The sequence below is a fragment of the Loxodonta africana genome, chromosome 4 (genome assembly GCF_030014295.1).
Source record: "Loxodonta africana isolate mLoxAfr1 chromosome 4, mLoxAfr1.hap2, whole genome shotgun sequence".
Classification (NCBI taxonomy): domain Eukaryota; kingdom Metazoa; phylum Chordata; class Mammalia; order Proboscidea; family Elephantidae; genus Loxodonta; species Loxodonta africana.
Genome location: NC_087345.1, coordinates 11,495,355 through 11,628,412, shown reverse-complemented (window position 1 = coordinate 11,628,412; position 133,058 = coordinate 11,495,355). Strand labels below are relative to the sequence as shown.

The following is a 133,058-nucleotide window of genomic DNA, read 5'->3' as shown; positions in this document are numbered from 1 at the left end:
GGACAAAAACAGAATGACAGATTGTGGTAAATTGTGTTTCTGAGAATGAGACTAATTATATGGGGGGGGAGGTCAGGGAAGACCTCTCTGGGGGTGACACTGAAGCTGAGACTAGAAGGATGTGACTTGCCCCCGAGGTTCACACACAAATGGGGTGCAGAGCCAAGACTCCTGCAGTAGCTTCTGAGCCCCATCTATGCCCCTCCGTTCCCCTGCAGACACAGCCCTTCTGGCTTACTGTCTTAGTCATCTAGTGCTGCCATGACAGAAATACCACAAGTGGATGGCTTTAACAAAGAGAAATTTATTTCCTCACGGTAAAGTAGGCTAAAACTCCAAATTCAGGGTGTCGGCTCCAGGGGAAGGCTTTCTCTGTTGGCTCTGGAGGAAGGGCCTTGTCCTTGATCTTCCCCTGGTCAAGGAGCTTCTCGGGCATAAGGACCCCATGTCAAAAGGTCCTACTTTCTTGGTGGTATGAGGTCTCCAACTCTCTGCTTGCTTCCCTTTCCTTTTATCTCTTGATAAGCCCAGGGAAACCCCCTTTACCTTGGATCAGGGAGGTGAGCTGAGCGAGGGTGGTATTACAATCCCACCCTAATCATCTCAACATAAAATTACAATCACAAAATGGAGGACAACCACACAATACTGGGAATCATGGCCCAAACAAGTGGATACACACGTTTTTGGGGGGACATAATCTATGATAACTGACCAAGGGGCTGAAGCACAAGAAAAGCAGTTAAAAAGGAGCCCATGGTGATCAGAACCATGACACCCTCGGCTTCTTGTCCCTGAAGAATTTTTCAGTTGGGAATAAGACTCAAAGAAGCTGAGTGAGGCAGATGTAACTTAAAGCAAAACGTTTGGCCCTAGGGGTCAAACGTTTAGGCAAAGGCCTTGCCCAGACCCCTGCCCTCTCCCTCCCCCATTCACCCCGTGGCGTCCCTGAGGGCTGGCCTGCATCATGGTAGTTATCTGACCCCAGCCTTGAGCACAGTTGATCGGTCAAGGGACAGCATGTGACCCGACTGGGCTTATTGAGGCCCTTCCCTAAGGTTTGTCTGTTTCTCTCCAAGGATGACTTGTAACACACCACACTTTCCACCCTGCATTTGGTTCTCTCCCTGGAAGCAGAGATTTGTGCAGCCACAGGAAGGATATGGCAAACATGGCAAAGCTGTGCCATCTCTGCTAAGTATGTGGTAGCTAAGGACACAAGGCTTTGGAGCCAAGACAGCCCTAGGTTCAAACCCTGTGTCCATTTGGGATATGATCTTGGGCAAATCACTTCCCTTCTCTGGGCTTTGATTTTTTTTTCTGTAGAACAGGGCACCAGCTCAGTCTTGTGAGGATTGCACACGTAAGCGCCTGGCACAAGGCAGTTGCTTTATGGTGACGGTCATCTCCTGCTGTGCAGCTGCCACCATCAGGGATGGGTGTCAACCGGATGGTGTGGGATGCAGCCAGGGGCAGACCAGCTGTGTGCCTTAGGCATGTCTGTCCACCTGTCTGAGTTGTTTCCCGCTCTATATAACGAGGCTGTGGTGAGGCCAGCCCAGGGTGTGTGTCTGATGCAGCAGCTCGGTGTTCAAGTCCCCCAACCCCTGGGCTCCCTGGGGGACACATTTCCAAAGCTGAGCCCGTGCCCCCTCTTTGGTTGCACCCAGCGACCAGACAGCCCTTCTGCACCTCCCCCGGCTGTGCCAGGCCAGACCAGCTGGCAGCTCCTGACGTCAGCACTAATCTGGGAAAGCTGCCAGCCAGAGACAGGGTGAGGGGCAAAGGAAATGGGAAACAGATTTCAAGATGGGTGCACCTAGCCCCCCAGGCAGCCCTGAGCTCTCAGCAGCTTCTCACTCTGCAAACCCTCCCCACCACACTGGCTGACGCCTGGATTTAAGAAGGAGGAGCGGGGAGACGGATTTTAAGCAGCAGCTCAGTCAGCAGGAGCGAGGCTTCCTAGGGCACACAGCTCCGCCTTCCCCCATCTGCCCCCGACAGGGAGCCAGGGACATCCATTCGGTCTGGACTCCAAGCCAGCTCCAAGAAGCCCCCAACCGAAGGCCAACCGGGCCTGGCCTGCTGCCTCCAGCCTGTGCAGGACCCACCTGGGCTGCAGGGCAGGTGGGAGCAAGGGGGACTCTTGGTAGGTTCTCCCTGAGCCCGAAGCCAGTGTGTGGGTCTTCACCCTTTATGTCGGCCCAGCCTCAGAGCACCCCATTTCATAGAGGAGGACCCTGAGGTTCAAGAGGGTCTCAGGCAACTTGCCCTAGGGCTTACATCAGAGCTGAAATTCAAACCCACATCTGGTGGCTCCCAAACCAGCTTTCATTGTCGCCTCAGCCGTCTACTGGCCCAGGTGCTGGCACTACCTGGGTCTGTCCACACTGGAAGGACACCCCCTCCATCTCCTCCCTGGGCCTCTTGGAGGTCAGCCAGCCAAAGCAGCCAGAACCAAGGCCTGCTCTGACATCTGCCCATGGCTGCCCCCAGCCACCCTGGCTGGCAACGGTGAGTCTGACAGGGGTGGGAAGGATGAGACTGACATTTGTCCCATATGCTGGGCCAGCTCTTCACAGTGAACCCCATTTGGTAAACGTGGAAACTGAGGTTTAGAGACAGGAAGTGACTTCCCCAAGGCCGCACTGTGCCTACAGCCCCTTCCCTGAACTCTTTCTTGGTCCTTGCCCACTCAGCTGGGCTCCACAGGTCCTGGGGTTCACTTGCCCCTGTATCCAGCTCTCTTGCGCCTTCTCCGTCCTATCCCTGGCATGCCCTGTCCTCCTGGCTGCCAGGGTCAGAGGCTTTGGACAACAAGGATCTTGGAAGTTCTTAGGTCCAGGCCCCCCACTGAATGGGTAGATAAGAGACCCAGAGAAGGCAAGCATCTACCCAAGTTCACACAGCAAAATCGGGCACAGACTGAGTACTCCTGGGTCTCCACACCTCCACCTCTCTGAGGTCACCCCAAGATGATTACCAGGTGGCCTTCACTCAGGGAGAGCGCTGGCTGCTCCTGACCCCAACCCGGGCATGAGCTGCTCACAGAAACCTGGGCTCATCCTAGTCCCGTCCCCAACTTGCTGTGTGACACAGCCTCAGTTTCCTCCTCTGTAAAATGGGATGCCTACCTTAGGTTGCTGTGAGCCTGGGACAACCCAGCGGGTGAGGACCCACACACAAGCCACATCCCTCTCTGAGCCTCATCTTCCTCATCTTTGTCCTGGGGACAGGATCCTAGCCCTGCCCACTTGTCAGGGTCATTGTGAGGTTCTTTGAGAGGCTGGCTAGAATCCCCCTATAAACTTCAAGGGACAGGGCATGGGACAGTGCCACAGCCCAACCCATCTGGGACCCAGAATATGATGACAAGTGCCTCGCACCCCCCCCCCCCACGAACCCCTTCCCCACAGACTTAACGATGTCTGCAGATCCACCGTGGGGAAGCTGGAGGCTGAAGACGACGCTGGAAGGTAGCAGTGCCAGGCCACCCCAGGAACAAGAATATGGCTGTTTACCTGGGATCTGAGTCCAAAATTGCTTTGTTCCAGGTCTGTGGCAGGGCTGGGTCATGCCCACTGACCCCAGGACTCTGTGTCTGAGAAGCTGCTGGACTGACCCCAACCCACCCAGAAATCGTGCCCTAAAGCTCTGAAGTATAAGCCTTGGGCATAACCAGGGCAGGAGGCTGGAGCCCTCAGCCAGGAGCCAGGAGTCCTGGGTTCCAGTGCCCAGCCCACTACATACTCACTGGCACCTCCTTGCTCAGGGCCTCAGTTTACCCATCTGCCTAAGAGGACTGGAAGTGTGGGTCTCAAAACTCATGTTCAGACTCTGTAACACAGCTGGGCCTTTGCCCATGGTTGAGCAAGCCCAGCCTGCCCTTACTTTTCCTCTCTTCTCTGCCTCTCAAACTCCTAGTCATGCCTCCTCCAGGCCCTGATCAGATGTCCCCTCTACCAGGAAGTCCTCATCAACATTCCCAATGAGATAAAACACGTGAAATACTTAAAGCAGTGCTTGGCACTGAGCCATAAAAAAAAAAAAAACCAGTGCCTTTGAGTTGATTCTGACTCATAGCGACACTGAGCCATATGTGTTAGCTATTACCCTCATCACCACCCCCATTTTACAGACAAGAAACTGAGGCTCAGAGAGCATAAATGGCTTGTCCTAGACCTACGGCTTGTCAGTGGTGGGGCCAAGACTGGACGCAGGGAGCCCAAGTCCAGGAACCTCCCTCTCAGCTTCCCCTCCCATTACTCTGGACAAAGTGTCCCTGTCCCAGGTAAACCCAGCCCCTCCCTCCCCAACAGGTACCCATCCTTTGCACCTGCGGTCTCCCATGCCTCTTGTGTCATCAATTCCTGCCTTTCTTCTAGAGCATTCCATCAGTCCACAAGCATGCTGTAACATCTTCCATCCTAAAAAAATACCAAACCCCCTGGCCCTGCTGCCTGCCAGGAACGCCCATTCTTCTGCTCCCTTTACAGCAAAGCACCTTGAAGTGTCTACACGCACCGTCTTCGCCGCCAGCCGGCTCCAGTCTAGCTTTGCCCCTCCACTGAGGCCCCCTGGCTGAAACCATCCACTTCAAGGTCACTGATGACCTTTGTGTTGGCAAACCAACGCAGGTCAGTGCTCAAAATTCTCAGTGCCCACTTCTGAGCAGCACTGGCCCTAGCTGCTCGCTCCCACCTTACGGAAACACTGTCCTCACTTGGCTCCAGATTCTCCTCCTTCCGCAGCCACTCTGGCTCCTTTTCCTCGGCTGGTTCCTCCTCATCTCTCCGAACTCCACATGTCAGAGGCCCCTAGCCTACGTCCTGGTGTTCTGCCGGCCTACACCCGCCCCCTGGGTGATTCACCCAGCCTCGAGGCCTGGAGTTCCATGTATGCCCTGACAGTTTCCAAATGTGCATGTCCAGCCTGACCCTCTTCCCTGAGCACCGGATCTACCTGCCTACCTGGCACCTCCACTTGGACCTCTGCCATGCTCTCGACCTAACCTGGCCAGAGGGAGAGTGGTGGTCTCCCCCAAAGCGTCCTCCCCCAGGTTTTCCTTCCAAGTAAGGGGCCCCACAGTTCACCAGGTGCTCAGACCAACAGCCTCAGGGTCCGCCTTGATGCCCCTGTAGCTCAGCCCCATTGTCTGCAAATCCCACCCGCGCAGGGTCCAGCCACTTCTCCCCCTCCCCAGTAGTCCCAGCCACTATCACCTCCTGCCTGAATTATATTGGCATTATCTTTCTAATCTCCTCTGTTTCCACCCTGCAGCCTGTTCTCGGCACAATGGCCTTTAAAACTACCCATCATATCCTGTGTCTCCCTCACACTCAGAATCAAATCCAAACTCCTCACTGCCGCCTGAAATCCCTGCAAGGCCTGGCCTGCTTTACCCTCCCTGTTTCCCAGCTCCTGGTTCTGGCCACTTTGACCATCTGACTCTTCCTGGGTCCTGCTAATTCCTTCCTGCCGTTTCATCCGCCTGGAGTGCTCTCCCGGGGTCTGCCCCGCCCAGGGCTAAGCACAGAGTAGCTGCTCACAAAACACTATGGGCTCAATTGGGGAAGCTGACCGGGCCAGGGCCATGTGTGGCGGGAGCGCCCTGTCACCACCAGGTGGCGGTGTAGATACGTCCCTGGGCGTTGACCCGGTCCGTTTGTCTTCAGCAAGTCTCCCGTGCCAGGTAGCGCAGCGGGAGCCCGGGCACCGGCTGACACCGCCCTGCCTGCCCACCGGTGGATCTAGGCGGACGTGGGTCAGGGTCAGGAGGGGCTGATGCCCTTGCAGTGGTCGGAGGCACCCACAGGAGTCTGGGAGGAAGAGAGGACCGGCTGCCTTGTGGCCGGTACTTATTAGGCGCTTTCTGGGGAGGGGTGGATGTGAAGGTATGGGGTGGGGGAACTGGAACTCAGCCGAGAAGGCGCGTGGGGATGGTGGGTCCTGGGGAGGACTCGGACTTGGAGCTGGTTAGCAGACCTGGGTTTGCATCCCACCTCCCCCAGTCCTCTGTGTGGCCTTTGGCAATTCAGGTGCCGGCTCTGAGCCTCAATTTCCCCATCTGTTAAAAGGGGATAATAAATGGATGTAAGCAAGGACTGAGACCCTGTGTGGGGGAGCTGAGGCAGGCTTGCTCTATCAGAATGAGGCTGAGGGTCATTTTTTTTGTGGGGGGCCTTTCCAGTGGTAGGTGGTGTGTGGATTTGGAGAAAAGTGGGTGGACAGGAAATCAGGAGCCCTGGGGCCACAGCCTTCCCCTCCATCAAAAGTGACAAGGTCTCTGGGGCCTCCTCTGCCCTGGGATCTGTGGCTTGGATGCCTGTGTGTCTGTGAGTGTGTAATCACATGTCTGTGTGTCTATCCACATATGATCGTGAGTCTGTGTGATTGTGTGTGTTTGTGAGTCATTGTGTGAATATGTGTCTATGTGGTTGTGTGTTTGTGGTTGATGGGATGTGTGTCTATATGATTGTGTGTGTGGGTGGTTGAATGTGTGTGATTGTGCGTGGGTTTGTGAGTGATTGTGTGCGTACATGTGTGTGATTGTGCGTTAGTGTTTGTGAGTGTCCCCGTGTGTGTGTGTGTGAGACTGTGTATGTGTGTTTGAGCACAGTTCGCGTGTGTCTGTGCAAATGTGTCTGTGTCACACTCCTGGGCCTGGGGATGAGGACAGGCTGCCTGTCATCCTGGCAGAGAGGATGGGGGTTCCAGGGAGCTAGGGGCTTTCATCCCCATGCCAGGAGAGGCCCACAGAGCTGGGAAAACCTGCCCAGTCAGCAGTAGGGGTGCTGCCACGGCACCTCTTCTGCTCCCGCCCTCCACATCTCTGACAGTTGACTTCTTGCTCCATTTCTCCCCTTGGAGCACCCAATGCTTCCTGATTTGCATGGAATTTGAATAATTTGCATCTGGATCCCTGAGATCTTTCTTCCATAAGGAGCACCCCTTACCCCTGCAGCCCAGTCAAGGATGCTATGAACTTCCTGAGAGTAAGGGGGCCAAGGACCAAGCTGGAGGGGCCCTGTCCCCAGGTCCCCCACCTCACTCTGTGCAGAGATTCAGCCAGCAGGAGGACAGGAGTACACTCCTCCTCTTTGAGCCTGAGTTTCCCCATTCGCTAAAAGAGGATCCTGGCCCTGCCCCAGCTTCCCAGGGCAGCTGTGAGGCTGGCGGGGCCCAGGCTGCCAGGGCCCAGGCTGCCATTTTCCAATGGATTTGTTGCAGTAGAACCTGGTTCTCAGCCTCAATCTTCTCCAGAAGGCCGATATATAAAACAGATGGAAAAGGTATTTCATCTACATAAACTTCTAAGCTTGAGGTGGTGACAGGTCCTTAGTCTGAAGTTTCTTAGGAGGGAAAGTGTTTGAAGATCCTGATGGACACACGCCCTGCCTGGGGCGTTGTGAAGGCCACAGTGTGGCTGCTGGGAGCTACTCCGGGACCCAGTCTACTTCTGCAGCTTGTCTGAGTCACGCAGCAAGACAGCCTTGAGGCTCGCAGACAAAAATCAAGCCTTGGTGACAGTTCCAAGGCCCAGCCAGGGTCCTGGTGTCCACAGAGTCCTGTCTGATGACCCCTGGCCCTGGCTGCCCCCAGAGGAGGGGTGGGACCCTGAACAACCTCCATGGCCTCTCTGGGCTCAGGTTCCCCTTGCAGGCACGAGGAGGCTGGGGCCACCTCCAGGCCCTCTCTACCGCAGCAGGTCTGGATTCTGTGACCTGAGGCACTAGCCCTGGCCTGGCTCCTCCACGGCCCCTTAGAAGCCTGGTGGGTGTGTCTGGAGGGAACCTTCAGGGACTGGCCTGGGGGCTCAGTGGGGACAGAGGAGACAGGGCGGGCTGGTGAGGAAGGGTGGGAAGGGTGGGGGTTAGGGAGCTGGCCAAAGCCTGGGAGTTTAAAAATAAATCCTGTCTGGGTGCTGTCAGCTACAGCCACAGCTCCAGGGCCTAGTGACATCACCAGGGCACAGGATGTCCCTGGCAGGGGCTGGGGGTGCAGAGGGGACACAGTGATGGGGGAGGGGTCCCGATCTGCCCTTTCTTCATCTGGGAGCTGTCTGTGTTTGGGGAAAGCTGACCAAGGCTGTGCTGAGCCCACAGAGCCCCTGCTAGAGACCTCTCCTCCCCCAACACTTGAGAGCACCCCATTTTTTAACAGCCTTAACTCAAAAAACCCATTGCCATTGACTCGATTCCAACTCATAGCGACCATATAGGACGGGGTAGAACTGCCCCATAGGTTTTCCAAGGCTGTAAATCTTTTCGCAAGCAGACTGCCACATCTTTCTCTGGTGGAGCAGCTGGTGGCTTCAAATCACCGACCTTCAGATTAGCAAGCCAAGCGCTTAACCACTGCATCCCCAGGGCTTCCTTCTAAGAGCTTGATTAAGATATAATCCACATACCCTACGAGTCATCCATTTAAAGTGTACAATTCAATGAATTTTAGTCTATTCACAGGTGTGTGCAGCCATCGCCAAAGTCCATTTTAGAGCACTTTCATCACCCCAAAAATAAGCCCTTTAGCTGTCACCCCTTATTCTTCTGTTCCCCGCCCCATCCCTGAAGCCCTAAACCACTAATCTACTTTCTGTCTCTGTGGATCTCCTTTTACTCTGGACGTTCTTATGAATGGAGTCATATAGCATGTGGTCTTTGTGACCGACTTCTTTCACTGAGCGTGTTTTCAAGATCCATCCATGTTGTAGCATGTATCAGTACTTCCTTCCTTTTTATGGCCGAATTATGTTCCATTGTATGATTCCATAAAGATTACAGCCTTGGACGCCCTGGGGGGCAGTTCTACCCTGTCCCGTAGGGGCGCTACGTGTTGAAATCCACTCGGCAGCGAAGGGTTTTGGTTTGGGTATGGATACACCCCATTTTATTAGTTGATGGACATTTGGGTTGTTTCTACCTCTTGGCTATTGTGAACAGCGTTGCAATGACCATTCGTGTACAAGTGTCTGTATGGCCATGTGGGAAACAATCCATTTTGCAGCTGGGACACATGAGGCCCAGGAAGGTTGTGACCTGCCCAGCGTTCCATTTTGGGAGATCTGGGTGGCACAACAGTTAAGCGCTTGACTGCTAGCCGAAAGATTGGTGGTTTGAACCCACCGAGAAGCGCCTTGGAAGACAGGCCTGGCAATCTCCTTCCAAAAGGTCACAGCCTTGAAAACCTTATGGTGCAGTTCTACTCTGCACACATGGGATCGTCATGAATCTGAACTGACTCGATAGCAACTGACAACAATGACAGGACTGAAAGCCAGCTCTGCCTCTCAGGTGGTGGCTCTGGAGGCCTGGTTGGCCTGGGGCAGCAGGAAGACCATGTGGAGAGAGGCTCACCTAGACAGAGGGCAGGAAAAAAAAAAATTTTTTTTTTTGAGAAGGCCCCAAATGAGCAAATGCCCAACACTGTGCTTGCCCTGGACTGTCTAGAACAAATGGGTTCCTCCTGCCAGCATTGCCTCTGCTCCTCACTCAGACCCCAATGCGGGACTGGGCACAGGTTAGTGTCATCCATTTTATAGATGAGGAAACTAAGGCCAGAGAGTCAGAATCACGTGCTGCAAGCCACACAGCACCATCGTGCCCGGCTACGATAGGGGCTCATCTCTCCTGGCTCCTTCCATAGCCGCCCAAGCCAGCTTGAGCTTCTGATAGGTAGACAGCCAGGTCCAGAGCCAGGGTGGGTGTATGGGGGGTTGCCACGTAGATACAGGGGTGGGAGGGTCACCCTGGTTCCAGCCTCCCTCGCACCCCTCTCCCTCCCATCTCCTCCACCTCTGTGCCCCTGCTCCACAGGGCTCTGGCCCCCTGCTGCCTTCAGGACACAGTCCAGCCTCCTTCCCCACCAAGGCCCTCCTTGCATGTCTGTCAGTCAGTCCAGCCTTATCTCTCACCATGTACGCACCACACTTTAAGCCTCAGCCTCCCCAAATTGCTTACAGATCCCCCAATCATTGCCTCTGAGCCTTTAACAAGCTGTTCTCCCTGCCTGGAACGCCCCTTCCATGTCTTTCTGGTAAAGAGCTCCTATTCATCCTTCAGCATTCCGCCCTGGACCACCACTGCCCATCGGGTCATGGTTACACAATCAGGTTACCATCATGATCGTTGTATGCTGGTCCCCACCCCTCTTCCTGGACTTTTTAAGGGCAGAAACTGTATTTTACTCATCTCTTGGGGCCCAGTGTCTACTTAGTGCCTGGGTAAAGGAATGAAATTGGGTCCCACTCCTGCGCCTTCCCCATCCAGGGGCTTTGTCCTAGTCATACTCCCTCTCTGAGTCTGGTAAAATGGGGACACTCTCTGGCCACGTCTATCCTCCAGGAGATCTTCACACAGTCTACCTTTGCCTTTCCCCTCTGCCCTGCTTTTCATTCTGCCCCACGGAATCAAAGCAGGTGGCAGTCCCAATCTGCCTCCCTCCTCCTGTCCTCTTGCTCATCTCCAGAAAGGGACTGCCCCCAAGAGCAGCCACCAAGGGGCTCCCAAACCTTAAAAAGTTGAGGACTCCCCTAGGGAGTGTATTTCAAATGCACAGTCCCAGGCCTCATCTCCAGGAGGCCTACTCAGAGAAGCCTGGTGCGGGGCCCTGGAATGGGCATTGTTAACCGGCTTCCCTTCCAGTGGCCTTGATCCTGCTTTAGCTGAGCCCCCTGGAAGGCCACCATGACGCCCTCACCAAGTGGAGAGCGAGTAAGAGGTTCAATGGTGGGACTGGAGGCTGGGGAAGACCTCAGGGGCAACCACCTTCTCTCTTTGCCCCACTTGGAAGGTCGACAAGTAGCCCTAGACGAGGGAGGGGAGGGCTTCCTCAGTTTCTGGGCCAAGGTGAGAGCCAGCTGGTGGCAGGCGCGCGGCCCTCCTCTGCGCCTGCACGTAATGCACAGGTCGGTGCGCGGGGCCTGGCCCGGGGCCCAGGGGCTGCGAAGGTGAGTCCGCCCTGGTGTCACCTCTCCCCTCGGAGCACTGGCTGGTGGGGAGACAGACGCGGATATAAATAACGGCCAGGCGAGGCGGGATGAAATAAGTGCGAGGAGCCAGGCAAGATCCTCGCCTGAGGGCCGGGGAGGCGGGACGCGCTCAGGGGGAAGTGGGGCACGGGCCTGGCATGGGAGAAGGTCCTTCGAATCCCCAGTGACCTTTGGTTCAGCCCCGGCAGAGCTGGAGGGCTCCGGGGACCCAGAGGCCGGGGCCAGGGGCTCCCAGGCTGAGCACCCAGCGAGGGCGAAGGCAGAGTGTGGATGGAATGCCTGCCCTACGGGAAGGGCAGGGGCTGCAGCGGAGCAGGGGTGCCCCACCAAGGGGTGCGGGCTCTGCTGCAGCGAGAGGGTGCCCCCCTTGGTGGGCTTCCCGGGGGCAGCGTGGCGAGCTCCGCAGGCCCCTGCCCGGCAGAGCCTGGTCTTTCCAGGTGTCCGCCCCCCACCCACCGAGATGGCTGGCGCGCGGAGGGGGATGCTCTGGTGTCACGAGGACGGAACAGCTGGGCTATTCATAGGCGGGGGGGGGGCGGGAGCGGAGCGCCCCCGTGGCCTCCCCTCCCCCCACCCGGCGGTGACGCAGCCGCACCGCCCCTTACGTAACCCCTCCCCCTCCCCGTGCGCCTCCGTGAGTGTGGGAGGGAGGGAGGCGGGGACAGGCCAGGGCGCCAGTTCTCCGCGCGGCCTACGACCTAGCCTTCTCTGCCTTCCCCTTAGGGCCGAGGGGAAACTGAGGCCCCTCCCCAGCGGGGCACAGCGGGAGAGGGTAGGAGGAACGGTGCGGGGGTGGGGTGCCAGCCCTCGCTAGGTGCGGTGAGCCCTAGGGGAACCCGGATTAGGGTGGGGGTCCCAGCTCTGCCAGGGGCCCCAGCTGCCTCCTCTGAACCGTGGGGCTGGTTTCCTTCCCTGATCTGGACTTCGGGGGCTCTGGAGGCCCCCTGCGCCAGTCTCCCCCTAGCCTGTGTGTGTGGCAGCAGTGAATCTGGAATTCTAGACTGGACAGTGGAGCCCAGGGGTGTCAGTGCTCTGCCTGCGGACTGCGTGACCTTGGGCCGACCTTGCACTTCTGACCCTCAGTGCCCCCACCTACAACGTGAAGGTGCGCCTTGACCCTTCCTCCTGGTGTTTAGGGAAGACCCAGATGTGTCAGCACCTGCTGAACACTTAGCAAAGTAACTGTGCCTTGTTGCTCTAACCACTTCCACCCCTACCCAGAGACTTGGCTCAGTGCAGGACCTTGGCCAGGGCCTGGGCTGGTGGGTGCTCTGCTGGGCCAGTCTGCTCCTTGTGGACCTTGCCCTTTGCTGGAAGCACGTGGTGCAGGCCTGCCCTGTGGCCTGGCCAGAGTAGCAGGCAGGGCTGGCCCTACTTGGCCCTCTCCCCAGAAGGCCCCAGGGAACACTTTGGGTCCACCCTCACTGGCTGTGGTAGCCCACCCATTACCTATTTTTAGCTCTTACCAAGGGCAGCCTGGAGCCCTGGTGGTGATATGGTTGCTAACCAAAAGGTTTGCAGTTGAAGTCCACCAGGCGCTCCTTGGAAACCTTCCAGGGCAGTTCTGTCCTATAGGATCACTATGAGTCAGAATCGACACAATGTAGCAGGTTTAAGGACAACCTTTGGGAGAGGAGGGTGTCTGCCCAGGTCTCTGTGAAGCTCACACAGTGGGAGCCTCAGTCTCCTCATCTTCAAAGTGGGGAGAATCACCCCTCCCTCCCACCTTTCTCACTGCTGTGCAGATGATGTGAAATCTCTGCTTCCTCATGTTGGGCCTGGACTGTGAGCCTGGGGCTTTATGCTCCTTTTACCTTCAAACAGTGATAAGAGGTGAGAATCTTACCCTTTTACAGTTGAGGAAACCAAGAGGTGAAGTAACTTCTCCAGGTAGGCTAACCAACTGCCGTGTGACGGATCCTTTTTACACACCCTTTCTTGTAGCTCCCACCAAATGATTGGGTGGGACTATGTAAATAAGGTGCTTGTGGCCCACTAAGGGATTGGACAGCTTGCTAATGATGCAGATAAGGTGCATAGCATTCTTGCAGGGGCGGGACCATGCAAATAAGGTATATGGAACCCTACCGAGGGGATTGGTCAGTTTTGTCATCCCACTAGGCTTAAAATGAGCCATCTCAGAGGTGGAAAGAGGGAACCCCAGTACCACCAAGAGAGAAGACCTGGAGTGGAGCTTGTCCTTTGAACCTGGGATCCCTGTGCTGAGAACCTCCTAGACCCAGGAGACAGAGCTGTAACACCAGAGATGGTAAGAGTCAGCCAGAAGCAGCAGCAGAGAAATGGCAACAGCAGAGGCAGGTGAACCAGAAGACTGGAGGAAATGGCGTGGTGGGCTTCCTGGCCCATGGAGTGAGAAAACCGAGGGCACTTGGGCAGGAGGCTTGCTGGCGGAGTGGGGTGCCTCTGGGCACTTATTGGTGGAGCTATAGAGCTTTGTAACACTTGCCCTAGCAGGCCAGAGGCCAGGCTGGCCCAAGATGGCTGAGCGGCAGAGGGTTCGAGATGTCAAGGGCCAGAGAGAGGCCTGCCTGCAGGCATGGCTGAGAAGAGGCTGTCCTGATGGAAGAACTATATCCTGAACTGTAACCTGTTACTTCCCTAATAAACCCCATAATTGTGAGTATTGTCTGTGAGTTCTGTGTGGCCACTGCCACGGATTATGGAACCCAGCAGAGAAGTAGAGGGTGCTGTGGGAGAGAGGGATGGCTGGTGTCAGAATTGGTAAAATGATTGAAGAATGGAGGCATGTCTGACCTCCACCTCGTAGGAATCAGCTTTGGGCTGTTGATGCTGATAATGGTTCTCTGTCCCCCTCATGAAGTTAGAGGAGGAGGTCAGGGCTGCTGCCATGCCATTTTTACATCTCTAACATGCCATTTTTAAACCAACCATCCTGGTTGCCCTGGGACTGAGGGGTTTCCGAGGACATGGGACTTTCGTTGCTAAAAAGGAGAGTCACCCTAACTTCAGGCCACACACCTCGCAAGTGACAGTGTCTGTGTTCAAACTCTGGCTGGAAGCAGACTGTCACATCTTTCTCCTGCGGAGCCGTTGGTGGGTTTGAACTGCTGACCTTTCAGATAGCAGCCAAGGGCTTAACCACTGTACCACTGGGGTGCCTTTCGTAAAGATTACAGTGTAAAAAATCCAATGGGGCAGCTCTACTTTGTCACATGGGGTCGCTGTGATTCAAAATCAACATCATGGTACCTACCAACAAGTAAACTTGATTCTATCAAGTACTTTTCTCTGTGAGAGTCATTATCCTCAACACTTCCTATGCATTCAAGCCCAGGGAAGTTGATGCCACTTTTGAGGTGAAGATTGGAGATTCAGAGAGGTTAAGTGACCTGTCCGAGGTGACACAGACAGTAAGGGGCAGGGCCAGCGCTTGTGGCGTTCTGAAGTCTTTCTTCTAGAGCTTAACCCCACTGATGGCAGTTGGTGGTTGTATGGGACACAGGCCCAGGGTGGGAGGGATTGCTGAGAGCCCACAGGCGCCAGGAGCCCTGTCTCTCCGTCAGACGAGCTGGCCTGCTTCTTGCCAGTAGTGGTAGGACAGGTTGTAAGGACAAGCCCTTTGCCCAGGCTGGGCTGCCCCCCTCCCCCGCCACAGTGGGCAGGCTGCCCGAATCCTCTGCAGCTGCTGTTCCCTCTCAGTCAGCCAAGCCTGGAGCAGTCCGGGACATTGTGTCCAAAGACAGGGCCAGGCAGGCCCCATCCCCCTACCCAGTGACCTCCCACCCTGCCCCTCTGGGCCTCAGGCCAGCCTGGCCTGTCCCTGGGCCTGGTACGAGCTGGAGGCCAGGACAGTGTCTCTGCTCTTCCTGGCTCACTGTAGCCCCTGGCTTAGAGGGGTGGCCGCCAAGTCTTCAAGGGGTAGGCTCCCCAGAGTCCCCCTCAGGAGGGGCCAGCTGGGCTACCGGGACACCTGTTTCCCTGCCCTTGGCATTTTTGCATTGCGTGTCCCAAAATGCCAGCTGAGCCAAGGTGAGAGGCTCCCTTGGGCAGAGAACCGACTATGTAGGGGCCTGTGCCCATGTGGGCTGGACGTAGCCTGGTCTCCCCACTTCATGGATGAGAAAGCTGAGGGTCAGAGAAAGGAGGAGAAGCATGTGAAAGCACACAGCCGTGAGCTGAGACTCCACTGTGCCAAGCAGGAAGGGGCTGGGGGCAGGGACAGCTGGAAGGGGCAGTCTCAGAGGGGTCTCTCTGGGCTCCTTCATACATCTCAGGTCTCAGTTTACTGCTGCTTACTCAGAGAAGCCTTCCCTGACACCTCGTGTCTAGAGGAGAACTCCCCGTTCCCAATACTGTATTCTGTTCTGTGTCATGTCATCCTGGTCTGTTTCCTTGAGATGTATCTCTGCCTGGACTTTCTTGTTTATTTGTCATATTTATTGATTAAAAGTGAGGACGGACATGTTATCAGGAAGGACCAGCCCCTGGAGAAGGACATCATGCTTCATAAAGTAGAGGATCAGTGAAAAAGAGGAAGACGCTCAACAAGATGGATTGACATAGTGGCTGCAACAATGGGCTTAAGTGTAGCAAGGGTTGTGAGGATGGCGCAGGACCAGGCGGTGTTTTGCTCTGTTGTACACAGGGTTACTATGAGTCGGAATCAACTTGATGGCACCTAACAACAATTGATTATCTTGCCTGATAGAACGTGGTCCCCAGAGGAGGGACTTTGTCTTGCTCCCAGCTGCCTCTCCAGTGCCAAGAACAGGGTCTGATACCTAGTAACCAGTTGCTGTCGAGTTGACCCCGACTCGTGGTGACCCCATGAGTATCAGAGTAGAACTGTGCTCCACAGGGTTTTTAATGGCCGATTTTTCAAAAAAAAAGTAGATCTCTGGGGGAGATGAGAGGGCAGAGGGGGTTAGAAGCTGGAGGAATGGACACGAAAAGAGAGAGTGGGGGGAAGGAGTGTGCTGTCTCATTAGGGGGAGAGCAGCTAGGAGTATACAGCAAGGTGTATATAAATTTTTGTATGAGAGACTGACTTGATTTGTAAACTTTCACTTAAAGTAGAATAAAAATTAAAAAAAAAAAAAGAAAGGTAGATCTCCAGGCCTTTCTGCCAAGGAGCCCCTGGGTGGACTTGAACCACCAATCTTTTGATTAGCAGTAGAGCACATTAGCCATCTGCATCACCCAGGGACTCCAGCACATAATACCAAAAAAAAAAAGAAAAAATCCCCAAAACCCCGAACTGGTTGCTGTTCAGTTGATTCCGACTCGTAGTGACCCTAAGTGAGTGTGCAGCGTAGAACTGCCCGACAGGATTTTCAAAGCTGTGACCTTCCAGATCACCAGACCTTTCTTCCAAGGCACCTCTGGGTGGGTTCAAACCAACAACTTTTCTGTTAGTAGTCAAGGGCTTAGCCATTTGTTCCACCTAGGGACACCCTAGCACATAATGGTGTTGTGTGCCATCCAGTCAATTGCGACTCATAGTGACCCTATTGGGCACAGTAGAACTGCCCCATAGGGTTTTCTAGGCTGAACTTTTTTCCCCCAGGAGAAAGGGGTATTTTTTATTGTTCTTGCAACTTTTTTTTGTAAGTTTAAAATTGTTTTTAAAAGAAAAAAGAACGTGTCCAAGATTACCTATCTAGTTAGAAGTAGGATTCAAACGCAGCTTAGGAACAAGCTCTCCATCCCTACTCTCTACTGGTTTATATTTTATTTTTTATTGTGCTTTAGGTGAAAGTTTAGAGCTCAAGTTAGTTTCTCATACAAAAATTTATACACACATTGTTATGTGACCGTAGCTGCTCCCCCTATAATGTGACCACACGTTCCTCCTTTCCACCCCAGATTTCCCTTGTCCGTTCAGCCAGCTCCTATCCCTTTCTGCCGTCTCATGTCGCCTCTGGACAGGAGCTGCCCATTTAGTCTCGTGTTTTTTTTTTTTTGTCTACTTGAGCTAAGAAGCACACTCTTCACGAGTATCATTTTATGTCTTATAGTACAGTCTATGCCTGAAGAGTTGGCTTCAGGAATGGTTTTAGTTCTTGATTAACGGAGAGTCCAGGGGCCATGGCTTCTGGGGTTCCTCCAGTCTCAGTCAAACCGTTAAGTCTGGTCTTTATACTAGTATTTGAGTTCTACACTCCACTTTTTTCCTGCTGTCAGGGACTCTGTTGTGTTCCCTGAGAGGGCGGTCATTAGTGGTAGCCAGGCACCATCTAGTTCTTCTGGCCTCAGGCCGATGGGGTCTCTGGTTTATGTGGCCCCTTTTGTCCCTTGGGCTAATATTTTCCTTGTGACTTTGGTGTTCTTCATTCTCCTTTGCTGCAGGTGGGTTGGGACCAATTGATGCATCTTAGATGGCTGCTTGCTAACTTTTAAGACCCCAGATGATGAGGCTGCAATTTTTACGGGAGCAGATTGCAAGGTCTTTTTTCCGTCAGAGCCACTGTGGGTTTGAACCATCAACATTTCCGTTGCACAGTGCAGGGAATTACTTAATATGGCCCTTTTAGCCATTCATGGTCTTGTAATGATTGGGTGGGACTATGCAAATAAAGTGCTTGTGGCCCACCAAGGGATTGGACAGCTTGCTAATAATGCCAGATAGGTGCATGGCACCCTTATGGGGATGGGACCATGCAAATAAGGTATATGGAACCCTAACAAGGGAATTGGTCAGTTTTGCCATCCCCTTAAGGCTTAAAATGAGCCACCTGAGATGTGGAAAGAGGGGACCTCGCTACCACCAAGAAAGAAGAGCTGGAAGTGGAGTATGTCCTTTGGACCCAGGGTCCCTGTGCTGAGAAACCCCTAGACCCAGGAGTGAGAGAGAGAGCTATAATACCAGAGATGTGGGAAATGGTGAGAAGTGGCTGTAGAGAAACAGTGGCAGCAGAACTAGGAGACCAGCGTGAGATGGTACAGTGGGCTTCCTGTCTCATGGAGCAAGACAGTTACCATGGGTGTGCGAACCCGCAGAGCAATAGAGCTGAGCACATTCGAGCAGGAGGCTTCCTGGCAGAGTGGGTTGGCTCCAGGAACTTGCCAGTGGAGCTAAAACAGCTTTGTAACACTTGCCTGGGAAGGGCAGAGTCCAGGCCAAGGGCTGAGGGGCTGAGAGAAAGGGAGAGGCCTGCCTGCAGGCACGGCTGACAAGGTACCCTGATCGAAGAACTTTTTATCTTGAGTAATTCCTGATCCTGAAATGTAACCTGTTACTTCCCTAATAAGCTCTGTAACTGTGAGTATGGTCTGTGAGTTCGGTGTGCCATTACAACGAATTATCAAACCTAGCAGAGAAGTTGAGTGCCATGAGAGGGATGGCTGGTGTCAAAATTGGTAAAAAGTTTGGAGAGAGGAGGTATGTCTGACCTCTGCCTCATAGGAGTCAACCTTGGGCTGATGATGACCTTGATTCTCCCCCTTTGTGAAATTAGACAAAGAAGTCAGATGCTGCTGCCGTTTTTGCAGTTGGCATCTTTTTTCTTGCAGGGTAGCAGCCAAGTGTTTAGCCATTGCACCACCAGGGCTCCTAGCACACATAAACCCTTTGCTTTTGAGTCAATTCTGACTCATAGCAACCGTATAAGACAGAGTAGAACTGCCCCAAATGGTTTCCAAGACTGTAAATCTTTATGGAGGCAGACTGCCACATCCTTCTCCTGCAGAGCTGCTGGGGAATTGGAACAGCTGACCTTTTGGTTAGCAGCTGAGCACTTTAACCACTGTGCCACCAGGGCTCCTCCTAGCACACATAATAAGCCAAAAAAACCCACTGCCATCGAGTCAATTCCAACTCATAGCGACCCTATAGGACAGAGCAGAACTGCCCCATAGAGTTTACAAGGAGTGCCTGGTGGATTTGAACTGCCGACCTCTTGGTTAGCAGCCGTAGCACTTAACCACTACGCCACCAGGGTTTCCAGCACACATAATGGGGCCAGTAAATGTTTTTTAAATAAAAAATTGAGTACTGTATTGATTGTGCCTTCTGAGCTTCCTGGTCATTTTTTAAAAACAGCTTTATTGGAGTATAATTGACATACAATAAGTTGTACATAGTTAAAAATTACAGTTTGATAAGCTTTGACGTTATCTACAAGTGAAACCATCACCACAATGTGCTTCCTTTTTTTTTTTTGATTCCTCTCTCCTGTCCCTCCTCCCTCTCCTGTCGCCAGGAAACCACTAATTTGCTTTTTGTTACTGTGGACTAGTTTGTATTTTCTATAAATGAAATCAAACAGTTTGTACCTCATACTTTTTTTTTCTAGCTCTCCCTCAGCATTGTTATTTTGAGATTCATCTATGTGTATATCAACAGTTCATCCTTTTTTTTTTTTGACTTCTGAGTAGTACTCCATAGCATAGATGTACCAGAATTTGTTCAGCCATTCACCCATTGAAGAACACTTGGGTTGTGTCCAGTTTTGGGCCATTAAAAATAAAGCTACTATGAACATTTGTGTATAAGCCTTCATATGGACCTATATTTTCTTTTGGTAAAGGCTTAGGAATGGAATGTCTGGATCACACTCTAGGTATATGTTTAATTTTTTTTATCATGTTTTAAGTGAAAGTTTACAGTTCAAGTTAGTTTCTCATACAAAAATTTAGACACACATAGTTATGTGACCCTAGTTGCTCTCCCTGTAATGTGACAGCACAGTCTTCCTTTCCACCCTGTATTTTTCGTGTCTGTTCAGCCAGCTTCTGTCCATTTCTACCTTCTCATTTTGCCTCTGAACAGGAGCTGCCCATTTAGTCTCATGTATCTACTTGAGCTAAGAAGCACACTCTTCGCAAGTATCATTTTATGTCTTATAGTCCAGTCTGATCTTTGTCTGAAGAGTTGGCTTCAGGAATGGTTTTAGTTTTGGACTAAAAGAGAGTTCAGGGCCCATGTCTTCTGGGGTCCCTCCAGTCTCAGTCAGGCCATTAAGTCTGGTCTTTTTACTAGAATTTGAGTTCTGCATCCCACTTTTCTCCTGCTCCTTCAGGGGCCCTCTGTTGTGTTCCCTGTCAGGGCAGCCATTGGTGGTAGCTGGGCACCATCTAGTTCTGGTCTCAGGCTGATGGAGTCTGTGGTTGATGTGGCCTTTCTGTCTCTTGGGCTCATATTTTCCTTGTGTCTTTGGTGATTTTCATTCTCCTTTGCTCCAGGTGGGTTGGGACCAATTGATGCATCTTAGATGGCTGCTTGATGCCACTCATCAAAGTGGGATACAAAACGTTTTCTTAATAAACTTGTTATGCCAATTGACCTAGATGTCCCCTGAGACCATGGTCCCCAGACTCCCGCCCCTGCTACTCTGTCCCTCGAAGTGTTTGGTTGTATTCAGGTTGTATTCTTAGCGTTTGGTTTAGCCCAGTTGTGCTGACTTCCCCTGTGTTCTGTGCTGTCCTTCCCTTCATCTGAGGTAATTCTTGTCTACTATTTTTTTTATCTAGTTGGTGAATTCCCATCTCCCTCCCTCCCCACCTTCATAACCATCAAAGAATGTTTTCTTCTGTGTTTAAACCTTTTCTTGAGTTCTTTTAATAGTGGTCTCATACAATATTTGTCCTTTTGCAACTGACTAATTTCAGTCAGCATAATGCCTTCCAGGTTCCTCCATGTTATGTTTTGTGGATTCATCATTGTTCTTTATCACTGTGTATTATTCCATTGTGTGACTATAGCATAGTTTGTTTTTCCATTCATCCTTTGATGGGCATCTCTAGGTTGTTTCCATCCTTTTGCTATTGTGAACAGTGCTGCAATTAACATGGGTGTGCATATATCTATTGGTGTGAGGGCTCTTATTTCTCTAGGATATATTCCAAGGAGTGGGATTGCTGGATCGTATAGTACTTCTAGCTTTTTAAGGAAGCGCCAAGTTGATTTCCAAAGTGGTTGTACCGTTTTACATTCCCACCAGCAGTGTATAAGTGTTCAGTCTCTCCAATATTTATTATTTTGTGTTGTTTGGATTAATGCTAGCCTTGTTGGGGTGAGATGGTATCTCATTGTAGCTTTGATTTGCATTTCTCTAATGGCTAATGATTGTGAGCATTTCCTCATGTATCTGTTGGCTGCCTGAATGTTGTCTTTGGTGAAGTGTCTGTTATATCCTTTGCCCACTTTTTAATTGGGTTATTTGTCTTTTTGTTGTTGAGGTTTTGCACTATCTTGTAGATTTTAGAGATTAGATGCTGATCAGAATTGTCATAGCCAAAATTTTTTCCCAGTCTGTAGGTTGTGTTTTTACTCTTTAGGTGAAGTCTTTTGATGAACGTTAAGTGTTTGATTTTAGGAGCTCCCAGTTATCTAGTTTCTCTTCTGGTGTTTGCGCATTCTTAGTAATGTTTTGTATACTGTTTATGCCGTATATTAGGGCTTCTAGCATTGTCCCTATTTTTTCTTCCATGGTCTTTATTGTTTTAGATTTTATATTTAGGTCTTTGATCCATTTTGAGTTAGTTTTTTTGCATGCTGTGAGGTATGTGTCTTGTTTCATTTTTTTGCAGATGGATATCCAGTTATGCCAGCACCATTTGTTAAAGAGACTGTCTTTTCCCCAACTAAAGGACTTGGGGCCTTTGTCAAATATCAGCTGCTCGTAGGTGGATGAATTCATGTCTGAATTATCAATTCTGTTCACTGGTCTATGTATCTGTTTACCAGTACCAGGCTGTTTTGATTACAATGGTGGTGTAATAGGTTTTAAAATCAGGTAGTGTGAGGCCTCCCACTTTGTTCTTCTTCTTCATATGGTTAATTTTGTAAGAAGCTTCCACAATATTTTCCAAGGTGGTTGTGCCATTTTCTATTCTCATCAGCTGTGTATGAAAGTTCCAGTTCTTCTGTATCTTTGTTAACACTTGGTATGCTCAGTCTTTTTAATTTTAGCCACTTTAATAGATGTGTTCATTTTGGTTTTATTTTGCATGTCCTTAATGCTAATGAATCAACTTGATGGCACTGGGTTTTGTTTTTTTTTTGTTGTTGTTGTTTTGTTTTGTTTTTAATGCTAATGAAAGGAGCCCTGGTGATGGAGTGGTTAAGCGCTCGGCTGTTAACCCAACGCTCGGCTGTTAACCCAACGGTCGAGGTTCAAACCCACTAGCTGCTCCACTGGAGAAAAATGTGACACGTGCTTCCATAAAGATTACAGCCTGGGAAATCCTGTAGGGCAGTTCTACTTTGTCCTATAGGGTCACTATGAGTCAGAATCGGGTTTGGTTTGGTTTTAATGTCAGTGTTGTTGAGTGTCTTTTCAGGTGCTTTTTTGCTATCTGTGAATCTTTTTTTTGTGAAGTGTCTGGTCAAATCTTTTGCCCATTTTTGTGTTGTGTTTGTTTTCTTGTTATTCAGTTTTCTAAGTTGTTTTTTTTTTTAATCTGCCACTCATACTCTTGATGTTTAAAATTTATAAACCCAAATGTTATTATTACAGCAAATACTGAAAATCCCAGTGTCATAAAGAAGATTAGAACCATATACTTCACTAGATTTAAGTGGTAAACTTGATATTTTCAGCACTGACTCTAAAACAAGTATCACGGGTTCTGTCAGATACCATCATTTACCATTCATTTAACAAATTTCACCATACTGCAGAAAACCTGGACGCCACCCCCACCAGAAAAAAAAAATTTTTTTCTTCCAGTTTTAGAAGAATGACCACAAATTAATTGTGTCTGATGAGTGGGAACTCTCCTTGTGTAATTCAGTAAGTTCTTGCCTTTGAGTAAGCCACTATAGGCACAAACAACTCAAATTATCAACTGTGAATTGAATGGAGAAGGAAGTCTATGACCTACAGCCATATAAAATGGCACTTAATCCCAGGCGACTATGTCCCAGACACTCCAAACTTACACTATGAAAGCCAGTTTTGTTTTTGTTTTGAGAAAATGTGAGTAAAAGATCAGAGGTACCTCTCTAACCCCAGGGTGCCTCTAAAAAAAAAAAAAAAAATCCCAGGTGACTATGTCCCAGACACTCCAAACTTACACTATGAAAGCCAGTTTTGTTTTTGTTTTGAGAAAATGTGAGTAAAAGATCAGAGGTACCTCTCTAACCCCAGGGTGCCTCTAGTCACAGACAATCATAGACCAGCAGTTCTTTATGTGGTATCACCAGCAGCTTTAAGTGAGAGTGTTTAACTAGTAAAGTTACAAGCGTATAGGATTAGCTACACCTATGTTGTCCACCAGATTCAGTTGTACAGGCCTAGGTATAAAGATTCCTGGAGGTGAGATATCAAAACCTCTTATTACTCATTCCAACATCTAACAGTCTTGGGGTCATCAAATTCTTGATTTGGTCATGATTATAAATAATAATGATCATGGTACCAGTTGCCGTTGAATCAATTGTGACTCACGGAGACCCCACGTTGCAGAGTAGAAATGTCCCGTAGGGTTTTCAAGGTTCTGGCTTTTTGGAAGCAGATTGCCAGGCCTTTCTTCTGAGGTAAATTGAAGTGGGTTCAAACCACCAAGCTTTTGATTAGTAGTCAAATTGCTTGCCCATTTATGCTACCCTGGAACTCTCGATTATGGTAAAAGTAATAAAATAAATACAAGAGTTATTAAGGTAAAATAAAATGCTTAAAGAGGCCAGTGAGGTAATATGAATGAAGTGGTCCAGCTGAGGACTAAGGTGAACTGGGCAGACCCTTCTCTATTTAACAGAGGCAGCCACTTTATACTTCCAGTTAGCCATCACCAAGTAGGGATATGGGATTATCATTACCAGCTCTTCATATTTTTCAAGATAAGCTGAAAAAAATATTTTTGTGAAATCTTACAATTTTTAAAGGTTGGGGCTTATTCAATTTTCAAAAAACAGTAAAAAGATTCTATGAGTCAAAAAAAGAAATAACAAAACGGTATCTCAATTTGCAACCTCTGAAATTAGTGTAGTGGGATTTCAAACGAAACAGAACTGGATTTGAATTCCGGCTCCATTTTGTATTAGCTGTGTCCATTTTGTGTCACCTGTGTGGCATTTGTCAAGTTATGGAACTCTGGTCTTCAGTTTCCACATCTGGAATAGCAGTCATTGTGGTTTATAATTGACCTGCTGGTACTCTATCCAGCATCCATGTCTCTCTTCCTTATTCTTTTTTTAAATAATTTTTATTGTGCTTTAAGTGAAAGTTTACAAATCAAGTCAGTCTCTCATATATAAACTTATATACACCTTACAATATACTCCCATTTACTCTCCCCCTAATGAGTCAGCCCACTCCCTCCTTCCAGTCTCTCCTTTTGTGACCGTTTTGCCAGTTTCTAACCCTCTCTACCCTCCCATCTCCCCTCCAGACAGGAGATGCCAACACCGTCTCAAGTGTCCACCTGATACAAGTAGCTCACTCCTCATCAGCATCTCTCTTCAACCCATTGTCCAGTCCCTTCCATGTCTGATGAGTTGTCTTCAGGAATGGTTCCTGTCCTGGGCCAGCAGAAGGTTTGGGGACCATGACCGCCGGGATTCTCCTAGGCTCAGTCAGACCATTAAGTCTGGTCTTTTTATGAGAATTTGGGGTCTGCATCCCACTGTTCTGCTCCCTCAGGAGTTCTCTGTTGTGCTCCCTGTCAGGGCAGTCATCGGTTATGGCCGGGCACCATCTAGTTCTTCTGGTCTCAGGATGATGTCTCTAGTTCATGTGGCCCTTTCTGTCTCTTGGGCTCATAATTATCTTGTGACCTTGGTGTTCTTCATTCTCCTTTGATCCAGGTGGGTTGAGACCAATTGATGCATCTTAGATGGCTGCTTGGTAGCATTTAAGACCCCAGATGCCACATTTCAAAGTGGGATGCAGAATGTTTTCTTAATAGAATTTATTTTGCCAATTGACTTAGGTGTCCCCTGAAGCCATAGTCCCCAAACCCCCACCCTTGCTCCGCTGACCTTCAAAGCATTCAGTTTATCCAGGAAACTTCTTTGCTTTTGGTCCAGTCCAGTTGAGCTGACCTTCCCTGTATTGAATATTGTCTTTCCCTTCATCTGAAGTAGTTCTTATCTACTATCTAATCATTAAATAACCCTCTCCCACCCTGCCTCCCTCCTCCACTCTCGTAACCACAAAAGAATGTGTTCTTCTCAGTTTAAACTATTTCTCAAGATCCTATAATAGTGGTGTTATACAATATATCGTCCTTTCGCATCTGACTAATTTCACTCAGCATAATGCCTTCCAGGTTCCTCCATGTTATGAATTGTTTCACAGATTCATCACTGTTCTTTAACGATGCATAGAAAAAAAATTTTTTTTTAGTATTCCATTGTGTGAATATACCATAATTTATTTATCCGTTCATCCGTTGATGGACACCTTGGTTGCTTCCAGCTTTTTGCTATTGTAAACAGTGCTGCAATAAACATGGGTGTGCATATATCTGTTCGTGTAAAGGCTCTTATTTCTCTAGGATATATTCCGAGGAGTGGGATTTCTGGGTTGTATGGTAGTTCTATTTCTAACTTTTTAAGGAAACGCCAGATAGATTTCCAAAGTGGTTGTACCATTTTACATTCCCACCAGCAGTGTGTAAGAGTTCCAATCTCTCCACAGCCTCTCCAACATTTATTATCGTGTGTTTTTTGGATTAATGCCAGCCTTGTTGGAGTGAGGTGGAATCTCATCATAGTTTTAATTTCATTTCTCTAATGGCTAATGATCGAGAGCCATTTTCTCATGTTTCTGTTAGCCGCCTGAATATCTTCTTTAGAGAAGTGTGTGTTCATATCCTTTGCCCAATTTTTAATTGGGTTGTTTGTCTTTTTGTGGTTGAGTTTTAACAGAATCATTTAGATTTTAGAGATCTGGCGCTGGTCGGAGATGTCATAGCTGAAAATTCTTTCCCAATCTGTAGGTGGTCTTTTTACTCTTTTGGTGAAGTCTTTAGATGAGCATAGGTGTTTGATTTTTAGGAGCTCCCAGTTATCTGGTTTCTCTTCGTCATTTTTAGTAATGTTTTGTATTCTGTTTATGCCTTGTATTAGGGCTCCTAACGTTGTCCCTATTTTTTCTTCCATGATCTTTATCATTTTAGACTTTATGTTTAGGTCTTCGATCCACTTGGAGTTAGTTTTTGTGCATGGTGTGAGGTATGGGTCCTGTTTCATTTTTTTGCAATGGATATCCAGTTATGCCAGCACCATTTGTTAAAAAGACTATCTTTTCCCCAATTAACTGACTGACACTGGGCCTTTGTCAAATATCAGCTGCTCATATGTGGATGGATTTATACCTGGGTTCTCAATTCTGTTCCATTGGTCTATGTGCCTGTTGTTGTACCAGTACCAGGCTGTTCTGACTACTGTGGCGGTATAATAGGTTCTAAAATCAGGTAGAGTGAACCCTCCCACTTTCTTCTTCTTTTTCAGTAATGCTTTACTTATCCGGGGCTTCTTTCCCTTTCATATGAAGTTGATGATTTGTTTCTCCATCACATTAAAAAATGTCGGTGGAATTTGGATCGGAAGTGCATTGTATATATACATGGCTTTTGGTAGAATAGACATTTTTATGTAAGTTTTTAAAAAATATCTTCTTGATATAAGCCCTTTTTCAGACAATTTTCAAATATTTTCTCCCAGTCTGTGGCTTGTTTTTTTCATTCCCGTAACCTGTCTTTCTAAGAGAATTTTTCATTTTGATAAAGTCTAATTTCTCAATGTTTTCTTTTATAGATTGTGCTTTTGTAGTTGTATCTAAGGAATCTTTGCCGAACTCAAGATCACAAAGGTTTTCTCCTAGAGGTTTTAGTTTTAGGTTTGACATTTCTGCTTTCTGCATATCTCTGCTGTTTCTCGAAGGAGTTGTCTACACTTGCTGTGTCCATGGCTTTACCCCCTCACTTCTCTGCCCTGAGTCTTACCCCCTCCGCACTGACCCCTGGGACTCCCTCAATGCCAAATCCAGGTGTCATCTCAGCAGTCCACCCACAGCACTTGGCCAAAGCACTGCTCTCTTTAAACTCTTTCCCCCAGCTTCTATCAACCCTCTGTAAAGGCTCTGGGCTGGATAGGAGCTTCCTCTGAGTGCGTCCTCCTGCCGTGGACCTGAGCAGAGTGTTGAAGTTACAGTGATCTGGGTCTGTCTTCCACCCCACTCCACCACCACCAGAAGCCACAGGCACCAGAATGGAGCCTGGCATTCTGGGAAGGTTTGTGGATTTAATGTAGGAGAGAATGCTCTCTCTATCTCAGTCCCTAGCTGCAGATGAGGCAACTCTGGGGGGAGGGATTTATCTCTCCATAAAATCCCAGTCCCCATCATGGCTTATGTTGTTGCTAGCTGCCTTCTAGTTGGCCCCCAACTTATGGTGACCCCATGCACAGTGGATCGAAATGCTGCCCTATGATTGATTGTGGATCAGACTGTTGTGATCCATTGGGTTTTCATTGACTGATTTTCATAAGTAGATTGCCAGGCCTTTCTTCCTAGCCCATCTTAGTCTAGAAACTCAGTTGAAACCGATTCAGCATCATAGCAAAATGCACGCTTCCACCAACAGACGGGCGGAGGCTGCCCATGAGATGCATTGGCTGGGACTCAAACCTGAGTCTCCCGAACAGAAGGCAAGAATATGGTCCTGACCTCTTGAACCTCATTGCTACTGGCCTTCTTTTCACTTCCTGAACACACCGTGCTCCTTCCTGCCTCTAACCCTTTGAAGTGACCAGTCCCTCTGCTGCTCTTTCTCTTATGGGTCTGACAAGGGCCTTGTAATTCAGATCGCAGCTTGAAAGTCCCCTTCTCAGAAAGGTCCCCTCTACCACCCAATTGAAAGGGACCGCTTGGCCTCTAGTTACCATCGCTGGTTGTGATTACCTTAATGGCACATCTTCACCATCTGGCATTTTCTCATTTATTTGCTTGTTGTGGTTAATGGAACGTCGGCTTCAGGCAGCAGGGACCTTGTCTGCTATTCTCCCTTGTATCCCTCGTGCCTACAACAGTGTCGGGCACTTAGCATGCTCCACGTTGGATGCTGAATATTGAATGCTGAATACAACAAATTAGGGCGGAGCTGAATGAACCCAGATGTCCAGACAGGGCTCGTTTCCTGCTTAGGCTTTCCCAGCTCTGTCACAGCCCAGGAGTATTCTGACCAGACCCTTGCGCCCTGGGGAGTTCCCAGCTGGGTAGCCATGAGAGCCTACCCAAAGCACAGCCTGCCTCTCTGTCTTCCCCTCCCTGGGGAGGGGTCCTCTCAGGGCCTTCACCAGGGCTTCGGAGCCAGTGGGGCAGGAGGAGGGGTTGGCACAAGGAATAGCCCGGATGGCCCAGCTGGACAAGGCCTGGCCCCTTGCCCCTCATTGTACAAATGGGACAGATGTCAAGAGAGGGAGAGAGGTGCTCAAGGTCACACAGTGAGTCAGCCACTGTGAAGACCTGGCACCTACCTCTCCTCCTGGCAATGAAATTCCCCAAATTAAAAGCTAGAGGGTCAGCAGGTTCGTAGTGCTCCAGGGCTGAAGAACTTCTTGACCAGACCCAGCCTGTCCATGGGCTCTGCCTGGGGAGGACTTGGCAGAACTGGCCAGGCCCAGGGAAAGGAGGCGGGTGGGCGTGTGGTCCTTCACCCCATGACTCAGGGGGTGTGATAGTGGTGGGACCAGAGGCAGCTCCTTGGTCAAAGGGCACTGACTCAGGCGGTGGTGATGAAAGGAGTAGGGTTCTCCCGCCTGACCATGACTCACCCCACCGCCCACCTGCGTCTGCAGGGGGAAGCTCCCAGGAGGTTTCAAGACACACAGGGAGGCCCAGTCCCAGCCCAAGGCAGAAGGCTGAGCCTTTAGAGGGGAGTGGCGTTCAGCCTACTTCACAGGACACTCTCTTGCTGGTAGACAGCTTCTCCCCACCTTGTCTCCACCCCAAGAAGTTTCCTTTTCCTTCTCTGCTGGGGCTGGGCGTTGCCTGTTTGCTGTGGCAAAAAGAGCAGACTGGGTCGGGCTGGCCAGGGGCGTTAGAGGATGGGCAATCATGACCAAGATGATGAAAATGATACTTGTCAGTTATTACTGGCTTGTTTGTCCCGGGCAAGCCACTGTGCTCAGCGTTTTCCACCCGTGATTTCATTTTCACAAATAGATACAGTTATTATCCCCATTTTAGATGGGAGGGAACTCAGGCACCAGGGCGGGTGGAGTGGTTTGCTCGAGGTCACCTGCTAGGAGCTGCAGGGTTGGGATTGGAACCTGCGGCTTCTAAGGGAGCTGAGTCCAAGTTCTTCTGTGATGGGTGGCCCTCCTGAGGAGGTTCCCCTCGGGAGGGGTCTTGGCCTTGCTTTTCTCCTTCCTGACCAACTGTGCATACCTGGCCTGGAACTACTTTCCCACCTGTGTTACCTGGGCAGAGAGTGGGTGCTCATAGGGGGAGGGGGGAGGGCTGTCGAGTGAATAACTGAGCCATTTTTAGGAGCAACTCTGAGTTACCAAAATGTTCTTTCTTCCTCTGCAGCAAGGTGGGCCCCAGGCAGCCCTTCCGTTCCACCCGTTCACATCCAGTGTTTGCTGAATAAATGCAGGCATGAGTGCATGAATGAGTCATTTCTGCCTATAACATGGAGGACTGGGGCATCTCTTTCATTGCCGTATTGCTCTGAGGGTGAAATAAAGCTTCGGCACACGCCTGGGTGCCCTCCACAGCAGGGGCCCTGCCAGGCTCAGGTGTAAAGCATCATGGAACAGGTACTCATGGATGCTGTTTTCCTCCTCCACCGGCGGCACTAACAGGAGCTTGCACTTGGGAAGGGAAGAAAGTGTCCCCAGGCCTGGGTGGGGAGGGAACAAGGTGGCAGGGCTCTTAAAGGTGGGGTCCCCTCTCTCCCTGGGCCCTGGGCTCAGGCACGCTGGCTCACTCCTGAAGCAGCGCCATGATTACCCAGCCTGAGAAAAGGGCTGAGAACCCAAGTTTGGGGGCAGATCTTGGCTCAGGTGGGCTCTTCTCCACCTTGCCTACCTCTAAGAGTCTTGTGGTGTGGGGTGGACACCATCTAGAGCAGCCTGGCGTGGGGGTGGGGGTGGGGGTGAGGGGCCCCTGCCCACCCCTTCCATGAGGCATCCCTGTTCTTAAGGACCTGCTTCCAGGACTGGGGGCAGCTCACCACCTCGTGGAGCCTGTGTCCAGTGTGGAAAAGGACCTTGACAGTGGGCACATGAAGGTGTCCTGTGTTGATGGGATGGGTGGTCAAACAGGGCCCCATGACAATTGTGCCCACGCTGGGGCCAGTCGCGCTGAGGATGACCAGTTGCTTCCTGCAGCCAGCTGGGGCTGGGGCATTCCCGCTCCATCTGGAAAGGCACCCCAAGAACAAAAGCAGCCAGGGCCACGCACCAGACTATTACATATCATGCTTTTAATACAAACTTAAAAAAATCTCGAACAATAGAAACTGTACAGGTTTGATCAATCTTCTGTTTTTAAACTAAGTCTCTAAACACACCAATGTCCCATTCCAAAATATTGCACAACATTCTGAATACAAAACGCTTGATTGTATTCCTCCTTCACGAAAGAAAAAGTTCATCACCTTGCTCCCCTAAGCTCCTCTCCACATTCACCTCAGTGACCCCCTTCCCGTCCCCAGCGAGGGAGAAAACCAGAGAATCTAGAGCTTACTGTGTTGAGAATACATCATTCTGGGCTAAAAGTTCACATTCGTCACAAGACAGTCCACCTTTTGATTTGTTCCTGGGAAAGCAGGGTAGATAGAGAGACGAGGGGGGAAGGGGAGAAAAAAGGCTTTATTCTCCTCTTTTTTTGTATTTTAAAGTTTGTTTTTCCTGAAAAAATATCTTTGTTTCTCTCCTCTTTTTAAGAAAAAATCTTGAAAAGAAAAAAATTCCATTTTTTTAACGTTAGAAATATACATATATCATATAGACCTCTTACGTTTTACAAATGTAGCAAATGATCCAATACAAACGGACACCAAAAAATGTAAAAAAGAAACAAAAAAAAATCTTCCTATGAAATCAGGTAAATTAGTGCAGGTTTTTGTTTTCTTAAAAAAAATAAAATTGAAGCAAAAATGCCTAGATTTGAGACGAGACAGACTGAACTGGGCCCAAGATGCCAGCCGTGGAGTCATGCTCCTGAACACACATTCTCTTCGTATTTCAAAAGACACTGAGGGCTTGGGCTCCCCTCTCCCTGTATGTGGTGAGAAATAAGCAGACCTGGGTATGGGGGTCCCCGTGTGCGTGAGTTGGGAGGCAGGTAAGGCAGCATCTAACCTTTCCCAGAGAGCAGCTATCCACCTGGGCCAGTTACCTGTGTGGGAGCTGAGGACACGAAAAAGAGGGGCCCAGACTGGGCTGGCCCCTGAGACATCTAGGGAACAGCGGGTGCTGGGCCAAGAAGCCTGGGCATTGCCCGGCTGGGGGAGGTAGAGCTGGTGCCCAGCGTGGGAGAGGTGGCTGGCAGTATCTGGGCTGGACCCACTGCCACAGCAGTTGCCCACCCGGGGTTGCTGGAGAGGAAGAGTTGGTGTGGGGAGCCAGGGGCTTTGGTACTTTCTGGTGAGGGGGGCCCTGAGCCATGTGGCCCACCTGGCAAAGCACTGTGGCATGGAAGCTGCCCCACTAGGGTCGGGGAAGCCACCTCTCTTCTGGTAGAGGGAGAAGTGAGTGCCCTTCTAGAAGCCAAACTCAGCATATGGGATGGCCCAACACCTGTCCAGCCCAGCCTGACTAGGAGGCCACTCCTCCCAGCACCAAGGCCCAGTGGGGATGCGTCAGGGCAGTAAGAGGGGACAGCAAGAGTACCAAGAAGTTCCTCATGAGACAGGGGCACAAATGGACTAAACAGAACTACACGCAGAAGACTCAAAGTCTTACTTCAAGGCTCAGAACGGCCCACCACAGGCACTGACCAACCGCCCTACCCACAAGGGTGCTCAAGCGAGCAGTTCCCATCCTGGGCTAAGGACACACAACAGGAGGGCTGAAGTCTGGGGACGACTCTTAGGCATTAGAGACTTGGGTACTCCTTCACCCCCTCAGAGCTGTCCTTTTTTTTTTTTTTTTTTTGGTCAAAAACAAAGTGCAGATCCCTCTACAGTCTGGAAACCAGCTCCTCCTGCAGTGCGTTCCCCTGGGAGTGCCTTAGGCTCAGCCAGAGTCTTGCCTCATGGTGTTGCGCCCTGCAGAGGCTTCCCAGCCTGCCCCTGGCCTGTCCACAACCTCAATAAAGGAGCACTTGCTGCGACCCAGAATCACATCCAGAGGGGGAGTTTCACATGGCTTGGATCTTTTTAAAACAGGGCAGCAAACCACACGCGTGCACTCTCTACCTTCCACCTGCAACCTCAGGCCCAGGGAAGGGGCTGCTTGAGAGAGGCCACAGGGATCGATGGCTGGGTCTAGCTCTCTCAAGGCCCACGAATGACAGTCCAGGCCAGGTGGGGATGGTGAGGTGGGGCCACAGGACAGAGAAGAAATGAATTCCAACAGACAATGTCCAACTCTCTGCAGTCAGCTCTACGGGGTGTCAAGTGGCCAGCCGGCGCTCCCTGTCGCCTGGACCTGAGAGTCAGTGGGGGCTGGGGTCAGACCTATTGGGGTGGCTGGGCCTGAGAAGGCCTGCTGAGGTTGGATGGGTTTCAGTGAGAGGGTAACGGGGTGACAGAAGCAGTGACATGGAGCCAGCCTCTCCCTGCGGTAGGGACAGGCAGGCCCAGCTGCAGCTCTTCTTTCCCTGGGAGCTTAGACACACCAATCCTAAACCAGGCGTGTGGAGGAGGGAGAGAGGAAGCAGGGAGCAGCCATTCACATCTGGACCATTCTTAGCACAGGAAGCCACTAATTAAAGATGTTATATAGAAAACTACATGTACAAAAAAAAAAAAAAAAAAGAAAGAAATGTAAAACCCAAACCAACCAAATAAATCAAAGACAGGCAGGAAAACAGCGGAGGGTTGAGTTAAACTCGACTTGGTGCTTCGGGAGCCCCTCCCACTCCGTGCCTGGGCTGGATCTTTTTTCTAGAAGTGAGTGAGAAGATTGGAACTCTTTTTGTATTATTTTCCTTTTCCTGTTTTTTTTGGCCTTTCCTTTCCTTTCTCTTTTCCGTGGTCTTGGGTGCTCCTGGCCCTGTGGGTGGATGGGTGGTCAGTTGGCCAGCACCACAGGCTGGAAGGGCTGGCTGGGATACTGCATGGTGTTCAGGTTGTAGCTGAGGCCTTCCACGAAGGGCGTCTTCTCCAGGAAGAGGTTGTTGGTGCCACCCCCAAAGACCTGAGCCATGTCGAAGGTGCTGCTGTTGCAGGTGCCGGCCCCGCTGCCTCCAAAGGGGGCTGAGGTGCCACTGCCCTGGCCATCGGCCCCATCAAAGAAGAGGCTGGGTGAGCCACTGCCGCTGTACACGAACTCCTTGGCGTTGGGCGAGAGCTGGGATTGCGGCGCAGGGTTGGCGGCGATGAAGTTCAGAGAATGCACAGACAAAGAGAGGCTCTTGTGTTTCAGCAGGCTGTTGGTGGGCGAGCGGGCCAGGCGAGGCTGCTGCTGCAGCGGCTGCTGGCCACTTCCCCCACCGCTGGCCACGCCCCCACCGCTCCCTGCCCCGCCACCCTTCTTCATCTTGGTGGAGCCAAACTTGGTGGCAGCAAAGGAGGCGGTGGTGAAGGTGATGGGCTGGGCAGAGCGGGGAATGAAAGTGGGGCTGGGCGACTGGCCGAAGGATGGTGATGGGGAGTTGGATAGGGAGCTGTCCTGGCTACCGATGGGCACAAAGACCTGGGCGTCAGGGTTGAAGCTGCTCTTAATCTCCTTGTCCAGCTCGGGGGCCCCACAGCCCTCGCTGTCATCCAGGTACAGCACTTTCACAGCCCCCTTCTCGCCAATCTGGTAGGACACCTCGAAAGGGTCAATCCAGACGCTCAGCTCCTCAGGCACGTTGGCCCGCACGTCCTCCACTGCCAAGCCACTCCGCTTGGCAGCCAGCTCCACCACGGGGTCCACTGTCTCCCCAATGTGGACACAACGGAATCCAGAGCCCTTCAGCGGCTTGTCAGGGTACCAGTGTCCCTCATACTTCTTTTTCAAGAGTCGCTCTAGCTCCTCGCCGAACAGGTCTGCACGGCGCCGGGGCAGCTTGTTGTACAAATAAGAGATGATGAAGTTCAGGGCCACTTTGATCTCCAGCTGCATGATCCTTTCCTAGGCTATCAACGCAGGGCAGCACGTGCACAGGCCACGGGTGGTGGCAGGAGATGCAGGGGGGCAGCCTTAGGCTCCAGATGGCTCTGGGAAATGAGAAAGAAGGAGAGGGGCACCATGAGTAGATATGCAGAGACGGCAATAAACAGAAATGAGCACCAACTGCCAAGGACCCAGAAAATAGCACCAGCTTCAGGTCACATGAAAACCGGGCAATGAGTAAGGTAGGCCAAAGAAAAAATGATGCCTGTGAGTGATGGTGCTGGCGAAGAATCCTGAATATTCTGGACTGCTAAGTGAACGAACAAATTTGTCTTGGAAGAATAGCCAGAATGCTCCTTAGAAGCAAAGATGGTGAGACTACGTCTCATATACTCTAGACATGCTATCAGGAGGGATCAGTCCCTGGAGAAGGACATCAAGCTTGGTAAAGCAGAGGGTCAGCGAAAAGGAGGAACGTCCTCAAAGAGATGGACTGACACAGTGGGCTCAAGCATAACAATTGTGAGCATGGCGCAGGGCCAGGCAATGTTTCATTCTGTCGTACGTAGGGTCGCTGTGAGTCGGAGCCAACTTGATAGCATTTAACATCAACGATAACAGATCATGTAGATCCCGTTTCTGCCCCACCAGTGACTAGTGTTATTGCCTGACTGCGGGCAAGTTAATTTTCTTTTGAGCCTTAGTTTCCTCATCTATAAAATGGGCTATCATGAAGATTTAGCTCAAGGATGTAAACTGTATCACGCTGTACCTGGCATGTAGTAGGCATTTGATAAAATTAGCTTTATTTTTAGGTAATTCTAAGGAAATAAGGGTGCTGTAGTTCTCACCATTTTGTGTGTACAAATGACACACACAAAAAAATCAACTTCCTAATTCAGCTAGAGAAGGGCTGGCTCTTGCTAACTGTTTCGGCAATGTCTTGGTGGAGTTGAGTCCCCAGACTGTCACAGGCCAAGAGATAAGTTTAAAATCTTTAGTCTCCCTCCTTACATGGAAAAGGATACAGCTGATTGAACGGGAAGTAGCACTGCCAAATTTCCACAGCCAATTTGTCCTTCTGGGCTCCATGGGTATGCATGCCCTCTTCCCCAGTCTAGGTTGGCAGAACTGATTTAGGAACTCTACAGTATAACTGGGGCTTGCATTTCCATCCAGAGAGCCTCCAAGAATGGAGACAAGAGCACAACCCCCAGGAAGAAGTTAAGATGTGTCAGAACCAGAGATGTGGGCGTAAGGGACCCAGGCTGCCTTGGCCTACACAGCCCTGCTGCCTCTCCTTTTGTCTCATTCTCTGGGGCACCAAAGGCTGCCCCAGAGAATGAGACAAAAGGAGAGGCAGCAGGGCTGTGTAGGCCAAAGAAGTGTTTGCAGCAGCACTGGGGTGGCCTGAGGCACTCTCTAGTTTCTGGCTAGAGTGTTGGTGCCAAGGGTAGCAGAGGGAAGACATTTTCCACCACCTCACAGCCTCCAGCTGGGGCCCATCATCACTCAGTCTCCCAGGACCTGTCCCACCACCTGTCCTCGGCATTGGCTCAGCTTTGTCAAGTGTTTGGAGATCTCTGGAGAGAAAGTCTGAGATTGTTATTTTGGGATTCTCTTGCTGCCAGATCCCACTGAGGTCAGAAAGGCTTACTCCCTACGTCTGGGCCAGCCTCACGTCTAAGGAAAATGATCTGTGAGATTCCAAGGGCAAGTGATCCTAATCTCCTCACTTTCTCCCAAAGGGTGGCTCCTGGGCTCATGCTCGAAGAGAAACTGAACTGAAAAGCACCGCTGCTGAGGGGAGGCAGGCCCAGAACATGTTCCTGGCTGAATCTTTGGGCGCGGCAGTGCTGAGCTCAGCACGAGATGGGGCTGATCCACGATCAGTCAAGGGCATCTGTCCTATGAAAGGCTTGGGGCTGGATTCTGATTCAAATCCCTGCTGGGTCCAGTATGGAGCATTCCCACCTTGAGGATCTTGAGCTTTCTGAACGCTTGGCCCAAACCATTTCTCGTAACTCTCAGGTGTGGGGCCACTGTTCCCAGGGACATTTTTAGGACTGAATCCTCAGAGTAAGATCCCTGGGATGAATGTATCAGAGAAGATGCACTGGATGATTATGGTGGCAGTAAAGCTAAAAGTACACACAGTGGCCAGACCCAGTCCAACCCCCATATCAGGTATGAGGAAACAGAGGGTCACATGGGGAGGCAGCGGAGGTGCCCTGACCAGGGCCCTCCCTCAAACCCTCCACAGCATGATCAGGACTCAGGAAATCCCCCTCTCCTAGCCTCCATCACAGACTTAATCTCCAAGTTTCTTCAAATGTCTATTCTCACCATAGGTCAATTCCAGGGTCCTTCAAGGTTTCACGACAAGAAGAATGGTAGGAACAATAACAGGCTCCCTGTTTACGAGGATCGAGTTCACCATCAGATAAAAGCTAGCCACCAGGTCTGCAAGCCTTCTCTCAAGAATGGAGATTTAAAAGGGCCACAGCTGTCCACTAGAGGTGTCTGACATACCCAATGCCGTCAAGTCAATTCCGACCCTATAGGACAGAGTAGAACTGCCCCATAGGGTTTCAAGGAGTGCCTGGTGGATTCAAACTGCCAACCTTTTGCTTAGCAGCCATAGCTCTTAATCGCTATGCTACCAGGGTTTCCAGAGGTGTCTGATACAGAGAAGACTAAAGAGTTGTCAAGAAACTTGGCACCAGTTCCCGAGAATAAGGCTGGAATTAAAAACAGTGTTTTCAAAGTGTTCTCTAAAAGTAAAATCCACTCAGACTCAACCTGTAACACTCCCCTCATGCCACCACAAGGCCTCTTAAAATGTACCTCTCAGTATAGGACCCAGACCAAAGGGCTATACCGGGTGGCCTCCTCAAACTTTGCCACATGATTGCTATCCAGGCCAACCTCCCCCAAACGGTTCCGTCCTTAAAATGAGAGCCTTTTAAATGCAGGCCAAACCATTGGGAAATAAGCTTCCCACCCCCAAATACAATAGGGCCACTGTCATCAGCCCTGCCTAGCTAACCATTTTCTGCAGCGTAAGCAACTAAAGCTGCTCACCAATTTATACCTCAGTGATGCTGTCACACAAATAAGTAAGTCTATAATGCCACCTTCTTCACCTCTTTAATTGGTGAACAGGCCAGGCTAGATAGCTATGGGGTGGAACCTTACAAAAATGCTGGACAACCAGAATGAGATTTTCTGCTCTATCAGCTCAGGCTCTAATTCTGACTTCAAGAAGCTTATAGAACAGTGGATTACAGCACTGGTGCTGTCTTGTCTTTGGCTAAAGACAAGTAACCATTTGGACGAGTTTGTTCTTTCTGATGCTATGGAAAAATTTTTGAGCTCATATATAAAATACCCACGGAAATGCAGTGAGATTAGAATGTTTAGAAACAACAACCCTTCAGTAAAATGAACAAGTAGATTCAATTTAAGCAGGCCAGAGAAGACCTCTGAGATCTTTTCCAACCCTGACTCAAGTGCAAAAGACCAAAATGGTAGTTAAAAAAAGTGTTTAACAAAATGTACTTTTTGTCAATATTTTTATAAGTTGCAAACGTGAAACTAAATTCCGTTCAATATCATGAGGAACCTTACCCTCCTTCACGCGTTTACTGCCAGCAATTAGAGAATAAACAAGAGTGCGCTTACACCTGGATTCAGGTCCCTCGTGACTTTTTTTCTTATGTGTTGACTTGTGTTTTAACGAATAAAAGCCTAGAGATCAACAAAGATGGGAGAAGACGAGCGGGCGTGACGCTGGGAAGACACCTCAGTCAAAGCAGATACGGCAACAGATTCTAGCGAGAACTTCAAATATAAGGTTTTTCAGAAGAAAACAATTGTGTTAAAAAGGGGGTAAAGGAGGCATAGTGATGAGGGCATCTATCGGGCACCCAACCAGTACCTATCAAAATATGCAGACACCTCACAGTCCTAAACATCTCAACCGTCCTATAAACCAGCCACCACTGGATTCAGAGGAGGGCTGGAGAGAGGAGTTGCGGGGGGTGGGGGGCGGCGGTAAAAGGGAGTTCCTCAATTTTAACGAGTGGGTAGTCAGGGGTGCCCCAACGCTGCCCGCTGCCGGGGGAGTGAGAGCCGGAGTCAGATTGGCGGGTCGGGCCGCACCCTGCAGGTCCCGGGGCGGTGGCCCAGCCGGGCGGGTGTGGGCTGACCGCCTTCCAGGACTGGTGCCGACTAACTGCACGCACCACCCCGCCCACAGCCTCGCACCATCTCCCCAAAACACAGATTGGGCAAGCCCGGGTGTGACTACAGGGCTCCTCCCGACTACGAAGGCCCTTTCTAGGGCACGGCAGGCTCCTCGGAAGCCAGAAGACTTGACTGAGCCCCATTGTGGGCGGGGAGGCCGGAGGCGAAGGCGCGCTCTGCACTCTGGGAATCCTAGTTCTCAGACTCCTCAGCCTCATGTCGGAGCAAGTGACCTACTTTCCCCGCACACTGCGCTTCCCTGCATGCTTTGCGAGGGCTCAGCAGCTGAACTACGCATGCCCGGTAGGGACGCTGGCCGAGGGTCGAAGAACCGGGGAAAAGTTTCCGATGCACATGCGCGCTGTGGCGTACGGGCGTCCCCGACTCCCCACCGCCCATCGCTAAATACATTTTATATAAATTCTGCCCTTAAGGCCTACTCCCCGTAATGTATCACCCCACTGTATCCATGTCTCGGCTTCGCGAGACGGTGAACTTTTCCCCAGTCCCCGCGTCCCCTGACCGCTGAATTAGGGATCTGCTTCTAACGAGTTTTTCCTGGGTAAGGGGTGGGCGGCACAGACAGGTCACCTCGCATCCCACGCCCGAACATCCTGCTGCTCAATCCAAATTCCGGAGGCCGGGCTGTCTGGGTCCGCGGTTGAATTCAAAGAGAAACGAGCCTTTTCACCAATGCCCAGCGGGCTGGGCTCCAGCACCCCCATGGCCAGGAAAGGCAGGAACTAAACCCAGTTATCCCGTCCTTTCGGCCAAAGAAACTCCCAGTTAAGCTGTGGGGAGGCGCCGGACCGACAATCAGGAGGCCCCGGGCCAGCAGGCCCAGGGCTCACCCCACTTCGAATCCAAGGCCGAGTAACCAGACCCGGGCGAGGGAAATGGGAAAAGGCTCCCGGTCGGGCTTTTCCTCTGCCAGGAAGAAAAAAAAGGTCCATCTGACACCTGAACAACATCTAATGCTTAAAATTCTGGGCTTGTGAGTCTCCTCCCACTGCAAGGCCCGCTCTAGGACCGGACTCACCAACTCTTCGGCAAAGCTCCCTACGGGGTGTTAAACCTCCCTAATCCTTCCTCCTACACAAGCTTCTTTCTCCCTCTGCTTAAGAGGGGGATGGTGGCAGGCGCCCAGGGAAGCAATAGGAGAGTTTCTGTGCTACGGAGAATCACAGTCAAAGAAGGGGGACCCACTCCTAGGCTGGGGTGGGGTGCGCAAGAAGGAAAAAAAGACAGAAAGGTTAGATAAAGGCCCCTCTGCTGGTCCCCAGGTTGAAAGCCGCTGTGTGGGCTCCTGGCGGTGGGGAGGGTCTGCACGTGGCCCTCCTCTCTAATCCCTCTTTCCCTCGCTGGTCAAGGGCACAGTCCATCCCCTAGAGGGAAGGCGAAGAGGTTAGAGTAGGGCTCTTCCTCCCAGGCACGGGCACCAAGACCAACCAGAACCCGCTTCCTGGTCCTGTTCGAGGAATGCTGCTTTTCCTACCCCGTTTTTCCTTAACACACGAAAGATAAAGACCTCAAACACCAAAATGGTGAAGCCTGGCTCAGCAGCCTGAGGCTGGTCGCCACTGACGGGTCCCATCGCCAAAAGGGAGGTGGGTCCACCTCCAGTCCTCAAGCTCCAAGGGGCCAGAAATGAACCCTATTAATAATTACTACCCCCTTCCCGGCACACGGAAAGCGAAGCAGAAAAACAAGGCCTGAATCCTCTCCTTCTTCTGATTTATTTAGCGGTGGGGGTTTCTATAGGGAACAAGGAAAACACTGCGAGTCCCCGGGGTACGAAGAACTGGGGTGCTGGTAATGAAGGACATGCACCCCACGCAGGAGGGGGCCATACTTGGACTTGGGCCTGGGAGAAGAGGGGGCTCTGGGATCACAGAGAAACGGGGTTCCAAAGGGAAAGTGGAAGGCAGAAGAAAGGCCAGCCAGGGGGAGGGTGACAGCAACGTGGAGCTTCCAGGAGAGCGGAGATGGAGCGGGGGCCGGCTGGGTTTCGGGGTGGCCAGGGGTGGGGTCCCCCGCCCGCACGCCCCCCACTCCCTCACTCACTCGGGTCTCCGCGGCGGTAGGGCGGGCGGCCGGCTGCGGGGCGGCTTCTCCCTCCAGGGTGGTCCTGGGCGCGGGCGGGGGTCGCTCTCCCTTCCTTCCCGGGCGCCGCCGGGCCGGGGGCCTGGATGCTTCCTTCGTTTAGGGTTGGGGGCGGATGAGAGGAGTGTGGGCTATGACTCTCAAGAATAATTCTTTCAGGTTTTGGAGGTCGGGCTCGGCGGCGGGGGGACGAGGGCGGACGGGCGGGCCGGCCGGCGGCGACGGCGCGGGGGATGGCGGAGCGGAGGGTGGCTCGTGTCGAGGGGCGAAGGACGGTCCGGGCTGTGGCTGGCGAGCGGTGCTACCCTTCTGGCCCCGCGTCGCCCGAGCCGCTCGCTTTTCTCCGGCTACGACCCGCACCTTCCCGCGCCCCGGCCCGAAGTGAGCAAAGTCAATGAAAAGTTTCACCCTTAGCACCCTGCGCACGGATCCGACTTCCCCACCCCTGCGTGATGCGTCCCTCCGCCCTGTAGGGGCGGGGCCGCCGCCGGGCCGGGACTACTTCCAGCCCTCCAAGCTGCTTAACCCCCGAGTGCGCGGCTGCGCGGTGCAGACCGGCGGCCTCGGGCATCTAGTTGCCGGTGCACAGAACGCCGCCCTAGACACCCCCCGCCCCCGGTGGCCGGAACCTTCTCATCTTTCAGATCTCAGCTCAAATGTCACTTCTCTGGCTGGCCGCCTCTGGCCAGTCTACCGCCAACCGCCTTCACCTCCCATTACTGTCGTTAGTTGCCCTCCAGTCCCCCGACTCACGGCGACCACATGTGTTACATACTAGAACTGTCCCGTAGGGTTTTCTTGGGTGTAATCTTCACGGAAGCAGTTCGCCAGGCCTTTCTTCTGCGGAGCCAGAGTGGGTTCCAACCGCCAACCTTTCGGTTAGCAGTCATGGCAAACTGCTTTTGCCACCCAGGCTCCATCACGGTAACCATGTTACTTCCTTCACGTCCCCATTACCACTCTCTGAAATGATCGGGCTCATTGTGTCGTGTTCCTGTAACTAGACAGTGAGCCCCAGGAGGCAGGCACTGGACTGCCTAGCACCGGCCAGACACACGGTGGGCGCTCATCTGTGTGACGAATGTCCCGGGGAGGGGGCGCTGCACCACTGGGGCCCCGGGAACGTTCTCCGCTGTTCACTCGGCCCCTGCCCCATTAGCGACGGTTTGCACGTTTATCCGAACCGTTCCCCTGAGGCCACCCCGACGTGTGCCTCCACTTCCGGGCCGTCTGGCCGTCCCCGCTGCGTTCGCATCGCCCCAATTACGGTCTTTTCGCGCGCGGGGAGTTGAAGGGACGACGCGAGCGCTGGAAAGGTTTCAGACCTAAACTCGGGTTCACCCGAGTCTTCCGAGCGCCTAGGGCCTCGTCTGGGGACCCATGACATAGCCAGAAGCGGAGGGGGAACCTGGGGCCCGGGGCCCGCTGACAGGGGTCTGCGGGAGGCGGCGGCGAGGCAGAGCCGGACGATCAGGCAAACGAGCAGGGCGCCACAACTGGTCTCCATTGCGCTCCGTTACCTCGCGGCTGGGAAGTGTAGCAGCGGCTCCGCGCAGACGCGCGAGAGCGTCCCCAGCCCGCCCCGGCTGGCGACCCCCTACGGAGCGTCAGAGAGCGCCACATCTCTCCTAGTGACAGCTCCCGCCAGCTCGGGGTGGCGTCTGCCCGCGCACGGGGCGCCGGCTGCGCACCCCGTTGGTCCCTTGGGCGGCGGAGCTAAGTCGCGCGCGCCCGCCCCCTGCCCGGGCTCTGGCCACGCTGGTCACCAGCTTCTTTGTGACCCTGCGGGGCGCAGACTTGAGGGTCAGTAGGGCTGTGCCCTGATGAGGTCACAGGCGGACGGGACTGCCAGCTGGCGAGGCGCAAAGCCTAAGAGCTGAAGTGTGCCGTCTCCTCCCTGATCCCTTCCTAGATCGCCCACTCTCCACCCCGACCTTTAGTCTCAGTCCAGCCGCTTGCGACCCAACGGCAGACGCCAAACCCACGTGGGGTGGCGAGATCCGCAAGTTTCAGCTACGACAAACTTGGTTTTTTTCCCCTCGATCACTTTTTTTGGCAAGGGCAGAGAGCAAAGACGGTGGGGCTGAAATTCGCTTTGGTTGACCGCAGAAGGGAAACTCCGCCGGCTGGAGGGCCAACTCCACCGGGACAGGGACGCAGGAGGAGCCGAAGCCTGGGACTCCCATCCCCCACACCCTGTACAGCCCAAGAGGCACCTCCAGGGACTACTTGCTCGTGCGTCAGCCAGTGGCTGCGCGTCACACACGCGCCCCTCCGCCTGGCTCCGCTCCACCCTCCTCTACCTCGCTTCCCTCCCCTCTTCCCCCGCCTCCACTTCCCTCTCCTCCCTTCCCTTCACGAGTTCTACCCGGGGAGCGAGACCCAACAGCCCCACTAGGCTCCAGAGAATTGAAGAGCTAAAAATACAGCTGCAGCGTTAGCAACAGCCTACCCATTGGTCGGAGCGCGGGGCGGGGTGCCGTCTGATTGGGTTTTGGATCTAACCGCTAGGACTAAGGAGGGGGACCGAGAGGGCCGAGGACGCCGGGCCCTTGCGGGGGTGGCGTTTGCGCAGTAGGGCACCGTAAGGGATGCTGGTATTTGTAGTCACATTAAAGGCAGTCGTGGAACTACATGGGTTTGAATTCCAGTTTTGCCACCTACTGTGTGATCTTCATTTAATAGTACTCGATTTAATGACAACAGATCTCTTTTTAAAACATCAAACCTCAGTTTCCTGACAGAAAATCGTGAGGTTTAATATAAAGTCGCGTGAAGATTAATTGTAAGACTGTATGTAAGGCCTGGCCAAGTGGTTTCTATACTTAAAAGGTAACCGTTCTGGCCACACTGCGTCGCGTCCTACATATCCTTCCAAGGCGGAAGGAGAAAAGTGAGGGTGAGTTGAAAGGAGTTCTCCTGCAGCATCTCAGGAAGGACGGATGGAGTCCAGATGTGGGGATAAAGGGTAGATGTGTTCCACCAATCTGTGCAGGCTGAGGAAGAGTGGCCCCAGTCCCTAGGAGGAGGAAGGCTTTTATTCAAATCTCCCTTGCAGTGCTGCAAACCCATCAGCCCTAAGGAGCATCACTAAAAGGGAAGCCGAGAAATCCAGGCTCCTTGGCAAACTGAAGCTCTGGGTAAAGGGCTCGCGTAGAAATAGGAAAAGATAAAATAGAGGGAATAAAAGGTAATCACCCTCCTTAATTGCTGATGTCTCCATTTATCCTGTGGTTTTTCTCTCCTCAACGTGTGATTTCATCTTGTCAGGGCTTAATTGTGAGTTGAATTCCTAGTCAAGCATTCCAGAGTCGCCTCCCTTTTTGAATAATCGTATGTTGAAAGGCACACATGGTGCTTTCAAAATGGTGAGCTTGAGAAGTAAACATGTGCCAAGGGAACACTGGCTGGGCAAATTCTCAGAGAGGAAGCAAGTTCTGCCTATGTTTTTGTGCTTTGACAGGTCAGGCTGGTTGTAATTGGCCCCAATTAACTAATTCTCAGGGATGAGTCACTCATACACAACAGGCCAGGGCGAGAAATTTCGTATTGTTTCTTTGAAGTTATCCCCAAAACAGTTTCTCCATTTGATTCGTTGGATCCACTGCTCTAGATGGGCAGCAGCAAAGACAGCCATAGCAAAACTGGCTTTGGAAAAGAGAGATTGGATGCTGAGGGCAAATGATTGGCTGTTCACCAATACCACTGTGAGTGAATTCTAGTAAACAACGTAAGTGGACTAGCCTATCCTTTGCTAAGACCCTAAAACGCAGTGTTCAAAGAAAGTAACATTTTAGCCTTGGTGGTGGTGACCAGCCACTGGGGGGGATAGAGTTGATAAGGAGGTCAGTAAATGGGAAGAGATGGCAAAATTGAATTCCCCCTCCCTTTTTTTTTAATGGCAGGAAAATCCCAATTAAGGCAAAGACCCTTCCACCTTGTTCTATCTCTTAGCTTCAAACTACTATTAAGAGCTAGAGGTTAGATTAGAGTGACACACAGTCTCTCTGAAATTTAGTCAGTTCAGTTTGGGAAGTTAATTATCTTAATTTAGAAACTGCTAATTGGCAGGCCAAGGTCCACATCTGAGGATGTATTTTGGCATATGCCATAGTACAAAATTTTTAAAAGAGTTGCCAATATTTAAACATTGGGATATTGCACAAAAATAACTTGCCACTTGTCCTAAATTCAAAAGATCTGGTAACACTAGCCATTCAAGCTAGTAACAATTGTCTGGAGTTGAATAGCAGCTGTCTCCTTTAGACAGGGCCTGTGTTCTCTGGTTCCCCAAGGTTTCCACTGTCCCCTATTGTCTCTCAGACACTGAGGCCTAGGGTGACATACCATTTATCATCATGCTTGAGCTATTCTTCTTACACCCATCCCTTTTCAATTATATTCCTTAGGCAGAGTCCTGAGTTTGTGACTCCCTTTTTAGTTCAGTGTAACAAGTAATTGAGTGCCTGCCTACTGTGCGCCCTCCAATGAAGGGTGAGGCAAAAGAAGCTCAAGGACCATATCATCTAGTTCACCTTTTAAATCCTGAGCTGTGATCAGTTAGTGGGGTCATAAAATCACTCAATGGATTTCAGCCAGAAATTTTAGAATAGAATGGGATAAAAATATTGAAGTACAGTAGTAAATATTGTTTCACGAAACTTGTTTTTGTTAGATATAGGTACTTGGAATGAAAATAATTGAAGTGTGTGAGAGGTTGTGGGGTATGAAGCATCTGGAGGCGGCATGAGATGTCAAGATGCTGGAAGGAAGAGGTAGAGTTGGCCGACTGAGGTAAAGGTGGAAGGGTACTTCAAAGGAAACAGAGGCAAGAAGATAGAAGTACGCAGGGATGGACTAGAGGGCACAGAGTGAGAGAGGAAAAACCCTGGGAGTAAAGGAGGATGGTTCTTAGAAGTAAGGATAGCAAGACCTTGGCTCGCTTACTTTGGACACGTCATTGGGAAGACCAGTCACTAGAAAAGGACATCATGGTTGATAAAGTGGAGGGTCAGTGAAAATGAGGGAAACACTCAATGAGATGGATTGACATAATAGCTCAAACAGTGGACTCAAACATACCAACAATCACGAAGACGGTGCCGGACCTGGCAACATTTTGTACTGTTTTATATAAGGTCGCTGTGAGTTGGAGCCAACTTGATGACAAGGGAGAGAAATTTATGTATGAAGTATGGACTTATTGTATAAGAACTACCATTTATATTATATAGTGCCTTTTCCAGGAAGGGCACCAATGTAATCCACACAATTTGAAGAGATAAGCACTATTATCCTTATTTAATAAATAAGGAAACAGAAGCACAGAGAGACTAAATGACTTGCTGGTGAATAGCAGTGCAGAATTCAAACGTGTCTAAACTTATAAAAGCCGTACATTTCCCATTACACCCCCCATTCTTTAAGCAAAAGCACGTGATAAGTAGTTTTTGAAGGGAGATTAATTTGACATGTGTACAGTGTATCTGAGTGAGAAGCTGGAAGTACGAAGACACTCATCCTTTTTAGAACCTAGAACTGAGTATGTAGTGTTGTTGTTAGGTGCCGTCAAGTTGGTTCCGATTCATAATGATCCTGTGTACAACGGAACAAAACACTGGCCAGTCCTGCCCCATCCTCAGAATTGTTGCTGTGTTTGAGCCCATCGTTACAGCCACTGTGTCCATCCATCTTGTCAAGGGCCTTCCTCTTTTTTGTTGACCCTCTACTTTACCAAGCATGATGTCCTTCTCCAGGGACTGGTCCCTCCTGATAACATGTCCAAAGTAAGTGAGACAAAGTCTTACCATTCTCCCTTCTAAACAGCATTCTGACTGTACTTCTTCCAAGACAGATGTTTGTTCGGCTGCAAAAACCTCTTTAAAGTGTTAAAAAGCAAAGATGTCACTTTGAGAACCAAGGTGCGCCTGACCCAAGCCATGGACGATGGACCACGAATAAGGAAGAATGAAGAACTGATGCATTTGAATTATACTGTTGGCAAAGAAAAGTGTGTACTACATTGAATACTTATTAAAGGAGTAGCGACAGCAGAAATAGTAGTGATAATCCAGAAAGGGGAACCTTAGTTTTCTTAGGCCGACCATTAAGAGTTCGATTATTTCAACTAGACCTACATAAAAAAAAAAAAAAAAAAAACCACTGCCATTAAGTGGATTCGAATGCTGACCAGCAGGTTTTCCATAGGTAGTGCTTATTTGAAAAATGGAGAACGCTAGACCATTCTGACTTTCTGTGGTGATATACATTTGGCTGACATTATTCTCAGTCTCTTCACAGAACTATATACTCTTGGGAGTTAACATTCAGCTTGTAAGCAGTATTTTCTCAGCAGAGCATTTGGAAGTATCATTATCCTAATTTTTAAACTTGGAAGGGCAATATCCCAAAGCCCAAGGTAGACAGCAATTAAGGATTTGAACTTCAAGACTCTTTATCCCAGGTGTTATTTCACTCATTACGTTCTATTCCTCTTTTGGTCTCTGATGATCACAAAGAAACAAGCCAAGGATGGCATTATGAAATTAGGTGACAGAGGAGAGGGCTGCTGAATTTACTGGGCTAAGGTTGAACTTGCAGATCCGTGTGGAGGGGGCATGCCCTTGGAGATGCTACTGGGTGTTCATCTGGCACTCCCTCACAAAGTCTTTAACGCTGGATGTGGGCACGCTCAGGGTGGCATTTTGCTGAAACTTAAGGAGTGGCCTTTGAGACATTGGTAGATGCAATGTGGACTAGGGTGCTTAATAGGCAATTGGAAAAAATATTTCTGGTAAAATAAAGCATTTGGACTTATATGACATATTAAAACTAAAGTTACTGTGGAATTAATTACCAATTCTAATTCTAATCTGAACATGATCTGGTTTCTGCCAACTCTCTTGACATATCCCAACCCCCACCTGATTCTTTAGTAACCAGTCCCCCGTAGAACTCCTCAAACATGCTCGGTCTAGCACTTTGCCTTTGCTGAGACTGTTTTCCTGCCACCAATGTCCTTATCCTCCTCCTCCCCCTTTGCCTGTAGGCTCCAACATACCCTTCAAAGCCCAGTTTATTATCCAGTTTTCATCACTTCAATTAGTCGTTAAATAAATATAAGCACCTGCTATACGCTGGGCGGAGCAGGCTTGGTTCCTGCCCTCCTGGCGTACAGCCTAGTAGGCAACAGTCAATAATCACCAAATGCTATGAAGAAAACATACAGGGTGCTATGTGGGAGTGTAAAAAGGGGAGCTGACTTAGATTGGGGGTTGTGACAAGCATCTTTGAGGAAATATTTGGCTGAGATCTAAAGGATGAGTAGGAGTTAGCTAAACAATAGGACAGGGATTACAGAGGGGTTTAGGGTAAAAAAGCACTAAGACAGGAAAGCAAGCAGCAGCAGCTTGAGGAACTGAAAAGCCCCACTGTCCTAGAGGCCATTAAGGTGCCTGGCAGGTGATGGTAAGGCTTTTTATCCCCTGCCTTAGGGCTATGATCTTCCCCCTCTTCCTGATGTACCCTCAAGCTGGGCCAAGAACCTCTGTGTACAGTCTCTGGGTTATGCTGGAATTATCTGTTCCTGTCAGGTTCCCTTAGTAAAATCTTTGAAGGCAGAGATTATTTTAATTCAATTTTGTACACTCAATACATCATAAATATTGACCCAAACCAAAACCCTGGATAAGCAGTGAGGAGACTCTCATTTCTTTCCTTGGCTTTGCTGCCAAGTTGCAGTGTTACCTTGGGCCATCAGGACTCACAACCTCTTCTTAAGACCCAGCGTCAAAGACCTGCTTGGCTTGATGTCTCAAACTATGACTGTGTCTCTTAAGGATAACTTGCTAATTACGTCTAACCAATTGCCATCGAGTTGATTCTGACTGATTGCAACCCTACAGGACAGAGCAGAACCGCTCCATAGAGTTTCCAAAGAGCGGCTGGTGAATTTGAGCTGCAAACCTTTTGGTTCGCAGCTGTAGCTTAACGACCATGCCATCAGGGTTCAGCATGTAGAAATTACACAGAGTCCAGTCAGGGTAAGGAAGAGGAGTTATCTCTTAATCTGCTTAAAAAAATACAAGCCTTCTCAAAATGAAAACATCCCCTCAATGTTAGTAAATAAGAGCTTTATGAAACAAATCAACTAAGTTGAATCTTCCTAACTCATCAATTTGATTTAATTTTGTCTCAGTCCCTTCACCATTACTAGAAGCCACCACTTCAGTTTAAAAATAGCCAAGTTTTCAAAAATGACTTTGGTTTATCTATACATAATGAACAGTATGAGTGGTTTTGAATTTATTCCAGTGGCAGTAAGAGGACGAGGTCTTAATGAATTCCTCTTCCTCTCATTTGAATCACACATTCTTGGATGACTAAAATAAATTCCTAGAGTTAAATTTAAATGAGGAAGGTGACCAACTACCAGAAAATAAACACCAATTTTATTAATATGATAGCAACAGAAAGGGTTCCTAATTTCTCAGAAGAAAAATAACATGAAACCAGCACCACCCGGTAAGCTTTACAAGATCCAATCCCTTGTTTATTGTTCGGACAGCTCCCCACCACACCCTAAAGATGTTTCATCAAGGGCAACTGCCATCCGGGCTGCTGTAAGATCACATTTCCCACTGTGGTGGTGAGGACAGCTTCATAGGCAATGCCCCAAACAGAAGACAAATGATATTATTCCTCTTTAGAGGCTCTCAGTGTAGAGAAAAACATCCACATGGAGAACAGAGGCTTGTGTCTCAAATTCAAGAAAAACCAACTAATCTATCAATTTCTCTCTGAGACAGTCTGCCAGAATGCTCTACGAAAAATCCTTTTCTGTTCCTACCACATGTCCGGGTGAGGGGAGAGGAAGGGGGTGGAAAGGTGCCAGTATACTAACAGGCAAGTCTGGTGATGTTCTGGGTTCCAGTGCCTTTCTGCTGGTGGTCATGGGTGTCTTCTCTGGCAGCTGCAGCAGCTTGATGGGGGGAGGAAGGGACCACCGGCCAATCACCTCTTTTTGAAGCCGTATTTTTTGCGTTCATAGAAGAGATCAGTCTTAGAGCTCCCCAAATTGACAATCTTTGGGCAACCATCTCTCTGGAAAACAGAAAAATTGATAAATGGTTAAAAGTCTTTTAGGCCTGAATTGAGAGGGATTAAAGATAAAAATTAGGTCACAGAAAGAACACAAGTTAAACTCATCCTAGTATTCAAAACCCCAATAAATGGCTTTGCAATTGTGTCCAAACACCCCTACAACTCCTTAATTGGGAAGTCCGCTCAGTCAGCACTGTCTTTCCAATCTCTTGACTTTTGAAGCTTCTGGATTAATGGCTTAGCTGTTCATTTCACCAGTCACCCTATTCAGTCAGTTATCAAGAGTTTACTAAGCACCTAGAACGTGCCCAGGGCCTGCCGACCCTCTACCCAGTGACCTGCGATTACAATTACACTTAGAATGTTAAATTCTAAGCCTACTTCTGTTGCTAATCTGATACGGTTGAGGTAGAATCTGAGACTCTTAAAAAATACGCAAAGGATTTTCTTCAAGCGAAAGGGAGACACAGGAATGATCTGCAGATTCAGCTCCCTGGCCCTCCTGCATAGAAGCACTATCCCAAGAACGGAGAGGATCAGAAAGGAAAAACTCTGAAGACTCTAGGAAATAGGGCCTTACGTTTTAAGTACCATAGGTTTGCTGTGTCTTTATTAATTCCCTGAATTTGACGCATGGCCTCAGGGAGGTAGTGCCCCTGCCTAGAGATGGCTGTTGATGGTCCATGCTTTGATCTGTAATGACATGCTCCCCTGGCCATTCTGGGAGCTTGAGTGGGTTCACTGAACCTCTGGGAAGCTGTTCTCCAGGAATCATGACTCCATCAGTTGATTTGGGATGATGGGAGGAAAACTGGGTAAGTTGGTACTGGGAAAAGCCTTCACGGGTCTGATGATTATTTTCCACGTACCAGGTATTACGTCAAGAACTCTCATCCGTGTAGCTTGGTGTAATCAGGTAGCCAAGGTTCTAGGCCAAGCCGTACCAACGGCTGGATGAACTTAAGCCATGTAACCTGTATTTAAGGTCCTGTAACAATAAGGTAACAGCTGCCTCTCCTGGCCTAAAAAGACCTGATATTAAGGCAGACAGCGCTCTAAGCTTTTTATAGATCCTATGATACTTTTTTAGTTTTTTTATGATACTTTGTGGTATGACGATAGCCTAATTTGTGCCTTGCTGACTTGCTGTGTGACCATGGGCAAGTCCCTTTGGGCTCATATTCCCCAAGTGTAAAGTAAGAGGACCGAATCAGGTCAGTGTTTACACACTGTATTTATAGAGCCTGAGATTCCTGCTAGACACCAGGTGATGGGAGGACCCATCCCTGAATCTGCACAGCTCTGTTCTCACTCACTGCTTAGGTTAAGATGGTAGGCTCTAAAGCCAGACCACATGACTTATGATAAGTTACTTAACCTCGAGTCTCAGTTTAATCACATGTAAATGACTATAATGGTAGAACCTGCCTCAGAGAATTAAAAGGATTTAATGATTTAACAAACACATTAAGAACAGTGCCTGGCACATAGTCAGCCCTTAATAAGTTTTAAGAAATTGCCAAAAAACAGCCAAATACTAGCGATTTCAAAATGGCTCAACCACACACACGTGCGTGCGTGGCTTTTATGGAAGATACTTTTTAAAGCTAGGACTCTACACGTTAAGAAAAATAAAGCTGAAAACCAATGCATTAGATTATTAGATCCTCCCTAGCTTTATGTGACTTCACTGCACTCTCTGACTCCATGTTTTCTTACCTAAACTCCCCTGCTTTTTATTTTCTCCACAGCTCCCTAGAGCCTCATGGTTGTTCTCAAAGTCTACCAGTGTTGTGAGAGATAGGAATGTGTGCACTGAACTGGCTGGCTTTTGCCGACTATGCCTGAATGGAGACAGTCTGAAAGAAGATGGACGGACTATCAAGAAACCTTGGAGGATGTGCACCTGTGAGCTGGGCTAGAGGATATTTTTGAAACACTGGCAATGTATGAAGGAGCCCTGGTGGTGCAGTGGCTAAAGTGCTTGGCTGCTAACCAAAAGGCTGGCAGTTTGAACCCGCCAGCTGCTTCATGGGAGACAGATGTAGCAGTCTGCTTCCATGAAGGTTTACAGCCTTGGAAACCCTATGGGGCAGTTCTGCTCTGTCCTATAAGGTTCCCGTGAGTTGGAATCGACTTGACGGCAATGAGTTTGGTTTCTAGTTGGCAATGTCTGATGACAGCAGCTCTGTATGCTCTCTCAATCCTCCCTGAGCAGGTATCGCTGACACAGATCTCCCCATTCCCAGCACAGGGGGCTTTTATTTCAGGCAGCTGTAGCTTGAACTGAATCCCACAGAAAGCATGTTTTATGGCTACTATGATTTCTAAAATTTCACAACAAAGGAGACACTAGACTGCCAAGTAAGGGGTTATAGTCACTCATCCACAAAAGCCACTGAGTACCTCCGATGTTTCCATTATACTAAGCACGTCCTTTTAAACGTTACCAGGAGAACTGGAAGCTGTACTTCTGGAGCGACCATCGAGGAGGAGAACATGCCTTTGGGTTTCCTTCCCGAGAAAGGTTGTATTTCAAGTCCACTTCTATGCAGGAAAGTAAGCTCTAGAAAGCTCACTGATGAAAACCCAGGCTGTTTCAATCAATACTTACAAAAAAAAACCCAACACAGACCATGTATGAAAATATACCAAGGGGAAAGTCATACAGAACTGAAATCTAGGAAAACCAATTAAAAAAAAAAAAATTGAGATCAGAAAAACACATTTACTTAAAATGGGTCTACATTTCTTTCTTTTTTTTTTTTTAAAATGTTAACAAGAAATTGGGAATGGGTGCCACTGGTGGGATCTGCTTTAAGTAACAGAAACTAGAAAATGAAATGTTGTTCACTCAGCAACTGTTTAATGAATATTTATGATACAAAAACCTGACAACATACAACAGTCTGGGACCCTAAGAGTATCGCATTACTCTATTTGAGGTTAAAAAGAAAAAAAACTCAAAGATCTCCAAGCACCCAGCACTCAATAAAGCCATCCATGAGGTGATGGGGTTTACTACTCTCCTTTTGCAGAGATTTCCCCAAAGCTACATACAACGTGTTAGTTGCAGAGCCAAGACTTGAACACAGGCTTTCTGTCTCCCAGTCTGGTGTTCTTCCTAACAAGGGAGAACATAGTTCAGGAAGTTGGAGAGAATGTTATATCTGTAAATTAACTTTGAAAAGTATAATTTTTTTTTTCCATCTATCCAACTGCTGTAATTGCTGTTCCCTTTTATGAGAAAGTAGTTAAGTGCTACAGTTGCTAACCAAAGGGTCGGCAGTTTCAATCTGCCAGGCACTCCTTGGCAACTCTATGGGACAGTTCTACTCTGTCCTATAGGGTCGGTATGAGTCGGAATCAACTCAACAGCACTGGGTTTGGTTTTTTTTTTGTTTGTTTCATGGGGAGCAGAGAATGGTAGAAATAACAAAAGGGAGAGGCAGATCCTTAACCATCTTGACAAAAGCAATGCAGTGAGGTGGTTAGGACTAAGTTCTTTGAGTTTGACCATGCGTTGCAACCAGGCTATATTGGAAAGAAAAACAAAACAAAACAAAAAAACTTTGCTATTACAATGATTTGTGATCTAATGTTCACCCCTACCCAACAAAATTTTACTGAGTATTTAATTTCTCTTGTTAGGGAGAAGTTTAATTATCTTAATTTTAGTTTAGCCTTTTTCCTTGCTGTTGGCTGCCACTGTCAGCCCCTGGCTCGTGGGGCCCCCACGTGTAACGACTACAACGCTGCCGGGCTGCACCATCCCCACGAATGGCTGCAGATCAGACTGCTGTGATCCACAGGGTTCTCACTGACTGATTTCTTGGAAATAGATCACTAGGCCTTTCTTCCTAGTCTATCTTAGTCTGGAAGCTCTGCTGAAACTGGTTCAGCATCATAGCAACACACAAGCCTCCAGTGACAGAAGGGTGGAGGCTGCACACGAGGTGCAGTGACCGGCAATCAATACTGGGTCTCTTAGACGGAAGGCGAGAATTCTACCACTGAACCACCACTGCCCTCACCTTTCTCCACAGGGAGACAACGAAAAAAGGCCAAGAATAAGAGTCAGGCAGACCTACGTTCTAGACCTAGATCTGCCACTTACTAGCCACATGACCTGGGCCAAGTTGCTTAACTTTTCTAAGCCTCCATTTCCTTATCTGTATCACATGGGACATTTGTAAAAGAACAGTCAGCACAGGACCCGGTATATAGCAAGAGCTCCGAAAATGTTAGCTACTACTTTTCTTCTTTTCTGGTCGGGAGATTTGGGAAAATGGTAAGTCAAAGGAGTAAAGGAATCAAGGGCTAAGCCCTATAAATACGATGCTGGCCTATAAAAAAACACACATTCGTCCTCTGGTAGCAATGCCCACAAATATTACTCCTGACTCCTAATTACTCTTGTGGCTTTGAAAAACTGTGAGAGGACCCAGCTTAGCTTACTGGTCTAATTCCTTTATAAATGATGAAAGCTGCAAGAAGAGAACAATAATGGGGTTGTGATGGTTCTAGGAAGATGTCTGCATAGGAAAAAGTCTCGGGGACATAATCTCCATGACGATCTATAAGGCTAAGAGGTGGATCGTGTCACTGGACTGCTTTGTGTTCCTTGGAAACGAGTGCTGAGTACATGTGAGCTAGATGCCATTTCAAATATCCTCAGAACATTCCTGTATAATGGGCAGTAGGGGAAGTACCATCTAGGATAATTCTCAGGGACAAAATGAGGCATGAAGATGCAAAGGTATCAGGTCACACACCACATGCTGACAAGCCAGATGACAATTAACATTAAGCACTGTCTGGTTGCAAAGATTATGTTAGGTAAGAACTCTTGCTATAGCCATGCAAAGTTCACGAAAATGTTGTCACTGATAGACTCTAGTTTAAGAATTGTTTAAACTTTCTCTTCCCTGCTGTTGCCTTAGCATGGTTTCACTGCTTATATTCTCTATAAGTAATTACCAAACACCTAGTACATATCAGACAGCCTGCAGGGTGGGTGATTTGTGGGGCATCACCAAAACGTCCTATCACGTTTGGACTACGTGCCAGGGATCGTACCAAGAACTGGAGAAAAGGAAAAGAAACAAACACACAATCCAAGGTCCTTGCTCTAAAGGAATTTAATCTAGCTGGCTGACCAGACCCACAGTTAGAAAAAGTAGGACATGACTTGACAATGGTGAAATACAAATGAGCGTTTAGGAGAATTATTTTTTTCGTTCTTTAGTTATGGCCTTTCTTATCTCCCTAAATAAAAGACTTAATGGTCTAAGAAATGGTCTTATCTGGCCTGATGTCACACTTAGTGGGGGAAGACAGGATCCAGATGCATGGACTGCTAAGGTGGTTGGGCTGTTTCTCCTCCACATGGATACATCTTACCGAGATGACTTATAAAAGACAACATGGTGTAATTGTGACACCACAAGGTTTAGTCAGACAGCCTGGGCTTGCCACTTATTAGCTGGGTGGGGGACTGTAAAATGGGAATGATAATAATGACACCCATTTGACATAGTGTGTGGAATAAGGGCAATAACATTAATAAAGTACCCACTGTAAGTTCACCAAAACATGAAGAATATTTACCTTTTGTCTTATCCTACACTAGGTAACCAAACCAAAAAAACATCTCATTGCTGTCCAGTCAATTCTGACCCATAGTGACCCCACAGGACAGAGCAGACCTGCCCCACAGGGTTTCCAAGGCTGTAAATCTTTACAGAAGCAGACTGCCTTATCTTTCTCCCATGGAGTGGCTGGTGGATTCCAACCGCCAACCTTCTGGTTAGCAGCCAAGCACTTAACCACTGTGCCACAAGGGTTCCTACTAGGTAAGCAGGTCCCCTCTATTAGTCCAATGGGACTGTAACATACTTCCTTTTAAAGTGTCCTAAGAACAGATGATGTGGAACATATGCAGAATAGATGTAGAATAGTGGTGGAATTTACCTTTAACAGAAGTGGAATAGACGATGTGCATGGATGATGCAGAACAAACACGGAATAGATGTGGAAAATATAAATTAAAAAAGTGTTCTGAGAAAACAAGTTAACTGACTCACGGGTTCCCCCACAACCCAGGGGGCCTGCTGCCAGTACTAATCTAAAGAAAAACGGTAGAATTTGTCTTTGGTGCTGATCTATAAGCCCTCTCTCCTGCCATTTGGCTCAGGGAGTTGAACATTAGTAACTAGCCACTGCGACTACACAATGCCAGGGAACAAAAATATCATGAGGCAGAACCACAATCAATGCTGCAACATTAAACCAAAGGCATTCTTTAGCTGCTTAAAGCTGAAACCAGCTCAAGTTGTCCCAAACTCAACTTTGTCACCATATCCACCCAAACAGCCCTTAAGGATAGCAGAAGCAAGAGATATGCTGAGTGGCTTTTATACAATATGGCCTGTGTTAGGACTTACAAATGCAGGATGTTGTTTCTGGGTAACAACCATCACAGGGAGACATCAAAGGAATAGAGACAGGGCTCTCCAAATTGCAGGTGTTGACAAAGAGTTGCTTCTCTGCACTTCTCTTGCCTTTTATTGAGCTACACCCAGTTTGGCTCACAGAGCTTGAAAAAATGATAACTTAGGTGATTAGCTGAACATAGTCATCTCTGCAGACCATAAAAATTTGCTGTGGATGGCAAAGCGTTACTAAATAAAAGGAAGGGTCAGGTAGAAAGCTTTGTGAACACTCACATCCTTCTCCTGGATGGTGCATTCCTTACAGTAATAGGCATCGGAGACTCCGGGGCCTCCACAGATCACACAGCGCCCTTGGTAAGAGCCATAATTACACTCATCACATATGCGCACCAGGGTACAGGGACGCACATAGGAGTCACAGATCACACACTTGCCATCACCTGTGAAGAAAAGTGAATGGAGTTATGCTCACCTGCAAGTACTTCCTCTCCCAAGTGCTTTGCCCTCCTTCAGCTATGGGTGGTGTACTAGTTTCTTTTGGACAGTGAGTTTAGGGCCCTTCCTCTACTTTGCCATTACCCAGTATCCATCTCAATCCCCTTAACACTTACAAAACATTAACATACATAAAGAGCATAGCACAGCCCCTTGTAGATAAACCAAAAAGACCAAACCCACTACTGCCAAGTTGATTACCACTCGTGGTGACCTTATAGGACAGAACAGTCACAATCCCTTCCTGAAGCCCCTCTCAGGTCTGGGGCAACCTGAGATAGTGCTTCTCAGAATCCTGACTCATAGTGTTTCCAAGGAGCAGCTGGTGGATTCGAACTACCAACTTTTGGTAGATGATAGCTCTATATAACTGCAGCAAAAAGACCTGTGTATGTTAGGTTGGGGGTCATGCTACTCTGGCGATTCTTCATATCTCAAGCTAGAGATTTCTGCAAAACCTAAATGCACTGTTTAAAATGTGCCAGTCAGAGTGGGGAGGTGGAAAGGGTCTATGGTTGCTGCCTGGGATCCCGTGTCCACATGCTTCCAGTCCCATCTACTCAAAGTCCTCTTTGTGGCACCGCTGGAAATACCCTTTCCCTGACTCCACTGAGTGGGAGGGGTGGGGGGGCTGGGAAGGCGCGTTCCACTCACATTTTTCACACAGTCTTCCGATGGCTGCAAGAGCAAAGAAGATATAGAGCACCATTAGAATTAGGGTTCTGACGAAGAGGGCTGGAGTGGGGACAATGACAGGGATTACAGGGAACTCTAACGGACAGTCATCTTATCCTCGTAGACCTCCATCCGAACCAAACCTACAGTCACGATCCCTTCTTGGGATCAGGGGCAACCTGCGACAGCCGTTCTCGGAACCCTGTCCCAGGGACCCCACCCTTGCCGCCCACCTCTGGCTCACAGCCCGCGCGCCCCGCTCTTTCCCTCCCGCGCGCTCCTACACTACCCCGCGACCGTGAGGTGGGAAACGTGGCGGCTCCGAGACAAAGCCCTAGAGAAGCGATGAGAACTCCCAACCTCCCAGCGCCTAACACCACCACCACCCAGACAGCCGGGGGCAGGCCGCCGCCTCACCAACTCCAGCCTGCTTGCGGCAAAAAATCAAGTCCGGGTGGTGTTTAGCCATAGCTCCCACTCAAACTTGCCACCGGAAGCTTCCGGAACTTCCGCCCGACCTTTGACCCGCATTGTTCCTGCCTCCTGGTCGTTATGACTGGTCCTGGAGACTTCCATCAGGCACTAAGCCGCGCTCCCCCTCGCGAGATCAAAGCCACTACGTTCCAAGAAGAGTTTCTGTGGTTGCTGCGGAAGTAAGTCCTGGCAGGAGCGCGAAAGTCCTAAAATGAGTACCTTTCCCAGATTTTGATGGAAGATATAGCCGAAATTTGTTTTTCGATAAAACATCTTTGTACAGGCATTTAATTACCGTAACTGTTTTTACGAGCGTTTTCTCTTCTCACGGGCCCGTTCCTAACACTGCGGCTCTGCCGTCTACGTTCGCTGGGCTCGGGCGCCTTTAGGGAGGCCCCGCCCCACCGCGCTGTGTTCTCGTCAGGCCACGCCCCCTGCCTAAGTCTTTAAAGTTGTCGTCTGGCGCGTCACTTTCACGCGACCTCATCTTTGTCAGTGCACAAAATGGCGCCTTACAGCCTACTAGTGACCCGGCTGCAGGTGAGCGAGCTCAGGGCCCTCAGGGTTCACGGGGGCGGGGTGCCTCCTGCTGTGCTTGCGGCCGTGGGCGAGGCGGGCCCGACCTCGGGCAGACTTTTCGTGTAGCGTCCCGGCCGTGGGCCCAGTGTCTGTGCCCGCCTCTCTGACGCCCGAGGTCAAGGCGTCCCAGGCTCTGTTAGCTGCCGCAGCCCTTTCCCCGCCCCCGGTAAAGTATAAGCACAAGCAGCGGCGGCCGAATGGAGAGTGCAGGCTCCTCTTTCTCCTTCCTGAGGACCGCACTGCCAGTTCTCGTAGGGTTTCTTTCCGTTCCTCAAGGTGAGGACAAGGTGACTGGGGGGGGGGGGCGGTCGTTGTAGAGCCCGTTAGGCCCAGTGCCTGAAGGGCTCACTTCCTATCTCAGTCTCAGAGACTTCCTAGCTAGGTCGCCCAGTACACTATTCCGTCCTTTGAGGACCCTGCGGAACTCACAGCCGAGAGTGCGCGGGGGATCTTTCTTGCCCGACGTAGTAAATAATAGTGACAATAGCAGTATCTCACGTTTGCCCGTGATTTCAAGACTTAATTCCTCATCATATCATTTGAGTCACGTCTAGCGAGATGATTATTCTCATTTTGATAGGTGGCGAAAGTGCTAGGAAGTAGGCAAAAGTTTCAAGAGTGTCACTGTCACTGTAGTGCTGTGTCCTGACATCTGCCCTCCTACCCCTCTGGTCTAATTCCACGTCAGCCAGCCCTCACAGACTGAGAAAAGGCGTGATGCTGGACTTAACGTTTGTATTTTGAAGAATAATAGAATGGAGTATTTTGTGCTCACAATTAGTTCCTTTTACAGTAACATATGGGAGGGTAATGAGGCTCAACAATTTGACCTTGACTCTCCCTTTGTGAACCGTCTAGAAAGTTGACTGTAACTGTGACTGCCAAATGTTTTTTTACCCCTACCTAACTTGACAATCCTTAAAAAAAAAAAAAGCCCAGTTACCTCAAGTCGATTCTGACTCATAGCGACCCTGTAGGACAGAGTAGAACTGTCCCATAGGGTTTCCAAGGAGCTGTTGGTGGATTCCAGCTACGGACCTTTTGGTTAGTAGCCAAATGCTTAACTGCTGTGCCACTAGGGCCCCTGACAATCTTTAGGAAGGTGTTATACTCAAAGGTTCAATGTCAGGGGAGTATTTTGTTAATAAAAATAAAGGAAGAAAGCACTCGTAGACATTCTCTGCAACCTTTTATGTTTAACTTTGTGAATACTTTTGAATCAAGTGGCGCAACTTTGATTATAGAATTGGAAAGTTGTGTGCTGTACTTTCAGGAAGCGTTGCGTTACTAGAAGTTATTTTTCATCACATTGGTTAAGTTTAGACTGTGGTTTAAGTATTATAAAATACTTCTCACAGTTTGGGCAAAAGCAAGGGATACGCACTTCATTATCTCTTAAGGTCTTTTGATTCTCTAGGTTGATGATGTGAAAATAGTTGTACAACTCCTGTTTTACCATGATGTATTGCAGTCAGGCAAGATTACTTGATAAGATAAATGATTACAAATTTATTGAGCATGGAAAAGAGTTTTCAAAAATGGCATGAGGATGGCGTCTGACCTCCAGCCCCACAAGGGGGAAGGAGAACCAAGATCAACAGTGCAAGGCTAGAGGTGGAGGCCAGACAAGCCTGCTCTATCATCTTCAACAATTCGGACACCAGTCATCCTTCGCACAGCGCTCTCTACTTCTTTCCTGGGTTCTATAATTCATTGCAGTGGCCACACAGAACTCACAGACCATACTCAGGACTAAGGAGTTTATCAGGAGTTGGAATCAACTCCCTGGCAGCTGGTTAGGGAAGTAACAGTTACAATTCAGGCTCCAGAACACTCAGGATACAGTTTTTCCCATAGGACAGCTTCTCCCCAGCTGTGGTTGCAGGCTCACCTCTTCTTGACCCTCGGCCTCTCCCCAAAGGCACTCAGCTTTCTCTCTCAGTGGCCCACATGCTGTCTCCTGCTGCCAGATCTCTGCTGCCACTGCTTCTCACCATCTTCAGGGTTACAGCTCGCTCTCCTGCTTCCAGGAGCTTCTCAGTGCAGGGATCCCGGCCAAAGGACCTGCTCTCCACTCCTGGCTGTCCTTCCTTGAAGGTGTTAAGATCCTCCTCCCTGCTCTGGAGTTGGGTCTCTTTTAAGGCAAAACTGACCAGTCCTCTTGGTGGGCCACAATTACCCTATCACACAGTCCTACCCAGTCACCTGGGTAGGAGTTATAAGACCATGGCTAGAAAGGCAACACCCAAAAGTAATTAATTGCACTGCAGAGGTATATTAACAATGTTTTAGAACTGAAAGCAATCTTGGAAAACATGAATGTTAACCTTGTGTAGAAAGTTCATGTTCTACCCTGGCCCTGTGACCTTGAACAAGTTACTTCCTGAATCCCAGTTTTATCATCTGTCATTTGAGGATGACCTTCACTGAAGAAACATTTACTGAGTACCTGATAATCTTCTTTTCAGATTGTCGTTATAAAGTGATGAGCAAGTAGAATGTATTTGTTCACGATCGTCATAGAATCCAAGACCTTGAGAAACCTGAGTGACTTCCAGTAATAGTCCAGTTACTCTATGGCAGAACCAGGATTAAAATCCAGGTCGCCTTGTCCATTCAGCTAAAATGAACGAGCAGAATTTGCATCTGTGTTATTCCACTTTGCATTGTACCACCCTGCCTCCTGTAGCCAGGCTGTCTTAAGTGATGGCTAGCTAACATCATTCTCTGAGAACCTTGTGAATTTACCTCTTTTGTGTTGAGCTACACTTGAGAGGTGATGCTTCCTACCTAAGTTACCATGTCTTGGCAGAACCCTGTCCATGCATTCAATTCATTCCTTCTTCATTCACCACACATTTATTGAGCTCCCACTGCTTGCTGCAGATTCAGTGGTGAGCCAAGCAGACAATGCCTGTTCTCATGGAGCTTCCACTATATTCTAATATACCCTACAGCAGAGGGTCTCGGAGATGTTTCTCAGCCAAAATATTATTTTTCTGCCCTTGGCTAGACCAAAGGTGAATGTAGATAATAGAATGATGACTAACTACTACCACTCAGAGTAGCTAACATTTAGCTTACTGTTTGCCATTAATCTCACATGACCTTGCGAGATAAGGCAGACCTGTTAGCTTTGTTTTACAGATGAAGAAATTGCGGATTAGAGAGGAAGCATAGTGTAATGATAGTGAAGAGCATGGACTGGCATCAGGCTGCCTGGATTAGAACCCTGGCTGTAATGTTCACTAGCTATGACCTTGGCATATTCCTTTAGCTCTTTGTGACTGTTTCCTTGCCTGTAAGATATGGATAATAATAGTACATCTATCTTATTTAATTCTCAGTGATCATATTATGGCATCCTTGGGTGGTGTAGACGGTAAATGTACTTGGTTGCTAACTGAAAGGTTGGAGGTTGAAATTTACTGAGAGGCTCCTTGGAAGAAGGGCCTGACAATCTACTCCTGAAAAATCGGCCCTTGAAGGCCCTATGGAGCACACTCTGACAGATACAGGGTCACCATGAGTCAAAATTGACTCAACAGCAACTGTTTTTTTTTAATCATATTGTTGTTACAGATTAATTAGAATCCTGCATGGTTCCTAGCAAGTGTTATATGCTTGTTATCTTGCCTAGGGCCTTATCACTAGTTGTTAGCAGATGTGATTCGAATCTGCACCTTTCTGGTTCCAAAGCTCAAGATCCTAGCAAATGTACTATACTCCTTCCCTTTGACATTAAGACAGCCTGTTGACCAGGGCACCATTCATGCTCATAACCTGAGAATGGTGCTCTCTGGGTTGAAGGTTTACTGTTGTTTGACAGTACCTGCTACCAGGTGGTAAGATTGGAAACGGTAAAAAGTAAGAGATGAAATGTCTTATTTTTTAATATTTTTTTCTGTTCAAATGACTATGGAGTAAATAAAAGGAATTAAGCACTTGCAAATATATCTCTCAGCTCTTTGCTTTTGCCTTGAGGTGCTGGGTTGCTGAGTGCTCACCATATGACCTTGGGAAAGTCCTGTAACCTTTTGCATGTAAGTCTGGGATGGCAGTTAACTACAAAGAAGTGTAATGTATTTGGCAGAAGTTAAGTTCTCTATAAAGTGCTGTGTTAAAAATAAATCTTGTGTTGAATTGTAAAACAAGTCATTCTGGTTGCCTCTTCACTATGGTACCTTTTCAGCTGTCTCGTAGTCAATTGTTAATGTGAACTGAATGAATGAATAAACTTCCAGTCTCAAGTTTGGGTGGGAGGGTGAAGGGAGCAGAGTCACCATCCTGAGGACTAGAGGAGCACACTTGCTTTCTGAACCAGCTGCTCCCAGAATGCTTACTGAAAGCTTACTGTATGCCTAGCGCTGTTTTAGACACTGGGGACGCAGTAGTGAGCAAGAATGGGGAGACAGAAAATCAACAAGTAGACAGAGAAAATCATGTAGATAAGTGCTCTGAGATAGGGTGGTGTGGTAGAGAGAGTAGGCTTGGGGAAGTGGCATAGCTTCACCTGGGATGGTTAGGGAAAGCTTCTCAAAAGAGGTGGCATTTCACTGAGATTTGAGTGGTAAGGAAAGCAGCCATTCAGAGTTTTGGGAGAAGAGACTTCAAGCAGAAGGAGCAGCACATGCAGGGTCCCTGAGATAGGCATGAGCTTGGTGTGTTGAGGATAAGCAATAAGGCCAGTGTAGGTGAGGTGTTGTGAAGGAGGAGAAAGTCTGAGCAAGAAGAGGAGCCAGGGTCTTGGAGGTGCAGTGCAGTGAATACCTGTATTTTTATACAAATAATGTGCACCTTCTGTGTTTGTTTGCTGGCCAGCACTCTCACCTTGCAAGATATTTTCCCAAGCATGCTATGGGAATTTGTTTTTTTTTTTACAGCAACATGTGGAAGAGGATTGGCATGGTGGCACTTGTGAGGGTGCCTCATAGCGGGAGGGACAGGGGAAGGGCATGGCTGGCAAACAAATTCAGAGCGTATGCGTTATTTGTGTAAAAATACGGTACTTGATATGGACTTTTCAGCTATGTACACTCTTGTAACTCATGCAGAGTGATTGGGTGGGACTATGCAGATAAGTTGCTTGTGGCCCACCACGGGGTTTGGACAAGTTGCTGATGAAGCAAATAAGGTGCATGGAACCCCTGTGAGGGGTGGGACTGTGCAAATAAGGTGTACGAAACACTACTGAGGGGATTGGTCAGTTTTGCCATCCTGCTAGGGGTAAAAGAAAGCCAATCCCAGAGCAAAGAGGTAGACCTCACTACCACCAAGAAGAGATGGGAGCAGAGTTCGTCCTTTGGACCCCAAGTTCCTGTGCTGAGAACCTACTAGATCCAGGAGACAGAGAGAGGGAGCTGTAACATGGAAGACAGCAAGAAACAGTGGTGCAGCTGTAGCGAGACTGACAGCGGCCTGAGACAGCTGTGGTGAGGCTTGCCGACCCACAGAGCTAAGAGCTTTGTAGCACTTGCCCGAGCAGGGCAGAGGCCAGGCAGAGGAGCCGAGAGGCCGAGGGCCAGGTAGAGGCCTGACTGTGGGCACGGCCGAGAAGAGGCTGTACTGACTGAACAAACTGTATCTAGATTTGTTCTGATCCTGAACTGTAACATGTTACCTCCCTAATAAACCACTGAACTGTAAGGATGGTTTGTGAGTTCTGTGTGGCCATTGCAACAAACCCAGCAGAGAAGTAGACAGTGCCGTGGGAGGGACAGCTGGTGACAGAATTGGTTAAAAAAAAAAAAAGTTGGAGGGCAGAGGTGCGTTTGACCTGCACCTCATAGGAATCATCAGCCTTGGGCTGGTGCTGGTGGTGGTTATCCTCCCCCGTCCTGAAGCTAGGCGAGATCTGACACCACACCCCCGTTTTACAGAGGCCCTGGTAAGGAAACAGGGCTTTACTCCAACTGTAACAAAAATCCATTGGAAGATTTTAAGCAGGGGAGTGACGTTATCTGATTTATAGTTAAGAAGGTCATTCTGGCTGCTGTGTGAATGCTGGACCATCGAGGGACAGAGAGGAGGCGGGGAGACCAGTTGTGGGTGGGGGCTGTTGGAGTAGTCCAGGGAGTGATGACGGCGTCTGGGAGTAATTCTGATGGTGGTGATCATGAGAAGTGTTCAGATTCTAGAAATATTTTGGAGACAGACGGCTGTATGTGGAGTGTGAAGGATCAAGAATAATTGAAGATGACTCCTAGGTTTGGGGCCTGAACAATTGAGGGATGTGTTTGCATAGCACTTGGAGAACTGTAGTTCAGGCAGAAGCTTATTTTTAAATTCTGGATCCTTTCTTCAACTCTGCTCCATTGGCGAAGTACCTGTATTTCACAGGTGAGAAGGCTAGAGGACGGAAAGTGTCTTGCCCAGCGTCCATCAGAACCTTGTTCTTGAGTACGAACATCGTGTCTGGAGTGCTGGTCTAACTTTGTTCTTGTTCTGGTACCTGGTGTCTCCAGGAGGGCATCTGGGAAGGGTTGAAAGTTAATGTGGACACTCTAGTGGAGTGGTCTCTTCGTGGGCTGCCAGCTTTCTTTGACATTCCTGGTTTTCATTCCAGGACCTGGTTTAGAAGGCAGTGATGGGCTCTGGTCTCTGGGCATGAAGGAGGGGAGAGACCGCAGGGGAGCTCTGCAGGGGGCAGTGCTTGCATTCTTTAAAAAGCAGCACGTGGAATGTTGTGGCCCTCTGGTGACATACCTGCAAAACAGGGATAATTGATAGCTACTGTCCCTTAAAGAAGGTTCTGAAGGCCTAATGATAATACAAAAGTTCTTTTTAAACTCTGTTTAATGCTCTGTAAAATTTGTGAATAGTTTCTGATGTTATTTTAGGAATAGTCCTTCCTAACATTGAGAATTGGGATATCCGCCCCCTGCCCCGATTTTCCCAGAACAGACCTGTAGAAGCTCTTCTTTATTTTGGGGATCCTGAAGGGCACGCAGAATGGTTTTCTCGGGTTCATTCTGCAAAATTTAAGCCAAAGGAGAGGAGACTAGCTTTGCGGCCAGATCTACAATTCCACCTTTGCTGTGTGATCTTGGGCAAAATAGTTAACCTTCTAGAGCCTCAGTTTCCTCATCTGTAAAATGGGAACACTACCTTCTGCCTCACAGGGTGGTTGTGAGTATTAAATGGGATGGCGAGTATGAAGTACTTGGGGCAAACCTGGCGCAGGTGTAGGCGCTTGGTGACTGTTTGTCTCCAACCCCTGGAGGTGGCTTGCAGCCTCCGTTTCCCTAGCATTTATCCTGTGCACATACACTGGTTCTAGAGAAATTACTTCTTCCTCCCATAATCTCTCTGGGGAGCAGGTATGCAGTAGTTGTTCGAGAGGACCCCTTGATAACTGCTGCTGTAAGGGAATTGGAGGAAGACGGACAAATGGATTCCCTGGCTCCCGGGTTTTGTTTTCTCTAAGTTAAAGGACAACACTGGGGGAGCGAGCTTCAGAGTCACATTTGCAGTAGTTTCATCATTAAGTATTGCACTTTGGTCCCTTGTGGAATTTAGACCCAGAGAACATTTCTGCTTTCTCCCTGCGGAGACGAAGGCAGTGTCTGATGGGGGTGACCCTTCCCTCAGTGGGGTGGTCCAAACCTGGGAGCTTTAATTCTGTGTGCAGTCATAAAGGGGTATCAGGAGTCCCTTTAACTGCCCACCCTTCGGTGCTTTGTAGCTGGGCTCCTTCACTTTCTGCTGGACATTAGGCCTGGGATTGTTATTCACAGGCATTCAGTGTGCTTTGATTGTTGGTCACTGAGAACTACAGGGCCGATCACGACGTGGCCCTGCTGGTGGGGGTGAAGTCAGCTAAGTAATTACTCCACTGGGGCGCAGCGCGGAGTGGGGCAGAGGGCGCTGGCTGACCAGCCTGGAACACGGATGCGGCATGGCATGTTCGAAGTCTGCCCATCTGCAGGTAAAGTTCTAACGCACGGATGAACCGTGTGGTCACTCGGCATTATACTAAGTGAAAATACGTCGGTCACAGAAGGACAACTGTTGTGCGGTTTCACTTATGTGAAATGGCAAGTATAGGCCAGTGTATACAGAGCACAGTTTGTTAGTGGTTACCGGGGCATGAGGGAAGGGGCCGGGGTGGGGGTGGGGTCGTCATTGTTGGGGAAGCAGTGAGTTTATGGTGATGAGAAATTTGGCAACAGTTATAGGTGATAGTTGCACATGACTAATGTAACTGATCCCACTAAATTGCACACCTGAAGAATGTTCACTGAGCAAGTGTTACATTACACTCATTTTTACAGTTATTAGAGACATGAATCCAGGTCTGGGGAAACAGGAACCATATTAGCTGCCGGGTACTGAGACCCAGACCCGCTGCGCCAGTCAGTGGACTAGATCTTGTTTTAGAAATGCTGCCTTGTTTGTCCTTCACAGCTACTCGAAGAAGTAGGTGTTACTAGCCTCTTTTCCAGATGATGAAACTGAGGCCCAGAGAAGTTAAAGCTGTCTGGGGTCAAAACCAGCAAGTAGCAGAGCCAGAGTTTGAGTGCAGGTTTGGTTGACTGCAGGACCTAGGCTTGTCACCGCTCAACCCAGCTGTCCCCCCAGAATGGTCCTCTGGGGGTAGGGACAGACTAGATTTCTGGCGCCTGGGTTAGAGGGGAGTAGGCTAGATACGGGGCCAGAGGTCACGGCTTCATGCCCCGTTTGGGTATGTGTCTATTTTTGCCTCCTGCACCAAATACCAGCAAGGCTGATGGGAGAGGCCAGAGGTGTGGGGCGCAGAGGCAGCTTTAGTCCCTGCCTGAGCTTTGGCCAGCCACACGGGCTTCTGTTGAGCTGGCGAAGGATGCCTCTCCCCAGGCGCGTTGCCACAGAGCTGCTGCCCAGGGGCCAGCGCGGGCTCAGGATCTGTATGCCGTTCACACTGTGCCTGGAGTCTTTGCTGCTGGTGCCAGCGGCAGATGAGTTAATTTATCAGCAGATTCCTAAAAGGAACCCCCTGCTGCCTTGGAGCCAATGTATTGGCTGTGACTTGGAGAGACTAGGCTCTGACCCCTTTCCAAGCCTCTGAAAAGGACTGCATCCCTTTTGTGCCTTCCATTTGCATAGCAACCGGGCTAGCTGATTGCCTCCTGGCAGGAAGGAATTGTTTAGCTTTGGATTCTGGAGACATGCCAGGCATCGCCTACTGGAGTGAGAGAAGATTGTTAGAAGCCCAGCAGCGGAGCCTCAGGAGGGTGTTGACTTGCATTCCCCTGTTGTCCACCTGACAGAACCCACCTGAGGCTTCCCTGGTGGGGAGGATGAGGCAGTTATAATGTAGGAGCTGGGAGCCTGAGGGTGGCTTCCAGGGCTGCCGAGATCATAGAGGAACTGGGGGTCTGAGCCCATCTGGGGCCTTGAAGTCATCCTGTTGGTGACATGGGCTGTCTCCTAAGGTACTGAGAGGGGCGTGCTTAGGCTGCATGACTCCTTGTTAGGCATTCAAGTGCAGAACGCGTGGACAGATGGAACCTTTTCAGTACATTGCGTCTCTCAGATGTGTTGTCTTAGTGCTTGAGACTTGCCCTGGGGTTTCTGATCTCTAGTGGCTGGGAAGGAAGAAGTGGGAGGGCAGGGGAGAAAGCCACCCACAGCCTTTCTCCAGGACACAGGCAGTTAGTGTTACTGGTAGCATCTCTCAGGAGAATTGAGTATAGTAGCTTACATTTACTGAGTGCCTGCCATGACCCTAGCTACTGAGCTTTGTGCTTTTCATACTTTTTCCTTAAAAAATACAGCATATTCATGAACACTGTCTTTCCTTCTCTCCATCCCAGTCCTAGAGGTAACCACTGACAGAATTTTGTCTTTATCGTTTCAAACTTTTTTTCTCTGTGTTTATAAACCATAAATTCTTTCTAATCCTCACAAAATCGCTGCTTTTTTACCCCCATTTTACAGAATAAGAAACTGAGGCTCAGAGAGGTAAAGGATCTTGTCTGAGGTCCCACAGCTAGGAAGGCTAAAATTCTAAGCCAGGTCTGTCTGACTCTAGAATCAATACCCTCTCTGCGACAATGCACTGGGGATGGAGACTTTCCACAGTGACACTCTGACAGGTTAGAACAAGATTGGTGACAGACTTCTCTGTCACTTGCCAAAGCAGCTGCCTCAAGAAGCCAGTCCTCCTCCAGGAGCCTAGCCTATGCAGGCAGTTCAGCCTCTTCTGCTCCTCAGCTTGCCCACTGACATGTGGTTCCATGAGAGGTCGTGCCAGGATGGACAGAAGGTCACCTTGGCCCAGCCAGGCTGGCCTCCCGCCCGAGAATGTGTTAATCCTTTTGGATTGAACTGTTCTCTGCACCCAAGTGGTCCCAAGGGAAGACCTTCATCCTTTGGGCAGAGAGGGCAGTATGTCTGACCTTGGCCAAGTGGGCAGGCCAGAATGCAGAGTGGGTATGCATGTGACATGCCACAGGGCTGAGCCTTCCCCCATCTGTACGGCTCAGCGTGGCCTCTGCCAAAGGCTTTTGTCCGACTCGAAGTTGAAAGCATGGTGAAAAGACTTGTGTTTGAATCATGGCTCTGCCTTCATTTCATCACCAAGTATTTCTTCAGCGTCTGTGTGTCAGACATTGTCCCAGGGTCTGAGTATGGTGGTGACCAAATAGACAAGTTTTCTGCCTTCATGGAGTTACCGTTAGTGGGATTTACCTTCTTATCTGTCTGAATCTGTTTTCCCATCTAAGCACAGGACAAGTTGACCTGTAACAATTCCTCTTGACAGAATGGTTGGGAGGATGGTATAAGATGACCTCTGTTATTTTGCCTGGTAGTTTCTTTTCTCCCCTTTTAATTTTTATTGTGGTGGAATATGTATATCTCAAAGCATTTGCCATTGCAACCATTTTTATGTGTGTAATTGAGTGACATTACTTATGTTCACCATGTCTTTTCTTACCTGGCTCTGTGGTGCCTGATTCCCCTGAGGTGTCCACTTTGGGAATGTTCCTTCCTTCTGAGTTTGCCCACTCTTCTGTGTTGATAAATGCATGCTCAGCAGAGCCTCCTCACTCCTGGGGATTGTGTCCAATCCAGCTAGGGAGGGACACCAGCAGACCAAGGAACTAAACTCCAGCAAAGTCACTCAGGTTCAGGAGTTGGGGCTGAGCCTCCATGGAGGACCAAGCTCACCTGCCTGCTAGGCCCGGTGCAGGGTTGGGAGACACTGTCTGAATCCCAGTGAGAAGGACATGGGCTATGCAAGTTACCAGCTGTGTGGCCTTGGACAGGCTGCTTTCTGTCTCTGAGCCTCTACTTCAGGGCAGTAGGGAGGCAAGATTTAGTTGTTTTCTGCAGTGTGGCAGCAAACTGCCTGTTTACTCCAGAACATCTGTGGACATCTGGCTGCCATTCACCCTGATGGGAAACTCCCACCCAAGTGTAAAATTAGGGAGTTGTTTTCTAGCAAAGGAAGTGCTACAAGAATGCTTATAATGGAGAAGGCATGCTTACAGTTTTCAGCGACCTGAAGAGCTGACGTGTGGAGGGTTGGCTAAGCTCATTTGCTCGGCTCCAGAAGACGGGGCTAGGAAGTTAGGTCTGTCACGTGTCAGGCAGTGGGCTGAGTACCTTCACATAGGTTCTCTCCTTTAATTCTCACTACAGCCTGTGAGGTTGGGATCCCCACTTACAGAGGAAAAGAGTGATGTTTAGGGGATTAAATAAAATCATACACGGTGACACAGCTTCCAAGGGACGGAGCAGGGATTTCAGCCCAGGTCTCCAACGAGGCATATTTCGGTTCAGTATAAGAAGCATTTGTTGTAAGACTTTAGAACTGTCCAGTAGTGGAAGAAAATGAGCTTCCTGGCCCAATCATGTTAGACCAGGAGGTTGCTGAGGAGAAGTTTTCTTAGTTGAGGCTGCTTCAACCCTGCCCTCAGCCCCTTTGATCCTGAGAAAGTGCAGGGTGAGGGCTGAGTGAAGGGCTCTCGTCTAGATAAGGCCCACTGTTGACCCCTGAGAATTTCACAAGGCTGAGACTTGAGCTCCAAATATGGGAAAAAATTTCCCCCTTTCTTAGTTGTTGTACCATCTGGGTTGGATAGCCTTATGGGTGAACTCAGGAATGTCTCTGGGGCCCAGAGGCCAGGTCGAATGCGCAGTATGTTTTACTTTTGGAATAGGAAGTAAAAACAGAGCCCATGTTTTTAAAAAAATGTGCCCAAGTCTTTATCCTTCTTTAAATAACTGACCTGGGCTATCCATGCCCCAGCCACAGTGATCAGCTTAATGTAGTATTAGTTTTTAAGGTAAAATTAATTTCTTACCTTTTTTCCTTGTTTATAAAGATAATTACCCATTGTAGGAAACACAAAAAATACAGAGGTATAAAGAATACCATAAAAATTACCTATGATTATGTTTAATACTTCCACCTAGAGATAACTACTGTGAACATTTTGGTGTATTTATTTCCCATATTTTAAAAATTTTACCATTCAAATTAAAAACATTTGTAGTTATGCATGTATTCACAATCACAGAAGCAGCAGTAAGATCATTCTTGTGTGAATACTGTTGATTAAGCTGAAATCCCTCTTTTCCACCAACCCTTACTTGAGGTTAGCCCTTTCCCTGAGAGTAATAATACACCATTTGGGGCATGTCCTTTTAGGTGTGTATGTACATATAAGGAGCCCTGGCAGTACAGTGGTTAAGACTCAGCTGCTAACCGGAAGGTTGGCAGTTCAAACCCAGCAGCCACTCTGCGGGAGAAAGATGATGCCGCAATTTGCTTCCATAAAGATTACAGCCTCGGAAAGCCTATGGGGCAGTTCTGCTGTTTCCTATGGTTGCTATGAGTTGGAATCAACGGCAGCAGGTTTTATCTACATACATAAAAGTACCTACAGAAATATATAGGTTTTTTTTTCTTTCTGCTGGTCCATTTTATTATTTTTTTAAATAATTTTTATTGAGCTTTAAGTGAACGTTTACAAATCAAGTCAGTCTGTCACATATAAGCTTATATACACCTTACTCCATACTCCCACTTACTCTCCCCCTAATGAGTGAGCCCGCTCCCTCCTTCCAGTCTCTCCTTCTGTGACAATTTTGCCGGATTCTAACCCTCTCTACCCTCCTATCTCCCCTCCAGACAGGAGATGCCAGCACAGTCTCAAGTGTCCACCTGATACAAGTAGCTCACTCTTCGTCAGCATCTCTCTCCAACCCATTGTCCAGTCCCTCCCATGTCTGATGAGTTGTCGTCGGGAATGGTTCCTGTCCTGGGCCAACAGAAGGTTTGGGGACCATGACCGCCGGGATTCTTCTAGTCTCAGTCAGACCATTAAGTTTGGTCTTTTTATGAGAATTTGGGGCCTGCATCCCACTGTTCTCCTGCTCCCTCAGGGGTTCTCTGTTGTGCTCCCTGTCAGGGCATTCATCGGTTGTGGCCGGGCACCATCTAGTTCTTCTGGTCTCAGGATGATGTAAGTCTCTGGTTCATGTGGCCCTTTCTGTCTCTTGGGCTCATAGTTATCGTGTGACCTTGGTGTTCTTCATTCTCCTTTGATCCAGGTGGGTTGAGACCAATTGATGCATCTTAGATGGCTGCTTGTTAGCATTTAAGACCCCAGATGCCACATTTCAAAGTGGGATGCATAATGTTTTCATAATAGAATTATTTTGCCAATTGACTTAGAAGTCCCTTAAACCATGGTCCCCAAACCCCTGCCCTTGCTCCGCTGACCTTTGAAGCATTCATTTTATCCCGGAAACTTCTTTGTTTTTGGTCCAGTCCAGTTGAGCTGACCTTCCCTGTATTGAGTATTGTCCTTCCCTTCACCTAAAGTAGTTCTTACCTACTAACTAATCAGTAAATAACCCTCTCCCACCCTCCCTCCCTCCCCACCTCGTAACCACAAAAGTATGTGTTCTTCTCAGTTTATACTATTTCTCAAGATCTTATAATAGTGGTCTTATACAATATTTGTCCTTTTGCCTCTGACTAATTTCACTCAGCATAATGCCTTCCAGGTTCCTCCATGTTATGAAATGTTTCACAGATTCGTCACTGTTCTTTATCGATGTGTAGTCTTCCGTTGTGTGAATATACCACAATTTATTTAACCGTTCATCCATTGATGGACATCTTGGTTGCTTCCAGCTTTTTGCTATTGTAAATAGAGCTGCAATAAACATGGGTGTGCATATATCTGTTCGTGTGAATGCTCTTATTTCTCTAGGGTATATTCCGAGGAGTGGGATTTTTGGGTTGTATGGTAGTTCTATTTCTAACTTTTTAAGAAAATGCCAGATAGATTTCCAAAGTGGTCGTACCATTTTACATTCCCACCAGCAGTGTATAAGAGTTCCAATCTCTCCGCAGCCTCTCCAACATTTATTATTTTGTGTTTTTTGGATTATGGTCCATTTTATTTTTATTATTATTTGTTTATTGGGCTTTAGGTGAAAGCGTAGAGCTCAAATTAATTTCTCATACAAAAATTTGTACACATTGTTATGTGACCCTTGTTGCAATCCCTGTAATGTGACCATATATACTTCCTTTCCACCCTGGGTTTCCCGTGCCCATTCAACCAGCTCCTATCCCTTTCTGCTTTCTCATCCCGCCTCTGGACAGGAGTTGCCCGTTTAGTCTCATGTATCTACTTGAACTAAGAAGGATACTCTTCAGAAGTATTATTTTATGTTTTATAGTCTACTCTAATCTTTGTCTGAAGAGTTGGCTTCGGGAATGGTTTCAGTTCTGGGTTAACAGAGAGTCCGGGGGCCTTGTCTTTGGGGGTTCCTCTTTTCTAGTCTCAGTCAGACTGTCAAGTCTGGTCTTTTTATGTGAATTTGAGTTCTGCATCACACTTTGCTCCCGCTCCATCAGGGACTCTGTTGTGTTCCTGTCAGGGCAGTCATTGGTGATAGCCGGGCTGCTATCTCGTTCTTCTGGCCTCAGACTTGATGGAGTCTCTGGTTTATGTGGCCCTTTTATCTCTTGGGCTAGTATTTTCCTCGTGTCTTTGGTGTTCTTCACAGAAACACATGGTTTTTGGGTTTTTAAAACAATATGTTGTATACCTTGTCTATAACTTAACAGTGAATCTTGCAGATTTTTCTGAAAGTGCTAAATGGTATTCCACAGAATGGATGTACTGTAATTTAGGTTTTTAAAAAATAAACGGACATTTGGGTTATTTTTAATTTTTTAATATTTAACTTAATGGTGCATTGAGCATTCTTATAGCTGCCTTTTTGTGCACATGTATGATATGTGTAGATAGACAGGGAATTGTTAGGTCACAATGTATGTTGTCACTCAATTTTAATAGATATTACCACTGAGAAGGCTTTACTAGTATTCTCTTCTACCGAAAATTTGAGGTTACCCTTTTCTCCCGAATGCTTGCCAACACTTTGTCTTGCATAGCTTTAAGATTTTCACCAATTATTTTTGTAACTGGAGAGGAAACTTTCATGTTCCTAAAAAATAAATTTATCTTCGTTCTTTTGCTTATTTAACAATTTGAAGTAGACTGCAAGTGATAGACAACAGCATGGATAGTGCTTAGAAGAATTACTTTGTAATCGTTTTTCTGGTTTTAAAATTAACGTTTGTGTAGTATTAAGGGTTCAGAATTACATAAATACAGAAGTTAAGAGATCTCTGTAATTTCACCCTCAAGAAACAACCATTGTTAAAACTGGTTACATCAATTCCATTTTTTTTTTTTTTTTAAGTTCATTCATGTCCAGGTCAGTATTTAGAACTGCCTGGAGACACTTGGTGGGTTAAGTGTTTGGGCTGTGGTGCCAGGCTGGGTTTGAATGCCGGTGTTATTATTCACTGTGAGACCTTGGGCGGGCGAGTTACCACCCTTCTCCAGCATTCAATTTCCTCATCTGTTAAATGGGATTTGTTATTACAATATCACTTTGAGGACTGAGGTGCCCCGACCCAAACTAAAAAACCAAACCCACTGTCCTCGAGTCGATTCTGACTCATAGCAACCCTATAGGACGGTAGAACTGCCCCATAGGTTTTCCAGAGAGTGGCTGGTGGATTCAAACTGCCAGCCTTTTGGTTAGCAGCCAAGCTCTTAACCACTGTGCCACCAGGGTGCCTGACCCAAGCCATGGTATTTTCAGTTGCCTCATATGCATGCGAAAGCTGAGCAGTGAATCAGGAAGACTGAAGAATTGATGCCTTTGAATTACGGTGTTGGCGGAGAATATTGAATATACCACGGACTGCCAGAAGGATGAACTAATTTGTCTTGGACGAAATACAACCAGAATGTTCCTTAGAAGCGAGGATGGGGAGATCTTGTCTCAAGTACTTTGGAAGTGTCATCAGGAGGGGCTGTTCCCTAGAGGACGACATCATGCTTGGTAAAGTGGAGGATCATCAAAAAAGAGGAAAACCCTCAACAAGATGGATTGACACAGTGGCTGCAATAATGGGCTCAAACAAAGCAATGATTGTGAGGATGGCGCAGGACCGGGCAGTGTTTGTTCTGCTGCACATGGGGCTGCTGTGAGTCGGAACCAACTCAGCAACACCTGACAACAACAATTATTGCAGTGGAGCTGTTCAGCCATATAATGTGCTTATTACTTGGCCCTCGATAGAAGGTGTTCAGTATTAATAATAACACCAGAAACCAAACCCACTGCTTTCGAGTCGATTCTGACTCATAGCGACCCTGTAGGACAGAGTAGAACTGCCTCATAGAGTTTCTAAGGAGCACCTGGTGGATTTGAACTGTAACCTTTTGATTAGCAGCCGTAGCTCTTAACCACTGCTCCACCAGGGTTTTCATTAATAATAATAGCTCTTATTATTATTGTCATTGTTGTCTTTGCTGAGAAACTTCAGCCCTGATGACACCCGTTCAGTGTGGGTACAGTGGGTAGTGTGGTGCCCGGCTTTGTTGGGCACGGAAGATTCAGCACGGAACTCATGTTTGGTGCTTCTCATGGAGTCAGCCGCTGGGCAATGCTGGCACCAGGCCTGGGAGCTTGCTGGAGGGGAGCAGGTGGTGTGGGTGTCCCTAGCGGGGCTGCAGGGGATCTCTAAAGTTGTGTGCTTTGTATGTATTTTCTAAATTTTCTCCCTGGAACATGTTCTACTTTTTATAATGGGGGGAAAACCCTAGTAAATGATACCTGTTTATTTTTGGAAAATCTGCCTGTAGTCTTTTACACAGTCCCTGCTATCTTTAGAAGTCCATTGGTGTTATTTCATACCTCACTATAAGTCTCGGAATAACATGTTATTTCATACCTCCCATAATATTGCAGGTATTATTCCCTTTTTCCAAATGAGGAAACTGGGCTTCAGAGGGGAAACCTACTTAAGGTCGGCCACACAGCTAGTAAATAGTAGAGCTGGGTTACAAGCTAGCTAACTAAGTTCTTTTCTCTGTGCCGTGTTGTCTCTTGTAAACCACAGGTCATAGTTAAGTTTTCCGGTGGTGGACCTTACCCTCCCAGCCACAGCCAGGTGTCCAGCCTGGCCTGCGTTCCCCACACTGTCTTTTGCACGTAAGCATTTGCAGTGATCCGTAGCTCCTGCACACTTCCCTTGATGATTCTGTATCTTTTTACATACTATGTGTCTGCTGGTTGCCCTGCAAACTCCGATTCAACCTCCACTGCCCTGCTCAGGCACTACCTCTATGAAGCCTTGCCCAGACCACCACCCCCAGCAGAGTTAGCTCCTCCCGCTGCTGCTGCTGCTGCTGCTACTGTTCCTGTTCCTTGTGCTTGCCTTTTTTTTTTTTTTTTTGCAAATGTCGCACTGGGTTGCGTTTACATGCTGTTTCCTGGCCAGACTAAGGTGTTTTGGTGTAGACTGCCTTACCCTTCTTGGTGTCTATGTCGTATTGCTAGGCACCTGATAGGTGCTCAAATGCTTGAAGTAAACATTTAAAGTACAGGTGTGTGCTCGGGAAGAGGTTACACGATAAGCCACCATGAATGTATTCTACTTTCACCCCTCTCTAATTCATTGTCTGCGTAGCAGCCCCATAGATTTTTGTTTTTAAGTGCACACCTGATCCTGTCATGATCTTGCTTTTAGGATCAAGCTAAAAATTTAGCATGTTCTATTGCCAAGCTCACATACACTTACGTGACAAGGCCAAGGCCTGTTAGATTCGAATGGTTCAGGTACAATGAACCACTTTAATGTTCAGGCAGTTTATTACTTACATGCACAGCAAAAAGAAGGCAGAGGTGCCTATTGCCTGGGTCCTAGTCTCATACACCAAGAACAATGACCCCAGAGCACCAGGAGCCGATGACTGGAGTGCCTACTGTCGCGTCCCCATTGCTGAGGCGCCGCATAGACCGCAGCTCAGTGGAGTTGCATTCTGGAGCTCTGTTCTGAGGGCATGGAACAGGAAGCACCGTGTCTCACCAGAACCCAGGAGGCGATGAGAAACTGTCTCCTGACAGCCTCGCAGGGGAGACAGGGAGGTGGTGGGAGGTGGCTTCATGGCAGCTCCCTAGAGGCTTGCCATCCATTCCTGGGAATCACAAGATACTCCAAGACTCAAGTGAGCCACAGCTCAAGGTTGCTAGGGTGCCGTGGCAGAGCTCTTCTCCTACACCTGTAAGATCCCTCGTGATAGGTGGCTCTTTCTTACCTCTTCAGCCTTATTTTCTGCTATTTCTACTGTACTTGGCTCGCTTTGCTCCAGCCAAACTGGCTCTCTCTTTCATCTTCCATTTACAAGTGCTTTCCTGCCACAGGGCCTTTGTATGTGCTCTACTCTGCCTGCCAGGTTCACTGGGCCCCTTCCCCTAAACCCCATTTTATTAGCCTGACTAACTCTTAGTAATGCTTCAGTTCTCAGATTAAACACTGCTTTCTTGGAGAAGCCCTTGTCCCGGTCTAGATTAGGTCCTCCTGCTTTATGCTGTTATAGCAGTTTAACTTTTCTTTCATAGACTTCTTTCTATTATTTGCACATTCATAGACTTCTTTTGATGATTTGCATAGTCCCTTGAGTGATTGCTTGGCATCCGTCTTCACCAAGCTGTAAGCTCACAGGGGCAGGGACTGTGCTGTCTTGCTCATCTCTGTAATTCAGTCACCGCAGCGCAAAGTTCAGTGCTGGATAAATACTTGCTGGATGAATCAATGACATCTTAGTTGAAATTGAGGTGGTAGTGTGGTAGAAAAAGCACTGAAATGAGAATTGGGTGGCTTGAATTCTGGTCCTAACTGCTGTTAACTGGGTATGTGACCTTGGACATTCGTTTCCTCATCTCAAACGAAGAAATAATGTTTGGTGATCTCAGGGTCACCTTGGGTTCTAATAGTCTGTGATTCTAGATGAACCATTCAATTAGCAGAGCTCTAGAGGGATGGGAAGGAGCCCTGGTGGCACAACATTTAAGAGCGCAGCTGCTAACCAAGAGGTTGGTGGTTCGAACTCACCCAGCCACCCTGCAGGAGAAAGACCTGGCTATCTGCTCCCGTAAAGGTTACAGCCTAGAAAACCCAATGAGGCAGTTCTCCTCTGTCACACGAGTCGGAATCAACTTGATGGCACACCACAACAACAGCAACAGAAGGATGGGACCTACTTGACATCTCCACCTGGATATCGGGTGGGAAAATGTCCACAGCCAAACTCCTGACCTCACCCCAGGCCTGCTCTCCTGTTGCTGTCCCCATCTCACTTTATAGCAACTCCATTCTTCCAGCCACTCAAGCCAAAAACCTCAGTGTTGTCATTCTTGAATCGCCTTCTCTCACATCATTTGGCCAGTTTGTCTGCAAATCCTATTATTGCCTTCAAAATATATCAGACTCCAACCCTTTCTCACCACTGCCACCGTGACAGCTCTGATCCAAACCACTGCATCTTTCACTGGACTGTTGTGCTGGCCTCTACCTGCCTGATCTCCCTGCCTCCATCTATTCCATGTGCAGTAGCCAGAGTGCTCCTTGTAAAGGAGTCAGAGCATGTAATTCCTGGTTAGAAGTCTCCAGTGGCATCTCCTTTCAGAGTAAAGGCAGAATCCCCACTATGGGTTCAAGGCCCATACATCCCGATTCTCTGTCACCTTCTGGTCTCACCTCTTACCACTCGGCCCCTGGTTTATTCTGCGGCAGCCAGACTGGCTTCCCACTGTTCCTTGAGCACAACAGACACCACCTCACTTTAGGACCCTTGCATTTTCTCGTCTGTCTGGAATTCTCTTCTTCAGATACCTGTAGGTTGGCTGGCATCTTTTTGTCAGGCCATTTTCCACATCAGCTTTTCATCAAAGCCTTTCCCAACTATCCTTTTGAAAACTGCACCCTCCTTTTTTCCGTTTTGCTGGGGTGATGAAAAAGTTCTGGGGCTAGATAGTGGTAATAGCAGCTGCGCAACATTGTGAATTTACTTAGTGCACTGAATAATACACTAAAATGGCTAAAATGGCAAATACTATGTAATGTGTATTTTACAATGTAAAAAATAATGTAGACTAAAAAACCATCAGAGCGCGTTGCTCCGAGTAAGGTATCCATAGATTAGAGTTGTTGTTTCGGTCACATACACGCACCACACCCAGTGCCTTTGGATTACAGTGTAAATGTGTGTGTGTGTGTGTGTGTGTGTGTTTGCAAGCCCATGCGCTAAGGTTCCCTTTAGCGTAGAGCGTCCTCTGGCCAATATTTGCGTGTTGCTAAGGCTGTCTCTCTAACGTGGCCTCAGGAGAATACACTGGACTTTGAATGATGTCCTCCTTCCCTTGTGACCAAGGGACCTTTGTAGCTTTCATAATTAGCATTCTCTTGATCTGAAGTTTTTTGTTTTTAAATGCTTTTTATTGCTGAAGAAACACTCCCTTTATTGGCAGGCTGAGTTCTTTTAAGTTTGTGCTTCTTGGGACATAGAAGAGGATTCCAGAGTCTAGGGTAACCCCTGAATCCTGTGGCCTACACCGCCTCCTGTGGCCCACACTGCCTCCAGACCAGAGAGTTGTTTCTTTGTTCTCCCCTGGATTGGGGGGCAGCAGAGGTGATGACAGTGGCACCAGGCCTGGCATGCAGTGGGAGGCCCTCATCAAATGGCTGTTGGGTGAATAAACTCCATACCATCCACATAACCTACTACAGCGTAGGAAAGCCAGGTGCTCCCACATGTTATCCCAGCCAAGCCTCAGGATAGCCCTGGGGGATCAGCAGAAAAAGTGGTACTTCAAAAAACTTACTTAATTTTATTTTTTGTTACTCTTATTTTATGGAGTAAATGATTGGTAGCCTGTTTCTGAAACAGAGGGCCAGGAAGCTTCTGAAGAGAGTAATGAAATCATCGTTTCTTTACCAGTAAGGTCCATTTCCTTCCTGTTTACCTGTTGTACTGTTGGCCTTCCACTTGGTTCTTTGAGAATCTCATGGAAGGTGAGAGAGAGACAGACGCACCACTCCCGAGAACCCGTTACCTTTATTGATTAGCATTTAGTCACCTTGACAGGCATCTGACAGGCACCTGTGGGTAGACGGAGGTTTGGGAGCCTCTGGTGTGGTAGACAGAATGCTGAACAGAGAGCCTGATAACGCTCTGCTGATGCCAGTGCGATTTTGAGCAAGTTCTTTGGCTTTGGCATCTGTAACCAGTTTTTTTGAACTTGAACTCAAATACTGTTTTGTTTGAGCCCGGAGAAGGTCTTAGCCTCTTTCTCCCTCTCGCACAAGTAAACCTGAGGATTCGTATGTGTACGCCTTCGTGAGCCTTTTGCCTAGCTTGTATGATAGCAACTGTAACACTATAGCGCTTTTTGTTTTCATGTCTATCTTAGCCTGCCAGGTTGTGATCTCGAGAGTAGGGACCATATGGTAGCGTTCGAAGTCAAGTATGGTACAGTAGGCTTTCCTGGACAGTGAAAGAGGAAGACAGAAGAAGAACTGGTGCGTTTGGATGGTGGTGTCGGCAAGGAATACTGAACGTACCGTGGACTGCCAGAAGAATGAAGAGATCAGTCTTAGAAGAAGTACAACTGTAATGCTCCTTAGAAGCAAGGACGGTGAGACTTCATCTTTACTGTGGACATGTCATCAGGAAAGACCAATCACTAGAAAAGGACATCATGTTTGGTAAAGTACAGAGTCGGCGAAGACATGGAACAATGAGATGGATTGACACAATAGCCACAACGATGGGCCCAAACATGTCAGGGATAATGGGATGGTGCAGGACCCAGCAAAGCTTCACCTTTTACCCATGAGATTGCTGTGACTCCAGCTGACTTCACGGCAGTAGCAACAACAGACTTTGCTCAGGTGTGCTGTAGCGAACAGGGTACAGGTGTGCAGAGATAATGACCACCCCCCCCCCCCCCCCCCGCCAGCAACTGAGCCTGCCACTTGGCTCCCAGCAGCAGCTGGCTCTGTTTACCTCCCTGTGATGTCCAAAACGTGCTATCTTGCTCATGGGAGTTAACTTGAAAACCTTCGGAAGCCATGTAGTAAGTAGCAGTGTTTGGTCCCTAGGAAGGTGTTCCTGGTTAAATGAATTAATGACTGAGGTTGACTAGACAGGTTATTCTACTTTATAAGTGAATAAAGAGTAAATGATTTGACTAGCGGGAGGGCTGCTTTCTCTGATAGTGCACTGTGTTGCGTTGTGTGTGTACATCCTTATATATGGTTGCCTCTTCACCTCTGTGTATAAGTGGAGGTGACCAGCTATACCAAATCTGTTGCCGTCAAGTTGATTCCAACTTATAGTGACCCTATAAAACAGGGTAGAACTGCCCCATAAGGTTTCTAAGGAGCAGGTGGTGGGTTTGAACTGCCAGCCTTTTGGTTAGAAGCCGAGCTCTTTACTGCACCGCCAGGTCTCCACATTGAGGTGAAGGCTATGATTAATCTAGAAGGGCCTGCACTCTGGGGGATTTTTCTCCTTGGTACAGATCCGTTCTGACATTACCACGCTTTCCTTGGGGCCTTTGGGGAATAAGTAGGTTTATCTGGTAGCCTGCTTGCTGGGGAGGAGTATTGATAGACTGAGCTGGAAGGAACTTTGGAGAACATCTAGTCCTGTAGTTCCCAAATGTGGCTGCGTATCGGAGTAACCCAATAATCTTTTACCGATTCTTAGGCCCCACCTCAGGGATTCTAAGTGCAAGGTTTGGGGTGGTAGAACCTAGAATCTGGGTTTTTATAAAGCCTCCAAGGTAATTTTGATGCAAACAGAACAAACAAATCTGTCTTGGAAGAAGTACAACCAGAATGTTCCTTAGAAGCAAGGATGGCGAGACTACATCTCACATACTTTGGATGTGTTATCAGGAGGGATCAGTCCCTGGAGAAGGACATAATGCCTGATAAAGTAGAGGGTCAGCAAAAAAGAGGAAGACCCTCAACAAGATGAGTTGACACTGGCTGCAACAGTGGGCTCAAGCATAACAAAGATTGTGAGGTTGGTACAGGACCAGGCAGTGTTTCGTTCTGTTGTTCGTGGGGTCTCTATGAGTTGGAATGGACTCGACAGCACCTAACAACAACAACCCATTTTACAGAAGTGGAAAGTGAGGCACAGAAAGGCTAGATCGCTCGTACAAAGCACATAGTGATAGAGCTGAGAGCAGAGGCCAGATCTCCAGACTCCCAATCCCTGAATGCTCCCCGTTGTCCCCCACCGCTTCCTGTCATGGGGCAGCGGGGGAGAACCTTACACTTTGCCAGACTGCACACAGGGAAATGACCCGTGGGCAGGCACACCTGGTTCTTTGGCTCTGTGAGCATGGTGCCTGCGCCAAACATTGGATTGCTCAATTGGAACTCAAGGACAAAAATACAGCAACAGTAGGGGACTGAAGCGCTCTCTAAAGCAGCTGAAAACAGCTTGTCTGTCAGACTCTTTAGCCACACAATATCACCTTGATACAAATTTGGGGAATTAAAAAAAAAAAAAAATCTCAACTCAGGCTTTTGGTTTGTTTGTTTAATACTTTTGGACATTTTCTTCCAGTCTTTTTTCCAGTGTATGTTAGTTTTGCAGCATTGTAGTCAGTTTGTACGTGACTTATGTCCTGCTTTTTCGTATGTTATCATATGATAGGCAGTTTTCTGTGTTGCTGCTGCTGTGGGTAGGTGCCGTCGCGTCAGTTCTGACTCGTAGTGACCCCATGCACAACAGAACAAAACGTTGCCCAGCCCTGCACCGTCCTCAGTCATTGCTGTGTTTGAGTCCGTTCTTGCAGCCACTGTGTCAGTCCATCTCATTGAGGATCTTTTTGTTTTTTGCTGACCCTCTGCTTTCCCAAGCATGATGTCTGTGCTGCTACTTAGTCTTTAAAACTACCGTTGCTAATGGGTGGGAAATTTATACATCCATGTGTCACCGTGTTGAACACTTAAGCTGCTTTCAATTTTAAAATAACCAACCAGTTGCCATTGAGTTGATTCTGACTCATGGCAACCCCATGTGTGTCAGAGTAGAAGTGTGTTCCATAAAGCTTTCACTGGCTGATTTTTTGGAATTAGATTATTAGGCTTTTTTTCCAAGGCGCCTTTGGGTAGACTCACACCTCTAACCTTGTGATGATGAATAATGCAGTGAACTTCTCAATACATATAATAACATTTTCATATTTAGATTTTGTTTTTTAGGATAGATTCTTGGATACGGGGTAACTGGGTCAAAGAATATGGGTGTTCTCGCAAGCTTCCTATCGACAAGCTGTTTTACAAAAAGGTTGAACCAGTTTTCTTTTGCTCGGCAGCAAGCAGCCTGCAAGAATATTTATATCTTTGGTTCTGATCATTTAACTCTTAATTCAAAATCTTGGCTACAGTCTTTATAATTATAAAAAGTATTACATTGAGTCATTTGTAAAAAATTGTGGAAATATAAAAAAATCAGGAAGAAAATTTAAACCATAATTCTATCACACAGGTTTAATTTATAAATACTACGCTTCAGTCGGCATCTTTTTCTGCACCTGTTTGCCTAATTCATTCTTTCTTTGTCCTAATCACAAAAGGAACTCATGTATATCCTGTAACATTTAAAAGGTACAGGAATACTTAGCAGAGAAAGTAAAAGTGCCTGTAATTCCACTTTCTAGAGATAATTGCCGTGAATAGTGTAGGCGTGTTCACGTTTGTCAATTACTAGTATGTTACAGGAGCCCTGGTGGCACAGTGGTGAAGAGCTCAGCAGCTAACCAAAAGTTGGCATTTTGGATCCACCAGGCACTTCTTGGAAACCCTATGAGGCAGTTCTACTGTGTCCTATAGGGTCGCTAAAAGTTGGAATCGACTCGATGGCAGCAGGTTTCTTATGTTATTGAAATGGGCCTATGACATGATACTGTTTGACAATTATTTTTTTTTCACTGAATGTGTCATGGAGGGTTTCCATGCCAACACAGGTAGCTCTGTCTTATTCTTTTTAAATGGCTGTCACAGGCGTTGCATGGTGGGTGACCCAGAGTATGCTCAGTAAGCGCGCTGTTCATGGACCAGCTGGGTTTTCCTCTTAAAAACAGTGCCACAGAAAGCATCCTTGCCTGTCTTTCTGTTCGTTTGTATGAGTGTTTTTATAAGATAGCTTTCTGGAAGAGGGAAATTGGTCAAAAGGTACAAGCAGTTTACATTTTAATAGGTATTGCCTCATTGTCTTTCAAAAATGTTGAATGTGTTTACACTGTAACCGAAAACATCTGACACTGGTAACTTATTGATTTTTCTCATTAACCGTTTGATCTTAGAAGGTTAACTGAAGCTGCCCTACATCTGACCCTGCTCAGTAAGGAGGAGCTAGTTGGTAAAGTAGAAACGTCATTCATTCCTTTCACTGATATTTATGTAGTACCTCCTGTGTATCAGACCAGGAATTTAGTAATAAATAAAGACACAGTCCCTCCCCTTGTGGAGCTGGCAAACCAGTGAAGACAGACATCATCTTGTGAGTGAATGTCAAGAGGAGGGAAATGGGCTTATATAACCAGAGGCTCCAACTGGACTGGGAGGTCAGGGAAGGATTCCCTGACAAAGAGAAATTTACTTAGACCCGAAGGTTTAATGGGAGTTACTTAACCAAAGGGCAGATTGGGAGTGCGAGTGGGCAGAGAACATTCCAGCCAGAAGAAACTGCATGTGCAAAGGCCCTGTGGCAGGTCCCTTTAGAATTTGTATTGACCAAGGAGGTTCAGCATGTTCTATATCCTTAAGGAAGGCAGCTTCTAAAATAGTCAGAGACCAGATGGAGGAGATTTCCTCCTGCCGGAAATCCATAAGCAGAAGAGGTTTCAGAGGGGCGAGCAATTTTCCAAGGTAAATTCCAACAAATGGCAAATAATCTGAAGGAGAGAAGAGACAGGCACTTGAAGAAATCAGCTTAGATTTTTGAAATGACTTAGCCAAAGTTGGAAGAAGGGCAAGTAACGGAGGAAGAATACTAGAGTGCTGCAAGAATTCATCAGAAGGGGTCAGGAATGCCAAAGCCCCAGGTGAGCTAAGGCTTCTGGAAAATGCTCATCAACCAAGAGGGCCTTGAAAGCTCTGTTTGCAGTAAAGAAAACAAGAAAAACAAGCGTGTTGCTTCAGATGTGTCCAGAAGAAACCCCATGTTTTATATCTATCGTCTCTGTGGAGGAAAATAATATAATATAACACATATTGAACACTTAAAATATGAGCAGCTCTGTGCCAGGAGTTTTGGGTAGGTTATTTCATGTGATAGTAACACTGTGAAGTTGCTCTCCATTTTATCTATGGAGAAGCTAAGGCCTGGGGAGGTTAAATGACTTGCCCAGGGCCACAGCAGGCAAGTGGTGGAACTGGGTGGGGTGATTTGACTACAAGTCTTCAAATTGAACCATTAAACTGTGCTGCCTCCACACGGGAAAGGGTGGCCTGTGTGAGGTAAGGGAGAATGAGCGGCCCAGAATCTAGCAGAATCCAGAAGAAGTGCCATCTCAGGACCAGACACATGCTTGCATCCTGGATTCACTGCTTACCAGACGTCTGACGTCTGACTTGTCCTCCCTGGTCTTCAGCTTCCACATCTGTAAGACGGGAATACAATTACCTTGCAGCGTTGCTATGAGAATTCAGCATTAGGCACAGAGAGTGCTTGGCACAGAGCAGATGCTTAATGAACAATGACAGTTTTCATTTTTATCCTAAGAGTGGGAGGGAGCAGCCATAGCCTAGTCTTTATGTTCTATGTGAGATATATGTCGTCCATGAATGAATGATACTTGGTATCCTCGCTCTTGAGGTCCCTATACAGGGTCAGTGTATTAATATTGTTGAGCTCTCCACAGTTCACAGTTATGACATGTATGACATTTCATAGTACTGCTCTGAAGCAGATAACAAGAGTGAGGTTTCACCTTTTCATGACCTGAAAAACTGAGGCCTGGAGGAATTAGTGAATTGCCCAAGGTCCCACAGCAAGATAACCTCTTTTATTTTTTGTTGAGATAAATAGATAGATCGATGAGGGAAGCAAGTGAGAGAGGGTGTTGATTTCGGCAAGGCATCCAACAGAATCAGACTGTGCTTAACAACAATGCAGAGAAATGAGGGCCTAGTGACAGTTTGGTTAGGTGGCTGTTACAACAGATTAAACAGCTAAACCCGAAGAATATTACTACATAGATCATTGATGGTTGGCCTGACCAAAAGTCTGTTCTGGTGAGCCTGGCCTGGCATGGGTTAACATGCGTGCTGAGTCTTGGACAAGCCACGTGGGAACCATGGTTCTTGCATTTGTGGCTGACACACACTGGGAGGGCCGGCCTGTCAGAACACGGGGTGACTGGAGCAGGATTCCTGTGGACCACCTGGGGCTGATGATGAAGTTCATTCGAGATTGAGGTAGGGTCTGCATTTCGGTTCCAGAAACCAAGTCCACAAGTACTCACTGGAGGAGCTGGCTTAGGAGCCATCATTGAGGTGTTAGGTATCTAGAGGTGATGTGTGGGTCACCAGTGAGGTGGGCTATCATAAGGCTGATGAAAGTCTAGAATAAAGGGGGGGACCATCCCAGTACCCTCAGCACAGGGCATGGGGTTGGAAACTTGTCATGTAAAGAGATTGTTGAGACACCTCAGGGCTGACCATGGCCTAGGAACGAGGAGACTTAGGGAGGACAAGGTAGGTAGCTGTCTTCAAATATTTGAGGGAGACTGAGTCATTGGCCTGGGGTGGGCCTGGGTATATCTTTTTAGCAAACTCCTCTGGAGGTCCTGGTGGATCTGAGGTCTGGGAACCATTGTCCTGTGCTGGGGAAAGGTGGGCTTATTGCATGTGGCCCCAAGAGGGCAGACCCCAACTGAAGAGCAGACTGCAGGGAAGCAGAGTATGGCTGAATATTCAGAAATTATTCAGAAATGGGCTGGGCAGTCATGGGGAGTGATGGACTCCCGGCGAGGGGTGTTCAGACTTAAGAATATGTAAGCTCTTTGACAGAAAAAATGACTGTGAACACTCGTGTTGCTCACGCTTCCTAAAAACTCTCTTCCCATCTTCATTAATATGTAGAACGAGCTGTCCCTTGTGTGCATGTTCCTCAGTCACACCACACTTCAAGTAGTCAGTGCCTCTCCTGGCTAGTGGCTGCCATATTGGACAGTGCTGATCTAGAACCAGTCATCCTCACAGCAAGTCCTCTTGGACAGTGCTGGTACAAACAGACATTTTCCCATAGTCGGGAAGCATCCTGATTAAGAATTAACACTATGAGGTTTCTCTCCATTTTATCTCTGGAGAAACTGAGGCCTGGGGAGGTTAAATGACTTGCCCAGGGCCGCAGCAGGCAAGTGAGTCAGCTGACCTGGGTTCTGGTCCCACTTGCTACCTTGTGGCCTTGGTCACTCAGGCTCTGGAAGCCTCAGTTTCCTCACTTGGGAAATAGAATAATCATAGGAGTGACTTTGCTGGGTGGCAGTGAGGACTAGGTGATAGAATATACGCACGATGCCTGGCAGAGCGCTTGTCTCAGAGTAGGCGCTCGATAAACGCTCTTCCCCTGTAAGTTGTATTCTGTGTGAACATATTCTTTTGTCCTTATAGTTTGCTTAACTGTTCCCCTGCTGTTGGGAATTTGGGATTTTACTTTTTCCTTAAACTATAATTGTAATTCCAGTGTATTGTTTTGCCTGCTGGGCCAGAGACTACTATTGTTACACTCGTTTTAACGTATAAGGAAACGGGCTCAGGGCAGTTAATTTACAAAAAGAAAGAGATCTGTATGTAGACATTGGAGAGGTGTCTAGAAGGTATATTGATAAATGAAAAAAGCAAGTTGCAGAACAACTTCTATAGTTTCTCATTTGTGTGAAAAGTTGAGGGGGCTGTGCATGCTTATAAATGCACAGGGGGCAGTAGTAGATGCCATACTAAGTATTTTATATATAACCTCCCTTATCGCTCACAGTAGCTCTATGAGCAGTGGATGCTTAGCAATGTTAAAGTGCCCACAGTTACTCAGACTTGTACCCAGTTCTCTCGAAGGCCAACCTTATGCACCCAACCCCTTCCACTGAAGTAGAGGGGGTGGCCTTAGCTGCAACTGAAATGTATTACGTTCTTCCTATGCATCAGGCATTGTTGAAAGTATTTTGATATGTGGATTTGGAGCTGGAGCGCCAGCAGGTCTGAAGTCTGCATTGGGGAGCTCACTTTTGAGTGGTGGACTAGGTGGATCGGTGGTTAGAGGTGCTGTTTCCACTGTTGGGTGACCTGGTCTGTGGACTTGTATTGGGTTCAGATGCTGAGGTTGGTGAGATTTGGATTTAGTATCCAGATGACCTAAAGAAGGGTGCCTGGGACAGTGGCTTTGCCTTTTTCTTTACCTAAGTGTACAGCCCTTTAGGCAGTGAGCACACCTAGAAGGGGAGCAGCTGTCCCTGTCCCTCTGTCATTTGTTTGGATTTGTTTATTCTTTCCTGGTCACAACGTGCCCTGTGAAAGTTGTCACCCAAAGTTTTAAATTAACTAATACAGGACGTGGAACGAGGGATGTCATTGCTGATGTCACATGGATCTTGGCTGAAAGCAGAGAATACCAGAAAGATATTTACCTGTGTTTATTGATATGCAAAGGCATTCAACCATGTGGATCATAACAAATTATGGATAATATTACAAAGAATTGGAACTCCAGAACACTTAATTGTGCTCGTGAAGAACCTGTACATAGACCAAGACGCAGTTGTTCAGACAGAACAAGAGGAATACTGTGTGGTTTAAAATCAGGAAACGTGTGTGTCGGGGTTGTATCCTTTCACCATACTTATTCAGTCTGTACGCTGAGCAAATAATCCAAGAAGCTGGACTATATGAAGAAAAACACAGCATCAGGGTTGAAGTTAGACTCATTAACAACCTGCGATCTACAAACGACACAAGCTTGCTTGCTGAAAGCAAGGGGGACTTGAAGCACTTAGGGATGAAGATCAAAGACTGCAACTTTCAGAATGGATTACTCATTAATGTGAAAAAAAAAAAAACAAAATTCTCACAACTGGACCGATAAGCAACATCATGATAAATGGAGAAAATATTGAAGTTGTCAAGGATTTCGTTTTACTTGAATCCACAGTCAACACCCATGGAAGCAGCAGTCGAGAAATCAAATGATGTTAAAAGGAAAATATTAGTCCAAAGGACTAATGGACTGCATGAACCATAACCTCCACCAGCCTGAGCTCAGAAGAACCAGATGGTGCCCGGCTACCACCACTGACCACTCTGACAGGATCGCAATAGAAAGTTCTGGACGGAGCAGGAGAAAAACGTAAAACAAAATGCAAATTCACAAAAAAAAGGCAAACTTACTGGTCTGACAGAGACTGGAAAAACCCGAGACTATGGCCCCAGACACCCTGGTAATGCAGAACTGAAACCACTTCTGAAGCTCACTCCTCAGTCAAAGATTAGACAGACCTATAAAACAACCAATAACACACATGAGGAAGAGCTTCTTAGTTCAATCGCGTATAGAAAATGGGCAACACCTGCCCAAAATCAAAGACAAGCAGGCTGGAAGGGACAGGAAAACTGGGTGAATGGACACGGAGAACCCTGGGTGGAAAGGGGGAGAATGCTAACACATTGTGGGGATTGCAACCAATGTCACAAAATAATATGTGTATAAATTTTTGAATGAGAAATTAATTTGTGCTGTAAACTTTCACATAAGACCCAATAAAAGAAAAAAGAAACAACATTGCTTTGGGTATATCTGCTACAAAACACCTCTTTAAAGTGTTAAAAAACAAAGATATCACTTTAAGGACTAAGGTGCGCCAGACCCAAGCCATTCACTTCATATGCATGCAAAAGCTGGACAGTGCATAAGGAAGACCAAACAATTGACGCCTTTGAATTATGATGTTGGCGAAGAATATTGAATATACCATGGACTGCCAGAAGAATGAACAAATCTGTCTTGGAAGAAGTACAGCCAGAATGTTCCTTAGAAGCAAGGGTGGTGAAACTTTGCCTCCCGTGCTTCGGACGTGTTGTCGGGGGGACCAGTCCCTGGAGAAGAACATCGTGCTTGATAAAGTAGAGGGTCAGGGAAAAAGAGGAAGACCCTCAATAAGATGGATTGATGCAGTGGCTGCAACAGTGGGCTCAAACTTAGCAACAATTGTGAGGCGGCACAGGACCGGGCAGTGCTTCGGTTTGTTGTAGATGGTTGCTACGAGTTGGAACTGACTCAAGGGCACCTAACAACAGCAACAAAACAGGCCCCGTCATCATGATCTATTGCTGCATAACAAATTACCTCAGAACTCAGAGGCTGGGAACAGTAACAAACGTCTCTCTCGCACAGAGTCTGTGGGCCAGGAATTTGAGAACAAACTTGGCTGGGTGGTTCTGGCTCAGGGTTGCTCAAGAAGTTGCAAACAAGATGTCAGCTGGGGTTGCAGTTATCCGAGGGTGTCCACTGGGCCAGAAGGATTCACTTTCAAGGTGGCACACCCACACGCCTGGCGAGGTGGTGCTGGCTGTTGGCGTGAGGCCCCTGTGCCTCTCTAGGTGGGCCTCTCCCAGGGCTGCTTAAATATCCAGCCAGCATGGCAGCTGCTTCCCCCAGAGCAGTGAGAGAGAGAGTGGCCTGCGCTAGGCAGAAGCTGTCCTTTTTATAACCTAATCTCAGAAGTTGCATAGCATCGCTTCCACGACAGTTTGTCCATTGGAAGCAAGTCAGCGACTTTGCCACACGTTCAGGGAGAGGGGAATTAGGCACTACTTGAAGGGAGGAGGGTCTGAGAAACATCCAAAGGTCATGCATGAGGTTTTCTTCATCCATTCTTCCGTCTATTCAACAAATATTTATTGAATTTCTCATATGTGCCAGATCGTTCAGATACAAAGATAAATAAGGCTTGATCCCAACCCTCAAGGGGCTTGTGGTGCAGGTAGAAAAACAGCCACAATTTAGGTAGTGCTTTGGGAGCCCCTGGGTGATACAAATGAGTCACGTGCTCAGCTCCTAACCAGAAGGTTGGCTGTTGGAGTCCATCCAGAGGCACCTTGGAAGAAGGGCCTGGGAGGTACTTCGAAAAAATTAGCCATTGAAAACCCTATGGGGCACAGTTCTACTCCGACACACACAGGGGGGCCACCCATGAGTTGCAATCAACTATCCGGCAGCTGGTTTTTTAGCAGAGCTTCAAACTGGTTCATCTAATGTAGATTCTGGTTCAGCATATCTGGGGTGGAAGCATTGGCATTGGCTGGAAATGCAAATTTCTCAGCAGGGGTTCGAACAAACAGGTTGGAATCCCTCTGTTTTAGGTAGTGCTTTTTTTTTTTTTTTTTACAACTTAATGGGCGCTCTGGTGGCACAGTGGTTCAGAGCTTGGCTGCTAACTAAAAGGTTGGTTTCGAATCCACCCACTGCTCCTTGGAAACCATATGGGGCAGTTCTACTTTGTCCTATAGGATCACTATGAGTTGGAATCGACTCGCCAGCAACAGGTTTGGTTTGGTTTTACAGCTTAATGAGGACTTTCACAACTGTTCTCATTTAACCTCCTCAGTAGCCCTGTATGATCACTGGAAAAAAAACAAATCCACTGCTGGCGCGACTCACAGCAACCCCATAGGATCTCCCGAGCTGCACTGTTTATGGAAGCAGATTACCACATCCTTCTCCTGCAGAACCACTGGTGGCTTTAAACCACCGATCTTCCGATTAGCAATCGAATACTTTAGCCGCTGCACCACCCGGGCTCCTTGTACGATCACTACTGAGTATGATCACTAGAGTGGGTTGTTTCCCTTTTTCCCATATCCTGTATCTGACTCGACGGCACTGGGTGCTGGGTTTGTGTCTAAGAGGATAGAGGATTTGCTTAAGTTGATACAACTTACGAGGTAGAACTTGATGTTGACCCAAGCGATTCTAAGTCCCTTGCGCTTTCTCGTACCCCAGGCTGTGTTCCTGGTATCTGCTGTTAATCCCTGTGCTTCAGGTGAGGAAACCGAGGCTGCAGCCACTGAATAGCTCTTGACACTTTAATTCCTTGCTTTTTTCACCGTACTGAGCTATTCTTCCTGAGTACTCTATTGACAGTTGCTGTTATCTGTCTTCTTGCAGAAAGCCCTGGGTGTGCGGCAGTACCATGTGGCCTCAGTCTTGTGCCAACGGGCCAAGGTGGCCATGAGCCACTTTGAGCCCAACGAGTATATCCGCTATGACCTGCTAGAGAAGAATATTAACATTGTCCGCAAACGGTAAGGCTGCGGGTGGGAGCTTGTGGTGACTGCTGACTTCTGCTGCTCCCTGCCCCTTTTAGAGGCAGGCAGTGTAGAAAGCGATGGTGAGGGGTGGTTGGTGGTGGTGGCAGGATCAAGGCACTTAGGGTATGGAGGTTCCAACTAAGGAAGGCATTCCGGATTGGCGGTGGAACTTCTGGCTGCTGTGCCAAGGCAGAACCATGTCATAGGAGCCTGGGATGTGGGCCATAGGGGAGGTCTCTGGCTCTGTGGTGCTGTGGCCTGAGCCTCCCAGCCACCCTTCCAGGACAGGCTGCTGACCCTGGGCCAGCCCTGTGGGAGCTGTGAAGCCCAGTGGCTGGAGAAGCATTTGTATTTCCTCTTCAGTGCAGAGTCACAGAGGAGAGAGCCCAGGCCTGAGACCTGGAAGACAGCTGAGGTTAGATCTAGAGCATGCCTGTTTGTCTGGGCCTCACTTTCCTCATGTGGCAAAATGGCAGTCCTCTTTGCCCTGCTGCTCTCTCATTCACTCAATAAACAGTGAGCACCTCCTGGGCGCCAGGTACTGGGTCAGATGCTGGCACTAGAAGCATGAATAAGGCTCCACAGGAGGATAGGGCACTGTGGGCTGATAATAGATGCCACCCAGCCCTGCTCCTGGAACTTGAACGACTACAGGCGGGGCTGTGCGGAGACCAGAAAGACAGGAGCATACCTGCTTACAGCCAAGGAGCAGGCCCAGCTGGAGAAGCAACTCGCCCAAGGCCACACAGTGAGTGAGTGGTAGAACCTGGCCTCTGTGCGCTTGGCCAGGGCTCTCACCAGTGTCCCACACTCCCCTTGTTGCCCCTTTGCTTTCTCTTTACTGATAACCTCACTTCAGATTGTTTTTTTTTTTTTAAAAAACAACTTCATGAAGATATAACTCATATACCATAAAATTCACCCATTTAAAGTATACAATTCAGTGTTTTCTAGTATATTCATGGTACTGTGCAAGCATCACTACCATCAATTATAGAACAGTTTCATCATACCAGAAAGAATCTCTATACCCATTAGAAGTCACTCCCATTTCCCCTAGTGCTCCCAGCTCTAGATAACCACTGATCTACTTCTCACTTCAGTTTAAGGGGAAGGGCTCTCATAATCTTATCTCCAGCCTCCTGTCTCCTAGTTAGAGCAAGGCTGGAACCTTCGTCAAGGACAGCTGTGATAATAGCAGCTTCCTGAGTGTCGCTATGGTCTAGGCACTTCACATGTGGTGTTTCTGTTCTTCAGCACTGCCCCTGTAGGTTGTTGTTACACCCCCTCCGTTTTGTGGATTAGGAAGTAAACACGAGTGTCAGGTGGAGGTAAGCTCATCCATCTACTGAGTAGGTGAGCCCAAACTCAAACCCACGTCTGCTCCCCCAGTGCCTCCCAGTGTTTGTGCTGTAATCTTGTGGTTATCACCTAGGCTGCACGTTAGCAGCAGCTGGAAGCTTTTAAAACTACCAAAACCTGGGCCCCACTCCCGGAGATTCTGATTTAAGTGGTTTAGTTTGTGAACCAACAGCATCAGCATCACCTGGGAGCATCAGCTGGTTAGAATTGCGAACCCGAGGCTGCACCCCAAGCCCACTGAGATGGACTCTGCAGCTGAACAGGATTCCCAGGTGACTTGTGTGCTCATCACAGCTTGAGCAGCAGTGGCCAGAGCCCAACGAAACCAAAGCCACTGCCATCGAGTCGATTCCTACTCATAGCAACCCTGTAAGACAGTAGAACTGCTCCATGAGGCTTCCAAGGCTGTAATCTTTATGGAAACCGACTGCCACATCTTCCTCCCGAGGAGCGGCTGGTGGGTTTGAACTGCTGACCTTTTGGTTAGCAACCAAGTGCTTGATAACTGCGCCACCAGGGCTCAGTGGCCAGGGCAGTGGTTCTTGGTCTTTGCTACATATTAGAATCATCTGGAGATTCAAATTCCCACCACCGGGCCATACTCCAGACTGGTTAAATCTGGGGGCGGGGCTAGGCATCGGTATTTTTCAAGTTTCCCAGTTGATTCAGACGTGCAGTCAGGGGTGAGAAGCACTGTTCCCATCAACACAGGACTTGGTTCAAATGCTTTTTTCCCACGAAACAATATTTCATTTAGCCTTGGAGCTCTCCAACCAAAACTTAGTGGAAAATGCTGGATTTTCCTTTAGCTAGCAAAGGCACTCTGGTTGCTCTCCACCGTGCACAGGAGATGGGCTCTGAGATAACTTGACAAAGAAGTATTATTTGCAATTTAGTCTTTAAAAAAAAATCAACAAAAACCTGCCGTTCAGACTGGAACCATTCCCAAAGCCAACTCTTCAGACAGGGATTGGACTGGACTGTAAGACAGAAAATGATACTGGCGAGGAGTGAGCTTCTTGGCTCAAGTAGATACGTGGTGGGTACCTCCTGCCTGGAGGGGAGATGAGAAGGCAGAAGGGGACAGAAGCTGGCTGAATGGACACGGGAATACAGGGAGGAGAGGAGGAGTGTGCTGTCTCATTAGGGGGAGAGCAACTAGGAGAACATAGCAAGGTGCGTATAAGTTTTTTAATAAGAGACCAACTTGATTTGTAAACTTTCAATTAAAACACAATTAAAAAAAAAAACTTCTTTAAACCATTGGGAGTTTTTTAAGTATTCATTTTGTTAGTAGAATTAAACAAGAAAAATTTTCCTTTGCCTATTTAATTTAAACCCTGCACTAACCAGAAAGGCCAAATAACTTTTAGCATTTCCAGATTAGCTTAGTCAAGGGAAAGGAGCCCTGGTGGGCACAGTGGTTAAAAGCACTTCGCTGCTAACTGAAAGGTCAGTGGTTTGAAGCCATTCCACGGGAGAAAAGACCTGGTGATCTGCTCCTGTAAAGATTGCAGCCTCGGCGGCCCTATGGGGCAGTTCCTCTGTCCTGTGGGGTCGCTGTAAGTCAGAATCAACTTGTCAGCATGCGACAGCATAGTCGAGGGAATGCTTGTTTTCGTTGGCCATGGAACAGTGGTTCTCAGTTAGGGGTGGGAGGGTCGGTGCTCAGTTTTGTCCCCCCAGGGAACGTATGTGGCAATGCCTGGAGACATTTTTAGTTGTCATAACTCAGGAGAGTGCAAATTACTGGTATCTAGTAATCTGAGGCCAGGGATGCTGCTGAACATCCTACAATGCGCACAGAACAGTGCCTGCTACAAAGACTGGCCCGGCCTAAAACATCAGTAGCGCCCTGGTTGAGAAACACTCCTCTAGAGAAGGGCAGAGAGAGAGGCTGTTTTTAAAAAAATCATAATGGATTAAAATGGGTTTAAGAAATTCCTAAAGGACAGAGGCCTTGCTGGGAGATGCTTCCTTCACCCTATATCTGTAATGGAAGGGGCCCGATCCTGTTCCTGAGAGCTGGGTCTTTGTCATCCTGTGAAGCAGAGGTACAGAAGGACATAGAGGACCCATTTGCCATCCTGTGTTAAACCTCAAGGAAATGTGAAGATGACCTTTTCACTAGGCTTTGTCGTCGTCAGGCATTTTTATGTAACTTCAGGCATCACCGTCAAGGTCTTGAGTTTTTAAGCCCATGTGCTATTTTTCGTCTCCCTGGGGCCCAGAAAGAGGGGCCTGCTTTGGGCAGTGAGTCATGGCCCACACACCTGCCTTGGAGGTGCTGCTGCCAAGGGAGCAGGCTGTACCTCAAGCCAGGGCTTTTTTTTTTTTTTTTAATTTGTTGTTGAGACTATATACAGTACACAGCAGGACATGTACCAATTCAACAATTTTGACAGGTACAATTCAGTGACAGCGATTACATCCTTCAAATTGTGCAGCCCTTCTCACCCTCCTTTTCCAAGTTGTTCTTCTTCCATTAGCATAAACTCACTAAGCTCCCTATCTAATGTTTTGAGTTGCTGTGATCGATTTAATCCCATATAGATGGAGCTTCAAAGAGCACAATGCTTAAAGAAGACATTTTTTACTAGTTAAGCTAAACTATTGTTTAGCTTTAAGACTTCAGGCGATATTTTTGGCTTAAGGTTTAAAGATTATCTCAGAGCAATAATTTCAGGAGTTCATCCAGCCTCCATGGCTCCAGAAAAATCTGGATTCCATGAGAATTTGAAATTCTTTCTGCACTCTTCCCCTTTTGATCAAAGATTCTTCTACCGAAAATGTTCAGTAATGTTACCCAGGTACTGTCCAGTTCTTCAGGTCTCATGGCAAAGGAGGCAGTTGTTCATGGAGGCAAGTAGCCACACCCTGTTTCTCCTATTCCTCACCTCCCCCTTCCTCTGTTGCTCCAGGTGAATAGAGACCAATTTGTACTTTTGATGGCCACTTGCAAGCTTTTAAGACCTCAGACACTATGCAATGAACTAGGAGGTAGAACAGAAGGACTAAGCACAACGTTAAGGCCAGGGCTATTTTAATTCAAGGTTCTCAGACTTCAGAACTATGGGGATTTTCAGAATTGCCAGTTGATCTGCTGGTACCTGCATACCCAGCACCTTAGGGAACTCTTGCTCCCTCCCACAGGGCTAGGCGAAACTGGGGGCGAGGGCCCAGGTAGGTGGGAAGAAGTTTCCCTACTTTCCCAGCAGAGTCACGTTGGTGGTAACAATAACTCTAACGATGGGATGTTCACTCCAGGCTGGGCCCTGTGCCAAGTTCCCACGTGTTACTGAGGGACAGTGGGTTATAGACAGTAGAGCCACACTCCTTGGCTCCTTGCCTTCTGGCTCTGCCGCTTGCTAGCTTTGTGACCTGGGGCAAATTACTTCACCTCTCTGTGCTTCAGGTTCCTCATCTGTGTTGTGAGAACCAAACAAGCTGCGTGTATGAAAGTGCTTCAGATGACACTAAGCTGAGCTGAAGCCTGCACTGTAACACTGATCTGTAGTGACAGCGGGTCAGGGGCCGCTTGGGGATGGGGGCAGGAGGGAGGGATTAGCACAGGGAACTTTTCAGGGTGATGGATATTTTAACTGTTGATTGTGGTGATGACTTCACAGATGTGTACTCATGTCAAAACTTAAAAAGTGTGCACCTTAGGTTTGTTCAGTTCATCGTATCCCAATTAACTATACCTTAACAAAGGTGTTTAAAAAAAGTAAGTACCCTATAAATGTTAGCTATGGTCTCGTTAGGAAACCCTGGTGGTGTAGTGGCTAAGTCTGCTAACCGAAGGGTCGGCAGTTCGAATCTACCAGGTGCTCCTTGGAAACTCTATGGGGCGGTTCTACTCTGTCTTATAGGGTCGCTATGAGTCAGAATCAACTCGATGGCACTGGGTTTGGTTTTATGGGGTGGTCTTGTTACAATTCAAAGCTGGATTTTAGAGCTAGGTCAACCCAGCTCTCTGAGAAGGACAGTCACTTACCTGGCTACCACAGGGTTTTGTGAAAGGACTGGGTCTAACCCAGCGCTCCCTGAGACTTTTTTCTTCTCGGCCTCAAACACTAGAGGATGGCCTACTGGGTGGGGATGGGACTCGGCTGCTTCCCAGGAGGCCTCAGTCTGGTGGAAGCTTTGAGAATGGTGGGAGGCAGAGCACGTGGCCAGCAGAGGGTGGCTGTGTCAGGCAGCGGAGGCGCTGCTTTGCCAGGTGGGCGGCCCATTGGTGTGGCAGCAGCAGTGTATCGTCAGGAAGCTTTAAGATGGGTGGTGGAGTGCCGACCGGCCCGAGCTCAGTCTAGGTGGGTAGGAGGCTGGGCCCGAGTAGCACAGAGGAGGCTGGTGCCAAGGAGGCGGCTGAGTCCTGGCGGGGGCTGCGCCACTCCAAGGGCCAGGCTTGGATGGCCACTTTGGCCCTGATGAGGAAGGGAGGGGCGGGACCACAGGGCAGTGGAGTCTAGAAATGGAGGAGGTGCCTAGGTGTCTGCTTTTGAGAGCTGACAGCCACGCCTGTCTTCATGGGGTGAGAAAGAAAGGTGGACAGTGGGAAAAGCTTCAGCTTCCGTGGGTTCCACCTAATAGGGTAGCAGCGAAGCATCCAACACTTGAAGTGGAGGGCTGTGGAGGAGGACTGGGTAAGGGGCTGGATGGATCCTCTGTGTCTTAGCAGGGCTGGGGACGCAGGGGGGGTGGTCATGGACAGAGAGAAGTAGAGGCTCCAAGGTGCGACTCTAGTTGTGCACTGAAGCTGGAGACACCCTGTGCTGAGTCTTTGTTTCCTCTTGGTTGTTTGCTTCAATGACAAGGGTACAGTGAGGGTTAAATGACAAGCTCTACACATAATAGGTCCTCATCAGGCAATGGCAGTTAGTGTGCTGGAAAAGCAAATCGCCTTGGGAAAAGACAACCCTGCCACCTCTTGTGATGTTGTTATTCACTTATTGGTCACTTAATTTTGAGCACCTAAGCAGTGCCAAAGGAGCCCTGGTGGCACAGTGGTTAAATGCTTGGCTGCTAACCAAAAGCTTAGTGGTTCAAACTCACCAGCTGTTCTGCCAGAAAAAGATGTGGCAGTCTGCTTCCATTAAGGTTTATAGCCTTGGAAACCCTATGGGGCAGTTCTGCTCTGTCCTACAGAGTCTCTATGAGTTGGAATTGCCTCAATGGCAACAGGTTTTTTGGTTCAGGCTGAGTGCCAGGCGCTGGGCTGTGTGCTGGTTGTACTGCAGTGACCAGGACTAGCAGTCCCTACCATTTGGACACGTAGTCCTGCAGTACAGGGTTCCTCCCTGCCCACTGTCAAGGTTGCCGCGTGGGCAGAGATGGGGTAGCTGTGGGCTGCGGGACTGCACGGCTGGTACCAACCCTTCTCTCTCCCCGCAGACTGAACCGGCCTCTGACCCTCTCCGAGAAGATCGTGTATGGCCACCTGGATGACCCAGCCAACCAGGAGATTGAGCGGGGCAAGACGTACCTGCGACTGCGGCCAGACCGTGTGGCCATGCAGGATGCTACAGCCCAGATGGCCATGCTGCAGTTCATCAGCAGTGGGCTGCCCAAGGTGGCCGTGCCGTCCACCATCCACTGTGACCACCTGATCGAGGCCCAGGTCGGGGGCGAGAAAGACCTGCGTCGCGCCAAGGTGAGCTAGAGGGGGTGGGGCAATCTTGGCGGAGAGGCCAGGCCCTCTGGAGAGAGCATCCCAAAGCGTCGCCACCAAATCCTAACTGACGCTTTGGTCTAGTCTTTTTTAAGGAATGGTTTTTGTTCTTTTCTAATTCTATAAAGACCATTTGCTCAACGAGAAGACATTAGAAAAAACAACAAGCATAAGGAAAATAAAATCATTCTTAATCTTACCACACTAAAGGTATTTCTGTTATGGTAGGAAAATGATACATATCGCCAGTTGCTCTGAGAGGGCCTGCCCAGAACCGTGCATCACGCACTCACCCTCTCCTCTGGCCTCCTGAGGACCCTATCACGGAGGGGGTCCGCAGAGGGTCGCCGTTTGTGAATGTGAGGCAGCTGAGGCACCTGCCATTGATCACATAACTGCATGGTCATGACTAGGACTGAACCCTGGCCCCAACCCCCACGCTAGTGCCCTCCTGCTAGTTGACCTCTCTAGGGGCTTCCTCTGAGTTTTGTTCAACCAGATAGAAGGGACTATAGGCCACCTGGAGATGTTTTTCCCTGAACTCCTCCCACCCTTCCTTACGAAACCACATCCCTGCTCCCAGCTCGACCTCTGCGCTACCTTTATGTGCGCCGGCTCTTGGCAACAACAGGTCTCTGGCAGCCCTGGGCACCCCCCATCCTCTGCAGCAGGAGTGGGCGCCCCTCACCGGGGGGATGTTGGCAAGAGCTGAATGCTGGCAGGGCCTCTGCCTGGCCTGGCACAGAGCAGGCCTGTGATTGAAAGCGCTTTGGCTCCCAGGGTCAGCCCAGCGCAGAGAGCCTCACAGACCCATGGGAAACTCTTGGGGCAGCGTTCTCATCCCAGCCGTTCCTCCCATCCTGGCCCACTGGGTGCTTTCCTGGTTGCACAGTTGCTCTTTCCCGCTCAGCTGAAAGGAGAGCCCAGCCTGCTGGCGGCATTTCCATGTTAGCAACAGCAGGGGTGGTAATGTTACAGGGTCCTGCAGTGCTGGAACCTGGGCATGGCTGGGAGCCTGGGTCCCTTCAGCCCTGGAGACAACTGCCCACAGTGGCACCACCACCCTGGCTTTGTGGATCAGAATCTACATTCAGTCCTTTCTTCTGCAGAATGAGATTGATTTCTCTCATGTATTCAACAAGCACTTATTGAGCACTCGGTGTGTACCAGGCTCAATCCCGGTGCTGGGATTCAGTGTGAACAGAACGGACAGGCTCCCTGCTTCCGTGGGTCTCAGTCCCGTGGGGCAGATGCTGAACACACACAAATGAGTCATTGCAGGTGTGGCTGCGTGCTGTGGAGGGTCAGTGGAGGGCTCTGAAACCATGACAAGGAGGCCCGACTTTGAGTTTTTGGGGGAAAGGGAGGAAGGACCCCTCGAGGATGTGACATGTAAGCCAAGACCTGAACAAATAAGTAGGCATTAACTGGGGGAAGAACATTCTAGGCAGAAGAGCTTGTGCGAAGGCCCCGAGGCAGGAAGAAACGTGAAGCAGTTGTGGCTGGAGCTCAGTGTGTGAGAGGGTGGTAAGAGGTGGGCGAGGCAGGGCCTTGGGGGCTCTGCTAGGGACTGTGCGTGCCTCAGAGTCATTGAGGGATTTACGTAAGGGAAGGATATGGTCAGATTTACATATATCTGTAAAGGAGCCCCTGGCTGGGGCCCAGAGAGACAGAGTGACCTGTCCAGGGCCACACAGAGAGCCAGAGAGGGATGCAGGTTGAGTCCCAGCCCAAGAGTACCCCCCGCTCTGGGGCCCCCTCCTCTTCCCCATGCCCACAAAGATATTCGTGTGTGCGCCTCCTGCCCGCAGTATTGATTTTCTCAAGTGGCTGATTGGTAAATGAAAAAACCAGCGTGTGAATTATTCATTGGAAAGAGACCGCTCTTCTTTGGTCTCTGAGTCTCAGTTTCCCTGTGTATTTGTGGAAGGAGCTAGACCCCTCATTCTTCTCTGTCTGCCATTCTTTTCTTGGGGGTCCCACATGGGTCCTCAGGACAGTACGCAGTGAGTCTGGAATTTGAGTGGGGAGGCTGAATGGTTTCGAGGAGGTTGTATCAATGGGGAGCTGACAGTGAGTCTCTTCTCTGATGGGGGCATGGCTCTCCTGGCAAGTCTCATTCCTAGTGCCTCTGTAGGGACTCCGTGCAGCCCAGCACAGCCCCCTTCCTCCTGTTACACTGGTCACCCTTGTCTAGGAACATGTCATGTCTTCTAGAAAAATCCTGACCTCACATCAGCAGTGCTGTGAAGCCCTTCCCACCCAATGAAGCTGCCTTCAGATTACAGGCAGATGGTGGAACGGGCGCAGTGCAGCCATCAGTTGGTTATGTTTTGTGGAAACCGCTGTTTGAAAACAGTGGACCATTGGGCAGTCTTTCATTTGGGGCTTGTCAAGTGTGTTCCCAAATATTGAGCCCCTCCTGTGTGCCAGGCACTGGACCAGGTGCTTTCTCCAGTGTCATCTCATTTCCTCTTCCCCATAAGGGAGGGAGGTCTGTTTTACGTTAGAATGTAGCCCTCAGGCTCTGGGATTGGACAGACCTGGTGTCAGACCCTGGCTGCTCTGGGATCTCCAGCCCTTCACTGCTCTGAGCCTCTGTTTCATGTCTGTAAACGGGCTTGATGACAGTACTTCCCTCATGGGGTGGGTTATGAGGGTGTTTATCATGATGCCAGTTTCCTAGTGGACATTCAGTAAACATCAGCAGTTATTACAGCTGAGGCTCTGAGGCCCAGATGGGAAGGAGTAAACCAGGTGAACCATGGTGGAACTGGGGTGTTCCCTCTGCCCCCCAAATCGTGTCCCAGTCAGATATTCTTGTGGCAGTGTGCTCCTCCCCTGCTGGCCTTGTCTGAAGGACTTGACTGCCAGAAGGGCCCTTGGAGATTATTCAGCCCAGCTCCTTCTACAAATACACAAGGCTGCTGAGACTCGGAGACCAGGCCAGGGAGGGCGCTTCCCCCACCAGGTGTCCCAGAGCTGTCTTGTCCTTCTCCCCTTCTGCCCGCTGAGGCTGTAGGCCGACACCCAAGCCCTTTTGAGATTATTTTGAGAAGTTCTTCAGGAGAGGGCCTGGCACCAATGCCGGCATTTTGGAGTCATAGGGGAGGTGGGGGGAAGGGAGGGAGGAGGGCATGAACAAGGGTCATCCCAGACACAAGCCAGGTTATTAATGCTGTCATTATTGGTTGTCTCAACAGGACATAAACCAGGAAGTGTATAATTTCCTGGCGACTGCAGGTGCCAAGTATGGCGTGGGCTTCTGGAGGCCTGGGTCGGGGATCATTCACCAGGTAAAGCAGGGCTTGGCCTCCTTTCTAAGGGGGCGGGGCCCAGGCTGCAGTTAGGTAACCAGAGAGCACCTTCCACGTCTGTAGGAGGGGCGCTCAAGGCTCCTGACGGTGGGGGAGTGGGGGGAATGGGGTGGGGGGGCATCTCAGCCAGCCCTTAGGCTCCTCCTCCCCTCATTTTTTTTTAAAATTGTGGTGAAAATATACACAGCAAAAAAAATACACCATCTCAACAATTCCACATGTACATTCAGTGACACTGATTATACCCTTCAAGTTGTGCCACCATCTCGTTATCTTTTTCTAAGTCATTCCACCCCCATGACCATAAACTGCCTCTGAGCAAAAACTCCGCCTTTCCGCTCCCTCCCGCTCCTGGTCACCACTAGTAATTTTTGGTTTCTAAGCTTATTTCATGTAAGTGAGGTCATACAGTATTTGTCCTTTTGCTTCACTCAGCAACATATTGTCGAGGTTTGTTGACCCACGAGGTGGCACGCATCAGGACTTCATTTCTCTCTGCTGCTGAGTAGTAAGTATTCCGCTGTGTGGAATACTTTCATTTTCAATGAATTTCTTAATATGTTATACATTCTCGTTCTCCACGTAAGCAGTTAAAATCGTTCCTTCCGATTGCTCCACCCTGGAGAGTCAGCATTTTAAGTCTGGCATGTCTTTTGGTACCTCCTTTTTTTCTAAGCACGCACACGAGAACCTCTGTACCTGTAGGCTGTGTAGGCCATTATTTGTATTTTGCTTTTTTCCCTGAATCCTATTGCATGCATTGGTCCACAGCTTGCCTTTTTTATTTATTTATTTTTTTAATAGACTTTATTTTTCAGAGCAGTTTTAGGCCAACAGAAAAATTGTGCAGGAAGCACAGAGTTCCTATAGGCCCTCCCCCTGCACACTGTTTCTCCTACTCACACCTTGCTTTCCTGTGGGATATTGATGACAGCTGATGAACCAGGGGAATATATTGTCATTGAAGTTCACAGTTCACATTAGGGTGCTCTCTGTGGATTTTGACAAATGCCTGGTGTTGTGTGCCCACCATCACAGCACCATACAGAGCAGCTTCCCTGCCCTAAAAATGCCCAGGGCTCCACCTAGTCCTCCCCCGCCCCTGCCTCCAAATCCTAGGCCACCACTGAGCTCTTTACTGTCTCTAGAGTTGTACCTTTTCCAGAGTGTCACACAGCTGGACTCATACAGTATGTCAGCCTTTTCAGACTGGCTTCTTTGTATCCAGCTTGCCCTTTTCATTTCAGTAATAACTATAGCTCACATTTGATGAGCACAGACTGTGTGTCAGGCGCTGTACTGAGCACCTTAAAAATACCAACTCATTCGTGCTCACCACAACACTGTGAGGTCAAGGCTCTTAGTATCTACACCTCACAGATGAGGAAACTGAGGTACCAAGAAGTTAACCTGCTTACTTAGGGACACCCAAGCCTGGCTGTGCACCCAGGCAGGCTGGCCTGGCAGCCAGTGCGCCTAACCACTGTCCTGACTGTCCAGCCCAGTGCGAGCTCCTCCCACACCGGTGTACGTGGTGCTCCTCATTCCTTTGGGCCCCCTCGCTGCATCCTGTAGGATAGGGGCATCATAGGGGATGTGGCCAGGTCAGCTGGGGCTTTTCTTCCGGAGTCTCCCCTAGGGCAAAATTTCTCCTGTGAGTGTGTGTGCGTGTATTTCTGGGGAGGAAGGTGCTTAGCTTTCAACAGCGGGACTTTTGGGACTGCTGACCTGGTTTGTGGGTTGTGCAGTGGTCTGTGTGTGTCCGGGTCTGAAAACCTGCCTCTGCTGCTTCCCAGGGTACCCCTTGTTCCCCTCTCCATCCTAGGCCTCCCTTCCTGGCCTCCTTCAGGGTGAGCTGAGTCAGGCTGTAATCTGACCCGCCTGGGCTCCTACCCCACTCTGAAACCAGAGCCTGGGGATCACTGCTCTGTCCTTTCGGACCTGTGTCCTTGCCAGGAGGGGCTGCTTGGGGTGGCAGGCTGCAGGGATGTATGGGGCCAGAAAGCCTGTCTACCAGGGCTAGGGAGTCCACTGGGACCAAGCGGGGTGTCCTTCCATTTCAGCACAAGTGACCGAGGCTTCCCGGTGGCTCCTGGGCTAGGTTGGGGCTGCCCAGCCACCAGCTAAGCGGACAGCCTGATCTGCTCGTTCATTAACATAAAATCCCCAGGGCTCTTGTGCGTGCTGTGCAGCTTTACTTTTCTCTGACCTCCTGCTGTGGGGGGACTCTCCCGTCTCGGTCCAAACCTTTTCCTCTACCTTGAGCGCCCTGTCCCTGGCTGGCCTGACAGATCCCCCTCCGCATGTGAGGCCTCCTGCCTCCCCCAGGCCTGGCACTGGGGGCTTCCTCCCCTGTGTGCTTCTCTGTGGGACCCTTCACATCATGATCCCATTGGGTGCCAGGTGCTTTCCCCTGGACCTCATGTGCTGTGGGAACAGGGCCTGTGGCATGTTTCTCCGTCACTGGCTCTGGGCCCGAGGCCAGGTCGGTACAGAGTAGGTCCTCAGTATGGGTGTATGGAGGATGGTTGAATTACCAGTTTTATGTTCTAGGTGTTAGTCTTGGCCTAAAACACTCCCCCTCACCCTCATCTGCCCAGCCACATCCAGCCGACCTGCGAGGCCCCATCATGACCTGCTCCCTTGTGGCACTGTCTGCAGTCCTCAGGCCTGTGCTCACCTCCCCCTTCTGGGCACAGAGCACACTTGTGGTCTGCACAAAGTACCATCCTGAAGGTCTTCGTGGATCAGACCTCACAACCTTGAGGAGCTTTAGAGATTAACTGGTCTTCAATCCTTGCATGTGGCTGAAGCAAGGGAGTTTGTTAGGGTTTTCCCAGCACCTGTACACTTCTGCGGAAGGACCAGGTCTTCTACCTTTCCAAGAGACCTTGGCTAGATGCAGAGGCCCTGGGGTTTCTGCAACATTCCAGGAGCCCGCCCACCACCCAGAGGCTCCTGGCAGTTCACAGAGCCCTTTACACCTTGCTCTCACATCTCCCACCTGATCGATGAGCCACAGAATCTCAGATTATGGTTCTTGCTGACTTATAATTAATAAAAATACAAATGAATAAAAATGTCAAATTCCTGCTCTGTACCAAGCACTGTTGTTTGCTTAATACGCATGATCTCATTGAGTCATCGCAATAATCTGATGAGGTAGTTGTAGTTGTTAGCTGTCTTTTATAAATGAGGACACCGAGGTTTGGAGAGGCAATGTGAGTTGCCCAAAATCCTACCACACATGGCAGGAGGTGGAGCCAGAGCTTGAGCCTGGGACATGAGCCTCCTGTCATGGAGCTTCTCCCAGAGTACCCTGCAGCCCTTGAAGTACCCAGCACCTCAGAGGAGCTCGGGCACTGGGCAGGGCCATGCTTGGGTAGCCAACCCTGTACTTCCACTGCCTTTGTTATCAAAGGTTTTGGGGGAAACATTCACTGCCAGTCCCTTCCCAGACGGAATGTGTGCCTCAGTGAGAACACATAGCCCTGCCTTCCTGTGAAACGGGAAAGACAATGAGGAAGTAAAACAGGACACATTCATACCCCTGATTTCTGCCTCCTGTCTGAGAGCTGGTCGTCTTGCTGGTGCCAGCCACCAGGGTGGAAAGGTGTACACACTGGTGAGGCAGAGCCCTGCCTGGCTTTGCCCAGAACTACTCTGTGTGTTTGCTTTCTCTTGACTCTGTCTGGGGCCTGCTTGGAGGGTGCACCCCAAGGCAGCATTGGCTTCACAGGCCCTCAATGCAGTGCCTGACAGCCGGGGCAGCTGGACCCTCCTTCCTGGCTCCTCTCGGTCTTAGAGCGGTCAGAGGTAGTCTCCGGGGTGGGAAGACCATGGACTCTGGCACTTGTCTGACCCAGACACTCTTGAGCAAGTCACTTCATTTCTCAGAACCGCCTCCAGGATGTGGAGGTGGGAGGAGGCACCCTCTATGCTTCAGCCCAGCAGTGGAAAACCATGTGACCACTGTGCTCCCATCCGCTGCCGTGCACATTCTTAGGTGCCTTATGGGGGTTGGAGCCAGTTCCGGAAAGAATTGTCCACCTCTTGAGAAGCTGGATAGGCACACCGCAGACCCTGCACAGGCCATCATATGACACATGGAGTGTTGTCAGGAGCGCCTCACAGAGTTACGTTTGTCCCTGGACCCATCACAGGGTACATTCTTCTATCCCAGTTCATCTGGTTCTCACCACAACCCTGGGTCAAGGTGGTGTAGGTGTTCTTATTCCTGTGCCAAAGGTAAGGACCAGAGGCCAAGAGGTCATTGACGGGCTCAAGTCCTGCAGTTGGGAAGTATCAGAGCAGCTCAGGAGCCCAGGCCACTGTCCCCCGAGTCTCTGGTTCTTCCTGGCCACATTAGAGCTACCCTGTATTAAATGGTGCTGCCCCACTTGAGCCCACACTGGAGGAGTGTGGCCCTGTGTCGTGGGCACAGCTTCGCAGACCCCTTTTGGGCCCTACCTCCATTCTCCTGCTGAGGGCCTCTCGGCTTAAGATGTTGGATTCTTTTTCAGATCATTCTGGAAAACTACGCATACCCTGGGGTTCTTCTGATTGGCACTGACTCCCACACCCCCAATGGGGGAGGCCTGGGGGGCATCTGTATTGGGGTTGGGGGTGCCGACGCAGTGGACGTCATGGCTGGGATCCCCTGGGAGCTGAAGTGCCCCAAGGTGAGGATGGAAGGATGCGTTCTGGGGTGACTGGGAGGGGGGAGCATGTGGGGGATGAATGTAAAATCTGATAGTCAAAAGGAATGGGGGGCCTAGGGCAGCCTCAGAACCCTTCGGGAGGGAGGCGGGAGTAAGTCAGCAGACATGAGAATTGCAGCAAGTAGGTGCCTTGACTCCCTAGTTGGATGTGGCCCAGCCCATGGCCTGTAATTGCGCTCTCTCGCCCTCCTGCCCAGGTGATTGGTGTGAAGCTGACGGGTAAGCTCTCTGGCTGGACCTCCCCCAAAGATGTGATCCTGAAGGTGGCAGGCATCCTCACAGTGAAAGGTGGCACGGGCGCCATTGTGGAGTACCATGGGCCTGGCGTAGACTCCATCTCTTGCACTGGTGAGGAGGTGGCCGCAGGATGTGGCCCTCAGCCTGCATTGGGCCTCTGGGGCCTGCAGTTGAGCAGTGGAAGCAGTGAACTGCCGTCCCCTAAGATAGTCTGGGGACTTGGCGAGACTCACTGGGTGCTCAGGAGATCCAGTCATAGACTTAGAGGTGGAGGCGAGTTTGGAGGCAGACCTAGAAATTGTCTGGTCCAGGCCCTGCCTTACACAGATGAGGAAAGGAGATGAGAACCCCCTCAGGGAGAGCAAGTAACCTCCCTGTGGCCACACAGAGTTAGAGGCCAAGCCAGGACTTCAGGAGCTGGGCTCTGGCCGTGGCCCTGAGCTACCTTGGGTGATCAGAACAGGAACTCCCAGAGAGACCAGAGGTGGGAGGTGGTGGTGGGAGTGGGGAGTCAGCCCACAGCTTTCCTGGCTGGGGTTTGAGCCTCGCTCATTCCCTTAGAGTAGAGATTATAGAAGACAGTTAGCCTCCAACACAGGAAGGAGCCAGCTCATTTCTCCCCACTGTTCGAGGTGGCCTGGCATTGCTCTCTGGCCCTTGAGACATCCAGGGACGGGGAACAAGCTTGTCCAATCTAGACTTTCCGAGCCCCTCAGAGCTGCTGTTCCACCAGCCCTTGTACCACCGCCCCCCCCCAGTGGTGAGGGGCTCACTCTCACAGGTAGCCCTCCACCATTGAACAGCTCTGCAAGGAAGTTGATAGCAAGCCCACACCCGTGTCCTAGCAGCCCCGTGCCGCAGTGTTCTGAGGGCAGTCAGTGTATCTGTCAGCCTTGACTGTCCCGGGTGATGCTCTGTGACGCAGACAGTAGATGTTATTCCAGTCTTCCTGCTGATAACCTGAGACCCAGAACAGTTTCCATGTAGCAGTTTGGCGTGGCTGGAAGAGGGAGGCCTGGATGTGAGCCAGACAGACTAGACACGAGTGCCAGCACCTGCATTTGCTTTATGATGTGACCTTGAACCTGTGTGAGCCAGTCCCCACCTGCACAGTGGACACAGTAACAACTGGGCAGTGTCTGGCCAGATGGGCCTGTGGGACCTGGTGGCCATCTCCATCTGGTCTGCAGAGTGTTCTGTCCATCCTGCTCAGTGGCCACTGAGAGCCAGGACATTGAGTTCTGGCTCCTGGGCCTCCCTTCCCTGGCCCTGGTCTTAGCCCTCGGCTGTAGGGATGCATGTCCCCTGCCCCAAGGCCTGGGGGGCCGTGCCTAGCTGCTCAGCCAGCCCCACGAGTTCTGTTTACCTGCAGGTATGGCGACAATCTGCAACATGGGTGCAGAAATTGGGGCCACCACCTCAGTGTTCCCTTACAACCACAGGATGAATAAATACCTGAACAAGACCGGCCGGGCAGGTGAGCTGGCCGGGCAGGGTGTGCGGTCAGAACAGTTGGATTGCACACTCCTTCCCAGGGTACCCTTGAGTGGGTGCTGTTCCCCCAACCTGGTGTCTCATGACTGGCTTCAGAGGCTCTGAGAAGCCACTGAAGGTGTATGGAAGTTCTGCGTGTGTGACTTTACTGAGTAGTGTGTCTGTGGCTGTCATCAACTTCTTAAAGGGGTCAGTCATCTGAGTATGAGATGTCTCTGCCTCAGGATTGGAATTTGAGTTTGACCTGGGAGGATGGCTGAATGCTAGGTCTTCTTGGCCTGGCTCCTGGTGCCCCCACACGAAGCTTCAGAAATGACCCAGATCTGCTTCTATTTGTAATTCTTGCTGTAGCAGGGGGAGGAGAAAAACACTGGGACAAGAACCACTTGCCCAGCCTCCCCCAATGCTACCCTCAGGCCATTCTAGCTGGGCTTCCTCCCCCATCACCTCCCCAGGAGGTTCTAGCTCACCTTTCTCCCCCATCACCCTCCCCAGGAGGTTGTAGTTGGCTGGAGTTCCTTCCCCATCACCCTCCCCAGGAGGTTCTAGCTCGCCTTCCTCCCCCATCACCCTCCTCAGGAGGTGCTAGCTAGCCTTCCTCCCCATCACCCTCCCCAGGAGGTTCTAGCTCGCCTTCCTCCCCCATCACCTCCCCAGGAGGTTCTAGCTTACCTTCCTCCCCTATCACCCTCCCCAGGAGGTTGTAGATGGGCTTCCTCCCCCATTACCCTCCCTAGAAGGTTCTAGCTCACCTTTCTCCCCCATCGCCCTCCCGAGGAGGTTGTAGCTGGCTGGGATTCCTTCCCCATCACCCTCCCAGGAGGATGAGCTGGGGTGGGGGAGGCAAGGTCTGGGGGAGAGGTCGTTGGCACCTGTGGAGGGAGGTGAACAAGGCCATTGGGTAGAGCCAGAGGCTGGGGCCCTGGGGACTGCTCCTCTGTTTGCTTCTGTCGTCAGAGCACATGGATTCCTGTCTGGAAGGCCCTTCCCCTCCCTTTATCAAGTAACTTCTCCTTCAAAATTCCATCTACTCAGCTTCTCAGTAGGGTGTTTTTCCTCTGAGTCTCTACATTCATGTGTCTCACTGATAGCTCCTCGCTAGATTGGAGCTCCTTGGGGCCAGGAGAGTGCTCTGTGCTATTTCGTTCCTTCATTTGTCCTCTCAGTGCCCAGGGCCTGGCATCTGGCAAGTGCCAGGTAACGGATGGATAGATGGACAGACGGATGGATGGGGCTCTGAAGACCACTTTCTGGTCCACATGCTTCAGCCTCCTCCCTTGTTGATTTCAGACATTGCCAGTATAGCTGAGGAATTCAAGGATCACTTGGTACCTGACCCTGGCTGCCATTACGACCAACTGATTGAAATTAACCTCAACGAGGTGAGGAAGGGAATCAGGTCCCAGGAATTTCTGAGGGTGGGGAGTTTAGGCGTCACTGGGGGCTTCTAGTGGCCACTGGTTCTTAGCACTCAGGAGGATCAGGGTGGGTCCCTGGCTGCCCAGCCAGCAGACTCTTGGGCCTTTGGTGCCCAGTACCCCTGCAAACTGCTGCCTGAAGCAGGCTGAAACGGAGATGGGCTGGGTCTGGGGAGACATGGCTTCGAAGTGCGGGGAGGTGGCTGGTTTAGAACAGTTGATTTGCCCCACATCAGCTTAGCAAAGCCCAGACTTGGCCCTGGGGGGTTTTCATCGGTGTCAGAGCTCATCAGCCCACCTGTACAGGGGGCTGAGCCAGGTTGGGGCCCTGAGGGCTGCAGGCCAGAGCTGGCATCGCAATGCCAGAAGAAAGGCAGGCTGTAGGAACAGAAGCAGCAGAGCAGAAAGGTCAAGGCCTTGGGCCCTGAAGCCAGTCTGCATGGGTTCAAATCCCAGCCCTGCCACTTCACCTCTGCAGGCCTCACTTCATCATCTGTGAAACATAAGGCCCTTGCGGGGGTTAGTAAATTAATTCATGAAATGACCATTGCTAACACTTACCAAGTGCTTACTGTGTGCCTGGCACTTTGCTCAGTGCTTCACATTTATTAATAAGTATGAGCACATGAAGGAGCCCTGGTGGCACAGAGGTTAAGCACTCAGCTCCTAACTGAAAGATTGGCAGTTCGAATCCACCAGCCACTCCTCAGGACAGATGTGGCAGTCTGCTTCTATAAAGATTACAGCCTTGGAAACCCTATGCAGCTGTTATACTCTGTCCTATAGGTCACTACTTGTCAGAATCAACCCGATGGCAATGGATTTTTTTTTTTTATGAGCACGTTTTTACATGTCAAAACAGTACATTTTTGTTAAAAGATTCCAAAGGCAGCAGCATGGTAGGGGGGATAATGGCCTTAGGAAGCTGGCAGCCTGGATTCCGTCCATGCCTCTGCCATCTCCAAGCTTGTGTGTCTGTGAGCAGACACGTCGCTTCTGAGCTCCAGCTCCTTCCCTTGCAGAGTGGGGATGATATGAGTTTGCAGGCCAGGGGGTTCCTGACGCCGGCACCTGAGCAGAGCCTGCTGAGGCTCAGGGGCTTCTGTCACAAGGGCTGAGCCCTAGGAGAGGAGTTGGCTTCCCGGGGCCTTTGTAGGGACTTGGCAAGTGGGAGCCAGGCAGACCCTAGAGGGTGGAAGCCATCCACGTGCCAAGGTGAGGGCTCACTCTGCTCTTGACACGCCTTGCATCTTTGTTTCCTCAGTTGAAGCCGCACATCAACGGGCCCTTCACCCCCGACCTGGCCCACCCTGTGGCAGAAGTGGGTAATGTGGCCGAGAAGGAAGGATGGCCCCTGGACATCCGCGTGGGTGAGCACCTCCCACCCCTGTCAGGCACGGGTGGCTCAGGTGTAGAGGATCACCTGTACCACCATGGGGTCCTTGGAAAGCAGGCGCCTGCTGAGGGAGTGTTTTCTTTACAGCTTTTTTAAAAATGACCTTTCCTTAGTATTATGGAAATATATGTTCACCATAGAGAATATTAACAGCAAGAAGAATTTTAAAATACCCCTCATCTCAACTCCCAACCAGAAATGAGTGTAGGAGAGACAGCTTTTCTTGCACACTTTTCCATGTGTACGTTTCTTTGTTTTACAAACATGTAACCATGCCAACCATGCCATCATATAGGCTGCTTTATTTTACTTACATGCTGGCATGTTAATAGAACCAACATCTGCCACTTTAGGGAGGCGGCACAGTACAGCTGGGTGACCTGTGCCTCAGTTCCCCATCTGTAAAATGGGGCTGTCATACTTACAGCCCTGGAAAGTTGTTGCGAGGGGTGAATGAGTTAATACGTGAAAAGTGCTTTCTACGGCGTCTGGCAAAAAGTGTTGCAAAATAAGTGTTCACTCTTATTAGTTGAATAAATTAAAAAAAAAACTGGTGTTTTAATAATTTGAAAAAAAAAAAGACACGGAATTGATAGGAGACTGTCTTGGTATTGGTGGACAGTGTAATGTCTAGTTTTTATTGACTTTTTGAATAACTTTGATAAACTTTTTAAAAGCACTTTCCCCCCTGATTATAAAACAATAAAAAATCAAAGAACACTCAGAAGTCTAAAAGAAAAAAACTAGCATCCACTAGAAGCCCCAGCAGCGGTGTTTCGGTGTGAGCCCTGTAGTGTGTACACACATACACTTGGGTGTTCAGAAACACAGGCCGTATATGCACATGTGCTGTTCAGAGTCATGTTTAATGGCTTCATTATCTTCCATCACATGGCTGTCCTTTATTGGTGGGTATTGAGGTTGCCGTCAGTTTTTGTCTGTTAAAAACCATCTTTGGCCCAGCATAGTTAGACTCTGTCTTGGCCAGGTCTAGATAATGTGAGGTCAGGTGGAGACCTCTGGTTACTGTCTCCTTCTGACCTCTGACCCCACCACCCACAATGCACCAGGTCTGATCGGCAGCTGCACCAACTCCAGTTATGAGGACATGGGGCGCTCGGCAGCTGTGGCCAAGCAGGCACTGGCCCACGGGCTCAAGTGCAAGTCCCAGTTCACCATCACACCAGGCTCTGAGCAGATCCGTGCCACCATTGAGCGGGATGGCTATGTGAGTGCCCATGTATCCCTGCCCCCGGCCCCCCTACCCACCACGGAATAATGTGACCTCAGGGCAGGACAAGCCACAGCCTTATCAGCCCCAGGGCTGGAATAGGTCCGGCGGCCACCCTGGGTTCCAGTGCAGCTCTTTGTCCCTCAGGCTGCTGAGCCACCCTTTCCCATCAGCCACCTGCCGACCATTGTGTCCCCTCCTCTCCCTGCAGGCGCAGATCCTGCGGGACGTGGGCGGCATCGTCTTGGCCAACGCCTGTGGCCCCTGCATTGGCCAGTGGGACCGGTGAGGGATAATGCCTCTTGGTGCGGAGCCTCAGATGTTGGGGGCCATGTTACTGGGGTGGAGAGAAGAGACTCAAGCCCAAGGCTTCTAGCTTCAGGGGCTAGTGCACATGTGAAGGTTTTCCCAGGCATGACTTGAAAGTTGGGCTGGAAGGAAAGAGGAAGAGCCCTGGAGAGGTGCTGAGTGGCCATGTGGCCTGGACTGGCAGGAGGCAATCCAGAGAGCCACATCTGAATGGACAGCCAGGGGCTCGGATGGACCTCTGAAAGGAGGTGGCTTGGGGGGGTGGAGGGAGCACTGGGTCAGGAGACCTCGGCCTGGGTCAGGACTTGCCACTGTGTGGTCTCAGCCTGCCTGGGGGTCCCCTGCTCTGTATTTGTGAGTCCCGTTGAGGAGGCCATTTCTTCAGGGTCGTTCCTTTCCCCTCCTCTATCATGAGCTGGACACGTGCTGCAGGAACCCAGCCCGTCTGGCCTCAGGAGGGGACGGTGGTAAGGCCAGGCGTCCCTAACCCTGTCCCTTCTGACCTGGCAGAAAGGACATCAAGAAGGGGGAGAAGAACACCATCGTCACTTCCTACAACAGGAACTTCACCGGCCGCAATGATGCCAACCCCGAGACCCATGCCTTCGTCACATCCCCGGAGGTGATGCTCTCCCCAGCCAGGCGCTAGCCAGGGGCTGCCCCTGCAGGCCCTGCTGGAGGGTCAGGGGAGGCAGGAGATGGGCTTGGGTCAAGAGCTTCTAACCCCATGGGCAGCTGAGGAGCATGGGCATCACAGGGCAAGGGGTTATCTGAGCACCTCACTCCCTGGGCGCTTTCTGTCCGCCCTCCCGCAATTGTGAGACATTTCACTAGTACAGTTAGTGGTTAAGACCATGGGCTCTGGGGTTGCACCCTTCTCGTGAACCTGACGGGGTCAGTGGGCACAGGAAAGTGGCATGACTTGGCCAAACTCATCAGCTAGCTAGAGGAGGGCCGGGATTTTTCCCAGATGGAGAGAGTCCAGAGCCCACTGAAAGTTAGGTCTCGTGGTTGTGACTGTTGAACGAGCACGTCAGGGTCCTGCCACACCCACTGTCAGCACGTGGCCGCTCTTTCTTGGCTTGGGTTTTTAAATGAGAGTTTGCTAAATGGCCCCTTCTGAGTGTTCAGTGCCCTGCCCACCTAGGGGCATTTCCATCCACCTGCCATTCCTGTGCCCGTGGCCCAGGGTGCTGGGCCTCTCCCAGTCCCGGGGTCCCACCCATCTCTGCTGTGCTGTGGTCCCTGCTCCCCAGGAGCCTGCAGCCCAAGGCCCCCAGCGGGGAGGGGCAGAGGCTAGAATCGCCCTGGGATCTGTGAGTCCTGTGCAGGCCCAGTGGCCTGTAGACCCACGTATGTTCCTGCAGCTCCAGCTTCTGAGAAGAGGGCTCTGGAGGACTTGAGAATGTCCTGAGCCCCGTTCTCAGTATTTGTCTAGGCTTCTGCTGGGTGGGGTACAGGAGCGGTGTTTGGTGCTGACCAGCAAGCCGGCCACTCCATTTCAGATTGTCACAGCCCTGGCCATTGCCGGCACCCTCAAGTTCAACCCAGAGACTGACTTCCTGACAGGCAAGGATGGCAAGAAGTTCAGGCTGGAGGCCCCGGATGCAGATGAGCTTCCCCAGGCGGTGAGCAAGCGCTGCCGCCCTCTGCTGGCAGCCGCCATGAATGCCTGGTGCTCCTCGTGCCAAGGCACTTCTTTCCACCATCTCACCCACCCCCTGCGCGGGAGGGGTGAGAACGAGGCAGCTCTGTTGACTTGGGAGGGATGAGAACGAGGCAGCTCTGTTGACTTGGGAGGGAAAGGCTTGGGGCGCAGGGGAGCTGGCCTCGCAAGAGAGGGAGCTAAGGATCCAGCACCCAATATGTCCTTGTTCCCTGCTGCAGGAGTTTGACCCTGGGCAGGACACCTATCAGCACCCCCCCAAGGACAGCAGTGGACAGCGGGTGGACGTGAGCCCCAGCAGCCAGCGCCTGCAGCTCCTGGAGCCTTTTGACAAGTGGGATGGCCAAGACCTGGAGGACCTGCAGATCCTTATCAAGGTGAGCCGTGCGGCGGGGAGCACACCCCCAGCTGGCCAGGGGCCCCAGCTCCCTGAGCCTCAGCAGGGCCATTAACTGCTGCTGCCCCTAGAAGGAGGAGGGGAAAAGCCGGAGGGCAGGAATGGACGTTTGGCTACAGAGGAGAGAGGGCAGCGCAGCCCAGTGTTCCAGACCCTTCTCCATGGCCCCATGCTGGGCGGAGCTGGCTCTGGCCAGCCACAGTCTGGGGCTCTCAGCCACCCGGCAGCAGCTGGGGAGAGCCACCTTAGTGGGGTGGGCAGGCGTGACCCCCACACATTGATTGTTGCTACAGTTGGGCATTAGTGGGTGTGGCCTGTTTGGGAGCCAAGTAGACGCCAACCATTGAGGTGTGGCCAGCAGCTTCACACCCGCTTCAGATGTTAATACCTGCTGTTTACAAAGGGGTCTGCAGGCACTCTGTGAGCCAGTACTGTGCCCACATGGCAGAGGAGACCACGGTGCCTCCTGGCGATGCAGGTGTGTCCCTGGCTGCTGTGTCTGCCATGGGGTCTGTGGCTGGCCTTGCAGTCTGAACATCTGAGCTGGGAGCCAAGCCCTATAGGGCAAACAAGCGAGCACTGGCTGTCTTTCCCAACCAGCCTGTGCCCCCACTGAGCACCCTGTCCATGAGGGAGCATCCCATCCTGGAGATCTCACTGAGCAGCTGAAGCCTTGAGGGAATGGGTGATGGCCTGCCTGAGCCCATGTGCCCTGAGTAACAAAGCAGGGCTGCTTCTTATCACCCTGCTGGGTCCCAGGCTCTGGGGCCTGCTGCCTGCCTCTAGAGGGCTTCTCCTTTCATCTGCAACTCAAGGCCAAGCCCTGACCTCTGTCTTCTCTGCTCACCTCCCCAAGGTCAAAGGGAAGTGCACCACTGACCACATCTCAGCTGCTGGACCCTGGCTCAAGTTCCGCGGGCACTTGGACAACATCTCCAACAACCTGCTCATTGGTGCCATCAATGTTGAAAATGGCAAGGCCAACTCCGTGCGCAACGCTGTCACCCAGGAGTTTGGCCCTGTCCCTGATACTGCCCGCTTCTACAAGGTGGGGCAGAGGTGGTGGGGGCAGTGCCCAGCAGCCACTCTGCCAAGGGCCCGGAGGGCAGGCACGGGGAGGACAAGCTGGAGGCCAGCCAGCCCTGGGGCCGGGGGATGGTCCTCAGAAGGTTACTGCACTCAGCTCCTCCCCTGAGCACTGCCCTCAGGGCCCTGTTAGCAGGTGAAGGAATTGAGGCCCCACTCAGGTGGGGTGGAGCCTGTTCCCCGCTCTCCTGCTAGACCACAAACAAGGCAGGCACTACCTGGAAGGTTCCTTGAGAGGAGCCCCAGACCCGAGAAGAGGGTTGGAGGAGACCTTGCAGAGAGGGGGAAGTCAAACGCAAGCTGAGGCCCAGAGAGGGAAAGGGGCAACAGAGGCCTCACAACAAGCATGTAGATGATCCAAGGGCCAGTAGGACCCAAGACCCAGAGGGAGGCTGCTCTGCCTCGGGGCGGGAGGGGGCAAGGGGAGACACTGAGAGGCCGCCAGCGTCCCAGGCTGTTAGACTCTTTTCTGTCTTGAGAAACTAACAGAACCTGGGCTGAACCCAACACCTGGCCCTGCAGGGTCCTCTGGCACCTCGTGGTGGCTGTCTGGGGCAGAGGGGTACACCAGGGTGGGGTACTATCCACTCAGGAGGCCACCCGGAGCTCTTCAGTTAAGGAGCTCCAGTGCTGTGGACAGCCCCACAGCTTTCAGGAAGCCCCTTCCTGCAGCCACCCAAGCTGCCAGGGCCTCAACCCATCCACACTTTGGCTCAAACACCTGCCTCTGTGTGAAATGCACTTTCAGCCCCTCTGACCCCAGTGCATCCCAGAGCTTCCCTGGGTGGGTCCCATCTTCTCATTCCCACTGCAACAAGGGCTGTGCCTGATAAGGGCACCCCTGCTTCACCTCCCCTTAGAGAGCAGCTGAGGAAAGGGCCCCTTAGCTCCTTGACCTGGGAGCCCCCGTTCCCTGGTAATTTCATACCCACTTGCTTGGCAGAAACATGGCATCAGGTGGGTGGTGATTGGAGATGAGAACTACGGCGAGGGCTCGAGCCGGGAGCACGCAGCACTGGAACCCCGACACCTTGGGGGCCGCGCCATCATCACCAAGAGCTTTGCCAGGATCCATGGTGAGCCGAGCCAGGCCTCCCCATCACCCTCCTCCCCATCTCACAGCCCTGGGTCACCCAGCCCAAGTGGCTGCAGTGGGCCTAGTGCTTGGCTCCCAGATTGTGTCTGCTTGTGCGTCCCCCACCCCATGGCCCTTTCATGCCCTGCTCAGCTTTGCCTGAGTGAGTCCCACATGCCCACTGTTTCCCACCTTGGACAAGTACTGGTCTTGCTTCCAGACCTGCGGACCCAAGCAGCTGAACCCCAGGCATCTGGTCTGACTGTAACTGGGCCTTATTCAAGGAAAGCCTCACGGAGACAGTCACCAGTACACACAGTTTAACTGCCATCACGGGGAGAGGGCGGACCTGGGCCTTGTGCCTTCCCCTGGGCCTCTCCCAGAGCCCCGACTGGATTTGGAGCAGGAAGCTCTCTGGCCTGGGGTGAGGGTTCCTGTTCAAAGATAGGGCAGAGAGGCCCTGCCCCTGACCACTGAATGTACCCTCTGCCTTCCAGAAACCAACCTGAAGAAGCAGGGCCTGCTGCCCCTCACCTTCGCTGACCCAGCAGACTACAACAAGATCCACCCTGTGGACAAGCTGACCATCCAGGGCCTGAAGGACTTTGCCCCTGGCAAGGTCAGGGAGGAGGGCTGGAGGGTGGGCAGGTCAGGCCGTCCCCCCGGCTCCCCAGGCCCTCCTAAGGGGATAGGTAGGAAACAGCCACCTTCCTCCCCTCCTTTGGCCTGGCCCCTCCCCTTTGTGACAGTTTGAAGGGCTCTGGAACTTTCCGGGCAACCCCCCAGAGGAGGGAAGGATGAGCCAGTTACTCATGGAGGGTGGGGCCAGCCAGGCCCTCCCCTGTCCACTCACCATCATGGCCTGGCACTGAGGGCCAACAGCCCATCCCCAGCAAAGCCCCCTTGGCCCCAGGACTCTCCCTTGGGCACCCTGATCCTCCAGCAGGCCCACCCACACTTGTCTCCCTGCCTCACAGCCCCTGAAATGCATCATCAAGCACCCCAACGGGACCCAGGAAACCATCCTCCTGAACCACACCTTCAACGAAACCCAGATCGAGTGGTTCCGGGCCGGCAGTGCGCTGAACAGGATGAAGGAGCTGCAGCACTGAGACCCGTCACCCAGCCACTTCACCCGCTGCCCACCTGCCTGCCACCTTGGACCCGGCTCAGCATCATTTATAAATGCAGCCCGCGTGCTTTGTTGGAACCGGACCTGAGCCAGGCCAGCCACGGTGTCCTGCCCCAGACGGTGTGATCAGACACTCCTGCCCTCCCCTCCTCAGCCCACCAAGTGAACACGGGGGTTTTCAAACCGCCCTGCCTTCCCGGTTCTAGTTTGGTTCAGATCTTAAGCAGTTCTGTACATTCTATTTATTTTTATGACAAGATAGCCATGAAAGAAGTTTTTCTCCTGCCTGATCATTTCACTGGTAGCTGAAGGATCTGAGAGAACTTTTTCTTGCCAGGAAAATAAGAATCACAGTTCAGTGACTGCTACTTGTGTGTGCTTGGTGTCTGTGCTGCTGTCAGCACCAGGGGCCAAGAGGGTCGTCTCAGGCGAGGGGAGTGGAGGCCCAGCAGCCATGGCTGTAGGTGGACACTGCAGCAGAGGAGCCAGAGCTGTGGTACAGAAGGCCTCCCAGCACCACACCCAGTCCCCTTTCAGCCCCCCTCCCTGCCCAGACCCACCTCCGCCCACAGGACCGCTCCCCTCCTCATCTGGGCTTCCTGTACTTCCTTGCTGGGGCCCAGGGCGGGTCTTCAGAAGGCCCGCCTCAGCTGCCAGAACCACAGCCCTGTGGTGATGCAGCCCAGCTCCTGCACCAGACCCTCTGCCGCCTCCCCTGGTCACCAACACGCCAGGCACCATCCCACCTGGCCCTCTGGTACCCAAGGGCCCTGGAAGTGAGTCTGCCCGGGGCACGGCTGGCCCATGAGGAGGTGATAAAGAACAGAGCCACTGCAGGGCTGTTGCACCTCCCCAGGGTGATGCCTGCTGACACAACCCAGCACCTCCACATGCTGCCGCCTGGCCTGGGCCACAGACAATGTGACCACATGACCAGGAAAAGCCTTACTACAAAATGGGTGTCCTGGTCCGGGCAGAAGTGGGTGAAGGAGCAGGAGGAACCTGGCCAGGCTGCTCCGCTGAACAAACTGTGGCGCTTGCCCTGGTGCCAAGATCTGTGGCGGCACCAGCAGACCCACAGGGCCTTCCTGGCAGGAGCTGAGTGAGGGTACCGGCTGGCCCCAGGCCTCCTGCGGATCACTGGTGTGACGGGAGAGAGAACAAGCCTGGTCACTGCCTCTTTGCCCTAGGCCAGTACACCTTAGCCTCCAAAATCTTGATGAGGGGCTGGTTCAGCTGAGGTCAAGGGCCACCCCACCCCAACTCCAAATGCTTTTTGAGGGGGGTGCTCCTAGCGGTCAGACTCTCATTCAGGCCAGCCCCACCCTCCATGTGACATCATGTAGGCACCAAGCTGGGCCAGCCCAAAGCCCAGAGCCCTCACTACCCCCAGACCCTCCTGCTTTGCTTTGGAGGGTGGGCGGTTCATATCCAGAAATGATTTGAGGACACACTGTCCCAGCTGCAGCAACTCAGTGACCTTAGATCACAACATTGGCCGTTGGTAGAGACAGCAGTGGCCCCTCCCCACTGATATGTCCATTGTTTACTAAAAGTCTTTGCTGTCACTGAGGTCCATGGGGGCAGTGAAACTGGAGGCAGCTCCTGGAGAAGCAGGGCAAGGAAGGCGGAGGCCAAGCTGCAGGCACTTCGTTCCCACCTCCAGCTCTGGGCGGTGAAAGCTCCTCCTGGCATCTGCCTCAGTTGCTGCGTGTCTTCCCAGCCAGCTTCACCTCCTTCCCGAGGGTAGGGTGGGTCTGCTGGACTGGCAGGATCTGCAGTCACGCCCAGGGCTAGTTGCTGGTCCACCAGGAGAGAAGGCCCAGGCCCGGCTCACTGATGGACCCCTGCCGGGTGAAGAGAGGACAGGCAAACTTCATCCACAGGCAGGGCTGGAGGGGAGGGCAGGCACAACTGCACTGAGGGAGCCCAGGAGTCACACTGCCACTCCCCACTGGCAAGACTGCAGCGTACAGAACCCTCACGTCTCCCGCCCCAACCTCGACCGAGGCCTATAAGGAGGTGCGGGTTTACAAGGGGCCTGGCCCTGTGTTCCAAGACCTCAGTCGGAGTCAGGTACCCTTCCCTACCCTTTGGTACCCAGCAGGCCAGTCCCAGGCAAGTCACCAGGGTCTAGGCCTGCCAGAAAGGCCCAGTGACAACAAGGTCTGGCCACCAAACACATGCAGAGGGGAGGCACTGGCCACCCAGATTTCTGACGAAGACACAGTGGCCTCCCTAGAACAACTCAGGGACCCCGTACACCAGAAAGTCCTCCCATCCCAGGCCTCTGGAATCCCACTTTCCTCATCTATCACTGACCAGCTTCGTGGGCGGTAAAAGGCAAAAAAATGAACCCCAGCTGCTGCATCCAGCACCGCTGGCCGAGAGCGGCCCCTGCCTCCGGCTGCAGCTGTCTCCAGGTGGGAGCAGCTCTGAGGCTCGCTCGCCCCTGAAGCTTTCCCTGCTGGGCTTTAGCACTCTCCCCAGCCCCTTCCTGGTTTCTTCCACCCTCAAAACCCATGCATCGGTGGCCCTGCCATCCCTGCAGGGAGGGGTCTGACTCTGGTCCATCCCCACAATAGCCACTGTGGCTTTACCACACAACGAGGCCTCACAGCAGGGCTGTGACCGGGATTACAAGCTGGGCCTACAGGAACAGGCTCACAGGAGAAGTGGGCGCCTAATCACCACCATACCACCAGGGACTGGACCCTGACCTGCTGAGAGAAGGCTCTGGAGCCCCACATCTACACTCCTGGCCTCTCCCACCACACAGCTCCCTGCTGGTTCCACCAACATCGGGACATCTCACCGCCAGCGTGTATGGCGCCTCCTTCCTGGGCGGCTCCTCACTGGAAGACGTGGCCTCAGCAGAGCTGGGCCCAGTGGGGGACGTGTCGACAAAGCTCTCGTCCACCACCCGGAAGCGGATCTCCTCGCCAGTGTCCATGTACAGGTCATGTGCGCCTTCCTCCGTCTCGTACTCCCACACCCACACCTGCTCTGCTTCGTCACTGGCAGGGCCCAGGGTCAAGGCAACAACCAGGCAGTTGGGGAATGCTTGTGGGGCTCATGGGGGTCCAGTGGGGTCCTCATGCCATCTGGGAGCACTGGTGTGGCTCCTGGGTTCCCTCAGAGCGTCCACTACCCCTCCCCCCAGCATAAACCCCAGGTTTATATCACTTTGGGAAGTCACAGGAAAAGCAGAGCCTAGCCCCATGTGTAAAAACAAGAGTCCAAGGCTGGGCCAGGCCTGTGGCCCGTGGTGGGGAAAAGGAGCTCAGGGGCCAGGGGCCAGGCTGAGAACACAGGCCCCGAGCCAGGCACCATGGCCAGGAACATCGGAACAGGAAGGAGGTTAGTGTGAGGCCTACCTCTCAGGATGGGGAGTGACTCCGTGCCTACCACCCCAGTGCCCAGGCCCATTCCCTGCCCCCAGGGTCTGCTCCTGGCCAGGTCTGATGCAAAGCCCACATGTCCCCTCAGAGACGAACTGCCAAGTCCTGACCTAGTCCACCACCCACCAGCCTTGTGCAGCGACAAGGAAAGCCCAACCTCTCTGTGCCTCAGTGTCCCCATTTGCAAAGGAAGGACTGTAACAAGACCTACCAGGGTCATTGTGAGGACTAAGTGAAAATAAAGTGCTTTCTGCAGGACCCGGCACCCAGTCAGGCCTCACGTTAGCTGATGGTTTCTGCACATTTCCCGTGTGGTGCAGACCCACGCCCCTTATGCCTTATCCTGCCCAATCGGCACGACCATCCCACATGGCAGGCAGGAGCACAGGGACTTGGCCAGTTCTCAGCCAGGACATAGTGGGATGGGGGCTCACTGGCCTGAGAGCCCAGAGCCCATGGTGAAGAGATTGGTCCAGGTCACACCCAGACCCTGCCTTCAGGCCAGGCAACACACAGACCCTGCCCCAGGCCCAGGTCACACACACCCTGCCCCTGGGCCTACACAGGCTCAGCCAAGGCTCCCCTCCACCCCCGCCCAGTCCCTCAGGGAGCCCACACCGAGAAGCCTTGCTGCCCTCTGGTGGCTGTTCCACTAGCAGGATCCTCCCGGTGCTGGATGGACAGCCACCCCAGAAGCTTCAGTTCACATAGCCTCTCCTCTGTGCCAGGCTGGTACGATTGTGACAAGATGGGGTCCCTCCCAGTGACAGACCACAGGAACTTCAGAGCAGCAAGGCAGGATGGCAGGGACAATGGGGGAGCCCAGGAGAAAGAAAGAACCCAGCCCAGGGTGGCCGGGAGTAGGTGAATCAGGCAAGGCTCCGGGGGAAGACACAGCAGAGGCTGTGCAGTGCAGAGTCTACACCACCAGGCCTGACCGTCTTCTTGGATGCAGACCTGTGGACACTGTCGTGAGCGTGGGAGGTGCAGGCAGGTCAGTGCTTCTAGAACAAAAGTGCAGGCCGGAGGGGTGGGCACAGAGGCCAGCAGCATCAGATCACAGGACCAACGGCCACCCCAGGAGAGGCCTGAGCTCCTTGTGACCCCTTTAACCTTGGGAGGATACAACTTGGCCGGCTGCTGCAGCGACTCCGGGGGGATGAGAATGTCATCAAAGAAACCGAGAGAGACTGGGAGAGAGAAAGAAGGTGACGCGTGGGGCAGGGCTGGCCATGGACAGTCACACACGGAGAGCCCTGCTACTCAGCAGGCCATGCCGTGTCCTGTGCTGCCCACCGGGGAGGTGTTGTCACCAAAGGACACTGGGCCCTACCCCACCCCGACCCCACGGCCTCCGCCCATGCCCCTCGCAGCCCTGGGCACAGCCCAGCACTGGTCACCAGAACTTGAGGTGCACACTGCACACAACAGGGACTAGTGGGCTCTGAAGACCTGAGTCACCACCACCCGCTTCATGCCCACCCTGAGGTCCCGTGTTATAGCCTCACGGTGACACTGCACAGGGGGCCGAGGTCCTCACGCCATAAACCAAGGAGAGAACTTGCATGAGAGAAGCAGTAGGCCTCTCTGACAGTGTGAGGAAGATTCCAGTCTGTATTTGATCCCAACCCCTAAAGGGATGCCCACTGCCCACCTGGCATGCTCCGGGTCTTGGCTGAGGGGTCAGGACTGCCTTACCGTGCACACCCTCTGGGCTGCAGCCTTTAATCTTCCCAATCAGAACCTCGTCCAGGAAGGGGCGGAACACCACGTAGCGAAAATGGACTGGAAATGGAGAGAACACATCAGCAACAGGCAGGCGCCAACCCTCCTCGCCAGGACCGCTGACCGAGGTTGACGGGGTTGCTCTGAGACCCTGCCCAGCGGCCCCTCCCAGAGCCCCCTGTGGGCCCGGAGCAGTTGCCTGAGCTGTCAGCACCCTCACCCATCCCCTACAGGCCCTAGCTCAGCCCCAGGACAAGGGCTGGCTCCCACGTCTGCCACGTACGTCACACCAGGACCCCAATTCTGGGCCATCAAGCTCCAACAATTCCGGCCTTCCTCCAGGCTCTCTGGAGAGGGCAAAAGCAACTGGAAAAGGAGCAAGGTTTGGAAACGAGTTCCCTGGTTCCTGCTGATTGGCAGTCGGCCCCAGGCAGAGCACAGACCTGGAACGGGAAGCTAAAATGCCCTGAAATTAAGGGGGGGCGGGGGGGAGGCAGAGCTCACACTGAGCAAAATGCCCCTGAGGGTTCTCCTTTCCCCTCACCTGACCCGAGGAACACACCAGGTGGGGTCTACACTCACGTCCCAGACTCTGACCCCTAGGCTGGAGGAAGCCCCAAAGAGGCCATCCCTATCAGCCTGAGCCCCTCCAGGGACCAAGATTAACATGGAGGCTGCCGGTCATGGTCCACCCTGTAACAGAGGTCGTGATCCCACTGTGTGGATGAGGATGGGGCTGGAAAGCCTGGGTAGCCTGCTCACAGCCATAGAGCCTCAGGGGAACCACTAGGTCTTTCTGTACCCACCAGGTGGGGCCGCCAGGTTGAAGCCTGCCTTCCCAGCCATAGACTTAACAGGTTTAGTTCCCCCAACACAAGCTTCTGCCACCGGCACCCTCGGCGGCCTGGTCTGCCAGCATTAGCTGGCTCCCTGCTTCCCTGTGGCTCTGGCTGGTGCCCCTCACCCCCACCTGTGAGGAGACAGGCAGGAGCCTTCCTGAAGACAACCCTTTGCCGGGAACCTCAAGCAAACTTGGAGCCTCGTGCTGTCCTCCCGGACGCAGGACAAGGGCAGCCTGGGCTCACTTACCCACGGGATGGAAAAACCCCATCCCCACATAGACTGGCTGGTCTAAAAAATCCTCACTGCGCCTCTACCAGGTGTGTGTGGGGCACTGGGCTGAGATGGGACAGCACCAAATCTTGTCCCCAGGGAGCCCCAGTCAGGAACAACCAGTCAAAATTGGGCACAAAGAGAGGAGGCGCTCAAACAGAGCCCTAACCCAGCCTGAGGTGGGGGAGCGGAACAGGCCTAGAGGGGCTTCCCAGGGGAGGCCAGGTCGAGTGGCCTGGAACATGGGCCTGACACCAGGTAAGGGTATTCAATCGGGGTCAGCATCACAAATCATAAAGGCCAACATTTTGTGAGTGTTTACGACGTGCCAGGCGCTGGACCAAAGAGCTTCCCGTGGCTTTTCTCATTTGTGCCTCACACCCATTTTATGAGGCAGGAGCTATTATTATTATCACACCGTGTTTGCAGATGTGGAGACTGGGCCTCAGAGAGGTAAAGCAGCCTGTTCTGGGTCACAGAGCAAAGAAGCTGAGGCCATTGGCAAATGACCGACTACTTCTCAACACACAGGCAAAAGTGTGGAGTCACCTGGTGCCCCGAGACTCTCCTTCAGCATACGCTCAGCCACAAGCTGAGGCCATGTGGAACGACAACGGGGAGGGGGCCCAGGGCCAGGGGTCATTCTCAAAGCATGGTGACTGCTCCCCCGCCACAAAGTATTAATTCACCCTACATCGTGTTCGAAAGGCTGAGAGAAGCCTCACATTACAAGCGTGGTGCCCATTTTATAGATAAGGAAAATGAGGCTGAGAGAGGTGGAGCTGCCCAAGGTCCCCACGAGGGCAGACAGAGTCAGAACTGCCAGAGCACAGCCTGAGACCACTTGACAGTGTCTTTCTCTGTCAACAGAGGCCCTTGTGGACTTTACATGACAGTCTTAGTTTTCTCTACTGAAAACTAAGTCCCTACAGAGACAGCTTGTTCTCCAGGGATCTCTGCAGAGCCCAATACCACCCACAGGAACGAACCAAGTCTCTGGATTCCTGGACAGAGGCCAGGCAGCCTCACAGCCCCTTCTGGAATCGCTTGACATCTGTCCTGAGAGGCTGACCAGCATGGACTACAGCAGGGGCGCCTTGGGTTCCTCAGAACGTGGGCTTGTGCAAAGATCACCCGGCACTTGGTTTAACAGTTGGGTTGGGGGCACCTCCAGAGATTCTGATTCAGTAGGTCTGGTCAAGTGGAGAACCTGCATTTCTAAGGAGCCCCAGGCCCTGGAATGTATCCATGGGCCCTCTGGCCCTCTACTTCTGCCTTGGTTCCATCCAGGAAGAAGAGTGAAGAATGCCTGGCTCCTCGCTGAGAGGCTACCTCAAGCGGACCATGTCCCTTGATGTCCCGTTGACGTTAGTCACAGCTGCGATCCTTCTAGGTTCTGGGGGCTGGCCCCTCCCATCCCCAGATGCACACCCCTTTCCCACGTGACCTTGCAGTTCCTCACACCGTGGGGTCTCTGTTTCCATCCCCTGATGCTGGCCTTGGCCAAGTGACTTGCTTTGACCAATGAGACATAAGCATATGTGACCTAACCAGAGGCCTCAAGGGCACCTGGGCACTGGGGCTCCCACTCTGCTGTGCTTTGGAACCCTGAGCCTGCTAGATGAACGAGGCAGGTCTAGCCTTCTGGAGAGCACGTGAGCCCAGCTGAGGCCCCTGCCCAACCACCAGACAGTCAGGCCACCCCAGATCAGGTGGCCCAGCCCAGCCAGGCCAGGAGGACCCACCCAGCTGACCCACAGAATCGGAAGAACAATGTTGGTTGCTTTAAGCCACTACGTGTTGGGGTCATTTAGTAGAAAGCAAAAGCTAGCTGATACAGATGACAGCAGGGGAAAGAAAAGAGCTCAAGAAAATTCAAATCAATGAGCCATGGAGCACTTGCTATGTGCCAAGGCTCTATCCTATAGGCTTTTCACGTGTTCACTTGTTAACCCTCACAGCAGTCCCATGGTAGGAAAGCTTCTGTTAACTCCATTTGGGAGTCCCTGGGTGGCGCAGACAGTTAACGCACTCGGCTGCTATCTGAAAGGTCCACCCAGAGGCACCTTGGAAGAAAGGCTTAATGGTCTGCTTCCAAAATTCCTCCACTGGCAACCCTATGCAGCACAGTTTTCTGACATACATGGGGTCACTGTGTGGTGGAAGTGACTCAACGTATCCTATGGGGCAGTTCTACTCGGTCCTACAGGGTCACTATGAGTCAGAATTGACTCAACGGCTATGGGTTTGGGTTTTTTTGACCCTGTTCAAGACACAGCTGATAAGTGACAGGATTGAGATTTGAATCCAGAGGCCACACTTTTAACCACTATACCCCACTGCCCCTCAAGACCCACCCCCACCCACCCCAACCATCCCCTCCCTGGAGGAGCAGCTGCACTCCCCTCTGCCCTCCACTCTTCTAACCTTGCAATGGTCACTGTTGTCATCACTTGTCTGGTGGCCTGTCTCCCCCAACAGACAGTGAGCACCCTGAGGGCCAGGCCCAGGGCAGGACTCAGTTACAGATGAGACCAAAGGGTGTGCAGACATGGGGCCATGATCCCAGAGCTGGAGGAGGCCCTGAGAACACCCTCCCCACCTCCCAGGTATTACAGGTGAGGAAACCGAGGCTCAGAGAGGAGAGGGGTCTACCCATCGTCACCCAGTCAGTTCCTGGCAGAGTTAGAACTTGGCCCAGGTCTACCAACCCCCAGCCCAGGACTCGCGCCACCCTCAGCCCTCTGGGGTGTGACTTTTTGCTACAGAAAACTGAGCCCCAAGAAACCCAACACCCCTTGAAAAGAAGGCACCCACCTTTGGTGTGTGACGCGCCATCCCCCGGGAACACGTACGCATCCTCCAGCTTGGTGATGTCAAACAGACAGATGCAGAGTCCCACGTTGTACACGACCTGTGTGCGTATGTGTACACACACGTATATACTCGTGGACATGCGCGCTCACCCACCCAGTAACCCAGTTCACAACCTGCGCGCAACTCACCCACAATGACCCAGTTCGCAACCTGTGTGCATATGTGTACATACACGTGTACGCACGCATGTATATACCCACACCCCCGATAGTGACACAGTTGCCCAGGCAGTCTCTCCTGAGACCTCATACGACAGGGCAGGTATAATTATTCCTGCTTACAGACAGAAATGAGTTTGGCTGCCCCTGAGGTAACCACGGGGAAGAAACCTCGAAAGGATGAGTGACTTTAGAAAGAGCAGGGCCTTTGGTGACAAGACCACCTAGGTTACAATCCCAGCTCCACCACCACTGTGTGACCTTCACGGGGTCACTTCACCTCACTGAGCCTCAGTTTCCCCAACTGGAAAAAGGAAATACCAGCCTGCAGGCTGTTAAATAGAGATAACGGATGTGAAGCCGGGGTCCCAGTGCCTGACACATATGCTGGAAATAAAAATAACCAGTCAAAGATCATTGCAATTCCTTAGAACGGTGAGTGGTAGAGGAGTCAGGCTCAACCCACACGTTCCAATGCCCCAAAGTCCATGCTAGAGCCTCACAGCCTAGAGAGTGTCAAGATTGCAGCTCATCTCTGTCCTGCCCGCAAAGTCTCAGACACAAACACACAGACATGGCCACAGGCCCTGAGACTGGCTGAGAACAGGGTGAGGGCTAGGCAGCCCCATGTCCCCATCCCCACCCCATGTGCTCCAAACAGCTGACCACTCAGTGTCTCATCTGCCACCAGCGTCATCACTCCCTAATCAGAGACCTGGTAGGACTGATCCAGGATTAGCGAGAGCTCAGAGAGTCATGGCCAGACCACACTGCCATGAGGTCTGAGGTGGGCTGGCCCTGGCTGGGCCACGGAACCTCTTCTGTGTGGCCTCCTCTCAAATGACTCACATCCAAAGAGACCTGTCTCCATTGGTGAAGGACCCGTACTCCAAAGGGACTGCATTCCCTTCTGGGGCTTTTTCACACCTCCCCCACCCCCACAACGCCTGGTTCCCCCACATACTTCCTAATCTTCTACCTCACAAAGTAAACAGCAGCCATCCACAATGGGCCTCTATGAGTTCTCCCCACCACCTAACACCCCCCACGTCTTACTCCTCCCTGCTGTGACCTCAGCCTCCTGTCTAATGCCAGCCAATCCTTCTCTTTCTGGGTCCTTTTCATCCCATCACCTCTCACTGCTCTAAGGCTCAAGCCAGGCCCTGCATGGCAAGGCCTGGCCCCCGCTCACCTCTCCAGCTTTCCCTCCCCTCTCCTCCTCTGCCTAAACCACACCAGCCTCCTCCATGCCATGGTTGGTGCTATATTCCCTCCTGCCACGGGGCCTTTGTATATGCTATTTCCTCTGCCTGCTCAGCTCTTCTTTCTGCCCAGTGCCCTCCAACCCCAAAAACAAATCCCCCAATTAACTCATCACCTTCAGATCTCAAGTGCCATGTTATGGATTGAATTATGTCCCTCAAAAATGTGTGTATCAGTTTGGCTGGGCCATAATGCCTAGTATTGTGTCATTTTCCTATATGTTGTAAATCCTGTCTCTACGATGTTAATGAAGGAGGATGGGCAGCAGTTGTGTTAGTGAGGAAGGACTCAATCTACAAGACTGGATTTTGTCTTGAGGCAATCTCTTGAGATATAAAAGAAAGAAGAGAGCAGAGAGACAGGGGGACCTCATACCGCCAAGAAAGAAGTACCAGGAGCAGAGTATGTCCTTTAGACCCAGGATTCCTGTGCAGAGAAGCTCCTAGTCAAGGGGAAGATTGAAGAGAAAGACCTTCCTCCAGAGGCAACAGAGAAAGCCTTTCCCTGGAGCTGATGCCCTGAATTTCGACTTCCAGCCTACTAGACTGTGAGAAAATAAATTTCTCTTCATTGAAGCTATCCACTTGTGGTATTTCTGCTATAGCAGCAGTAGATGACTAAGACATGCTACCTCCCCAACAGAACCACCGGTCCTCCTTCATTCCAGGTGAAGTTCCTTCATTCCACAGGTTTGTGGACACATGTTCTTACCTTCATTCACCCCAACTGTCACCACACCTTCAACTACGGGACCCTTTCTCCATGTCTGCTTCTCCCACCAGACTACAGGGCAGAACCTTGCCAGCTCCATTCATTCTATTAACTGACAAGTATGGAACAGGTAGTCCGTGCTAGGTGCACAGAAGACAGACAAGGTCTCTGCCCTCATGGAGTAAGAAAGAGAACAACAACAACCAAGTAAATAAACATACAAGGAAATAACAGTGTGGTAAGTGCTAAGGAGAGGATGACAGAGAATAACCCAGGGAGGGTCAGGACAGAAAAGGCCCTGGGAAGCCTCTGAGGAGCCTGCACTGCAGGTCTGGCATGCAAAACGTGCAGATATTTCTTGCAGAAATGAGTGCATAAACCCCCTGACCATTAGCTCTATATTACCAGTGCCTTTGATCTTCACGAAAGCAATGTGGTAGGGCAGAAATTTCTGCTCCCATTTAAAAAATGGAAACTGAGGCCTAGAGAGGGTTAAGTGATTTGTCCAGGGTTGCACAGTAATTCGGAAGCTTGTAATCTAGCCATTCCCAGTTACAAAGCCCTTTTTCAAACCCAGTAAGGATTATCTCCACCCCCTTTTACAGATAGAGAAACTGAGGTTCTGGGACAATATGCTACTTGCCCAAGGCCAAGGTTTGGCATGACCAAGCCCAGGCCCGCACCGAGCCCTCCGTGCTAACACCGGCCCACGACCCCGTGGACCCAGTACCTTGTTGGCCAATTTCTTGTTCAGCTCCTCGGCGATGGAGTCATTGAGCTTCCTCTCAAATTGCCACGGGGGGATTCGCACGGTGTCCACCATCTCCACCAGCACGAACATCCCGGCCTGCGCTGGGAACGGCAGGGTGGGTCACACGCCCGGGCCTGGGGCCGGTGGGAGTCCCCGAGCCCCCTTGGTGCCGTCCTAATCGCTGAGACCCCCTCCCCCAGCCAGCCGGTGGGGCTGCACGCTAGGGTTTGGGGGTGTCCTGAGCGGGCCATGCTCCGCTACCGCACTGGGAGGAGACAGGCCGCGCCGGGGCCACCCCATCCAGCGCCAGGGGTGCGCCCCCGCCACGCGCTGCCCGCCTCGGCCCCCACATCCCCGCTACGCGCCCCCGCCACGCACCTGGCTCCCACACGCAGCCGCCCCGCGGCCGCCCAGCTCTGGGCAAGGATCCGAATCCCGTCGCTTCCGGGGAGCGGGCCAATAAGAAGCTTCTGCCCGCCCCTCTACGCGGGGCGGGGCCACCTACAGGCTGCGTGCCCCGGGAGGGACCCGGCGGTGGGCGGAGCCTCCCCTTAGCCCGTTGGGAGCCGTCAATCCTCAAGACCACGCTTTCAAGTTGCTAGGCGACCACTGCGCACTCCAGGTCCCATCATCTGTCTCCTGGGCTGTACCATCCAGGCTGCACCGCAACCAGGGATCCTTTTAGAGCGCAAACATAACAAGCTTAAAACCCTTCAAAACTCCGGACACGGGTAGACTTGGTTGGAAAGAGCCACGAGAGATCCTTCTGGGATGATGACGTTCTACATCTTGTTTTAGGTGGTAGTTGAAGAGATTCACGCAATAGTCAGAAACTCATCAAACTCAACACTGACGCTCTGTGCATTTCATCGTAGGCGAATAGATCTCAATTTAAAAGTGGGGAATAAAAGCAACCTCAGCAGCTTCCCATTGAACTAAGAGCCTTGCCCAGGCCCACTCCTCCAGCCCCATCTCTTGTTTCTCCACTACATTCCAGTCTCATTCATCTTCATAATAATAGCTCGCATGGGCTAAAAGAATTCAGTAACTTGCCCAAGATCTGGGCCGCTAGTAGCAGAGGTGTGCCTCAGTCTAAAGCTCTACATTACACCGTCTCTAAAAGTTGATAGGATTATGCTGAGTGAAATTAGTCAGAGGCAAAAGGACAAATATCGTATAAGACCACTATTATAAGATCTTGAGAAATAGTATAAACTGAGAAGAACACATTCTTTTGTGGTTACAAGAGGGAGGAGGGAGGGAGGGTGGGAGAGTGTTATTTACTGATTAGATAGTAGATAAGAACTACTTTAGGTGAAGGGAAGGACAATACTCAATACAGGGAAGGTCAGCTCAACTGGACTGGACCAAAACCAAAGAAGTTTCCGGGATAAACTGAATGCTTCGAAGGTCAGCAGAGCAAGGGCGGGGTTTTGGGGACTATGGCTTCAGGGGACATCTAAGTCAATTGGCAAAATAAATTCTATTAAGAAAACATTCTGCATCCCACTTTGAAATGTGGCATCTGGGGTCTTAAATGCTACCAAGCAGCCATCTAAGATGCATCCATTGGTCTCAAGCCACCTGGATCAAAGGAGAATGAAGAACACCAAGGTCACACAACAACTATGAGCCCACGAAACAGAAAGGGCCACATGAACCAGAGACTTACATCATCCTGAGACCAGAACAACTAGATGGTGCCCGGCCACAACCTGTGACTGCCCTGACAGGGAGCACAACAGAGAACCCCTGAGGGAGCAGGAGAACAGTGGGATGCAGACCCCAAATTCTCATAAAAAGACCATACTTAATGGTCTGACTGAGACTAGAGGAATCCCGGCGGTCATGGTCCCCAAACCCTCTGTTGGCCCAGGACAGGAACCATCCCCGAAGACAACTCATCAGACATGAAAGGGACTGGACAATGGGTTGGAGAGAGATGCTGATGAAGAGTGAGCTACTTGTATCAGGTGGACACTTGAGACTGTGTTGGCACCTCCTGTCCGGAGGGGAGATGGGAGGGTAGAGGGTTAGAAACTGGCAAAATTGTCACGAAAGGAGAGACTGGAAGGAGGGAGCGGGCTGACTCATTAGGGGGAGCGTAAATGGGAGTATATTGTAAGGTGTATATAAGTTTGTATGCGACAGACTGACTTGATTTGTAAACATTCACTTAAAGCACAATAAAAATTATTTTAAAAAAAGTCGATAGGACACAAATTGGTGGGGTGTGGAAAACGTAAAAAGATCCCTGGTATGGATGATTGCCAAGTCCTTTAATTTGGTGATTTCACAGCACAGAGGCTCTCTGACTAGGGGCCTGGATGCAGAGCTACTGAATTTGGTCTTTCCTGCTGTTATGAATTGAATTGTGCCCCCCAAAAGTATGTGTTGTAAACCTGATATACCTGTGGTGATAATCCCATTGGGAGTAGGGTGTTTTGTTATGTTAATGAGGCAGGATTAGTGTAGGGTGTGTCTTGAGTCACAAAATATAAGAGGAGCAGCCGGGCATAAGAGGAGCAGCCGGGAAGACAGAGGCCAAGCTACCCGAAGATCACTCAGGAGCACAAGCTG

At 50.2% G+C, this 133,058-nt stretch overlaps 4 protein-coding genes and 1 long non-coding RNA gene across 11 annotated transcripts; 2 read left to right on the top strand and 3 right to left on the bottom strand.

Moving 5' to 3' along the window:
- Positions 1 to 11,771: 11,771 nt before the first annotated feature.
- Positions 11,772 to 16,923, top strand: LOC135231159 (uncharacterized). Its single transcript, XR_010321680.1, has 3 exons — positions 11,772 to 12,095; positions 13,112 to 13,259; positions 13,463 to 16,923. It is a non-coding gene; the product is annotated as an uncharacterized LOC135231159 (long non-coding RNA).
- Positions 16,924 to 33,045: 16,122 nt separating this feature from the next.
- On the bottom strand, positions 33,046 to 40,562 carry TOB2 (transducer of ERBB2, 2). The gene is made up of 2 exons (XM_010599306.3): positions 40,449 to 40,562; positions 33,046 to 34,240 (listed from the first exon to the last, which is right to left on the bottom strand). Exon 2 carries the CDS (start codon positions 34,143 to 34,145, stop codon positions 33,108 to 33,110), a length of 1,038 nt encoding a protein of 345 aa, XP_010597608.1. The 5' UTR covers positions 34,146 to 34,240; positions 40,449 to 40,562; the 3' UTR covers positions 33,046 to 33,107.
- On the bottom strand, positions 34,354 to 58,089 carry PHF5A (PHD finger protein 5A). 4 transcript variants are annotated; one of them, XR_010321679.1, is made up of 6 exons: positions 57,984 to 58,089; positions 57,733 to 57,874; positions 57,194 to 57,274; positions 56,318 to 56,484; positions 56,036 to 56,187; positions 34,354 to 49,589 (listed from the first exon to the last, which is right to left on the bottom strand). XR_010321679.1 is itself a non-coding variant. In XM_023559890.2 (5 exons), the coding sequence occupies exons 2-5, from the start codon at positions 57,788 to 57,790 to the stop codon at positions 49,500 to 49,502; spliced, it is 396 nt and encodes a 131-aa protein (XP_023415658.1). In that variant the 5' UTR covers positions 57,791 to 57,874; positions 57,984 to 58,089; the 3' UTR covers positions 34,354 to 49,499. The 4 variants fall into 4 exon arrangements, 3 of the variants coding, with proteins under 3 accessions (XP_023415658.1, XP_023415659.1, XP_003419790.1); XM_023559890.2 differs by lacking the exon at positions 56,036 to 56,187; XM_023559891.2 differs by lacking the exon at positions 56,036 to 56,187 and having other exon boundaries at positions 57,194 to 57,217.
- Positions 58,058 to 118,782, top strand: ACO2 (aconitase 2). 3 transcript variants are annotated; one of them, XM_010599304.3, is made up of 18 exons: positions 58,058 to 58,228; positions 91,825 to 91,961; positions 98,724 to 98,982; positions 102,204 to 102,296; positions 106,841 to 106,999; positions 107,236 to 107,386; positions 108,648 to 108,752; positions 110,060 to 110,151; positions 111,452 to 111,557; positions 112,654 to 112,811; positions 113,026 to 113,099; positions 113,634 to 113,745; positions 114,629 to 114,751; positions 115,011 to 115,166; positions 116,043 to 116,234; positions 117,216 to 117,348; positions 117,845 to 117,966; positions 118,325 to 118,780. In XM_010599304.3, exons 1-18 carry the CDS (start codon positions 58,193 to 58,195, stop codon positions 118,457 to 118,459), a joined length of 2,343 nt encoding a protein of 780 aa, XP_010597606.1. In that variant the 5' UTR covers positions 58,058 to 58,192; the 3' UTR covers positions 118,460 to 118,780. The 3 variants fall into 3 exon arrangements, with proteins under 3 accessions (XP_010597606.1, XP_064139518.1, XP_064139519.1); XM_064283448.1 differs by lacking the exon at positions 58,058 to 58,228 and adding an exon at positions 62,263 to 62,310 and having other exon boundaries at positions 118,325 to 118,782; XM_064283449.1 differs by lacking the exon at positions 58,058 to 58,228 and adding an exon at positions 71,697 to 71,721 and having other exon boundaries at positions 118,325 to 118,779.
- Positions 118,783 to 120,010: 1,228 nt separating this feature from the next.
- On the bottom strand, positions 120,011 to 130,924 carry POLR3H (RNA polymerase III subunit H). Of its 2 annotated transcripts, none has more exons than XM_003419740.4 (7): positions 130,857 to 130,924; positions 130,458 to 130,574; positions 127,536 to 127,632; positions 123,579 to 123,665; positions 123,007 to 123,070; positions 121,295 to 121,496; positions 120,011 to 120,326 (listed from the first exon to the last, which is right to left on the bottom strand). In XM_003419740.4, the coding sequence occupies exons 2-7, from the start codon at positions 130,566 to 130,568 to the stop codon at positions 120,273 to 120,275; spliced, it is 615 nt and encodes a 204-aa protein (XP_003419788.1). In that variant the 5' UTR covers positions 130,569 to 130,574; positions 130,857 to 130,924; the 3' UTR covers positions 120,011 to 120,272. The 2 variants fall into 2 exon arrangements, with proteins under 2 accessions (XP_003419788.1, XP_010597607.1); XM_010599305.3 differs by having other exon boundaries at positions 130,458 to 130,579; positions 130,857 to 130,903.
- Positions 130,925 to 133,058: the final 2,134 nt, after the last annotated feature.

Coding starts and splice junctions, on each gene's coding strand:
- POLR3H (XM_003419740.4), bottom strand. CDS start 130,568: ATGTTCGTGCTGGTGGAGATGGTGGACACCGTGCGAATCCCCCCGTGG. Junction 123,666..127,535: donor TGGCGCGTCACACACCAAAG/GTGGGTGCCTTC, acceptor CTCCATTTCCAG/TCCATTTTCGCTACGTGGTG. Junction 123,071..123,578: donor CAGCCCAGAGGGTGTGCACG/GTAAGGCAGTCC, acceptor TCTCTCTCCCAG/TCTCTCTCGGTTTCTTTGAT.
- TOB2 (XM_010599306.3), bottom strand. CDS start 34,145: ATGCAGCTGGAGATCAAAGTGGCCCTGAACTTCATCATCTCTTATTTG.
- ACO2 (XM_010599304.3), top strand. CDS start 58,193: ATGGCGCCTTACAGCCTACTAGTGACCCGGCTGCAG. Junction 110,152..111,451: donor TTGAAATTAACCTCAACGAG/GTGAGGAAGGGA, acceptor TTGTTTCCTCAG/TTGAAGCCGCACATCAACGG. Junction 111,558..112,653: donor GCCCCTGGACATCCGCGTGG/GTGAGCACCTCC, acceptor ACAATGCACCAG/GTCTGATCGGCAGCTGCACC.
- PHF5A (XM_023559890.2), bottom strand. CDS start 57,790: ATGGAAGTCTCCAGGACCAGTCATAACGACCAGGAGGCAGGAACAATG. Junction 57,275..57,732: donor AGGAACAATGCGGGTCAAAG/GTCGGGCGGAAG, acceptor TCCCCACTCCAG/CCCTCTTCGTCAGAACCCTA. Junction 49,590..56,317: donor GCACCATCCAGGAGAAGGAT/GTGAGTGTTCAC, acceptor TCTGTTTTCCAG/AGAGATGGTTGCCCAAAGAT.